The sequence below is a fragment of the Hordeum vulgare genome, chromosome 6H (assembly GCF_904849725.1).
Source record: "Hordeum vulgare subsp. vulgare chromosome 6H, MorexV3_pseudomolecules_assembly, whole genome shotgun sequence".
NCBI lineage: Eukaryota > Viridiplantae > Streptophyta > Magnoliopsida > Poales > Poaceae > Hordeum > Hordeum vulgare.
In genome coordinates, this window is record NC_058523.1 from 237,739,565 (window position 1) to 237,883,743 (window position 144,179).

Consider the following 144,179-nt stretch of genomic DNA (forward strand, 5'->3'; position numbering starts at 1 on the left):
AGACACCCGATGTGTCTAACATGGCGTAGAGTATGGTTCTTTCTTTCGGCTACCCCATTTGACTGAGGTGAATAGGGAGGAGTCCTCTCATGGATTATACCATGTTCCACACAAAAGGAATCAAATTCATTTGAGAAATATTCTCCACCACGATCGGACCTAAGCCTCTTGATCTTTCGATCAAGTTGGTTTTGTGCTTCAGCTTTATAGATCTTGAAATAGTTCAAAGCATCATCCTTAGATTTCAAAAGATACACAGGGCATGGCAGTATATAGTGGAGTCATCAATTAACGTCATGAAATATTTCTTTCCACCTTTTGTCAAAATACCATTCATTTCACATATATATGAATGTATGAGCTCTAGTGGTGCAAGATTTCTCGTTTCCGCAGTCGTGCGAGACTTACGGGGTTGCTTAGCTTGCACACAAACTTGACACTTAGATCCCTTGACAGTGGTGAAACTAGCGATTAAGTTCAATTTGGCTAGTCGCGACATGCAACCAAAATCAACGTGTCAGAGACGCAAATGCCACACATTTAATTCACTATTGTTGCAAACATGATTAACAACTTTATTGCAAACATCTGACAAGGATAAACGTAATAGGCCTCCTGACTCATAGCCTTTACCAACAAAAGTTCCATACTTGGATATTACAAATTTATTCGACTCAAAGGCAAGCTTGTAGCCATCTCTATATAGAAGAGATCCGCTAACAAGATTTTTATTGATGGAGGGGACATAATGCACGTTCTTGAGCCGCATGATCTTCCCCGAAGTAAACTTCAGATCGACACGTGCCAACACCACGTACAGAAGCACTTGAACCGTTTCCCATCAACACGGTGGAAGTCCCTGCGGTCTGATAAGACGAAAACATGGAAATATCATCGCATACATGCACATTAGCATCTATGTCAATCAACCAATCGGGAGAATGACATACTGAAAGAATAGTGGGAAATATACCATACCCAGCATCCTTCATGTTAGTGTCACCAATGACAACATTAGCGGTCTTCCGCCTTTCCCAAGATGACGCTTGTCATAAGGATTAGGGCAAGTAGGAGCCCAATGGTCAGGATCTCCGCACACATGACAAACACCTTTATTCTTGTCATTCTTCTTATTGAAGTTGGTGTGTTGTACAACCTTGTTCTTCCCATCAAACTTCGCTTTACCATCAAACTTGCCCTTGTTCTTGAACTTGTGGGGCTGGAAGTTTTTCTTCTGTACCAGATTGGAACCAGATCCTCCCTGAATACCTCGAGCACGTGTGTCTTTTGCTCTCGCCTTTTCTTCCACATCAAGAGTACCAATGAGATCCGAAACAGAAAACTCCTGCCTCTTATGCTTCAGTACGGTAGCAAAGTTCCTCCATAAAGGAGGAAGCTTAGTGATGGTGCCTGCTAGTGCAACAAAAGACCTTCCAACGGCGCCAAAAACAAGCGTGCTGACGGGAGACTATTCTTGTCTTGATACTCCTCAGCAACGGCACAAGGAATCCTTCTGCTACGGCTACACCTTTAGGGACTTCCTAGGCAAATATGCAAAGGATTTCCCCGTGGCCTTGGAGCCTTGCGTTGGTGTTCCCTCGAAGCGGAAAGGGTGATGTAGCAAAGCGGCGGTAAGTATTTCCCTCAGTTTTGAGAACCAAGGTATCGATCCAGTGAAGGAATATCAGAAGTACCTGCACAAACACAAAGAGATTGCTCCCAACGCTATGAAGGGGTTGTCAATCCCTTATAGATTGTTTGCCAAGTGAGAACTGAAAGCAACAAAGAAACACAGCAAAGTAAAAGCGAAAGTGGAAACGATAGGTGTGAATAGACCCGGGGGCCGTAGTGTTCACTAGTGGCTTCTCTCATGAAAGCAAGTAGACGGTGGGTGAACGAATTACTGTCGAGCAATTGATAGAACCGCGCAAAGTCGTGACGTTATCTATGGCAATGATTATATCTATAGGCATCACATCCAAAACAAGTAGACCGATACTTTCTGCATCTACTACTATTACTCCACACTCGACCGCTATCCAGCATGCATCTAGTGTATTAAGTTCATGAGAACAGGGTAACGCCTTAATCAAGATGACATGATGTAGATGGAAAATCTCATATCTACGATAAAAGCCCATCTTGTTACCCTTGATGGCAACAACACGATGCGTGCCTTGCTGCCCCTTCTGTCACTGGGAAAGGTCACCACACGGTATGAACCCAAAACCAAGCACTTCTACCATTGCAAGAATCATAGATCTAGTTTGACAAACAAAACCCAAGACTCAGAGAGACTTACAAGGATATCAAATAATGCATATAAGCAATCAGCAAAGACTCAAATATATATCATAGATAATCTGATCACAAATCCACAATTCATCAGATCTCGACAAACACATCGCCAAAGAGGATTAGATCAGATAGATCTCCATGAAGATCATGGAGAACTTTGTATTGAAGATCCAAGAGAGAGAAGAAGCCATCTAGCTACTAACTACGGACCCGTAGGTCTAAAGTGAACTATTCACGAGTCATTGGAGGAGCGATAATGTTGATGAAGAAGCCCTCCAACTCCAATGTCCCCTCCGCCAGGGCACCGGGAAGGGTCTCCAGATGAGATATCGCGGAAACGGAAGCTTGTGGCGGCGGAAAAGTGTTTTCGTGGACGCCCTGATTTTTTCTGGATTTTTAGGGAATTTATAGGCCAAAGACCTAGGGCAGGGGAGCGCCAGGGGGGCACAAGCTTGGTTGCCGCGGCCTCCTCGTGGCCGCGGCAACAGGGCTTGTGGGCCCCCTATGGGCCCACTTGCTTGGCCCTCAAGCCTCCCGGTCTTCTTCCGTTCTGGAAAAAATCATTTCAGGGATTTTATTCCGTTTGGAATCCGTTCCAAAATCAGATATGAAGAGAGTCAAAAACACAGAAAAAACAGGAACTGACACTTGGCACTGAGTTAATAAGTTAGTCCCAAAAAAGATATAAAAGGTAAACAAAACATCCAAAGTTGACAAGATAACAGCGTGAAACCATCAAAAATTATAGATACGTTTGAGACGTATCAATGCCTCCGGCAACAAACTTGTCCGGTAGCATACAATTGAAGTGCTCAAGTTCTCTAGCAAATGACTGTATCTCGTGAGCTTGCTCAACCACGGAGCGCTCTTCAATCATCTTGTAGTCATAGAATTGTTCCATGATGTACAGCTCAGTGCCAGCATCCAAGACCCCAAACTTGGCCTCGAGTGCATCCCACATATCTTTTCCATTATCAATTGACGCATAAGTATCAACTATGTTCTCACCAAGAACACTCAAGAGAGCAGCCTTAAATAGGGTATCCATTTTCTAAAAGCTGAGCATCATAATCTCCTTCAGGTTTGCTAAGAGTGGCGTCCTAGGAGATCATGGTTTGAAACCATAGAATGGCTCTCACGCGCCACCTCTTATAGTGGATACCCTCAAACGTAGGAGGTCTCATGGAAGCAGCAAAACCACTCAGGGTAAATTGCTTATAATAAGGTTTTTGGATTGTTGGAAATATGAGCAATTTACCACATGATTTTATTAACAGAAAAGGTAGATAAAACATGGCTATCATAATGGATTGTTGGAAATATGAGCAATTTACCACATGATTTTATTAACAGAAAAGGTAGATGAAAAATAGCATGTGCACATATGAACTAGGAGAGAACAGACGTACAACAGATGCTAGAGCCATAAATGGTAGAGCAAGAAACTGAGGTAAGATATTAAACACAGAGAACATGAAGACATACGGAACAGGGGTAGAAGCACTGGTCTTTGTGTCGGTGTTCTCGCTAGCATGTCGTCAAAGAGGTTGTCGACGTCGGGGAATAAGTTGTCTTTGGGGAAGTAGTCGTCGAAATCCGGGGCGTCTGTGATGAAGTCAGTAGTCGCGTGGAGCGCTCCCCATAAACCTTATCACCCTTCTCCCATATAGGACTCACAGAGGTGGAATTTCGGAGGCCTACTGTCCCGACGTGCGGTGCACGCCGCAAGCCGGGATGAGGAAGACAGCAGCAACACAGAATTAGAACCAGTGGTGAGAGGAAGTTCTTATGTGTCATTCTAGAGAGGAGCGACCTCCCTTTTATAGGCGCAAGAGATGGAGGCGAGATGCCAGCGATGGGAGCTGAAGGGAACGAGGGAGACGAAACGAACGGGCAGCAGCCGAAGGGTGCAGAGTTCGTATTCAATGTCCACTACAGGAAAACTTCCAGCTTCCAGCTTCCACTTCCATCGGCTCAACTCATTCCCGCAACCCGCGGTGCGTTGTGACGAGGCGTGAATGTCCCTCTTGTTCTCATGCTCATACATGTGGGGAAACAAGCTCCCTTATAAGGAGGTCCATCTCCCACCAAACTAGCAATGTTGGACTAAGCTTTGGTTCCACCTCTTGCCTTGCACGAATGGGCTGCGTGGGCCTCTAAGATTTATTTGGAATTTCTAAAATTGTTATTGGGCTGGCCCAAAATAGACAAAAATTCCAGCAAAAAATTCATAGATTAGACTCGATGCCTCTATAGGATAGGAATTGAGATGCATGTCACTTCGCTTTTTATGATTCTCCTATTCCTATGATATTCCTATCTGTGAACCAAAGTAGGCCTTAATGGATGTTTGGTTCAAGGCCCACCTTACGCAAGCCACACTAAGATCTCACATCACATAAACTCAAAAAATGTGGCAAGATTGTCTTAGAGCAACACTAACAGATTCCTTATACCGTGGACTCGTATACCGCGTTTACAGTTAGCGCAAGTCTTGGATAAGGCCGAAATCAACGGTGGCAGATTAGAAACTGAATATGAACTTGTAAATTTTTAAAAAAGACACATTCGCGAGCAAAATTGAACTCGTTCATAGTAGTTGATCATGTACAAAAGTCATACTCACTACAAATTGACACTTAATATTTGGAGGCCACGCGCCACCGCCACCATAATGCACAAAATTTGGCTCACCGGAGCCGGGGGGTTGCGGTGGCGACTCTGCGGAGGCAGATGAGCTCAGTCATCGTCGTCGTCCTTGTCAGAGACAAGGTCGATGTAGACCTCGTCCTGTTGCTTGGCTATGAGGCGGCACTCTTCTTGGTTGGCGGTGAACTTCTGCGCCCCATCGAGCCCCTGCTTGAGGGAGATCGGGTCGATGCTGCCACTCCTCCTCCTCCTCCCCCTGAGTAGAGCATGCTATGATGGTCACCTCAATGGCATCCGCCTTCATCTGTGGGAGGTAATCCTCTGGCCCGATGATTCCATGCCGCTCAAGCTCTGCCTTTGGCTCCCTCTTCATCACGAGGAGCGGCGGGAGCTCCTCCGACTCTCTTTTGACCGATGTGAGTGGGGTCCACGAGCTCAAAGCACCGGCGAAGGACATGTCCGCAGTGGGGGAACCGAAGGAGAGCTCATGGTGGAGGAGCACCTGCCTGCGGTCGTACTCCTCCATCTCGCAGTGGAGGAGCGACAACAGCGGCTCTAGGTCGCAGTTGGTGTACCTCTTCGCGACGCGTTTACTCGTGGCGTCAGCGGCGACACACCGTTGTAGCTTGGGGTTGTCACCATTACGGCGTCCAGAGCTCCACATAGCTCGATTTCGGCAAGGATTGTGGAGGCGATGGTGGGATGGAGTCACCAGCGGCGATGAGTCGAGAGGGGAGAGGCACGGATTGGGGTGGTGAAGGGATAGGGTTTTGGCCCATAAATAGGTTGCAAACCCTTACGTCTAACACGGGGGGGGGGGGGGTGCAGGCCACTATAAAAACTAACCTTAGGCAAGTGTGGTAAGATTGTGAGATTTTTACGGGTTGTGCATTTTTGTGGGGTCTATTAGAGTTGCTCTTAGGCTTGCCAACTTGTGGCTTTCATTTTAAAAAACTAACTTAGGCAAGTGTGGTAAGATTGTATCACAAAGTGTGGCATTGCTAGATGTCGAACCAAACAGCCCCTCTCACGCCCCCAACTTAATCGTACGCTAACATAACTCTAGACACAAATTATAGTCATACAAGCTTCATAATACAAGCTAGAGGCCTCGAGGGCTCGAATACATAAGCTCGGATACACACGAGTCAGCGGAAGCAAATAATATCTGAGTACAGACTTCATCAGACAAGTTTTGCCTTAAGAAGGCTAGCACAAACATAACATGGATCAAAGAGGCAAGGCCTCCTGCATGAAAACCTCCTAACTACTCATGGTCATCAACGGACTCCACGTAGTAGTAGGCTCCATCGGGGTAGTAGTCATCGATGGGTTCAAGCATCTCCTGGACTCCGTCATCAGGTCACGACAATCATATCAAGAGGAAAAGGGGGAGCAAAGCAATGATGAGTGCTCATTCAAAGTACTCGCAAGACTGATATCAAAACTATGTTAAGTATGCATCAGTATCAAAGGAATGGGACTATATATTTGGACTGACTACGGAAATGCCAGAATAAAGAGAAGGTCTAGTCCTATCGAAGACTAGCATCTTTAGTGTCTTGCAGTGTTAGAAGAGTATAGATTAGTGATGACCCACAAGTATAGGGGATCAATCATAGTCCTTTCGATAAGTAAGAGTGTCGAACCCAATGAGGAGCAGAAGGCTCTGATAAATGGATTTCAGCAAGGTAATAACTGCAAGCACTGAAAGTAGCGGTAACAAGTGATTGTGTAGCGAGGTGAAATGTAGCAAGCAAAGAGTAACAAGTAACAAGTAGTAGCAACGGTGAAGCAAGTGGCCCAATCCCTTTTGTAGCAAGGGACAAGCCTGAACAAAGTCTTATAGGAGGAAAAACGCTCTCGAGGACACACGGGAATTTCTGTCATGCTAGTTTCATCATGTTCATATGATTCGCGTTCGTTACTTTGATAGTTTGATATGTGGGTGGACTGGCGCTTGGGTATTGCCCTTACTTGGACAAGCATCCCACTTATGAATAACCTCTCTCGCAAGCATCCACAACTACAAAAGAAGAATTAAGACAAAGTCTAACCATATCATTAAACTAGTGGATCCAAATCAGCCCCTCACGAAGCAACACATAGACTGGGGGTTTAAGCTTTTGTCACTCCAGCAACCCATCATCTACATACTACTTCCCAATGCCTTCCTCTAGGCCCAAATATGGTGAAGTGTTATGTAGTCGACGTTCACATAACACCACTAGAGGAAAAACAACATACAACATATCAAAATACCGAACGAGTATCAAATTCACATCACTATTATTAACATGACTTATCCCATATGTCCTCAGGAACAAAAGTAACTACTCACAAGACATAATCATAATCATCACCAGAGGTGTAATGAATAGCATCAAGGATCTGAACATAAACTCTTCCACCAAGTAATCCAACTAGCATCAACTACAAAGAGTAATCAACACTACTAGCAACCTTACAAGTACCAATCGGAGTCGCGAGATGAAGATTGGTTACAAGAGATGAACTAGGGATTGGAGAGGAGATGGTGCTGATGAAGATGTTGATGAAGATGCCTCCCCTCCAACAAGAGGAGTGTTGGTGATGACGATGGCGACGATTTCCCCCTCCGGGAGGGAAGTTTCCCCGGCAGGATCGTCCTGCTGGAGCTCTATATTGGATCTGCTCAAGTTCTGCCTCGTGGCCGCGGCGAAACCACGAAAAAGCCCCCTCTTGATTTTTTCCAGACCAGGACGCTTCATATAGCAAAAGAGGGGGGCTAGTGGGCCTTCAGGCAGCCCACAAGCCTGCCACGCGCCACCAGGGTGGTGGTGGTGGTGGGCAAGCTTGTGGGGCCGTGGTGGCCCCCCTCCGGTAGTTCTTTCGTCCAGTATTTTTAATATATTCCAGAATAAATCCACGTGGATTTTCAGGGCATTTGGAGATGTGCAGAATAGTGGACTAGGATTTGCTCCTTTTCCAGCCAGAATTCCAGGTGCCTGAATTCTCCCTCTTCAAATAATCCTTGCAAAATAAGAGAGAAAAGGCATAAATATGGTACCAGAAGTAATATAACAGCCCAAAAAGCAATAAATATCAACATGAAAGCATGATGCAAAATGGACGTATCAACTCCCCCAAGCTTAGACCTCGCTTGTCCTCAAGCGAAAACCAAGTTCCATAAACATGTCCACATGTTTGGGGACGAAGGTGTCGAGAAAACATAATACGGACATGAGGGCATCATGATCACACATAGAACATCAATACATCATAAAGATTCTCATGGGAAAGTAACAGTTCCTTCACAAAGCAAAGCATGAAGCAAAAACCTTACCGAGAAGTAACCAACAATAATCCATAGTCATTGAAGCAATTGCAATTTATCACAACATCAGAAAGAGTCAAATAAGAGCTTGTAAGGCAAACCCACATACTCAATCATCTCTTTCGTTTTCCACAATTGTTACAACTCACGTGGTACTCATGGTGTCAAAGTTTCAGCTGGACACAGAGGAAGATAGGGGCTTATAGTTTTGCCTCCCAACCATTTACCTCAAGGGTAAAGTCAACAACAATAAAGCATAAGTACTCAACTCCAAGTTGATATATGACTATAGATCTTTCCCAAGCATGTGACGGTAGCCAAGACAAAGGCAAAAAGGGAATTGGTGAAGATCACCATGACTCTTACAAGGGTAAAAAGTAAAGGTACAAGATAGTCCCTTCGCAGAGGGAAGCAGAGGTTGTCATGCGCTTTTGAGGTTTGAATGCTTGTCTTCTTAGTGCGGAGGAACGTCACTTTATATTGCCTCCTGTGATAAAGAACTTTATTATGCAGTCTGTCGCTTTTATGTCTTCCTCACCACAGGTTCGTACAAAGCTTATTTTCCACACACTAATAGATCATACATATTAGAGATCAATTTTTATTGCTTGCACCGATGACAACTTACTTGAAGGATCTTATTCAATCCATAGGTAGGTATGGTGGACTCTCATGGCAAAACTGGGTTGAAGGTTTATGGATGCACAAGTAGTATCTCTACTTGGTGCGGGAGTTTTGGCTAATATGAGGTGGAAGCAATCGTCACATGCTAAGGGATCTCTAATCATATAACATTGTTTGGAACCAAGCAAACACAATTCATTATGTTGTCTTCCTTGTCCAACATCTACTCCTAGGCATGTAATAGTTTGGTGAGTGCTCACAATTGTAAAAAGTGTCTAAGATGATATATTTATATGTGAAGCTCTCTTTCCTTATTACTTCTTATTAACTGCAACAATGACTGAGGTCTATGTTGATTTATTCTCAACAAGTTTCAATCATCATACGTGTCATAAGTGAAGTTATCACCTTCCATAATATCGTCTCATGATCTTTAATGCTATCATTCTTTTCATACTTTTGATCATGGCACAAAGCAAAGCCCTTTGACTAAGACACTCTTTATTATATAGCTCATAAGCTCGAATACAACGGGGGAGAGACAAAAGCAAAAGACTCAAACTAAAAACTAAAGAATTATTCTCTAAAAGAAGAAATGAAAACTGAAAAAGAAAGAACTAAAACAAAGGTAAAAGCAAAAGATATAAAGGTGATACGATACCAGGGCAACTCCCCCAAGCTTGGCAGAAACCAAGGGGATTGCCCATACCAATGTTTAGTTGTCTTCCTTTGGTGGTGATGGTGGTGTTGTTGGAGTAGTCTGATCCTCCGTCTTCCAAGGCATATGTGCTCCATCATGGCAGGATGAACGAGTCGCCAGAATCCTCAAATATGCAGCGAACCTTATTGATTTAAATCTGTACTCATACTCACAGTTTTGATTCTGCAGGTCATAGATCTGGCCCTGAAGTTGGTCAACCCTATCGTAGAGCCTGGAGAGGTGTTTCCCAATATCAATGGCATCCATCTTGTGATTGCTAGTGAACTCCGTGATCATCGTGTGGTTGGCGTTGAGTCCACGCTCCACCATCCCATGGCACTTGAAGACTTGTTGCTCCATTGTTTCGAGCCTCGTCTCCACGCTTCCGGTCTTCTTAGGCCCCTCAACATCACGGATGTGCAACATCCCCTCGCTCATCTTGATAGATTGAGGGTGTTTCAGCACTTCCGTGAGGTAGGGATTGATGACCTTTTCAAAGATCTTGTCCTTAGGAGCGTTTGGGGAAGTCATGATGATCTAGATCTGCGACAGAAACAAGATCGAAACAAAAACACAGGAAAACTGCGCGATACGGAGATCAAAACCTTCGGGCAACTATATATTGATTTTTTTTGGGCCAGAAGGAGTCCTTCGCAAGAAAACGGAGTCCGGGAGGCACACGAGGTGCCCACAAGCTTGCCCACCGCCACCAGGGGAAGGTGGCAGAGTGGGCCCTTGTGGCTGCCTCGTTTGCTCTCCAGACTGCTTTTTATTTTTCTAATTTTCCAAAAATTCCAAAACTGAGGAAATTTCCTATTGGAAAAGTATCGGAGTCCAATTTCTCGCCGAAACAGATACATCTTCGTTTTCAAGGTCTGAAACAGGCTGATAAACATCCCTTATGTACTCCTCTGGATTTATGACATTGATGATATTGGTCTCAACATTTATGGGAGTACCATAGATGTAATGCTTGATTCTTTGCCCATTTACCACTCTAGGAAAATTTCCTTCCGTGTTATTGATTTTGATGGCACCGGAATGATATACTTCCTCGACAACATAGGGACCTTCCCATTTAGAGTGAAGCTTGCTTGCAAGAATCTCAAACGAGAATTGTATAGCAAGACATAATCACCTACATTGAACTCTCATTTCTGTATTCGTTTGTCGTGCCATCTCTTAACCTTTTCCTTGAATAACCTAGCATTCTCATATGCGTGGGCTCTCCATTCATCTAACAAGTTGATATCAAACAACCGCTTCTCACCGACAAGTTTGAAATCAAAGTTGAGCTCTTTGATTGCCCAATAAGCTTTGTGTTCCAGCTCAAGAGGTAAATGACATGCCTTACCGTAAACCATTTTATACGGTGACATGCCAATGGGATTCTTATGAGCAGTCCTATAAGCCCATAGTGCATCGTCAAGTTTGCTAGACCAGTTCTTTCGAGATCTATTGACCGTCTTTTGTAGGATCAACTTGATCTCCCTATTACTCAACCCCACTTGACCACTAGACTGAGGATGATAAGGAGATGCAACTCTATGGTTGACATCATACTTAGCTAGCATCTTGCGGAAAACACCATGAATGAAGTGTGAACCGCCATCAGTCATCAAGTATCTAGGGACTCCAAATCTTGGGAATATGACTTCTTTAAGCATCTTAATAGAGGTGTGGTGATCAACATTTTTAGTGGGGATAGCTTCTACCCACTTAGTAACGTAATCCACAACAACTAAGATGTGAGTGTACCCATTGGAACTCGGGAAGGGTCCCATATATCAAAGCCCCAAACATCAAATGGTTCAATGACAAGTGAATAGTTCATAGGCATTTCCTAACGCTTACTTATGTTCCCTATCCTTTGGCATTCGTCACAAGACAAGAAAAACTTACGGGCATCCTTGAAGAGAGTGGGCCAATAGAAACCTGATTGCAATACCTTATGGGCAGTTCTATCTCCAGCGTGGTGTCCTCCATAGGCTTCGGAGTGACACTTCTGCAGGATCTATCCCTGTTCATGTTCAGGCACACAACGTCTAATAACACCATCTACTCCTTCCTTATAAAGGTGAGGATCATCCCAAAAGTAATGTCTCAAATCAAAGAAGAATTTCTTCTTTTGTTGATAGGTGAAACTGGGTGGTATGTATTTGGCTACGATATAGTTTGCATAATCAGCATACCACGGTGCACTAAGTGAAGTGTGGATGACATTTAGTTGCTCATCAGGAAAGCTGTCATCAATAGGTAGTGGGTCATCAAGGACATTCTCTAGCCTAGACAAGTTATCTGCCACAGGGTTATCAGCACCCTTTCGGTCAACGACGTGCAAATCAAATTCCTGTAGCAGGAGAACCCATCTGATCATCCTAGGCTTAGCGTCCTTCTTCTCCATGAGGTACTTAATAGCAGCATGATCAGAGTGAATAGTGACTTTGGAGTCAACTATGTAAGATCTAAACTTTTCACATGCAAACACGACTGCTAAAAATTCCTTCTCCGTAGTAGCATAGTTTCTTTGGGCATTGTCTAGAGTTTTACTAGCGTAGTGAATGACATTCAACTTCTTGTCAACTCTTTGTCCTAGAACAACACCAACAACATAATCACTAGCATCACACATGATTTCAAAGGGCAAGTTCCAGTCAGGTGGTTGAACAATAGGTGCGGTTATCAAAGCCTTCCTAAGTATTTCAAAGGCTTCCTCACAATCCTCATCGAAAACAAAAGGAACATCCTTCTGCAAGAGGTTGGTAAGAGGCCTAGAAATCTTAGAGAAGTCTTTAATGAACCTTCTATAGAAACCAACATGACCTAGGAAACTCCGTATACCTCTGATATCTGTGGGGCAAGGCATTTTCTCAATTGCATCAACCTTAGCCTTATCAACTTCAATGCCTCTCTCAGAAATTTTGTGTCCTAAGACGATACCTTCATTAACCATAAAGTGGCACTTCTCCCAATTCAAGACGAGGTTGGTTTCTTCGCATCTCTGTAAGACTTGATCAAGGTTGCTGAGGCAATCATCAAAGGAAGACCCGTAAACGGAGAAGTCATCCATGAAAACCTCGACGATCTTTTCACAAAAGTCAGAGAATATAGCCGTCATACATCTTTGGAATGTGGCAGGTGCATTACATCAGCCAAAAGGCATACGTCTATAGGCAAAGGTACCAAAAGGGCAGGTGAAAGTGGTTTTCTCTTGATCAGATTGTGCAACAGGTATTTGTGAGAAACCTGAATAACCGTCTAGAAAGCAGAAGTGTGTGTGCTTTCATAGCCTTTCTAGCATTTGGTCGATGAACGACAAAGGATAATGATCTTTCCTGGTTGCCTTGTTCAGTTTCCGGAAGTCTGTCACCATTCTATAGCCGGTAATAATCCTTTGTGGGATTAGTTCATCCTTATCATTAGGAACGACGGTGATACCTCCTTTCTTAGGTACGCAATGTACTGGACTTACCCAATCACTATGAGCAACAGGATAAATGATTCCTGCTTCCAGAAGCTTTAATATTTCTTTTCTAACGACCTCTTTCATCTTAGGATTTAATCTCCTTTGATGATCAGGAAATGGTTTAAAGTCAGGATCGGTTTTAATCTTGTGCTCACATAGAGTAGGACTAATACCCTTAAGATCATCAAGAGTATATCCAATAGCAGCCCGGTGCTTCCTCAGAGTTTTTAGTAACTTCTTATCTTCACGCGCTGAGAGGAGAGCACTAATAATGACAGGATATCTCCTTCTCATCAAGATAGGCATACTTGAGAGTATCAGGCAACTGTTTAAGCTCGAACACAGGATCACCCTTTGGTGGGAGAGGATCCCCAAGCAGTTCAACAGGCAGATTATTCTTGAGAATAGGATATTGTTCTAAGACAATTTTATCTATCTCATCTCTCTCCTCCATATGCATATCATTTTCATGCTCAAGCAGATATTGCTCTAAAGGATCCGTAGGAGGTACGACAATAGAGGCAAGAGCAATGATTTCATCTCTACCAGACGACTCTCTTTCATGGGTTTGTCTTCCAAACTTGGAGAAGTTAAATTCATGAGACACACCCTCGAAACTTACTGTGACAGTCTGCTTAATGCAATCAATGTGAGCATTGACAGTGTTGAGAAAGGGTCTACCGAATATGATGGGACAAAAGCTATCTTGTGCAGTACCAAGGACGAGGAAATCAGTAGGATCATTCGCCTTACCACACAGGACTTCTACGTCTCTCACAATTCTCAGAGGGCAAATAGTGTCTCCATTAGCTAGCGTAATAGTGACATCAATGGGTTCTAACTCAGCAGGCGCAATCTCATCTTTGATTTCATCATATAGAGAACGGGGTATTGCACTAACACTAGCTCCCATATCACATAAACCATGGTAACAGTGATCTCCTATATTAACAGAAACAACGGGCAGGCCAACTACAGGTCCGTGCTTGTCTTTCGCGTGAGGTTTAGCAATTCTAGCAGAGTCCTCACAGAATTTGATAACATGCCCATCTATGTTTTCGGCTAAGAGATCTTTGATAATAGCAACACTAGGTTCAACTCTAATCTCTTTAGGGGGTGCAAGTGATCTAATGTAACCCCTACGTATCACAGTTGGAGCTTTAGAATAATCCTTCATCCTAGCAGGGTATGGTGGTTTCTCAGTGTAAGCACAAGGAACAACAGGATCACTAAAAGCTATGATTTTCTCCTCAACTAGATTGGTTTTGGCTATGTTGCTTTCTACAGGAGGATGATATTTAAACCACTTCTCTTTGGGAAGATCAACATGAGCAACAAAAGATTCACATAGAGAAGCTACTATCTCAGAGTCAAGTCCATACTTAACGCTAAAATCTCTAGAAGTGTTTGTCTCAACAAAAGATTTAACGCAATCAAACTGGAAATTCATACCTGACTCCTTACCTTCCTCAAGCTCCCAATCTTCAGAGTTGCATTTGATTCTCTCCAATAAATTCCACTTGTGATCAATATCCTTCTTCATAAAAGAACCAGCACAAGAAGTGTCAACCATGGTACGATCTTCATGAGAAAGCCGAGCATAAAAGTTTTGAGTGATGATTTCTCTCGAGAGCTCATGATTGGGGCATGAATATAGCATTGATTTAAGCCTCCCCCAAGCTTGAGCTATGATTTCCCAGTCACGAGGCCAAAATTTATAAATAAAGTTCCGATCACGATGTACTAAATGCATAGGATAGAACTTTTGATGAAATTCCAATTTCAACCGATTGTAGCCCCATAATCCATCATCATCACATAGCCTATACCATGTCAATGCCTTATCCTTCAAAGATAAAGGAAAGACTTTCTTCTTTACCTCATCCTCGGGCAAACCTGCAAGCTTAAATAAACCACAAACTTCATCTACATAGATTAGATGAAAGTCTGGATGTGAAGATCCATCTCCTGTAAAAGGATTAGCCAGCAGTTTCTCAAGCATACCCAAAGGAATTTCATAAAAGATATTTTCAGTAGGTACCTCAGGTTGAGGAGCAACTCCTCGTGCTTCCGTTCATGATGAAGATACCCTGAACAAACTTCTCAAAGGAAGAGTTTCCATACTGACAAGTGACACTAAATTTCAGCATAGTATATAAATGTTTCCTAACCAATTTCCACTTACCAAAGGCGCTTCACTCCTCGGCAACGACGCCAGAAAAGAGTCTTGACGACCCACAAGTATAGGGGATCAATCGTAGTCCTTTCGATAAGTAAGAGTGTCGAACCCAACGAGGAGCAGAAGGCTCTGATAAACGGATTTCAGCAAGGTAATAACTGCAAGCACTGAAAGTAGCGGTAACAAGTGATTGTGTAGCGAGGTGAAACGTAGCAAGCAAAGAGTAACAAGTAACAAGTAGTAGAAACGGTGCAGCAAGTGGCCCAATCCCTTTTGTAGCAAGGGACAAGCCTGAACAAAGTATTATAGGAGGAAAAACGCTCCCGAGAACACACGGGAATTTCTGTCATGCTATTTTCATCATGTTCATATGATTCACGTTCGTTACTTTGATAGTTTGATATGTGGGTGGACCGGCGCTTGGGTACTGCTCTTACTTGGACAAGCATCCCACTTATGATTAACCTCTCTCGCAAGCATCCGCAACTACAAAAGAAGAATTAAGACAAAGTCTAACCATAACATTAAACTAGTGGATCCAAATCAGCCCCTCACGAAGCAACGCATAGACTGGGGTTTAAGCTTCTGTCACTCCAGCAACCCATCATCTACTTACTACTTCCCAATGCCTTCCTCTAGGCCCAAATATGGTGAAGTATTATGTAGTCGACGTTCACATAACACCACTAGAGGAAAAACAACATACAACATATCAAAATACCGAACAAATATCAAATTCATATGACTATTATTAACATGAGTTATCCCATGTCCTCAGGAACAAAAGAAACTACTCACAAGACATAATCATAATCATGACCACAGGTGTAATGAATAGCATCAAGGATCTGAACATAAACTCTTCCACCAAGTAATCCAACTAGCATCAACTACAAAGAGTAATCAACACTACTAGCAACCTTACAAGTACCAATCGGAGTCGCGAGACAAAGATTGGTTACAAGAGATGAACTAGGGATTGGAGAGGAGATGGCGCTGACGAAGATGTTGATGAAGATGCCTCCCCTACGACGAGATGAGTGTTGGCGATGACGATGGCGACGATTTCCCCCTCCGGGAGGGAAGTTTCCCCGGCAGGATCGTCCTGCCGGAGCTCTAGATTGGATCTGCTCAAGTTCCGCCTCGTGGCGGCGGCGAAACCACGAAAAAGCTCCCTCTTGATTTTTTCCGGACCAGGACACTTCATATAGCAAATGAGGGGGCTAGTGGGCCTTCAGGCAGCTCACAAGCCTGCCCTGCGCCACCAGGGGGGGTGGTGGTGGCGATGGGCAAGCTTGTGGGGCCCTAGTGTCCCCCTCTGGTAGTTCTTTCTCCCAATATTGTTAATATATTCCAGAAAAAATCCACGTGAATTTTCAGGGCATTTGGAGATGTGCAGAATAGTGGACTAGGATTTGCTCCTTTTCTAGTCCAGAATTCCAGCTGCCTCTATTCTCCCTCTTCAAATAATCCTTGAAAAATAAGAGAGAAAAGGCATAAATATGGTACCACAAGTAATATAACATCCCAAAAAGCAATAAATATCAACATGAAAGCATGATGCAAAATGGACGTATCAATCAGTACCACATATGTAGTCATATTGTTGTATCAAATTTATTAAGTAACGCCGAGAGATCCTTCCTCGACTCCGTGGGAGAAAGCAATTTAGGAGACAACATTTCAATTAGAGTCACATATCTAGTTGTATTAGATCGAGATAAAACTCCAAGTTGTCATGTTACCATGGACACCGCTATTCGAATAGTTCAATCATCCCTGCAGCGGTGCACCACATTTCCCAACACGCTCGATCAACTACGACCGGACACACTTTCCCGAGTCATGCCCGGCCTCGGGAGATCAACACGTCGTAGACCTACCTAGGCTCAACAGAGAGGAGCCTGCCGGTCTAAATCCTAAGCGCGCAAGGGTCTTGGGCCCATCGCTCTTTGCTCTCCTGCATGTTGTGTGGGTGTCCGAGATCACTCCTAACACCTTTTATACAAGACCAATGCTTACGCGGACCACTCGGGCGCACACCGCTCCAATGCTGACGTTCGAAGAGCTTGAGCTGATACAACGATGTTGAGTGCCCATAACTGTCCCCGCGTGAAGGTTAGTACAAAAAAGGTCAATCAACCAACTTAGACCAAATACCCAATCCCATTAATGTTTCGTTAACTGCGGTGTCGATCAATGATCCATGATATGTGGTCCCGTCGCCCCGTCTTGAGGATGTGTGGCAAGGGCCAAGAATGCCCGGCCACGGATCGCCATAATCACGCGGGAATCCACCCGCGTAATTTGCCTCCTAGGAGGAGTGTACCAAACCCTATCTTATTAATACAGTGAAACACAAAAGCTCTTTTTTGCGTCTTCTCGAAAAATAATCACGCGGGAATCCACCTGCACCACTAATTTCATCATGTTCTAGTAGTAAGTGAAAGTAACAGTGTGTCTATAACATCAGAAAATCCGAGGTACCCCCTCAATGGATTCCAAATGATGTAACCGTCAAGGTGACCATTGAGGAATCGCCTTCGATGGTTCACGCTTGAGGGGTATCACGACAAAGTCGTTATCGGAAGTGGTGAAGGAGGAATCACCCTGTGTAATCCACCTTCGGTTAACTACACTACAGAGTTAACATCACGAGTACATTACGAAGTATCATCCTCAGTAATCGATAGTAGCTCTGGAGAGTAATACAACTAAGGGATGTGAAGTGATGTGACGAGTCATGGCATCTCGATCAGTTGATTGAGTCTTTGGATCTCCGAGTCTTCAAGTCATTGAGTCTTCGATGACGAAGCAGGGGCAAGTGGGACTAAAGTGGGGTTAGTGGGGATCAGTAATCCACCTATAAAAAGCATTTGATATGTAGTAGGGTACAATAGCAGTTTAACAAAAACAGGCTATGCATCAGAATAGGAGTTATCTACAACATTAGCAAAATCTAATGCAAGCAGGAGGGAGAAAGAATGGGTGATATATGGATGATCAAGGGGGTTCCTTGCCTTGTTGCTCTGCTACAAAAGGCTGGTCGTCAGGGGGTTGTTGTACCCGGCAAAGCGTCGGGTTTGGCGTCTACCAGAGGGAAGAGGGGGAAGAAACAATAAATAAAATCAAGCAGATGCATCATGATGCATGACATGGAAATATGCAGTGCTAGGGATGAGCTAACATAGTACCGCACGTCATGGATGAAGCAGGAAAATATTTGACGATATTTCTCGGATCTCTAGATACTACCAAACAAGTGATCCTCACACCAAAATGTCCATGTTCATTGTGCTAGGGGCATGCGAGAGATGAACGGACATCGTACTCGGATTCGTGGGATTTTTCTAAGCCACTTTTTTATATATATTGTTTTCATCTCACTTATTAATTATTTTATATGATCTTCAAAGTTGTAATAATATTATGAAATTAATATATGTTTATTTTAATTCAAAAATTAACTTATTGCATTAGCATGACATCACGGTGATGTCAGAAGTCAGCCCACCTCTCTCAGGTCAAACCTCACAGCTCGGCCCCACATGTCATAGATAGTGGGCTTTAAAAAGGGTTTTATTTTAATCTAACCGATTAATTATCTATCATGGCCCACATGTCATTGACCTATTAACTCAACTTAATTAATTTAATTTAATTAACAGATTAATTAGGGGCTAATGGCCCTGGGCCCACCGGTTAGTGGCCCATGCGGAATGGCCCCACATGGCAGTGACTAGGGCACCTAGTAAGCAGTTGACCGGGGGTCAACCCAGTCAACTCGGGCCCCTGTCCCACTGACCAGTGTCACTAGGGGTGGCCCAGTCGGGCCAGGTCAGCAACGTCGTCGGAGTTGTGTCGTCACCATTCCAGCGGCGGAGGGTCGCGAGACTTGGTCGAAAAGATGTTGCAGGGCACCGTTTTGCGTGCGATTGGTCGTGTCGAACGGGCGTTCAACGCCACATCGGCTGGTGGTAGTGGTCGGGTCGGGGTGGCGAAAACATCACCGGTGACTAGGTGGAGCGATGGCCGTGTTCGGGCGACGACGGGGAACGGGCTACATGGCAGGGGGAGGCGTGGAGGGGCTCGTTCGAGGGAGGGGAGTGAGCCGCGTCCGTTTCGACCAGCGGGAGACGCTCAAGGGGTGAGAGCTCATCGGAATCGAGCTCACGGCGGCGGTAGATATATCTTCAACGTATCTATAATTTTTGATCTTTCTATGATGTCATGTTATCATTCTTGGAGGTTTTATAATCATTTTATAGCAATTTTATATCAGTTTTTGGGACTAACATATTGACATAGTGCCTAGTGCCAGTTGATGTCTTCTTGCTGTTTTTTCCTTCCCAGAAAATCCATATCACATGAGGTACAATTGCCACAAAACTTTACGGAGAATTTTTTGGACCAGAAGGAAACTTGGGGGCAAAGATTGAGCAGTAGCCAAGGGCCAGGGGGCACTAGACCCCATGGCGCGTGGGAGGCCCCTAGCTTGGCCTCATGTCTAGTGGGGCCCTCTGGAAGCTTCCGCACCGCCTCTGAGCTCTATAAATACCCCAATATTCTAGAAACCCTAGAGGAGTCGACGAAACTCGTTTCAGCCGCCGCAAGTTCCACAACCACGAAAACCAATCTAGAGCCTTTTCCAAAGAAGAACACGGTCATGGAGGGGTTCACCATCTTCATTGGTGTTCCTCCCATGATGCGTGAGTACTTTATATCAAACCTACGGGTCCGTAGGAAGTATCTAGATGGCTTTCACTCTCGTTTTATTTCTCAATACAATGGTCTATTGGAGATCCATATGATGTAACTCTTTCTATTGCGGTGTGTTTGTTGGGATCCGATGATGTGTGAGTTTATGATCAGATCTATGAAACCACATTCATGCTTGATTATTATAGCCTTGTATTTCTTCTCCGATATTTGGTTTTTGTGTGGCCAACTTGATCTTTTATCTTGCAATGGGAAGAGATGCTTTGTGATGGGTTCGATCTTGCGGTGCTCAATCTCAGTGACAGAAAGAGACATGACACAAATGTATCAATGCCATTAAGGATAAAACGACGGGGTATATTCCTACATGAATAGATCTTGTCTACATCATGTCATCGTTCTTAAGGCATTACTATGTTTCTCCATGAACTAAATACACTAGATGCATGCTGGATAATGGTTGATGTGTGGAGTAATAGAAGTAGATGCAGGCAGAAGTCGGTCTACTTATTTTGGACATGATGCCTATATACATGATCATTGTCTTGAATATTTTCATAATTATTTGCTTTTCTATCAATTGCCCAACAGTAATTTTTTTACCCACCGCTTGCTATTTCCTCGAGAGAAGCCACTAGTGAAACCTACGGCCCCCGGGTCTACTTCACATCATCTATTTGCAAGCTCTACTTTGCTATTTGCTTTTATACTTTATTTGCTCTTTGGTTTTCAGATCTATATTATCCAAAAACCCAAAAATACCTTGCTGCATTCTATTTTCTATCACTCTCATTTGCATCTATCAGTCTATCCTTACTTTACCCACTAGGGATTGACCACCCCTCTACGCGTTGGGTTGCGAGGATTTACTACTTGTGTGCAGGTGTTGCTTACATAGTCTTGTGTATCTTCCTAGTGGATTGATACATTGGTTTCTTAACCGAGGTAAATACTTTCCGTCCCTATGCTACATCACCCTTTAAGCTTGGAGGCAAACCAATGCACTCGCGAGGAGTCAAGATTTTTGGCGCCGTTGTCGGGGAGTATCAAGTGAAGATCTATGAGGTTCCTACATACAAATCACATCTACTTGCAATTACATTGTTTGCCATTTGCCTCTCTTTTTCCACTCTTGCACTTCACAACAAATTGCATTTTTATTTGCCATCTTCCCTTTGCCGTTTTCTTGCCGAATCTCTTGTGTGCTTGATCATTATGTCTTATTACTACTCCTACGTTGTCACCAGATTTTGAAGTCTTGTGCTTCAAACAGAAACAATGGGAAAATTTTAAAGATGCCTGGTATAGGCTGATGGACTACTATCGTGTTTGCAATTTAGAAGGAGGTGCAAAAAATTTGTTGTGTAATTTTTATATAGGATTGAACATGCATCACATAACAATTCTAGATTTTGCCGCTAAAGGAAATGTTGTTGAGATTAATGTTAATGCTGCTTACGAAATAATAGAGGGGATTTTGGGGGTTACTCCATTCAAAACGAGATTTACTTTTACACAAGAAGGACCTCGAATATTAGATAAATCGGGAGATCTACAAGAAAATTTTATTGAATTGCAAAACTATTATGAACCCATCAAACATATGAGTGGAAATAACAATCGCATGAATACTTTGATTACCTTGTGTAACAAGCGTTTGGATATATTTGGATCTTAAAACGACCTCTTTTCCTGAGAATATTAGGAAACATAAGGATCCACCTGGGTTTGAGAAAGCCCTTACAAAGATAGCAAAAACTAAAGATGATAATACTTGGATCTATCCTATATGCCTAGCTAGGGGCGTAAAACGATAGCGCTTGTTGGGAGGCAACCCAATGAGTAAAATTTATTTTTGTTTTTGTTTTCTATTCTTTAGTGTTTGCACAATTATGCTACTGTTATAATTGTGTTTTTTGTGTTTTATTTAGTGTTCGTACCAAGCAAAGCCTTTGGGATCATGTAGGGTATTAGTTGTTGTAATCCTGCCGTGAAACATAAACTTTTGCGTCCAGTACAAAAAATCCTAAAAATCACAGAAACATCAAAAGCGTCTGAATTGTTTACACAAGATTAATATACAAATTCTCTACGTTGTTCTAATCTTTCAAAAAATTTGGGGTTACTGAAGTATAAGTAAATTTCGAATCTTTACATACTGCTTTGTTTTTAACAGATTCTGTTTCCTTTGTGTTATGTGCTTATTTTAATGATTCTATGGTTTATATCGGGGGGGGGGATAAGACATGGTAGAGTTAGAATACAGTAGGTATAATGCAAAAACAAAATTGGAATAGGTTTTTAATAGTACCTATAGTAAAGTTTGGTTTTCTTATACTAACGGATCTAACAAATTTTTTTTGAGTTCTGTGTGATTGAAGTTTCCAAGTTTTGAGTGAGATCATGATGGATGATGGAATAAGTAGTGATAAAAGCCTAAGCTTGGGGATGCCCCATGGCACCCCAAGGCAATATCTAAGGAGTACCAAGTAGCTAAGCTTGGGGATGCCCCAGAGGCATCCCCTCTTTCTTCTAGAAACCATCGGTAATTTTACTTGGAGCTATATTTTTATTCGTCACATATCATGAGTTTTGCTTGGAGTGTCTTGTATCATTTTTGTCTTTGCTTTATTTTCTGGTTATTTTTTCATAATAAAACTTGCTAGACACACCCATTTGAGAGAGCTAAATTATGCTATGATTTGCTAGAATCGCTCTTTATGCTTCACAAAATTGTTTTTTTTGAGCCATGGAATTTCTCAAGTACTTCAGTTATATATTTTTGAGCATGGTGGTGCTCTTATTTTGAAGAAACTTACTCTCATGCTTCACTTAGATTATTTTGAGAGTTGCTGAATTTTTTAAGAAATCCTCTCTTGCTTCACTTATATAATTTTGAGAGTTGAAAATTTTAAAGAAACTTGTGCTCTCGTGCTTCACTTATACTTGTTTGAGAGCTTGTTATTTGCATTGGCAATTTGCATTTAATGAAAGTTGGTTCCAAAGTGATGAATGTCCAGGAAAGATAATAAAACTTTCATGAAGATCATTGGATATTAAACTTGATTCTTTGCAATAGTTTTGCGATATGAAGCTAGTAATATGTGAGTTATGTTGATGAGTAATTTTGCTCTAGTAAGAATATTGGTGTTAAGGTTTGTGATTCCCTATGCATGCACATGAAGTCAATAATTATGCTATGAAATTACATCCTACTTGTGTTGCATTATTCGGTGTTAGTTATGTTTAATGTTCACCTATGATGATTTTTGTTCCTTGGTTGGACGCTTCTAAATATATTTGCTAGCCTTCACTTGTACTAAGTGGGACTGCTGCTTGTGCATCCAAATGATAAACCCAAAGTTGTGCCAAATGAGTCCACCGTACCTACCTATATGCGGTATTTCAATGACATTCCAAGTAAATTTGCAAGTGCCAACTCTAAAAATCAAAATAAAATTCTGTTTTGTGTGCCCATACCGCTCAGGAAGCGACGAGGGGTGGCCTGTATCTTCCATGTTAAACAGGTTATTCTCAAGATGAGTGTTTATTCACTTGTCATTGCATTAGAGTATGGCGGTAATAGGGATGTCTAGTCCCAAAAATAAATTGAAAATATTTATGTTGTCAAATAATTAATTCCTTGGAAAGTGTTGGTATGGACAACACCCGTGGATACAGCTAACCGTGGAATGTGAAAGAATGGTGGAAAAGTAATAAACTTTATTTCTAGTTTGGGAACCACCTATTATTTGTTTAGCATGGAGGATATTGGAAACTCTTAGTCGCCCTCGTTCACAGGAAAAGCATGTCACCCTAAAAATTATTATCTCTAAGTTTTTCACTTTGAGCTGTGGCACCTCTATAAATCCGTGCTTCCCTCTACGAAGGGCCTATCTATTTACCTTATGCAATTTTTATTTTTGAATTTGAGTCTCCATCTTCACTCTTAAAGCCCCAACTAAGGAACACCATTATCACACTTGAGCATTGGATTTAGTTAATATTTGAGTGTGCTGCATGAATGGATCAATGATAAAGCATGATGTTCTAGGGATAACGTTCTTTAGCATTAATATTTTGAAAGACTTGGTTGCTTATTGATATGCTTGAGTATTGAAATCTTCATGTCAAATTATAGACTATTTCTCCGCATCATCTACAAGTCCATATATCCATGCTGAAAGAAAAATAATATGACGAACATGAGAGACAACATTACACAATAAAAAATTTTGTGTTTATAATTTACCTACTCGAGGACGAGCAAGAATTAAGCTTGGGGATCCTGATACGTCTCCAACGTATCTATATTTTTTGATTGTTCTATGCTGTTATGGTATCATTCTTGGATGTTTTATAATAATTTTATAGCATTTTTCGGGACTAACATATTGACATAGTGCCTAGTGCGAGTTGTTGTTTTTTCCTTCATGGAAACTCCATATGAGACGAGGTCCAATTGCCACGAAACTGTATGGAGATTTTTTTGGACCAAAAGGAAACTTGGGGGCCAAGATTGAGCAGCAGCCAAGGCCCAGGGCCCCACTAGACACCACGGTGCACGAGAGGCCCCTTTTGTGACCTGGTGTCTAGTGGGGCCCTCTGGAAGCTTCTGTACCGGCTGTGAGCTTTATAAATACCCCAATATTCTAGAAACCCTAGGGGAGTCTATGAAAAATCGTTTCAGCTGCCGCAAGTTCCTGATCCACAAAAACCAATCTAGAGCCTTTTCCATAGAAGAACACGATCATGGAGGGGTTCACCATCTTCATAGGTGTTCCTCCCATGATGCATGTGTAGTTCATAACAGACCTACGAGTATGTCGGTAGTAGCTACATGACTTTCTCTTGTTTTGTTTCTCAATACAATGGTATCTTGGAGATCCATACAATGTAACTCTTTATTTTACGGTGTGTTTGTTGGGATCCGATGAATTGTGAGTTTATGATCAGATCTATGAAAACATATTCATGCTTGATTATTATAGTCTCGTATTTCTTCTCTGATATTTGGTTTTTGTGTAGCCAACTTGATCTTTTATCTTGTAATGGGAAGATGTGCTTTGTGATGGGTTCGATCTTTGGTGCGCTCAATCTCAGTGATAGAAAGACACATGACACATATATATTGTTTCCATAAAGGATAAAATGATGGGGTTTATTCCTACATGAATAGATCTTGTATACATCATGTCATCGTTCTTAAGGCATTACTCCGTTTCTCCATGAACTCAATACACTAGATGCATGCTCGATAGCGGTCGATGTGTGGAGTAATAGAAGTAGATGTAGGCAAAAGTCGGTCTACTTATTTTGCAGGTCATGCCTATATACATGATCATTGTCTTGAATATCATCATAATTATTTTCTTTTCTATCAATTGCCCAATAGTATTTTGTCTACCCACCGCTTGCTATTTCTCAAGAGAAGCCACTAGTGAAACCTACGACGCTCGGGTCTACTTCACATCATCTATTTACAATCTATACTTTGTTATTTACTTTTCTACTTTATTTTCTATTTTTTCCCGATCTATATTATCCAAAAACCCAAAAATTGTTGGAAATATGCCCTAGAGGCAATAATAAATTAGTTATTGTTATATTTATTTGCTCATAATAATCGTTTATTATCCATGCTATAATTGTATTGATTGGAAACACAAATACATGTGTGGACACATAGACAAAACACTGTCCCTAGTAAGCCTCTAGTTGACTAGCTCGTTGATCAAAGATGGTCAAGGTTTCCTGACCATAGACAAGTGTTGTCACTTGATAACGGGATCACATTATTAACATAATCATGTGATGGACAAGACCCAAACTACAAACGTAGCATGTGATCGTGTCATTTTATTGCTATTGTTTTCTGTGTGTCAAGTATTTATTCCTATGACCATGAGATCATATAACTCACTGACACCGGAGGAATACATTGAGTGTATCAAACATTGCAACGTAACTCGGTGACTATCAAGGTGCTCTACAGGTATCTCCTAAGGTGTCCGTTGAGTTAGTATGGATCAAAACTGGGATTTGTCACTCTGTGTGACGGAGAGGTATCTCGGGGCCCACTCGGTAATACAACATCATAAACAAGCCTTGCAAGCAATGTGACTAAGTGTAAGTCATGTGATCTTGTATTACGGAACGAGTAAAGAGACTTGCCGGTAACGAGATTGAAATAGGTATGCGGATGCCGACGATCGAATCTCGGGCAAGTAACATACCGAAGGACAAAGGGAATGACATACGGGGTTATATGAATCCTTGGAGCAGAGGTTCAACCGATAAGATCTTCGTAGAATATGTAGGATCCAATATGGGCATCCAGGTCCTGCTATTGTATATTGACCGAGAAGTGTCTCGGGTCATGTCTATATAGTTCTCGAACCCGTAGGGTCTGCACACTTAAGGTTCGATGATGTTTTAGTATAGTTGAGTTATTTGTGTTGGTGACCGAAGGTTGTTCGGAGTCCCGGATGAGATCACGGATGTCACGAGGGTTTCCGGAATGGTCCGAAAACAAAGATTGATATATGGGAAGTTGGTGTTTGGATTCCGGAAAGTTTTCGGGCATTACCTGGCAGTATACCGGGAGTGACGAATGGGTTCCGGGGGCCCACTGGGTGGGCCTACCATGCACCAAGGGGTCCACATGGGTTTATTGGATGTACAATAAGGTATAATTGGCTGACAAAGTCATCCAAGGAACGCCCATGAGGAAAAAGTGGAAAAACCAAAAGAGGTGGGAAAAATGGAAGGAGTCCTAATCCAAGTGGGATTGGAGAAGGACTCCTCCCTCCCACTTCGGCCGACCCAAGGATGGTTTCCTTGGTGCGCCAAGGCTGCCCAAGGCTGCCTCTCCCCTCCTCCTATATATACTAGAGGGTTAGCGCTTTTGAGACACAACTTTTGCCACGTGAAACTCAAACCTACACCTCATAGTTCTTCTTATAGATTAGATTTCTGCAGGAATAGATCATCACGAACACCGGCGCGCGGTCACACTGCCAGAGAACTCATCTACTTCTCCGTCTATCTTGCTGGATCAAGAAGGCTGAGATTGTCATCGAGCTGTACGTGTGCTGAACGCGGAGGTGCCGTCCGTTCGGCGCTAGATCGGAACGGATCGTGGGACAGATCGCGAGATGGTTCGTGGGACGGATCGTGGGACGGTTCGAGGGACGGATTGTGCAGACGTACCACTACATCAATCGCGTTTATTAACGCTTCCGCTTAGCAATCTACAAGGGTATGTGGATCCGATCCCCCTCTCGTAGATGAACATCACCATGATAGGTCTTTGTGTGCGTAGGATTTTTTTTGTTTCCCATGCAACGTTCCCCAACAGTGGCATCATGAGCTAGGTTCATGCGCAGATGTTATCTCGAGTAGAACACAAAAGGTTTTGTGGACGTTGATGTTTGATTTGCTACCCTCCTTAGTCTTTTCTCGATTCGGCGGTATTGTTGGATTGAAGTGGCCCGGACCGACATTACTCGTACGCTTACGAGAGACTGGTTTCATCGACTAACATGCAACTCGTTGCATAAAGATGACTGGCGGGTGCCTGTTTCTTCAACTTTAGTTGAATTGGTTTTGACCGAGGCGGTCCTTGGAGAGAGGTTAAATAGCAATTTGCACATCTCCGTTGTGGTTTTTGCATAAGTAAGATGCGATCATACTAGATACCCATAGTAGCCGTGTAAAACATGCAACAACAAATTAGAGGACGTCTAACTTGTTTTTGCAGGGTATGCTTGTGATATGATATGGCCAATGATGTGATGTGATATATTGGATGTATGAGATGATCATGTTGTAATAGTTAATATCGACTTGCACGTCGATGCTACGAAAACCGACACGAGCCATAGGGTTGTCTTTAAACTAACGTTTGTGTTTGCAGATGCGTTAACTATATTGCTAGGTCGTAGCTTTAGTAGTAATAGCATAGATAGGACGACAACCTCGATGGCGGCACGATGATGGAGATCATGATGATGGAGATCATGGTGTGGCGCGGGTGACAAGAAGATCATGCCGATGCTTTAGTGATGGAGATCAAGAAGCAGAAGATGATGGCCATATCATGTCACTTATGAATTGCATGTGATGTTAATCCTATTATGCACCTTATTTTGCTTAGAACGATGGTAGCATTATAAGGTGATCTCTCACTAAAATTTCAAGATGAAATTGTGTTCTCCCCGACTATGCACTGTTGCGTCAGTTTGTCGCTTCGAGACAGCACGTGATGATCGGGTGTGATAGACTCAACGTTCACATACAACGGGTGCAAAACAGTTGCACACGTGGAACACTTGGGTTAAACTTGACGAACCTAGAATGTGCAAACATGACCTCGGAACACATGAGACCAAAAGGTCTAGCATGAATCGTATAGTTGATATGATTAGCATAGAGATGGTTACCACTTAAGCTATTCTCAACTCACATGATGATCGGACTTGAGTTAGTGAATTTGGATCATGTACCACTCAAATGACTAGAGAGATGTATTTTTTGAGTGGGAGTTCCTAAGTAATATGATTAATTGAACTAATTATCATGAACATAGTCAAAAGGTCTTTGCGAATTATGATGTAGCTTGCGCTATAGCTCTATTGTTTTTATATGTTCCTAGAGAAAATTTAGTTGAAAGATGATAGTAGCAACTTTGCGGACTGAGTCCGTAAAACTGAGGATTGTCCTCATTGATGCGTAGAAGGCTTATGTCCTTAATGCACCACGCGGTGTGCTTCACCTCGAGCATCGGCTGTGGATGTTGCGAACATCTGACATACATGTTTTTGATGACTACATGATAGTTCAGTGCGTAATACTTAATGTCTTAGAAGCAAGGTGCCGAAGACGTTTTGAAACGTCACGGAACATAAGAGATGTTCTAAGAGATGAAATTGAGATTTCATACCCGTTCCCTTGTTGAGAGGTATGAGACCTCCGACAAGATTCTTTGTTTACAAAGTAAAAGAGAAAAGCTCAATCGTTGAGCATGTGCTCAGATTGTCTAAGTACAACAATCACTTGAATCAAGTGGGAGTTAATCTTCGAGATGAGATAGTGATGGTTCTCCAAAGTCACTTCCACCAAGCTACTAGAGCTTCATGATGAACTATAACATATCAAGGATAGATATGATGATCCTTGAGCAATTCGCAATGCTTGACACTGCGAAAGTAGAAATCAAGAAGGAGCATCAATTATTGATGGTTAGTAAAACCAATAGTTTCAAGAAGGGCAAGGGCTAGAAGGGATACCTCATGAAACAGCAAACCAGTTGCTGCTCTAATGAAGAAACCCAAGATTGAACCCAAACCCGAGATTAAGTGCTTCTGTTATGAGGGGAACGGTTAGTGAGGCGGAGCTACCCTAGATACTTGGTAGATAAGAAGGCTGACAAAGTCGACAAAAGTATATTTGATATACATGATATTCATGTGTACTTTACTAATACTCCTAGTAGCACGAGGGTATTAGATACTGGTTCGGTTGCTAAATGATTAGTAACTCGAAATAAAAGCTATAGAATAAAAGGAGACTAGCTAAAGGCGAGGTGACGATACGTGTTAGAAGTGTTTCCAAGGTTGATGTGATCAAAACATCGCACTCTCCCTCTACCATCAGGATTGGTGTTAAACCTTAATAATTGTTATTTGGTGTTTGCATTGAGCATGAACATGATTGGATCGTGTTTATTGCAATACAATTATTTATTTAAAGAGAATAATAGTTATTCTATTTGCTTGAATAATTACCTTCAATGGTGTACTGAATCTCGATCGTAGTGTTACAGATGTTCATAATATTGGTGCCAAAAGATACAAAGTAATAATGATAGTACCACTTATGTGTGGCACTGCCACTTGAGTCATGTTGGTGTAAAATGCATGAAGAAGCTCCATGCTGATGGATCTTTGTACTCACTCATTTTTGAAACGTTTGAGACATGCAGACAATACCTGTTGGTATAAACGCATGAAGAAACTCCATGCGGATGGATCATTTGGATTCACTTGATTTTGAATCACTTGAGACATGCAAAAATCATACCACATGGAACAAGAAAGTAACTTGTTGGAAGTAATACATTTTTGATGTGTGCAGTCCAATAGTACTGAGGCACTCAGTGGATATCGTTATGTTCTTACATCACTGACGATTTGGGTAGATACAAGAGTATTTACTAGATGAATCACAAGTCTGAAATATTGAAAAGTTCAAATTTATTTCAGAGTGAAGATCGTCGTGACAAGAGGATAAACTGTCTACTATATGATCATAGAGATGAATATCTGAGTTGCGAGTTTTTGGTACACAGTTAAGACAATGTGGAAATTGTTTCGCAGTTCATGCCACCTAGAACACCATAGTGTGATGGTGTGTCCGAACGTCATAGCCGCGCCCTATTTGATATGGTGCATACTATGATGTCTCTTATCGAATTACCACTATCGTTTATGGGTTATACATTAGAGACAACCACATTCACTTTAAATAGGGCACGACGTATTTCCGTTGAGATGACCCGATATGAACTATGGTTTGGAGAAACCCGAGGTGTCGTTTCTTGAAAGTTTGGGGCTACGACACTTATGTGAAATTTTTTCAGTCTAATAAGCTCGAACCCAAAGCGGATAAATGCATCTTCATAGGATATCCAAAACAGTTGGGTACATCTCCTATCTCAGATCCGGAAGCAAAGTGTTTGTTTTTAGAAACATGTCCTTTCTCGAGGAAAGGTTTCTATCGAAAGAATTGAGTGGGAGGATGGTGGAACTTGATGAGGTTATTGAACCATCACTTCAACCAGTGTGTAGCAGGGCGCAGGAAGTTGTTCCTCTGGCGCCTACACCAATTGAAGTGGAAACTAATGATGGTGATCATTGAGCTTCGGATCAAGTTACTACAAACCTCGTAGGTAGACAAGGTCGCATACTACTACCTAGTGGTACAGTAACCCTGTCTTGTAGGTCGTGTTGTTGAAACAACAATGAACCTACGAGTTATGGAGAAGCGATTGTGGGCCCGGATTCCGACAAATGGCAAGAGGCTATGAAATCCGAGAGAGGATCCATGTATGAAAACAAAGTGTAGACTTTGGAAGAACTACTTGATGGTCATATGACTATTAAGTAAAGATGGATCTTTAAAAGGAAGACAAACGATGATGGTGAAAAGTCACCATTAAGAAAAGCTCGACTTGTCGCCAAGATGTTTCCGACAAGTTCAATGAATTGACTATGATGAGACTTTCTCAATCGTAGCGATGCTAAAAGTCTGTTGGAATTAGGTTAGTAGTTGCTGCATTATTTTGGAAATATTGCACATAGGATACCAAAACATTGTTTCCTCGACGGTTTCCTTGAGGAAAGGTTGTATGTGATACAACCAGAAGGTTTTGTCAATCCTAAGGATACTAACAAGTATGCAAGCTCCAGCGATCCTTCTATGGACTGGTGCAAGCATCTCGGAGTTTGAATATACGCTTTGATGAGATGATCAAAAGCTTTTTGGTTTATACAAGGTTTATGAGAAACTTGTATTTCCAAAGAAGTGAGTGGGAGCACTATAGAATTTCTGATAAGTATATGTGGTTGACATATTGTTGATGAGAAGTAATGTAGAATTTCTGTAAAGCATAAAGGGTTGTTTGAAAGGAGTTCTTCAAAGGAAAAACTGGATAGAGCTACTTGAACATTGAGCATCAAGATCTATAGAGATAGATCAAAACACTTAATAGAACTTCCAATGAAATGTATGCCTTGACAAGTTTTTGAAGGAGTTCAGAATAGATCAGCAAAGAAGGAGTTCTTGGCAGTGTTGTAAGGTGTGAATTTGAGTAAGACTCAAAGCCCGACCACGGCAGAAGAAAGAAAAAGGACGAAGGTCGTCCCCTATGCCTTAGCCGTAGGCTCTAAAGTATGCCAAGCTGTGTACCGCACCTGATGTGTGCCTTGCCATGAGTCTGTCATGGGGTACAAAAGGTGATCCATGATTGAATCACTAAAACAGTGGTCAAAGTTATCCTTAGTATCTAGTGGACTAAGGATTTTTTCTCGAATATGGAGGTGATTAAAGAGTTCGTCGTAAAGGGTTACGTCGATGCAAGCTTTGACACTAATCCGAATAACTCTGAGTAGTAAAACGGATTCGTATAGTAGAGTAGATATTTGGAGTATTTCCGAATAGCACGTAGTAGCAGCATCTACAAGATGACATAAATATTTGTAAAGCACACATGGATATGAAAGATTCAGAACCGTTGACTAAAACCTCTCTCACGAGCAAGATATGATCAAACCCCAGAACTGTAAGGGTGTTGGATTCGTTAAAATCACATTGTGATGTGAACTAGATTATTGACTCTAGTGCAAGTGGGAGAATGTTGGAAATATGCCCTAGAGGCAATAATAAATTAGTTATTATTATATTTCTTTGTTCATAATAATCATTTATTATCCATGCTATAATTGTATTGATTGGAAACACAAATACCTGTGTGGATACATAGACAAAACACTATCCCTAGTAAGCCTCTAGTTGACTAGCTCGTTGATCAAAGATGGTCAAGGTTTCCTGACCATAGACAAGTGTTGTCACTTGATAACGGGATCACATCATTAGGAGAATCATGTGATGGACAAGACCCAAACTATGAACGTAGCATGTGATCGTGTCATTTTATTGCTATTGTTTTCTGCGTGTCAATTATTTATTCCTATGACCATGAGATCATATAACTCACTGACATCGGAGGAATACCTTGTGTGTATTAAACGTCGCAATGTAACTGGGTGACTATAAAGGTGCTCTACAGGTATCTCCGAAGGTGTCCGTTGAGTTAGTATGGATTGAAACTGGGATTTGTCACTCCGTGTGACGGAGAGGTATCTCGGGGCCCACTCGGTAATACAACATCACAAACAAGCCTTGCAAGCAATGTGACTAAGTGTAAGTCATGGGATCTTGTATTACGGAACGAGTAAAGAGACTTGCTGGTAACGAGATTGAAATTGGTATGCGGATGCCGACGATCGAATCTCGGGCAAGTACCATACCGAAGGACAAAGGGAATGACATACGGGATTATATGAATCCTTGGCACAGAGGTTCAACCGATAAGATCTTCGTAGAATATGTAGGATCCAATATGGGCATCTAGGTCCTCCTATTGTATATTGACCGAGAAGTGTCTCGGGTCATGTCCACATAGTTCTTGAACCCGCAGGGTCTGCACACTTAAGGTTCGATGATGTTTTAGTATAGTTGAGTTATATGTGTTGGTGACCGAAGGTTGTTCGGAGTCCCGGATGAGATCACGGACGTCACGAGGGTTTCCGGAATGGTTCGGAAACAAAGATTGATATAAGAAGTTGGTGTTTGGATTTCAGAAAGTTTTCGGGCATTACCGCTAGTGTGCCAGGAGTGACGAATGGGTTCCGGGGGCCCACTAGGTGGGCCCACCATGCCCCAAGGGCTCCACATGGGTTTATTGGATGTACAATAAGGTATAATGGGCTGACAAAGTCATCCAAGGAAAGCGCATGAGGAAAAACTAGAAAAATCAAAAGAGGTGGGAAAATAAGGAAGGAGTCCTAATCCAAGTGGGATTGGAGAAGGACTCCTCCCTCCCACTTCGGCCGACCCAAGGAGGGTTTCCTTGGTGCGCCAAGGCTGCCTCTCCCATCCTCCTATATATAGTAGAGGGTTAGGGCTTTTGAGACACAACTTTTGCCACGTGCAACTCAAACCTACACCTCGTAGTTCTTCCTCTAGATTAGATTTCTGCGAAGCTCGGGCGGAGCCCTGCAGGAATAGATCATCACCAACACCGGCGCGCCGTCACGCTGCCGGAGAACTCATCTACTTCTCCGTCTCTCTTGCTGGATCAAGAATGCCGAGATTATCATTGAGCTGTACGTGTGTTGAACGCAGAGGTGACGTCCTTTCGGCGCTAGATGGGAACAGATCATGGGATAGATTGGGAGACGGTTCATGGGACGGATCGTGGGACGGATCGTGAAGACATACCACTACATCAAACGCGTTTATTAACGCTTCCGCTTAGCGATCTACAAGGGTATGTGGATCCGATATCCCTCTCGTAGATGAACATCACCATGACAGGTCTTCGTGTGTGTAGGAATTTTTTTGTTTCCCATGCAACATTCCCCAACAAAAATACCTTGCTACATTTTATTTTCTATCACTCTCATTTGCATCTATCAGTCTATCCTTACTTTACCAACAAGGGATTGACGACCCCTCTACGCGTTGGGTCGCGAGGATTTGCTATTTGTGTGCAGGTGCTGGTTACATAGTCTTGTATATCTTCCTACTGGATTGATACCTTGGTTTCTTAACCAAGGGAAATACTTATCATCGCTGTGCTACATCACCCTTTAAGCTTGGAGGGAAACCAATGCACTCGTGAGGAGTCAGTGGTCTGAGCTCAGTCTCGAGGGGATCAAGCATAGGAGGCTCAGGGAAAGCTCTGCACGCGTGCGTTCGACCCCTGCGAGCTCCACGAGCTCGAGGCAGGCTGTGTTGCGGGCTGCGGTCATTGTGGCGACGATAGCAAGCTCACCTGTGGTAGTGCATTTGGGCGGCGGCGGAAGCTATCTAGGAGGGCGCGCGCGAACTAATAGAGGGGGAGGGAGAAGCATGAGCTCACTGGGCCCCTGTAGAGGTGCAAAGTGGGATCAAGGGAGGCTCGGTGCGGCCGGATTGACAGCGAGGCGCAGCGGCGATCCGAGGAGGAAGAAGGTGTCGACAACAAGATATGGTGGCGCCGTGATTGATCATGTGGGCGGGGACAAAGTATCGGATGGCGAGGGAGCTTTTTGCGTGGTCCTAGCGCGTGGGGTGGCCGGAGAGCACGCGGGCCACAACGGCCATGGCGATGGCGGTTCGGCGGAAAGAGGAGAGGGGAAATGGCATGCAAGGGGAGTGACGAGGGGGAAGTGGGAGGCGGCTAGGGTTCAAGGGGTTTCCTCGAGGTCTTGGGCGTCACGGAGGGGCTGGATGGCTGCCACAGCGATGGCACAATTGGTGGCGTGTATCGGCGGCCTCCACGCCTCGTGTGATGAACACATGAGGGAGAAGGGGTGGTGGGATGGGCCGCCGCGTTGGGCTGGCACGCCTAAGTGCAGAGTGCACTTAGGCCCTTTACTTTTATTTATTGTCCTTTTTTTATTTCCGCCTTTTGTTTTTGTAACAAAATTCTTTTGCAAAATTATGGCACTTGGTCCATTATTCTTTTGCAATATATGACACTGCAATAAAAAGTGCGGGGACCCTTAGAATTTATGTGGATTTTATTTAAACCAAGAGAGCATTTAATAATTGATTTTGCCTGTGTTATAATTATTTTAAGGCTACAAAATACTTGATAAAATGTTGGTTCATATTTTATAATTACTAAGTGGATATTTGCAATCCAACCATGATTTTACTTTTCATGTTTGCTGAAAGAATTTATCCACTTATTAAAAGTAGTTTGAATTTCAAAGGGAATTTGAAATGAGATATGATTCTAAGATTGATCAAGAAGTGTTTAGCAAAATCATTTAGCTTAATCTTTGCCATCACTGGAGCTTAATTACAATGATCACTATAGCTTAATCTAGGGATGTCACAACCCCTATGTGTACTATTCTTGAGAACTCCCTTTGTAAATCTCTCCCTAATAATAAAGCAAATACGGTTTCTGGTCGTCCGTCTTGAAAATTACCCCTAAAGTTTGCATAAATTACCCACCTTGCCACCGGTAAGTAATAGAAAACGTTTCATAAAGCAAAAAATCTTGGACTGGGCCGGCCCATGTAAAAAACGTCCTATATTACGCTGTGCACGCTAGGAGAATATCCAACACACCGTATGGGCCGGCCCATGCACATGCGCCTGCTTTTAGTTCCATTTATTTATTTATTTTCAGTTCCTTTTTATTTTTTTATTTCAAATAATTTAGAAGTTCAAATAATCTTTAAAATTTTAATAAACTAAAAATTATAAATCAACACATTTCAAAAATTAAAATGTTTGTGACTTCAAAAACTGCTCGGAGTTTTGTAAAAAATACTCGCATATACAATAAAATGTTTGCAATTTTAGAAAAATATTTGTACAATAAGAGAAGTCCATGATCTCAAATACAATTCCATGTATTAAAATTTATTAAAGGCATTTAACAAAATGCTTTCTAATTCAAAATATGTTAATCCATTTAAAAATATCCTAATATTTTTAAAATAGCTAATGCCTGTTTTGATAGCTTATTTTTTTATTTAAAATTTTCCATTCCATTTTTGTTTATTTATAATTTAAATAATTTAGAATTACAAAAACTTTTGCATACTAAAAAATAGGAATTTTGAATTAAAATGCTGACGAATTTTTATTTTGAATTACAAATAGGATTCAAAAAAAACAATGGATTTTTATATTTTTTTTTGCAAATTCCAAAACAATGTCCATGAATTTAATAAATATATTACTGATTTATAAAAATGTTTGTTTATTCAGAAAACTTCATGCGTTTCAAAAATGTTTGTGAATTTAAAATAAAATCCTCCAACATTAAAAATTATGTTCGTCTTTTCTTGAATTGGTCGCAAATTCAAAAGAAAATATTTAAACCCGTTTGAAATATAAAAAATATTCACGATTTTTAGTAAATGTTTGTAAATTGTAAAAAATGTTCTCGATTTTAAAATTGTTCCCATATTTGTAAAATTGTTCACGAAAGATCTAATGTATGTAGTTAAATATTAATGTTTCTATGTCTATGTGACAATATACCTGTGTGAATTTTGAAGAATTAAATGTTGGATGCATCGGATTATTATTGTATGTTTTCTGAAAAAAATCTTGAAACTCAGAATAAATCTTTGAGTTACCAAGATTTTTGAAAATGTAAAGATTGCTTCAACTTGTGAATAAATTTAAAAGAAGAAACATTTTCTTGCATTTGTGTACAATATTTCTAAATCAAGCGATGATATGTGAACGTAATGTGTACATCTTCATTGAAGATTATGTTTTTTTCTTCCATGGCAACGCACGGGCCATTTTGCTAGTAAATATAAAAACGTCTAGATCTCTAAAGTAGCAATCTAAAGGCTTTTATATTTGAACATATTACGTCAATAATTAAGCAAATGACGATATACACTTCACATGTCATCGGGCCATATCATTGTGGACATCGATATTCACCAAATGCATGGTGCATACGCTAGTCGGGTCGAACGAGTTGTATGTTCCTACGACCAGCCTGCCCGCACGTCCTCGTTCAAGCGAACGACCAGACTGCCTGCACGTCCTTCGTGGTGTAAGACCCGACCGTCACACACACGAGCCACGCCCCCTGTCCCGTCAGGGCGTACGCAAACACAAAATCATGCAAGTCGATTCTCCAAGACAGAAATTGCCCAAAGAACCTCTAAACCCCCTCTCCCACCCGCAGCTCTAGCTCCCATCATCCCTCACTTTGATCGCCCCCTCCCACCCCCTCGGAACCCCTCCTATCAAATTTCCATGCCAAAACACGGGAAATCCTAGCCACATCTGGATGGAAAACAAGCAACAATCTACTGGTTGAAGGCCAGTCCATCCACAAATCGGGTTGTACCACCCCCTGCTTGTAATCCTTGCAAGCAAAGTTGAGAAGTTATTTTCAATTTTGCGAACCATAGATCAGGATGTAAAATATATGGAACTGTGCACTAAGAAAGAATTGTCACGTGTGTTTAATTTTTTTGTGATTTTGGTTGCACACCATAGTTGAATCTTGGAGAAGTTACACTCAAATGGTTGCCACGAATTTCAGTTGCTTTCATGTATTTTGGGACAAAAGAAACTATGAGGGACATAATTGAACTCGAGAGGTTGATACTCCCACGTGACCCATGACCCCACCCCCACTCTCGGTACTCGCTCACCCCTGCACACTACTAGGGAAAAGCCTAGCAGTAGCGTGGTTTTTAGGGCTATCAGTAGCGCGGGGTACTGCGCTACTGATACAACGCTACAGCTAACGTTTATCAGTAGCGCGCTTTGGCCCGCGCTACTGCTATAGCTACTTAGCAGTAGCGTTGTCCATACCAGCGCTACTACTAAGTGGCTTAGCAGTAGTGTTTTCCTTTTCAGTGCTAAAGAGTGCTACTACTATGTTTTCACATATCTTTTTTTGGTACGTATTTGCGATGTTTTTGTACAAATTTTATATAGTATTCTATGATGAGCATATTGCCAGTTTATGATATGATTATCATAGACATAATAGTCTCATTGTACCATCCAACACAAATCATGTCGTGGGATCATAATCATGATATAGCTATACAAGTTATATGGCATGTCTTATCATACATAATGTAGTATTTCTTGAGGCACCGATTCACACCCCTCTCTCCCACTATCAAGAACCTAAACAAACTACTTTATGCTTTGGCTCTGCTATCTAACCCTCTCTCGTTGTTGCTCGGAAACCGATACACCTAGGCCTGAAACTCCGGTCACTCGTCGTATACTCCTGGCATAGCACTTCTTCGCCATCGATGATCTGTGTACCTGCATCATCACATAAGTCAATAATATGCAACATATATAGTTGAGCAACAAAAAGAGACAAAATTGGCAAAAGCAACATCTCATAAGCATAAATAACAAAGTTCATAGTACCCAAAATGCCCTAACTAGAGTGATCTTCGCTAGTTGAGGAGGACGGTTTAATTACGTCACAAATAAAGTTTCGTCGTGCATAACTCAAAGTTTCGTCATAGAGAAAGTACGGACTAAACGGACACTTTGTGATACATCATCGATCACTCCAACATGTCGTGCCATCCATCCAAGTCAGGAGATAGTCCCCGAGCACAGTGAAAGGCTTCAGGTCGAGACGCTGAGCCGATACGCGTGTACGAACGTCTTACCGTGACATTTTCCCTTCTTCGTAGAACATCCCTGTTTTTTCGACCACCTCCTTCATGATTGTTTGGACCAGTTCACGCTGGATGTGATAGAACTCAGCTCTAAGTCGGTGATCCGGGATATCTCCTAGGTTATTTGCCCATTGTAGAATATGGACACCACCAGATCTAGGTGACATGCGAAGGTTCTGTTGATCCCGTCTGTACTCCAGCATGTGGTGGAGGAAATAGAATCCATCAGTAAGAGTACCACTCAGTTGCTGGATGCAGCAGAAGTCAGTCTTATGGCCAAAGTCGGGCGCACAGTTCCTTGTCTTCCTGGTTGTGATCTCTCGACCCCGTAGGCCATAGAAAAAGATAGCACTGTCGAGAACAGACTTGATGTGGCTGTAATCCTTTTTCTTCATGTTCTTCGATGAGTCCAAGTAAAGAGCGTGGGAGAATCGGGGGTAAAGGATGATGAGGATGGCGCGCCCGTCGCTGCACAAAATAAGTACACCTCAAATTAGCCTCCACGCGTGAAAATTAATGATTGAAATTGAAGGAAAGATATTTACGGATGACTTACATGGGATGATAAGGCACGAGAATTAACCTAGTTAGTTAACCAAATTAACCTAGCTAGTTCACTTAGTTACTTAACCTACCTAGTTAACCTACTTAACCTAGCTAATTCCTAGGGTTCATAACTAAATTCACCTAAGTTAATTAACCTAGAGAGGAGGGGTGGGGCTTACCGAGAGGCAGGGGCGTTGAGGGTGGCTCAGGGGAGACGATGGTGCGGAGGGCATCGAGGGTGGCTCCGGTGGCGTCTACGGCGGCTCCGGTGAGTGTGAAGGACACATGGGTGGCGAGGAGCGGACGAGGGTGGCTCCGGGCACGTGCGGCTCCGGTGGCGGCAATGGCGCATGGCTCCGGTGGCGGCTCCGGTGACCGCGACGTAGGGAGAGGTTGAGGGCGACGAGGGAGCAGGGGCGGCGAGGGAGAAGTTGGAGACACGCACGAGAAGAATGGGGAATTGGGGGAGGGACGCCCGCGAGGGGCAAGTCAAACTTAGTAGTAGTGCTCTTACCCAGCAAGCGCTATAGCTACTTAGCTATAGAGCATTTTTTTAAACGCGTTGCTGCTGTAAAACTTAGTAGTAGCGCGGTTCCGAGAAGAGCGCTACTACTATACCAAGCCTGTCAGTAATAGTTAGAACATTCGTAGTAGCAACATGTTTTATTTGAGCATGCGACTTCTATTTGGGTAGCAGTAGTGGGCTTTTCGCCACGCGCTGCTGTTATGTAGCAGTAGCGCTTTGTTTTAACAAGCGCTACTGCTAAGATTCTGCGTATAAGCTTTTTCCTAGTAGTGGCATGCCGTCTAAGCCGCTGCAACCACTACCATGCCATGTAGCCACACCCATGCCTAGTCAGGCCAGATCCACATGCTTGCAACCTTGTCTAGGTACATTATCGGGCGCGAGGTGCCGAGGATGCCACTCTTGTTCGTGTACCAGTCGTTCCTAGAGATCCTCCAACCGATTGGATTTGTGCTGATGGTGACATTGGAGCAGACGAGGGCGCCGCGCTGGAGGGAGAGTGTGATGTGGGACCGTGGAAATGCGCTCTCGTGGACCATGTATTTACTGAAATGGAGGGAGCATGAACAAGCTATATCGTAAATCAGAGATTCGACCGCAAGATTCAGTCGACAGGGGTATGTTCAAATTTGCAAGGATCATGGAGATCATGGGTTTCTGAACCTGGTTTGTAGGATCTATTTTAAAGGAACAAGGGAGGAGAAGTCAAGGATACCACATCCAATAGCCCCACCAATGGGCTTTGTGGGTTTGGTGAAGCAGGAAGCAAAATCGTTGGATCTAAAGTGCAGTGCGCGCTAGGAATGCATTATAGGGCTGATGCCTTCCAATGTTCCACTGTAGCGAGAGGAGGTATATCCTAGGAGGAAAGGATTGGTGAAGATGTTGAAGAAATAAAACGGGAGTACTAGTGCACGGAACTCCTATACAAACGGTTTTAATGCCTTTCTTTGACATAGTTTTAAACTGTCACCTTGCCACATGTGCGTGCGATCGGGGGGGGGGGGGGGGGCTATCCCACACGATACCAATAAATCATTAGTGATGCCTCCTCCGGTCACATAAGCACGGCAAAAAGATCCCGTATGCTATTGCGAGAGCCATCACAAATAGATATATTGTAGAAGGGGTGTGAGATGTTCTTAGCGTCCCACATAGTGAATCCCAAAGATAAGTTTTTGTTTGTATAGTACATCATACACAATTTTCTATGTAACATCATCTATGATAGGTGTGCCCATCTAACACGATAGTTATAATTCTATCATGTGCTTTATTTAATACATCAAGCATGATGATTAGAAGAAATTGTTTAGCATAGTGTTGTCCATTAGTAACACTTTTTATGTGGAAACGTTTGTGCAAGATGGCCTAGCACACACAGTTGTCGTCTGGAAGTCGTCTATGATTGTTCATTAATCCAACATGGCAATAATCTAGAAAATGTGTGGGTTGGTTTAGGCCATCGCCCACTGTGTTTGTGAGAAACTGTCTACAATAGAAAACACAATAAGTAGCCTAATTCCCTATTATTTATAATCCATTTAGTAATCAAGTTGACAGTTCATATCAAGCAGACAATATATTTCATATTCATACTACGACAAACATGATTTCATAATTGAAATACATCAGAGTACAACATCATATAGATTCAGCACTCCGATACACCATATAGGCATATGCCTAGCTACCCAATTACACAATAGGACCAAGTTTCACATGTAACATCTAAAACATTTGGGAAGTAGCATCTTAGTCGGTAAATAGACATATTAATTACGTCTAGAAAGCTATTGAAGCGGAAGGCGAATATTGAGCCTTCAATGATGTTGGAGGTCCTTGCAACTTTAGGCCAGTGCCTATGGATGATTGCCCGCCCATCCTTCGTCCTCTTGAGGAAGACTTCAAGATTATACCGTGGGGGTTGTATGAATATCTTCCTTGCCTCTTAACCATCCAGGTTGTTTTGGGTGTAATCATCGTTGAACTGCTTTGGAAAGGAATGAAAACAAAGATATGCATAAATATGTTTTCTAAATTTGGAATGGTACAAAGGGAAAAAGACAAGGTAGAAGAGAGAGTACCATCCTATAGTTTACTGATGTCTTCTTCGTTTGCAGATAAACATCTTGTTGATTTTCGTTGCTAGTTTCTTTATCTTAACAATCTTTTTGAGTTTCTTGATTTGACTGATATTCATGGACATCTCATTTCCCCACATGCAAAACGGATCGAGTAGTGAGTCTAAACCTCTTACAGCAGGACCAACATGTGCAAGAGAAAATCATTCAAAACCTAAATAGTAGAATGGTTCCTTCAATTACACAATATTGTGTTATTAGCCAATGTACCATGCATGTGTAAACCTCGATGGTAAACTTTAGTATCTCCCATTGTTTCCCCTAGAACACATATAAGATAAATATTGATCATGTTAAATGAGATTTGACATACTATGAGTAAAATATGTTAATAAATATTGCATATCCAACATATTATTTTGAGCCACATGGAAAAGCCACTTATCTAAACCAAACGTGCTAAGAACTATGAAATATAGCAATTATATATGTTTCACATGTATTTAGTACATCCAAATTCGATTTATTTCTCGCATGCATAGGAATACAAAATTATACCCACGACAACCGAAGATCACGTTTTAGAATTGAACCAAACAATTAAATGATCACCACAACAAATGAACCAAATAGTTAACTAAGCACCACATTGCACAATAGAACATACTAGAAGATCAGATTGCATAGTAGCATTACATTGTATAATTCACTAGAATTTCTAAAGGAAAGGCATGAGTAACACATGGAACAAGTAAACCAAACATGCTTAACCGGTGTAGCTAGCTGAAGATAGGTCTTTAGTAAGCTAAAAACAAGCTATTGCTCATTGTCGGAGATATCAATGATGATGGAATACTTAAACTTGGAAGAGGGCAAGGCCTCCACATCGTGGGTACCCTCCTCATAGTGGTGAGTCACCTGAGCTTGTCCGGGAACCAACCAGCCGGCCCTGAGTTGAGGTAAGAACGAGCATGCTATGAAAACACCTCATCATCTTCGTCGAAGGCACACGTGGTGCCCACAAGAAAATACAATGAACTGTCATTTAAAGCAGCCAACCGTGTTGTGGTGTCCGCACGCGAGCCATCGATGGTGGTCTCAACGGCGAAGTGATCCTCCAAGATGTGGGGGTTAGCATGCACGGCAGCCATCGCGGCCTCATCCGTGCATGCGGCTGCGATTTTCTTCTCTGCTGCCAATGCTCCTTGAGCTTTCAGTTATACTGCATGTGCCATGGCTTTCAGCGAGAATTATTTGGAGTATGGACGGTGATTTGGGTGGAAGGTGTCACGACGGTGGTAAGGGCATGTGGGATGGAGGAGGATGGGTGAGATAGAGGGGGTATGAGGGAGGTGTGGATTACCTGACTAGACCGACGAGGCCGAGCAGAAGGAAGGAGCGTCATCAGCGAGGAGGTGGCGCTGCAAGCAAGTAGTGAAGGTTTGAACTTGGAAAGGAAGGAGGAAAGAGGGAAAATGTGGCTTTTAGTTGGTACGAGGGGTGGGGGAGGTAGATATTTCTGCGGTAGCCCAATTTTTTTGTTCGGTGCAGCGAAAAACTGGCGTGCAAAGTATCATCGGACACGGCCCCTTATGTAGAATTCTGTGTGTTATCAAAACATCACAAATGATTCCTATAGCTTACCCTGTGTGTGATGAGTTTGAACGTGCAAATTTTGGTCTTGAAGGTCCTGGTGTAAGATACTACATTGCACACTGAAAGTGCGTTATATCGACTAGAGGGGGGGGGGTGAATAGGAGATTTTTAGAATTTCATCACTGAGGGAATTCCTTTTGAGGAAATTCCTCACTGATGACTAACTTGCAGCGGAAACAGCAAAAGGATCAGGAGTGCAAAGTATCATTACAACAGTTTTTCAGGGTGAAGAATATGGAAAACAATTTGCACAGTACGCAAGCACGGAGAAAACAGATGAGGATTAACTCGCGTGAAGAATTTGGGGTTGAGGAATTTTAGAGAAAGTCTTCAGCAAATTCTTCAAACAGTGACAGTGAAAATCATCAACACATAATCTGAGGAATGTAAAGAGTTGAAGAAATAGAACCCGTTTCACAGTGAAGACAATGGTTGATGACCGAGTTCCAACTGTTGTGATAGTTGTACATCTGGTTTGGAGCGGCTTGGTATTGAAACCAAAAGACACACAATCCCGGGACACACAGTCCCTACCGTATTCTCCTTGGGCTAAGAACACACAGTCCTCGCCCAACACTCGTGGTAAGTCTTCAGGGCAGACTTCCAAACCCTCACAAAATTGGTCACCTGGCGATCCACAATTGACTGCTGGATTGCTCTAGACCATGATGCCTAACAGTCTAGAGGATGCACAGTCCTCAAAGGTAAAAGGCTTTAGTCCCACACAGGAACAACTTCTTCAGTGATGCTCAATCACTTGGTTTTCGGTTTGTGGTTTGGTGTTTGGGTTATTTCATCACTGATGCATTACTCTTGAAGACTCTGAGGAATTTGGGTTGCTCTTATGACAAGTGTCAGTTTCCAATGGACCAGCCAACCAACTAATGGTTGTGGGGGGCGGCTATTTATAGCCAGGGAGCATCCCAACATGATTTGACATTAATGCCCTTAAATAATATGACCATTGGTGTGGATAAGACCAATGATGTGGCGCGACTTGCGGTACCGGCCGGGACCCTCAACTGCGAGAGTCCTCATGTCGCTCATATTCCTCATTTGAGGCTTTTGGTAGGGGTTGGGTTGAGCATCATGAGGAAATTCATTCCGACGTGTTACTTTGACCCCCTTTAACAGTACGGTGATCTTATGACTCAAAAGTGAAGAAAATAAAACACACACAAATAAATCTTCATGCTTCAAAATCTTCAGATTGTTTTTCTACAAGGCACACCGAATTCCTCATTTTTGATTTCTTCATGAGGAATATCAATTTCATCGCAATTCCTTCGCGATTCAATTCTTCAGCTTCAGACCAATTTTTTCAGCTGAAGATATACATTTTTAGGGGTCGATATTCATCGAATATTTCAAACTCCTCAGCGACTTATAGATCCTGTGTACACACATGAACACATTAGATACTTAACCTATAAGTCTTCAAACCACCAAAATCACTAAGGGTTACTAGATGCACTTACAATCTCCCACTTTTTGGTGTTTGATGAAAATTAGGTTAAGTATTCAACGGGGATAAAAATATGAAGTGTAAATACTCATTTGAGGATTTTGAAATCAAGATTCAGAGAGACTCCCCCTGAAGATGTGCATATCTTGAGGATTTTGCTTTTCATAGAAAATGCACATTGATGATTTATATCATGGAGATCTCCCCCTGAGTCTTATAAATCATGCATACATACGACATATAGTATGAAGAAATTGAGGATGCATGATGACAAGTGGTATTTGACGAATTCAAGCATGCGTGCATTAAAATTTTGAGGAATAAGCATGCGAAGAAGAGCGTTCAAAAGCGTGAGAGTACCATCGGGCTTAAGTTACAACTCATTACATTAAACACTTCAGAAGAGCCAAGAGTTTGTAACTTAAATAAAGTTTATAAGCCCCCAAAATATATCCCGCGTGAAGATTAACTCTCCGATATCTCCCCCTTTGTCGTCAAGTGACAAAAAGGGACAAACTGAGGACTAACGCCCCGTGAAGACTTCCACTTCTTGGTAGTTGAGCAAGACGCGTGAGGATTCTTGGGAGCAGACTTCCTCCTTGGACCAGTGGCAGTATCTTGTTGGTCTTCATCTGATTCAGCAGTGCAGAATGAAGAAAACAAACCGTCCTCAAGGTCTGGAACTGGAATTGGCCTGAATTTCTTCTTTGGTGTCCACGACCAGTCGAAGTCTTGTGCAAACTCCAATTCTTCAAGTTCTGCTGGAGTCTTCAAATGAGCCAGTGTGGCCCAGGTGCGATCAAAAACCTCATGAAGATAACGATGGTTAAGCTTCACGACATTCTGAGTTTCATTGAGGGTTTTTACAATGGCGCCGAACTGGCATTTGACCCACTAGTGATTTTGATCAACCTTTTGGTGAAGAATGAGAAGAAGCTCTCTGGTATTCATCACCCTTGGAGCAACATGACTTGGTGGATGGGTTTCAGTGTCATCCCATGAGGAATATGCATCTGGTTCTCGGAACTGGCCATCAAGGGGCCGACTGCCTTCATCAATAACAGACTTGCCTTTTCCTTCAACAAGCTCGAAAGTCTTCTTGTTGACCCGTAGGGGAGGCATATATCCTTGATGATTATTGAAATCAGCGTGATAGTTGATGCCCGACCTTCGTCTGATGAATCTCATGATCCATGGAGCGTAAATCTTCAGGTCAAAAGGGGACATAGCATTTTCCGCTAGAGTCCTCAAGAAGAAATCATGAATGTTGATGGGAATGCCATGGATGATGTTGAAGAGGATATTCTTCATGATGCCTACGACGTCTTCATCATCATCATGACCCTTGATAGGCGCAAGAACACTGCAGAGGATTCTGTAAACAGTCCTAGGTTCATACTTCTGCTCATGGACCATGAAGGTTGTTCTTGGTGGTTGCCCCTTGGCCAAAGGCTTCATGAGGACTTCCATCAGCTTATTTGGCAGATCCCATTCGTCATACAACTTCACTGCCTGCTCTGAGGGAATTGACACAGGAAGTTCTCGCAGCAGCTCATTGGCACGAGCCTTGAAGTGTGTGTGTGCTGCGTCATCCAATCCAGCACCCACGTGTTGATATCTCTTGGATCTCCTGAGATGTGCTGAGTTGCATAGAAGTGAAGAACAATGTTGATGTTCCAATCACAGGTATCAGAGCACACGGGGAGCAGTCCTGCTTCATGAAGAACATTGAGGACTGGAGCAAAGCATGGAATTTCTTCAAGCTCAACATGAGGAATATGCCTGTGCTGGAATATCTTGTTTCTTCCACACAGCATAGATGCATAATAGTTGAGCTGTGTCCTGGTCCAAAACTTCAGGTGTCTGATGTGAGGCTTGTCATAGGGATTTTCTCCAATGAGGTACATGCGTTCTTCAAAGAAGGATTCCTTTTGAAACTTTGGCCGCTTGGAGAACGGCTGATGCTGCATCAGCTGAAGGTTTTGCTTCTTCCCTTGAGGAGAGACAATCATCGTAGTTTCTGGATTCATGACGACAAGAGCATTCTCTGGATTTGGTGCATGTGCATTTTCCTCAGCATGTTCCTCAGGATGAGGAAATTCATCTGCTTGTGCTTCAGGCTGAGGAGCTTGCTCTGGTTGAGGAATGTCATCAACTGGAGCCTCTGGTTGAGGATTTTGCTCAGGAGTAGGAATTGCTTCATCCTGAGCCTCAGGTTGAGGATTTTGCTCAAGATTTTGATTTTCCTCAGGCTGAGGGTTTTATCCTTGATTTTCCTCAGCTTGAGGGGTTTGCTTGGTGGAGGAGCCAGATTCATCACCTGGTTCAGCTGATCCTTGAGCAGGTTCTTCAGGAGGAATGAAGGTCTGAGGAGTGCCATCAATCCTAATTTCCTCATCAGTGTGTTCCTCAGACGCATCATTCTTCATTTCCTCATTAGTCAAGTGCTCCTTCTCTTCGTTTTCGAAGGGAGTCATCTCATAAGATGGAGCAATGTTGAGAGGCAGAGGATCCAGAGGTGCATTTTCATCAAGAGATTTGAGGCGCTTGGCCTCAGTTGATTCTTCTGTTGAGGAAGCTTTTCTCTTCTTGGCTTCCTTTTCAGCACCTCTGGTCTTCTTCATGTCTGATGCAGACGGATTCATTTTCTTCACCTTTGAAGTGAAGACGTTTTCTCTTCAGGAGGCTGAGACACATCCGCCCTGACAGTTTCCTCAGCTGAAGCAGTTTCTTCAGCTGGAATAGAGTCATCAGCTGGCTTAGATGCATCAGCTGGAGCAGTTTCATCAGCGGGAGCAGAGTCATCAGCTGGAGTTTCCTTGGTTATTTCCTCAATAGCCGGTTCATGAGCATGGCTTTCTTGAGGGATTTCCGCAACATGAGCAGTTTCCTCAACTGGTTCCTCAATCTGAGGCTGCGGTGTTGTTGCTGGAGGGGCAGCCTTCTTGTTGTAATCATCAACTACACCAGTAGCAAATTTGATGAAATTGTTCTTGAGACTTTGACAATCAGAAAGCTTAGTGTACTTGTTAGTCAAAGTCATCAATTATGCCTGAGTGGACACAAGTGCATTAGGCGTTAGGTTGAGGAGATTATGTCCGAGGAATTTCTCGTTTTTGAGCTTCGCAACCTTAGTTTGTTTGGCTTGCGTCTCCTTCCACTTGGCCTCATTGATGAATGTGGCCACCATGTGGCTGATGCCTGGGGGAAGCTTCAAATCATCAATAGGAGTGTTGGGGTCCTCATACCATATGTTGATGTAATCCAAGAGGACTTTTGGGTCCATGGCCAGAGGAATGGCGCTACCTGAAGCTTGTGCTACCCTCTCCTGCTTGTTTCTAATGATGGCTTGCAAAGTCTCATCATCATATTCATCACTGCCTTCTGATGCAGAAGGGACTTTGATGATTTTGCTAGGGCTTGGTCTGGTTCCTCTCCCAACAGTCACCTTAATCTTCATTGGAGTTGGTGAAGACTTTGTCTCGGAGCTTGTTGCAGACGGAATAGAGGAGCTCGAGACAGTAGGCAGTTGCTTCACAATCTGCTTCTGTTCAGGCTTTGAAGCCTTTGGTGGTGCTGAGGGTTTTGGTGCGGATGCTGGTGCAGATTTCTGAGGCATTTTCTCCTGAGGCTTTTAAGCCTTTGGTTTCGGTGGCATAGACTTCATTTGAGGAATGGCCGTACCAGAAGTTTCAGCTGCACAGGAGGTGGCGGCAGTTGCAGCAGCAGAAGATTCTTCATTGAATTTCTCACGACGGCTTCTGCTTGCTTCTGAAGCTTTGACAAATGTTTTGACTTTTCCTCAGGATAGTCATCAATTGTCTTGAGGCTTGAGAGGTGTGCCTCCTAATAATCCTCAAGAAGAGACTGTTTACCAGGAGGCTTCAGAGTGAATTTCTTCGCATACTTGGGAGTGACGAATCTGTATTCTTTCCACTCCTTAGCCCACCAGCGTTCTATCTTCTGAAGCCTTATCTTCCTCTTGGGCATTGTCTCTTGCTCATTAGGTGTGCAGTATTACAAGTATACATCCTCAGGGATATCAATGGCAGTGTTCTGCTCGAGCTTCTTGCCACCCTTTTGCTTCCTTTCATCTTCCATTTTCTTCAGCCGAGGCTTTTGCTGAGGAAATTGAACTCTTGAGGATTCTGATGAAACTTGCAGATTTTCTTCAAGAAACGCTGCAAATGAGTTAAGTTGATGAGAACCTAGAGATTCATCAGCTGACATTTTTGTACCTGTGAACAGAGTATAGTTGCGAGGAATTTGGAGAGGTCATATGCGTTCTCAGATTTGATGAAATGAAAAAAATTAAAGTTGAGGAATTTGACCAGTGTGTTGAGGAATTTGTCTAAGCACTCTGTTCTTGGGTTCTAGAGTTGTACAGATTCGAAAATTTGCACAATTGAGGAATCTCGTGTAGATTCTTAGTGAAATTCATCAATAGTTGAGGAATAAGCAGTGTTTGAGGAATAGAGACTGATGGATACTTGAGGAAAAACATATTTCACACATCGACGATAAAATAGTAGATCGAAAGAGTTGTAAAAATAGGGTTTTTATTTACCCTATATAGCGCGCATGAAGAACAGAGAAGGAAGTAGCAGTAGATGCTCTTCGGTGTGAGTCCACTGCACCCTAACTCAGCAACAGAGGACAGCTACGGCGGCGGCGGACGAAGATGATCCGGTTCCGGCGTGGTTTCGGCGATGGAGAGGTCGAGGCAGTCAAGCTTTTCCTCGCCGGCGACGAGACTTCTAGCGGGGGCGCTAGGGCTTTGAGCTTTGCTGTTGCAGGAGGGCGATGGGACGAAGAATATTTTACCGAAGGGGGATGGGGACATATTTATAGCCAGGTGGTAACTGTTGGCGCGAAAGTATCGGACCAAATAGCCCCTGTCTCTACATCTCCGCAAGACACGTGTAGCCCACAACCTAAACGGTGGAGATTGTCGAGATCGTGGTTATCCGAACGTGGAAAGTGAGGTTCAGTTACTGTGTAACAAAAAAATATTTTTGAAGATTTGAGGATTTTGTTACAAAATCATCAGCTGACAAGGACACAGTGATGATTTTGAACAAAGTTTCAAGTAGAACGCATATGATTGAATAGACTGGGTGAGATTAGCATAGAGGGAAAGTAGGGTCCGATCACATTCACTTAGATGAAATATCAAAATGAAGAAATAGCTATAAGTGAATGTTGTTGAGGACTTTGAAATCACAGTCTATCTAGGCAAACGAAAATCATCAAGTGTTTTTGAAGATTAGAAGATTTTGTGACAAAGCGTCATGATGATGAGTTTCAGTCTTGAAGAAAAACAAGTTTGAGGAACAACTGTTTTGAAGAAAATCAACTTTTGAAGAAATTCAGCTTTGAAGAAAGTCAACTTGAGGAATTTCAAGTTGGGTGGTGGCGTGACCCACCATATAAGAATGTTGATTTCAGACGCCGCATACAATTGTCATAGGGCCTTGAGAATCAATTTCTTCGTTGATATCCTCACACTAAGAGTGATATTATTCATTAGTTGAAGAAAATCGATTCTTCGTGTGTTGTACATCTAAGTCATCAATTTTTCATAAGTGTTAGGATGTGTGCATGTTTTTACAAAACATTTGAGGATTCTAAGATATTTAGCTCACACCGCAACTCGCAAAACCTTTTCTCATCCAAGGGCTTAGTGAAGATATCTGCCAGTTGATCGTCAGTCTTCACATGGTCGATGAGGATATTGCCCTTGAGGACATGGTCCCGAAGAAAATGATGACGAATCTGGATGTGCTTGGTCTTTGAGTGTTGTATTGGGTTGTATGCAACTTGATTGCACTCTCATTGTCGCAGTAGAGAGGCACATTCTTCATGTTGATTCCGTAGTCCTTGAGGGTCTACTTCATCCATAGCAATTGAGCACAGCATGAACCAGCAGCAATGTACTCAGCTTCGGGAGTGGAGAGTGCTGCGGCAACAAAAGTCCTTCCCTGGCGCGTAGGAATTCTTCTGGTTACTTCTCTGGTTTGCGTTGGTTTTTCCCTTGAAGAGGAAAGGGTGATGCAGCACACAAGCAGTAAGTATTTCCCTCAGTTTGAGAACCAAGCTATCGAACCAGAAGGAGGGCCTCGTGAAGTCCAAAGTACCTGCGCAAACACAAACAAGCTTGCACCCAACGCTTCAAAGGGGTTGTCAATCCCTTCAAGATTGTTTGCAAAGTGAGACCTGAAGGCGGATAGTGCAACGAAGTAAAAAGTGTAAGGCTGAAAATATGGTATGGAGTAGACCCTGGGGGCCATAGTTTTCACTAGAGGCTTCTCTCAGAATAGCAAGTATTACGGTGGGTGAACAAATTACTGTCGAGCAATTGATAGAACCGCGCAAAGTCATGACGAGATCTAAGGAAATGATCATACATATAGGCATCACGTCCGAGACAAGTAGACCGATACTTTCTGCATCTACTACTATTACTCCACACATCGACCGCTATCCAGCATGCATCTAGTGTATTGAGTTCATGACGAACAGAGTAATGCTTTAAGCAAGATGACATGATGTAAAGGGATAATCTCAAACCAATGATGAAACCCCCATCTTTTTACCCTTGATGGCAACAACACGATATGTGCCTCGCTACCCCTTGTGTCACTGGGTGAGGTCACCTCATGGTATGAACCACAAAACCAAGTAGTTCTCCCATTGCAAGAATCATAGATCTAGTTGGCCAGAGAAAACCCACAACTCAAAGAGAATTACAAGGATATGAAATCATGCATAAGAGAGATCAGAAGAAACTCAAATAAGATTCATAGATAATCTGATCATAAATCCACAATTCATCGGATCTTGACCAAGACACCGCAAAAGAAGATTACATCGGATATATCTCCATGAAGATCATGGAGAACTTTGTATTGAAGATCCAAGAGAGAGAAGAAGCCATCTAGTTACTAGCTATGGACCCATAGGTCTATGGTGAACTACTCACGCATCATCGGATAGGTTATGGTGTTGATGAAGAAGCCCTCCGTGTCCGAATCCCTTTCCGGCAGGGCACCAGAACGTGCCCCAGATGGGATCTTGCGGAGACAGAAGCTTGCGGCGGCAGAAAAGTACTTTTGAGGATCTCTTTATTTTTTCTGGAATTTTTAGGATTATATAGGCGAAATACCTAGGTTAGGGGACCTCCAGGGGGCCAACAAGCCTGGATGGCGTGCCCCCTGGCCGCGGGGTGGGGGCTTGTGGGGCCCTTGGGGCTCTCCTGCCTTGGCTCCCAAGTTCCCTGATCTTCTTCCGTTCCAAAAAAAATCTTTTCAGGGATTTTCTTCCGTTTGGACTCTGTTTCAAAATCTCCTCTTAAAGGGGTAAAAAACATGGAAAAAACAAGAACTGGCACTTGGCACTGAGTTAATAAGTTAGTCCCAATAAATAAATAAAAGGCATGCAAAACATCCAAAGTTTGACAAGATAATAGCATGAAACCATAAAAACTTATAGATACATTGGAGACGTATCAAGCATCCCCAAGCTTAACTCCTGCTCGTCCTCGAGTAGGGAAGTGCCAAAGAATGAATTTTTGATGTGGAATGCTACCTAGCATAGTTGTCCTTTGCAACTTCTTTCATGTGTCATGAATGTTTAGATCCGTAAGATTCAAAACAATAGTTTGCTATTGACATGAAAACAGTAATACTTCAAGCAAACTAGCAAAGTAATCATGAACTTTCAAAATAACAAGGCCAAAGAAAGTTATCCCTACAAAATCATATAGTCTCGCTATGCTCCATCATCCTCACACAACTAATGTAAATCATGCACAACCCCGGAATTGTCCAAGTAATTGTTTTCGCACTCTTACTTTCTCAAACTTTTTATAACTATCATGCAATACATGAGCGCGAGCCATGGATATAACACTATAGGTGGAATAGAATGTGGTGGTGGTTGTAATACAAAAAAAAGGAGGAGATGGTCACACTGACTCGGCGTATCAATAGGTTGTGGAGATGCCCATTAATAGATATCAATGTGAATGAGTAGGGATTGCCATATAGAAGATGCACTAGAGCTATAAGTATGTGAAATCTCAAAAGGAAAACTAGTGGGTGTGCATCCATCTTGCTTGCTCATGAAGACCTAGGGCAATTTTGAGGAAGCCCATCATTGGAATATACAAGCCAAGTTATAAAACAAAGATTCCCTCTAGCATATGGTAGTGACAAAGTAATAAGCTCTCAATCATGAAGAACATGGTGCTAACATGAAGCACAAGTGCGGAAAAAGATAGTAGCATTGTCCCTTTTTTTTCATTTGGGCTCTTAGGCCTCTTTTTTTTCTTTTTTTTGTTTTTGGGCTCTTTGGGCTCTTTTTTTCCCTCACATGGGACAATGCTCTAATAATGATGATCATCACACTTTTATTTACTCACAGCTCAAAGATCACAATTATGATGACTCCATAGGAAATGCCTCCGACAGTGTACCGGGATGTGCAACGATCTAGCATGGCGTATGACGTTGAAAATATCTCGCTAGCTATCTTACGATCACGCAAAGCAATATGAGAGTGACGGCACAAGTCATGAGATGGAATGGTGGGAGTTTCATGGCAATATATCTTGGAATGGCTATGAAAATGCCATAGTAGGTAGGTATGGTGGCTGTTTTGAGGAAGGCATATGGTGGGTTTGTGCACCGGCGAGAATTGCGCGGCACTAGAGAGGCTAGCAATGGTGGAAGGTGAAAGTGCATCTATACCATGGACTCACATTAGTCATGAAGAACTCACATACTTGTTGCGAAAGTTTTTATTAGTAATCAAAACAAAGTGCTAAACGCATACTCCGAGGGGAAGGGTTGGTAGGTGTAAACCATCGCGCGATCCCGACCTCAACACAAAGGATGATAATCAATAGATAAATTATGCTCCGACTTCCTAACATAGCGGTTCACCATACGTGCATGCTACGGGAATCACTAACTCCAACACAAGTATCTCTAGATTCACAACACCCTACTAACATAACTCTTAATATTACCGAATCCATGTCTCAAAACTAATTGAGAGAAATCGAAACTTCTCTTTCTACTCAATGCACATGAAGATGGAGGTTTTTGCATCCTCTTTGGGTACCTAGCACATGGGACTACTTTCATAGCATAAGCCAACTACCAAATCACGCACCACCGTGCTCTAAAGATATAAGTGAAGCACAAGAGCAAAAGTGTCTAGCTCGAAAGATATAAGTGAAGCACATGAGCAAAAGTATCTAGCTCAAAAGATATAAGTGAAGCACCATGAGCATTCTAGAAAAATCACGATGAGTGCATGTCTCTCTCTCAAAAAGGTGTGGAGCAAGGATGATTGTGACACAACAAAAAGAAAATACTCCTATGATACAAGACGCTCCAAGCAAAACACATATCATGTGTTGAATAAAAATATAGCTCCAAGTAATGTTACTGATGGATTGAACACGAAAGAGGGGATGCCTTCCCGGGGCATCCCCAAGCTTAGGATTTTTGGTGTCCTTGAATTTGGCTTGGGATTCCTTGGGAATCCCCAAGCTTGAGCTCTTTCCACTCCCTATCTCATAGTCCATGAGAACATCACCCAAAACTTGAAAACTTCACAACACAAAACTTAAACAGAAACTTGTGATAACATTAGTACACGAAAACAAACTACCACTTCTTTTGGTATTGTAGAAAACTTGAATTCCATCTATATTGATGATGGGCTACTATATTCTCACTTTTCCATGGCTAGTACCCCCCGATACTAACCATAGTTTCATCAAAACAGGCAACCAACTCAACAAAAATAGAATCTGTCAAAAACAGAGCAATATGTATACTTCGTATACTTCTGGTACCTCAAAAAATCTGAACAATTATGACGGCTAGGAAAAAAGCATATCAATCAGCAGAAAAAAGAATCAACTCAAAATCTCTTTCTGATTAAAAATGAAAAATCATCTCGTGAGCAAAACGTTTCTGTCTTTTTCCAGCAGGATCAAACAACCATTACCAAGGCTAATCATAAAGGCTTTGCTTGGCTCAAACACAAAAAGAAACACAAAAAACACAATCACAACAGAATTATTAAAGTGTGGACGCAATAAAACATAAAGAAAAAGATACATTCATTGGGTTGCCTCCCAACAAGCGCTATTGTTTAACGCCCTTAGCTAGGCATAGAAGCGATAGAATCACGTATCGTCGTCTTTGGTGCTCAAACCATAAGTGGCCCTCATCATGGATTCATAAGGCAATATTATTTTCTTTCTAGGGAAGTGTTCCATGCCCTTCCTTAAAGGAAATTGAAATCTAATATTCCCTTCCTTCATATCGATGTTAGCACCGATAGTCCTTAGGAAAGGTCTACCAAGAATAATAGGGCATATAGGATTGCAATGAATGTCAAGCACAATGAAATCCACGGGTACATAGTTCCTATTTGCAATAATAAGAACATCATTGATCCTTCCCACGAGTTTCTTGAGAGTAGAATCAGCAAGATGCAAATTAAGAGAACACTCTTCAATCTCATTAAAACCCAGAACATCACATAAAGACTTTGGAATCGCAGAAACACTAGCACCCAAATCACACAAAGCATTGCACTCATAGTTTTTGATTTTGATTTTGATGGTAGGTTCCCACTCATCATGAAGCTTTCTAGGGATGGAGACTTCCAATTCAAGTTTCTCTTCAAGAGCTTTTATCATAGCTTCGACGATATGATCGGTAAAGGCTTTGTTTTGGCTATAAGCGTGTGGAGAGTTTAACATGGATTGCATCAAAGAAATGCATTAAATCAAGGAGCAACTATCATAATTGAATTCCTTGAAATCCACGGTAGTAATTTCATTACTACTCAAAGTTTTAACGTCTTCTACTCCACTTTTAATGCTTTTAGCATCAAGATAGATGGACTCCGAATCATTGGGGCACTTTTCAACCAAAGTGGATTCATATCCAGCTCCATAATCATTAGGTTTGACACAAGAAAACAAATATTCAATGGGAGTCACACCAAGCACTTTAAGATCTTCGTGATTCTCATCACGAGAACACGCCTTTTTAAGCCATTCATGTCTAGCATGAATTTGGGCGGTTATTTCTTGGCTCTCAATCATGGAAACACGCATAGATTTCAAAGTTTCATCCATGTTGATTTTGGGAGGAGCACATCTAACTTTCAAAGCATCAACATCACAAGAAATCCTATCCACGCTTTTAGCCAAATCGTCAATTTTGAGTAGTTTTTCCTCTATGGACGCATTGAAAATCTTTTGAGAGTTGATGAACTCTTTGATATTACTCTCTAGATCAGAGGGTAATCTATTGTAATTTCCATGAGTATTGTTGTAGGAGTTGCCAAAGTTATTAGAGGAGTTACTAGGAAAAGGCCTAGGAACATAGTTTCCTCTAAAGGCATTGTTGTTGCCAAAGTTATTCCTACCAACAAAATTAACGTCCAAACTAGCGTTGCTACTCTCAATCAAAGAAGACAAAGGCATATCATTAGGATCCAAGGGAGCACTTCTACTAGCAACCAAATTCATTAACTCATCCATCTTAGCACTCAACGAGTTAATTTCTTCTATAGCGTGTACCTTCTTACTAGTAGGTGACCTTTCAGTGTGCCACTCAGAGTAGTTTGTCATGATGTTATCTAAGAGCTTTGTGGCTTCCCCTAACGTGATTTCCATGAACGTTCCACCTAAGGTGGAGTCCAAGATATTTCTAGAAGCGAAATTCAAGCCAGCGTAAAAGATTTGAATAATCATCCAATGGCTCAAGCCATGAGCTGGACAATTTCTAATCATTAATTTCATTCTCTCCCAAGCTTGTGCAACATGCTCATGATCAAGTTGCTTAAAATTCATGATATCATTACGGAGAGAGATGATGTTAGCCGATGGAAAATACTTGGATATATAAGCATCTTTGCACTTATCCCAAGAATCGATACTATTTTTGGGCAAAGAAGAAAACCAAGTTTTTCTGCGATCTCGCAAAGAGAAAGGAAAAAGCTTCAACTTAATCACGTCATTATCCACATCTTTTTTCTTTTGCATATCGCAAAGCTCAATGAAGGTATTGAGATGGGATGTGACATCTTCACTAGGAAGGCCAAAGAATTGCTCTTTCATAACAAGATTCAGCAAAGCGGCATTGATTTCGTATGACTCCGCACTAGTGGCGGGAGCAATCGGAGTACTAATAAAATCATTATTATTAGTATTTGAGAAGTCACAAAGTTTGGTGTTTTCGTTCATGGTGACTTCAGCAAGCAAGCAATCACACAAGCAAACAAAAAGCAGGCGAGAAAAAGGGGCGAACGAAAAAGGCAAATTGGTGAAGTGGGGGAGAGGAAAACGAGAGGCAACTGGCAAACAAAGTAAATGCAAGAGATGAGTTTGCAACACCTACTTGGATGAGTTCTTGACTTGATCTTCCTCCCCGGAAACGGCGCCATAAATTCTTCTGTTGAGGCAACAAAAGTCCTTCCCTCGCGTGTAGGAATTCTTCTTGTTACTTCTCTGGTTTGCGTCGGTTCTTCCCCTAAAGAGGAAAGGGTGATGCAACACAGGAGCAGTAAGCATTTCCCTCAGTTTGAGAACCAAGGTATCGAACTAGAAGGAGGGCCTCGTCAAGTCCAAAGTACCTACGCAAACACAAACAAGCTTGCACCCAACGCTTCAAAGGGGTTGTCAATCCCTTCAAGATTGTTTGCAAAGTGAGATCTGAAGGCAGAAAGTGCAACGAAGTAAAAAGTGTAAGGCTGAAAATATGGTATGGAGTAGAACCTGGGGGCCATAGTTTTCACTAGAGGCTTCTCTCAAAATAGTAAGTATTACGGTGGGTGAACAAATTACTGTCGAGCAATTGATAGAACCCCGCAAAGTCATGACGATATCTAAGGCAATGATCATACATATAGGCATCACGTCCGAGACAAGTAGAACGATACTTTCTGCATCTACTACTATTACTCCACACATCGACCGATATCCAGCATACATCTAGTGTATTGAGTTCAGGACGAACAGAGTAACGCTTTAAGCAAGATGACATGATGTAAAGGGATAATCTCAAACCAATGATGAAAACCCCATCTTTTTACCCTTGATGGCAAAAACACGATACGTGCCTCACTACCCCTTCTGTCACTGGGTGAGGTCACCACACGGTATGAACCCAAAACCAAGCACTTCTCCCATTGCAAGAATCATAGATCTACTTGGCCAGACAAAACCCACAACTCGAAGAGAATTACAAGGATATGAAATCATGCATAAGAGAGATCAGAAGAAACTCAAATAAGATTCGTAGATAATTAAATCATAAATCTACAATTCATCGGATCTCGACAAACACACCGCAAAAGAAGATTACATCGGATAGATCTCCATGAAGATCATGGAGAACTTTGTATTGAAGATCCAAGAGAGAGAAGAAGCCATCTAGTTACAAGCTATGGACCTGTAGGTCTACGGTGAACTACTCATGCATCATCGAAGAGGTCATGGTGTTGATAAAGAATCCCTCCTTGTCTGAATCCCCCTTCCGGCAGGGCACCAAAACGTGCCCCAGATGGGATCTTGCGGAGACAGAAGCTTGCGGCGGCGGAAAAGTACTTTCGATGATCTCTTTATTTTTTCTGGAATTTTTAGGATTATATAGGCGAAAGACCTAGGTCAGGGGACCTCTAGGGGGGCGGCAAGCCTGGATGGCGCGCCCCCCTGTCCGCAGGGTGGGGGCTTGTGGGGCCCGTGGGGCTCCCCTGCCTTGGCTCCCAAGTTCCCCGATCTTCTTCCGTTCCAAAAAAAAAATCTTTTCGGGGATTTTCTTCTGTTTGGACTTCGTTTCAAAATCTCATCTAAATGGGGTCAAAAACATGGAAAAAACAGGAACTGGCACTTGGCACTGAGTTAATAAGTTAGTCCCAAAAAAATAAATAAAAGGCATGCAAACATCCAAAGTTTGACAAGATAATAACATGAAACCATCAAAAACTGTAGATACGTTGGAGATGTATCAGAGAGTGAAACGTAGTTTTGCTTCTTTGAGGACCAGCAGACTAGAGATCTTCCGAGGAAATGACATGTGCCAGAGGTTGACTTGCGATCCACACGGTCACCAGCATAGTTAGAATCAGAATATCCCACAAGATGAAGATTTGAGCCCTTGGGGGTACCATAATCCTAGTGTTGGTGTGTGAGCTAAGTATCAAAGAATATGCTTCACAACCTTATGGTCTGATTCCTTCGGTTTTGCTTGAAAACGTGCACACATGCAAACACTAAGCATTATATCTGGCCTAGATGCACATAAATACAGTAAAGAGCCAATCATAGAGCGATATACCTGCTGATCGAATTCTTTACCATTTTCGTCAGTGCAGAGGTGGCCGTTCGTAGGCATTGGAGTCTTGGCACCTTTGCATTCATGCATGTTGAATTTCCTCAGAACATCCTTGAGTTATTTCTCCTGTGATATGAAGATTCCATTGCGTTGTTGACGAATTTGAAGACCTAAGAAGAATTTCAGCTCCCCCATCATGGACATCTGATATTGTTCACTCATCATGTAAGCAAATTCATCACTGTAACGTTTGTCAGTACAGCCAAATATGATATCATCGACATATATCTGGCACACAAATAGTTCATTATCATAGGATTTAGTGAAAAGAGTTGGATCGAGTGAACCAGGTTTGAAGCCTATCTTCATGAGGAATTCCTTCAATGTATCATACCATGCCCGAGGGGCTTGCTTGAGACCATAGAGCGCCTTTTTGAGTCTGAAGACTTTGTCTGGATTCTTCGGATCCTCAAAACCTGGGGGCTGAGCAACATATACTTCTTCCTCAAGCTTACCATTGAGGAATGCACTTTTCACATCCATTTGATATAAGATGCTGTTATGATGATTAGCATAAGCAAGTAGTATTCGAATAGTTTCAAGTCTAGCAACAGGTGCAAAAGTTTCATCGAAATATATTCCTTCAACCTGTTTAGCCTTGGGCTACAAGTCGTGCCTTATTCCTCACCACTTGACCATCCTCATCTTGCTTGTTTCAGAAAATCCACTTGGTGCCGATGATATTGTGCTTGCGAGGATCTGGTCGTTTGACGAGCTCCCATACGTCATTCAGCTTGAATTGAAGAAGTTCGTCTTGCATGGCTTGGATCCATTCCGGTTCCATGAAAGCCTCAACAACTTTTGAAGGTTCTGTGATAGACACAAAGGAGAAATGCCCACAAAAGTTAACTAAGTGTGAAGCTTTTGAATGAGGGAGAGGACCTGATGCGTTGATGTCATTGAGGATTTTGTCAAGTTCCACTTCATTTGCAATCCTCGGATGAGCTGGTTGTGGATTTCGTCTGGGCTGAGGAATTGGTACTGGAGCAATTTCCTCAGGAGCATCTTCTTGATTTTCATCAGTGCTAGGAATGATTTCTTCATCAATTTCCTCAGTTGGAACAATGTCTTCAGTAGCTTTGAGCTTTATTGCTTCCTCAGGAGACAACTTATCTGGATCAGGAGGCAATTGCTCTCTTTGCGAGCCATTAGTTTCATCGAACCGCACATCTACAGTCTCAACAACCTTGTTGTGATAGTTGTTGAAGACTATGTAGGTGTGCGAGTCCTTTCCATAACCGAGCATAAAACCCTCATGTGCCTTAGGTGCAAACTTTGAGCAATGGTGAGGATCTCTAATCCAACATTTTTCACCGAAGACTTTGAAATAACTTACATTGGGTTTCTTGTCTGTGAGGAGTTCATATGAGTTTTTCTTGAGGAATTTGTGAAGATATACCCTGTTGATGATATGGCATGCATTGTTAATTGCTTCAGGCCAAAAGCGACGAGGAGTCTGATATTCTTCAAGCATGGTTCTTGCCATCTCAACCAGAGTCCTGTTCTTCCTTTCGACGACACCATTCTGTTGAGGAGTATAAGGAGCAGACAATTCGTGAGTAATACCAAGTTCATCAAGATAAATTTTAAGACCAGTGTTTTTGAACTCTGTTCCATTATCACTCCTGATGTGTTTGATCTTGACACCGAAGTTCGTCGAGGCCCTTGAAGAAAATCGTTTGACGACTTCCTGCACTTCAGTTTTATATAAAATGATATGCACCCATGTGTATCTGGAATAGTCATCAACTATGACAAAGCCATATAAAGATGCTGCGTTTGTTAGTACGGCATAATGAGTAGGTCCAAATAGATCCATGTGAAGCAATTCAAATGGACGAGTAGTGGTCATGATAGTCTTCGAGGGGTGCATGGATCTGGTCATTTTCCCAGACTCACAAGCACCGCAGAGGTGGTGTTTGAGGAATTTGACTGATTCGATGCCGATGACATGCTTCTTCTTCGCGAGCGTGTGCAACTTCCTCATGCCTGCATGACCAAGTCTTCGATGCCACAACCACCCTTCTGAGGTTTTTGCTAGTAGGCAAGTGGCTGGTTGAGGACCTGTAGATAAATCAACAATGTACAAATCCCCTCTTCTAACACCTTCGAAGACTTTGGATCTGTCAGATTCCATGATGACAACACATCTATATCTTCCAAAGATAACAATCATATCAAGATCACAAAGCATTGAGACTGACATGAGGTTCAATCCAAGGGATTCAACAAGCATCACTTTGTCCATGTGCCTGTCCTTGGAAATAGCCACTTTGCCAAGTCCCAATACCTTGCTTTTACCTTTGCGAGCATATGTGATTTGCTTCAGGGGTGATGGAGTTAGTGGCATATTTATCAGCAAGCCTTTGTCACTAGTCATGTGGTGTGTGTAGCCACTATCAAGAACCCACTCAGTACTCTTGGGTTTGTCATCCTGCAGATGAATTAGTACAACTTACCATCTCATATGCTTCAGACTTGAAGAATATGATATCAATTTCATCAGATAGGAATTTCATCCTAACAGAATTATAAGGACGTGTGAAATATTTCTATTTCATCAATATTAGCTTGCGTCCCATCAAGCGTTTTCCTCGGGTCTCCAACAAATTCTTCAGATGATGATTTTCATCTGGAGACCTGACCTGCAGAAGTGATTAGTTCAATTTCTTCACCACCCACATCTGAAGGGGTGGTAACGCATTCATCATTCTGCGAGCACCATATGAGAAAGGTGGCATTGAAGCTAATGCACTTCTCTTAACAGTAGGGGGGTTAAAGTACTCAAATGAATAAGCAGAGAATTTATTTGAGGATTTATGAACATAATGATTTGAAGAATAACGCTCATATTCATACCCCTTGTAATTTCCGAGCATGTTAGAAGCATTAGCACGGGTACGAGCATAGTTTTGACCAGTTGAGGATTTCGATCCTCTTGAAGACTTTGGTCCTCCTGAGGAATTTGATCTGGGGTTCAAATTCTTCATAGGTGGTGTCATGAGGACATTCACCTGAAGATTTTCAAGGCAACTTTTGGGAACCCATATTTTCCTCAGGGGAGGCCCATTCCTGCAGTTATTTCCAACATATCGAGAAAATACTTCACCAGATTGATTTTTGAACAGTTTATAGTTGGAGTCAAATGACTCATCTGAGGAATAGGATAATTCACATGAAAATCCTGTTAGATTGGATGAATCAAAAGGAGGCCCTTTAGCAGCAACCCATGAGGTTTTGGGATACTGCTCAGGTTTCCAATATGATCCATCAGCATTTAATTTCCTCTCGAAGGCAATTCCTTCTTTCCTCGGGTTCCTGTTCAAGATCTGCTTTTTGCGCACATCACAAAGGGTTTGGTGTCCTTTGAGACTTTTGTATATGCCTGTCACATATAATTCCTTCAGCCCTGCATTTTCATCAGTGACATTTGTGGTTTCCTCAAGTGAGGAATTTGACACTACAGGTGTAGTTGAAGAATTTGCAGCAATAGAAGCATATGATGATTCTGGTGAAGAATTAGCAGTGTCACGTTCGTTGCATTTAAGACATGGAGGAATAAATTCAGCTTGAGCAGTGCTCATCTGTTGAGCTAGTAATGAATCATTTTCCATACGAAGATCATCATGAGAAACCCTTAGCTTCTCAAGACCAAGCTTCCTTTAAAGAAATTCATAGCAAAGTTCCTCATGATCAGCGAGGAGTGTAACATGACGATCTTGAAGATTATCAAATCTGGAATGAAGACTTTTCATATCTTCAGTGAGGATTTGGGTAAAATTCATTTCATCATTCAACAGATCATCACTTCTGTCTAGCAGTTTCTGAAGCTTTTCCAAGGCAGTTTGTTGTTTAGTGGCAATGATAGCAAGTTTACTGTAACTAGGTTTTTTATAGTCATCAGGTTCACAGTCACTTGAATCAGAGGAGGAAGCATCATTTGGTACCTTTGAACCTTTTGCCATGAAGCAATAGGTTGGAGCGAAGTCATCAGCATAGTCATCAGTGTGGATGGCGTTATCATTTTCTTCAACGTTGAAGGTTGACTTGCTGATGAATGTGGTTGCAAGTGCAAGGCTAGCCTGCCCAGATTCCGAGTCTTCAACAGAACCCTCCTCTTCATCACATTCCTCGGATTCTGCCTCGGAATACATTTCCTTGCCAATAAGTGCGCAAGCCTTTCTGAAACTAGTCTTCTTGTTCGATGAGGACTTTGAAGATGAGGATTTTAAAGATTTCTTCTTTTTCTTCGAGTCATCGGAACTTTCATCCTTGTATTTCTTCTTCTTTGATTCCTTTCCCCAACGGGGACAATCAGCAATGCAGTGACCTGATTTCTTGCATTTGTGGCAGGTTCTTTTCTTATAGTCTTCAGATGAAGATTCTGATTTCCTCATATCTCTTCTTGAAGATTTATCAAACTGGCCACGTCGTGTAAAGTTCTGGAATTTCCTCACGAGCATTGCAAGCTCCTGTCCAAATTCTTCAGGATCACCAATGCTACCATCCGAGTCTTCTTCTTCAGATGAGGAAATTGCTTTGGCCTTCAGTGCACATGGTCTAGAATAACTTGGTCCATATAGATCTCTCTTTTCTTCTTGTTGGAATTCATGAGTATTGAGTCTTTCGAGTATATCAGCTGGATCAAGCATCTTGTAGTCTGGTCTTTCTTGAATCATCACAACTAAAGTATCAAATGAAGAATCCAAAGATCTTAGCAGTTTCTTCACAACTTCGTGATCAGTAATGTCTCGAGCTCCCAGTGCTTGCAGTTCATTTGATATGTCAGTGAGGCGATCAAAGGTATCTTGGGAGCTTTCATTACCAAGCCTCTTGAAGCAATTGAAGAGATTGCGAAGAACATCTCACACTGGGTTGATACTCCTTCATTAACTTTGGACAACCTTTCCCGGATAAGTTTTGCTGAGCTCAAAGCACTCACTATGCCATACTGGCCCTTGCTCAGATGGCCATAGATGATATTCTTTGCTTGAGAATCAAGTTGCTTGAATTTCTTCACATCAGCGGCAGAGACAGTAGCAGTGACGATGGGGACGCCATGTTCCACAATATACCAGAGATCATTGTCAATAGATTATAGATGCATCTGCATCTTGGTCTTCCAGAAGGGGAAGTCCTTTCCTTCGAAAGTAGGGCATCCTGCAGTAACCTTGATCATGCCTGCAGTTGACATAACTAAAAATCCAGCTGGTTAAACCAAAATCACACAGAACAAGGGAGTACCTTGCTCTGATACCAATTGAAAGTGCGTTATATCGACTAGAGGGGGGGGGGGGTGAATAGGAGATTTTTAGAATTTCATCACTGAGGAAATTCCTTTTGAGGAAATTGCTCACCGATGACTAACTTGCAGCGGAAACAACAAAAGGATCAGGAGTCGAAGTATCACTACAACAGTTTTTCACGGTGAAGAATATGGAAAACTGTTTGCACAATATGCAGGCACAGAGAAAATAGATGAGGATTAACTCGCGTGAAGAATTTGGGGTTGAGGAATTTCATAGAAAGTCTTCAGCAAATTCTTGAAACAGTGACAGTGAAAATCATCAACACATAATCTGAGGAATGTAAAGAGTTGAAGAAATAGAACCCGTTTCACAGTGAAGACAGTGGTTGGTGACCCAGTTCCAACTGCTATGACAGTTGTACATCTGGTTTGGAGCGGCTTGGTATTGAAACAAAAAGAGAAACAGTCCCGGGACACACAGTCCCTACGGTATTCTCCTTGGTCTAAGAACACACAATCCTCGCCCAACACTCGTGGTAAGTCTTCAGTGCAGACTTCCAAACCCTCACAAACTTGGTCACCTGGCGATCCACAATTGACTGCTGGATTGCTCTAGACCATGACGCCTAAGGTAAAAGTCAGTCCCACACAGGAACAACTTCTTCAGTGATGCTCAATCACTTGGTTTTCGGTTTGTGGTTTGGTGTTTGGGTTATTTCCTCACTGATGAATTACTCTTGAAGACTCTGAGGAATTTGGGTTGCTCTTATGACAAGTGTCAGTTTCCAACGGAGCAGCCAACCAGCTAATGGTTGTGGGGGGCGGCTATTCACAGCCTGGTATCATCCCAACATGATTTGACATTAATGCCCTTAAATAATATGGCCGTTGGTGTGGATAAGACCAATGATGTGGCGCGACTTGCGATAACGGTGGGGACCCTCAACTGTGAGAGTCCTCATGTCTCTCATATTCCTCACTTGAGGCTTTTGGTAGGATTAGGCTTGGGTTGAGCATCATGAGGAAATTCATTCCGACGTGTTACTTTAACCCCCTTTAACAGTACGGTGATCCTATGACTCAAAAGTGAAGAAAATAAAATAGACACAAATAAATCTTCATGCTTGAAAATCTTGAGATTGTTTTTCTTCAGGACACACCGAATTCCTCATTTTCGATTTCTTCATGAGGAATATCAATTTCATCGCAATTCCTTTGCGATTCAATTCTTCAGCTTCAGACCAATTTCTTCAGCGGAAGATATACATTTTTAGGGGTCGATATTCATCGAATATTTCAAACTCCTTAGCGACTTACAGATCCCGTGTACACTCATGAACACATTAGATACTTAACCTATAAGTCTTCAAACCACCAAAATCACTAAGGGGCACTAGATGCACTTACAATCTCCCCCTTTTTGGTGGTTGATGACAATTAGGTCAAGTCTTCAACGGGGATAAAAATATGAAGTGTAAATACTCATTTGAGGATTTTGAAATCAAGATTCAGAGAGACCCCCCCTAAAGATGTGCATATCTTGAGGATTTTGCTTTTCAGAGCAAATGCACATTGCTGATTTATATCATGGAGATCTATTTTATATCATTATTTGGGACTAACCTATTAACTCAGTGCCAGTGCCAGTTCCTGTCTTTTTCCATGTTTTTGACTTCTGCAAAAAAATCAATACAAACAGAGTCCAAACATGATGAAACTTTTTGGTGATTTTTTCTCGAAGATTTTTGACCTGTGAAGCTTCGGGAGTAGGTCAGACGCTGCACGAGGGAGGCACAAGCTCATAGGACGCGCCCCTGAGCTTCTGGGCCCCTTGCAAATCCTCCTGATCTAATTCCACTTCTATAAATTCTGAAATATTCCAAAAACTCAAGAGAGCAACCAAACACACTTTTTCCGCCACCGCAAGTCTTTGTTTTTTTTGACCGGCTACTGTAGGGAAAACCCCCCACAGCCATTTTCCTTTATTCCCATATATGAGAGCAGTATGTACAAGAGGAGATTAGAATGTACAAAGGGGAAGAGGAGCAAGGATTAAAAACCTCAAGGAGGAAAAAAGGAAACCCATTTAAGGAGATCATCCCTGAAACTAGCCTTAATTCTATGAGCTACAAAGAAATGTCATGAATGAATCCAGATCTCCATTTTCTGAACTTTCGCTGCTCCTGGTTGAAGACCTTTGCATTTCTGATAGTCCAGATGTTCCAACATGCAGTGAAGACCACCTCAGCAAAGAAAGGGTTATGAAAGTCCTTTCTAGCCGCAACAGCAGCACTCCACATGGATGAACCCTACCATGTGATCTGCAGGTAATTCCAGACCCTGGTACTGAAAAGACAGTTGAAGAATAAGTGATCTCTGTCCTCCTTGACTCGAGCGTGACATATAACACAAAGGTTGGAATCAGAGACATTCCAGTGACGCCGTTCCAGCATATCTTGAGTGTTTAGCCTGTCCATGATGAGCATCCAGGCAAACATCTTAATCTTCATAGTACAGCAGCTTCTCCAGATCCAGTTGAGTAAAGGGTTTGGTACAATATTGCTATGAATATGAGCATAGTATCTCTTGGCCGTGTAGACCTTAGCATCCTTTCCCATACCCATCTGTCAGAGGCCTGCTGATTAAGATCCAGGTCCTAAAGCAAAGATTGGACCGAAAGCAGTTCCTGATAAGCTTGAGCAGACAGTGGTAAGTGAAACATGGAGAGCATGCTGTCATCATAAAAGGCAGTAAAGACCTCTTGAGCTGTGCAGAAAGGATCAACCACAAAAGAAAACAGTCTTTGGAATCTGGCCGCCAGTGGCATAATGGAGTTTCCAATCAACCAGGAGTCAGACCAAAACAGGAAGGAATCACCCTTGTTCGGCAGAACATATGTAACTGTCTGGATTTGTCAAGCCGTTTACAGATGTCCTTCCACCAAAAAGAACCACAAAGTGCAGTTCCCTGAGGTACAGTGTTATGATAGTAAGTGTTCCAAATCAGATGAACCCAAGGGATATCAACATGATTGAGGAATTTATCAGCATGTTTGAGCAGGAGTGCTTCATTCTGGACTGCTAGGTTCATAATTCCTAGCCCCCCTTTATTTTTTGGCCTGCACACCACAGGCCAAGCAGCAAGAGAGGGTGCATGATAATTCCCATTTCTTCTCCATAGACATTGCCTTTGAATCCTCTCCAACTGCTTCAGTATGCCTGGTGGGATATCCAGACTGCATAGAAAGAAGATAGGTACAGTAGACAGGGCTGAGTTTAAATACTGCAGCCTTCCCCCTGAGCAAGAAAAGATGAACTAGCACCAAGTCTTTTTTCCATGTTATCAACCAGAGGCATGAGATCAATGATTCTTGGTTTAGTTGTCCCAACAGGAAGGCCAAGATATGTGAAGGGTAAAGATCCCACTTTGCAACCAATGGAGTCTGCCAGATCCTGTAAATGCTGAGGCGAAGTGTTAACAGGTAGAAGTGCAGATTTGTGGTAATTCACGTGTAATCCACTGGACTGGGAGAAAAGTAAGAGCATTTTCTTGAACTGCAATAACTGGGATTTATCAGCAGGTAGGATGATAAGAGTATCATCAGCATATTGCACTATAGGGAAATCCTTATCATGACAAGGTATAGGCAGCTGTATCAGCCCCTCCACCAGCAGTTGATTAACCAGAGTTTGTAGAAAATCAGCAGCAATAGCAAAAAGCAGTGGAGACATAGGATCTCCCTGCCTGACACCTTTCTTGCACATGAACTTCTTTCCAGGCACACCATTGATCAGAAGTGAAGATGATCCAGAAGTTAGGAGCTGCCTAACCCAAAGGATCCATCTGTCATTAAAGCATTTGTGCTTAAGAATCTGGAAGATGAACTCATGTTCCACAGAATCAAATGCCTTTTCAAAATCCAGCTTAAGAATAACTATAGGCTTCTTGGATTGATGACATTGGTGCAGGTACTCTAGAGTCCATCCCACACAATCTTGAATGGTCCTAGATTTGATAAAACCATACTGATTCTTGTGAAGGCACTTCACAATCTGCAACTGTAGCCTGTTAGGAAGCATTTTGGACAGAAATTTGAGACCCATTCTAGTAAGTGATATTGCTCTGTAATCTCCCACATGTTCAGGTGATCTCTTCTTTGGAATCAGAGTAATATAAGATGAATTCATGATCACAAGCTGAGCCTGTCCAGCATGGAAAGCAGCTGCAAGTTGGTAAAACTCAGGGGAGATAATGTGCCAGCATTTCTTGAAGAAAAGACCATTGAAACCATCAGGCCCTGGAGCTTTGTCAATGGGCATATCCTGAACAGTCTTGTCCATTTCAGACTTAGAAAAAGGTTCTGTGAGAATGTCTAGACCCTCCACCTCATTCAACATGGATTGTAAATCAAATGACATGTTAATGCCAAGAGAAGTTCCCATTCTATCCTTGAAAGATGCCCGAAAGCATGCAGCAATTTGATCATGATCAGAGATGGTAGAACCATCATTTAACTTGAGAGATGCAATGGAATTCCTCCTATATCTCTCAGTGGCCATAGCATGGAAGAATTTAGTGTTTTCCTCACCAACCTTAACAAATCTGATAGTGGCTCTCTTCTTCCAGTACAAGCACTGAAGATGCAGAAGATGTTCCAAATGTAATTTGATAATTTTCCTGAAATTAGCTTCTGGTCTGAAAAGTGACCTCAACTCCTCAAGCTCATCCAAACACATCACAACTTGATTACATCTGGAAATAAAAGTTTTTAACTGTGATAGAGATGTCTGCCATTTCTTCAAAGCCTGCCGAAGATGCTTCATCTTATCCATAATAACAGCAGTAATGTGGGTCTTCCTTGAAGGAATGAGCCACGACTGCTGTACACATTCCATGAAGCCTTCCATTTCAACCCAGTAGTTTTCAAAGTGAAATAGGTTGCATTTAGGGATGGAAGTATTAACAGAGACCATGCAAGGAACATGATCAGAAGCAGTTTTTGCCAGGGGTAGCATTTGTGTAAGAGGATATGAGGAGATCTAGTTGGCTGATGTGAAAAACCAGTCAAGGTGCTCCAGAAGAGGGGAATCTTGCATATTGGACCAAGTGTAAGATCTGCCTTTAATGGGTAGTTCCAGCAATCCCAGATGCCCAATAATTTCATTGAAGATGAACATGTCATTCACATCAGCCCCAGGAAGGTTTCTGTTGTCAGGAGATCTAATGAAATTAAAATCTCCAAGAAGCAACCAATTAGCCCTAGTGAGAGTATTAAGATTGTAAAGCCAGCTAACAAAAAGATCTCGGGCCTCTCCTTGACATGGACCATAGACATTAACTAAAGTCCATGATTCACCCGTGTGATTTGAGGTAAAAGAGATGATCAATCCATAGGGTGTGCATTCCACTAATTGACCAGTAAGAATGGAAGAGTTCCAAAGGGTGATAAGCCCCCCTGATGCACCCCTGGAAGGAGAGTAAGCAAACTGATCAAAGCATTTGGGGCAGAAACCTTTAACTGCACGAAACTCTATTGACTGCATTTTTGTTTCATGCAAGCAGACCACAACAGCTAGGCTCTCATCAATCTTGTTACGGACCGCACGCTGCCTATGATCCGAATTTAGGCCACGCACATTCCAACACAGCACACGCCAACTTCTCGTAGAATGACTATCCATTGCAAATCATATATATAGCAAGAGCAAGGCTATGTAATAGCCAGTGCGACCAAGGTTCCGAAAACCAAAAGACAACGCAAGCAGAAGTTTGACAGTACATCGAGCCCGTACATTAACAGATAAACATAGATGGATTAAACATCAGAAGACGATGGCGCAGAATCAGCAGGATCTTCCATAAGTCGATCCACCGTGAGCTTCTCAGGGGTGATGCCGAGTGACTGTCCCACCTCCTGAATTACTGGGATAGGAGTGGCAGGAGGTACTTGAACATCCTCAGTCTCCTGCGATGTATAGGGCATTGGCTTTGCCTTGGGCTTCCTCTTCTTGGGGACATGCGCAGACAGCTCCTGCAGAATTGGCTTGAAGCCATCTCGCTTGATGGAGCCGCGAGTACACCGACGGACCGAGGAGTCAACGACCGGAGTGGCTTTCTTGCGGGTCCCCTTCTTGGATGGAGCAGGAGAAAGAAAAGATAAGTCCTCTGCAGATGAAGAAGGACTAAGAGGGATTACCTCCTGCATTGAGAGAGAGGTACTAGCAGGCTCTGATAGTGGAGGTTCTGGAGCGTCAGTGTCGAAAACCACTGCCCAGGATCGCTTGGGGATCATAATGGGCTCCAGAATTGGCATCTGCAATTGACGAGGTACGTGCATAGCAGTAGCAGCTCCCATGAGAGCATCAAATGTGCGTGCCCAGGACATTACTGGCGGCAGAGGAGGCCCGTACACAACCCTAGCAGCCCCAACAAAGATGTTGTCAGTCTGAATGTGGGGGGGGGGGGGGTTTGTAGAGGACAATTGCCAAAGGATTGTCATCGTCCGCCTCTTCCATCAAAGGCACATCTTCCTCTGGCTTAGCATCATTGTCCAGGGCAGCCAGTGGCATGTCAACATCAGGGACATCAGGATTAGCCAGCGGTGGTTCTTGAGCAGCAAGTTCCACCTCCATGTCACCCTGTGGCTGAGGGTCAAGGTCCACCAGCTCATGAACCGAATCCGAGGAAGAAGGACTCGGCTGATCAATCACCATAGACTCTTGATCCTGAACAGGATTGGTAGCAGGTGCTTCCAGGGCCGCTTCAGGTTCCCATCCTCCTCCATCAGCGGCAGCAGGTGGCTGACCCCAACCTCCTGCATCAGCAGCAGGAACCACTGGGTCTTCAGGCACCAGCGGTACCGCATTCCAACCCAGCGCAGGATACGGGGGCAGAGCAAATTGCAGATTATCGTGAACAAGATGTCCAGGGAGCGGGTGAGGGTTGCCATTGAGGGGCATGGGATCCTCATCATTAGGCAGAATCTCAGCAGCCGCCGCACCCAGGATGTATACCGGAGCAGACCAGGAAACCTTGGCGCCTCCCCAAGCAGCATATTCAGAGAAGTTGATATTGCGAGGGACCAGCCGGTCATCCGGGAACACAGCAAACACAATAGAACGAACCAAGTAAGGATCATCACTGACCCAATGGTGAAACTCCCCAAAGGTATTGACAGCAGCCCGGAGATCTTCAGTATTACGAAAGTCTAGGGGGACCCCCAAAATCATGAGACAGCCCTGACGAAAACCCTCTTGGCCACGGAAACCAAGACCCTTATCGTGACGCAGGAAGCGCACCACAGAGTTATGAGCGACTTCCTGCGGAACCATGTGGACCGCAGCATAGCTTTCTGCCGCATCTCAGAGCTCAAACAATCCAACACCCTCAATCCATGGCTGGGCAGACCGAACATGCAACCCTTGGTGAAGAAGAAGAGCAGCAACTTCTTGCCGTACCTGAATCACGTTGTCAACCGACGGTGCTGGGTGGATGTTAGCGATGACAAAGCGCTCATGACGTCTGGTGATGGGGACCGCAGGCGTGGTGTAGGTCCGAGGCAGCTGGTCGGGTCCTCCATCGATGATATTGTGGCCAGGCGGGAGGAAGAACTCGGGATCAAGCTCAAAGTTCGCCATTGCGGGAGGCGGTGGCGAAGTGACCGGTGGCGTCTTGGAGGGAGTTCGAGGAGGCGACGACAATGAGACAGGACGGAACTGTGCCGCAAGAGTTGCTGTTTCGCCGAGAGTATCAGCAGTTCCCGAGATATCAGCGACAGGGGAGGTGGTAAGTCTTTGTTCCTTCGTGATCCCATCTGGATACCTTTTCCGGTGCCTCAGCAGAGGAGGGATAGATCATAGAGATCATCTACATCAACCTTGATGCCTCCATGATTATGTGTGCCACAAACCTATGGGTCCGTACCAAGATAAATTCTTCTCTCTCTATGATCTTCAATACAATGTTTGTCACGATTCCCGCTGTGATCTATGTGATGTAATCCTCTTTTGCAGTGTGTTTGTTGGGATCTGATGAATTGTGGGTTTATGATCAGATTATTCATTGAAAATAATTGAGTCTCCTCTGAATTCTATTATGCATAATTATTATTGCTTTGTATTTCTCTCCGATCAGTTTGTTTGGTTTTACCAACTACATTCATTTATCTTCACTAGTAGTGGTGCATTATAGTGGGTTCAATATTGTGGTGCTCTATATCCGACTGATAGAAGGGGACAAGACGCGCATTTGTATTATTGCCACTAAGTATAGAACGACTGGGTTTGAACATATTGCTTGTCTTACTTTGTCTACATCATGTCATCTTGCTCCAAGCATTACTTTGTTTGTCATGAACTTAATACCTAGTTAGGCAAGCATAAAAGTGCTCCCAAAGTGGAGTAATAGTAGTAGATGCAGGATCATTTCGATCTACTTGTTTATGGATATGATGTCTATATACACATAATCAGTACCATGAATAACATGTCATAACTATGCGCTATTTTGTCAATTTCCCAACAGTAATTTGCTTACCGCCGTGTGCTATGCCCGAGAGACAAGCCTCTAGTGAAAACTATGGCCCCCGGGTCTATTTTATCCTATTTCCAAAAACTCAATTTACGTTGCTACACTTCTACTTTTATTTATTTACTTTTGTTATTTATATTATCTATCTATCAGAATTAATCCTTGCAAGTAACGAGTTCAAGGGGCTTGACAACCCTCTTGCCCATGTTGGGTGCAAATGTTTCGTTTTGTGTGTGTAGGTGCTGACAACGAGAGTTTGTGTGATCTTCTATTGGTTCGATAACCTTGTTTATCACTAAGGGAAATACTTATCTCTATTATACTGCAACACCCCTCCTTTTACAAGTAGTAGTTTACAAGTAGTAGGAATAATTTTTAGCACCGTTGCCGGGGAGAGATCATCAAATTCTCATCACGTTCTTTCATATAAATTGTCATTCACTTGTTCTACTTTTTATTTGCTTCCTCAAAAATATCAAAAACACAAAAATATTTATCCTTGCTAATTTACTTCTGTTGCTTGTTAGTTTGGTTGCTTTGTCGCGATGTCTCAAGAAAATACCAAACTATGTAACTTCTCAAATTCTAATAATAGTGATGTTGTTAGTACTCCTATACCACCCACAACTAGTGTGGAGTTTTATGATATTAATGTTGCATTACGAAATCTTGTTATGAAAGAACAATTTATTGGAAGTCCTAATGAGGATGCTGCTTCACATATTAATACCTTTATTGAATTATGTGATATGCAAAAGAAAAAGGATATGGGTAATGATGTGTTTAAGTTGAAATTATTTCCTTTTTCACTAAGAGATAAAGCTAAAACTTGGTTTTCATCCTTGCGTTGTAATATTATTTGAACATGGGATAAGTGTAACGATGCTTTTATTGCTAAGTATTTTCCTCGTACTAAGATTATTTCTCTTAGAAATAAAATTAAGAATTTTAAACAACATGATCAAGAACATGTTGCACAAGCATGCGCGGGTAGGAAATTGATGATTAGAAATTGTCCCACTCCTGGAAGTTTATGGATGATAGTACACAATTTCTATGCACGACTAAACTTCATGTAGAGAAATCTTCTAGATTATGCTGCAGGTGGTATATTCATGGAAGTTATATTGGGAGAAGCTACAAAACTTCTGGATAATATCATGACAAATTATTCTCAATGGCATACCGAGCGAGCTCCAACTAGTAAGAAGGTAAATTCTGTCGAAGTAATCACTAGGTTGAGTGATAAATTGGATGCTCTTATGAATGTGGTTGCTAATAACTCATGTTGATCCCAATAATGTGCCACTATCTACTTTGATTGAGCCAAATAATGATGCTATTGATTTGAGTTTTGTCTCTCGAAATAATTTCAACAACAATGCTTATAGAAGAAATCTCAATCCTAGATCGTATCCCGGTAATTCCTCTAATAATTATAGTAATTCCTATGGAAATTACCCTAGTGATTATAATTGGATACCATATGATATGGGAAACACCATTAACGGATTTATTAGTTCTGAAAAGGTTTTCAACATTTTTGTACAAGAAAAACTACATAAAGCTGACGATATGGCTAGAAACATGGATATGATTGATCATGATGTGGATACTCTTAAAAGTACATTTTTTCCACCTAAGAATGTTATTAATGAGTCCATTAAATCTATTAAAGTCCCTGTTTGTCAAAATAAGGAGATGACCACTAGGTTGAGAGCGAAGCGAGAATTCCTAGAAAAAGCTCTTCCACCGGGTTTTTATGGTAATATTGATCCATATATTAACATGATTGATGTTTCTCCCATTGAATATTGATTTACTAATATGAAACTTGATGAAACAGGGACTAGAGATGAGTCAACTTTATCTAGAAGGCATCTCGCTTGTTCGGAGGGTGATGATCTTATTGACTAAAATTTAAAAAGGTGTGTTTCGAGAGGTCAAAACTTTACATAGTGAGGTAACCACTACATTGGATTATTCTTGAGTGTCTCTCATATGCATTACTGTTGACCTAACAAAGATCCAATATTCCCTTGTCTTTTCCTTTGTATACTGTTTCGTAGATTCCAGCTTAGTCCATGACACACTTGCACTATTATCATTTTCACATCGTTTTGTCGTGCAAGTCAAAGGCAATAATGACGATATATGATGAAGTGATCATGGTAAAGGAAGATGGTATGAACTCTCCTTGTTTTCCTTTTATTGTAATATGTTTAGCTCATTCGATCTTGATTCAGTATATCATGAATGAACATGTTTATGATGACAATAATGATTTATCTTATGTGTCAACATGCATTAAAATGGTTACGATGTGACGTGGTAGTATGGTATTTCCCTCTGAGTAATTCAAGCAGCTTAACTTAGCCCATGTGCAAACATGTAGTTGATTCAAAACCAATGCAGCCTTCATGATGTTAAAATTCAGAGTGTTCACATGACTATGACCGTTTTTGCTCTCTAGCTTGTCAGCGTTCTGGGAATGGAGGTACCCAGACCTGCCTGCCCGTGGCCCAGGGCTGGCCTACTTCATCAACCAAAAACCAACAGATCCGGCATCACTCAAGGCAAGGCCCTCGTGAGGGGGCAAGCCTCGCGAGGAAGAACAACATCAAGACCCGCAGGGGGCCTTCTGAGGACCCCTCCGGAGCGGCATATATTCCGAGGCGAGACCCAGCCTGAGGTGTCGAGGATGACACGGGGGAAGGATAGGCGAGCAACTGACAGCATGACGGTGCAGTTCCCCCTTTAATGCAAAGGGGGTGAGGACGCACGCAGGACTCCAAGGCATCTTCCAAAGGTTTCCATTCTGGTGTAACAAGGCCACCACCGCCGCCAGTAGGACAGACATCATCCGTGGACCCGTCCCTACTGCGTTGACAGTCACTTTGCAGGCGAAGACTACTTTTGGGCAGGGGAAGCATGTTCCCCTGCCCCCTTTGAAATTGGCCATTGTGGGATCCCTTCTCGCCGAAACGATAAGGGGAGGACCGGGGCTGCCACTATATATAGAGAGAGTAGGTTACTTCATAGAGGGGGAGATTGAGTCATTCGCCCACTCGCACCACACAAAGGCCACCCAGCCTCCGGAGGCCCTCGAGGACTATACTAGTTCATCCACCAACCTCCACGAGAGGCAATCCACCAAAGCAGGAGTAGGGTATTACGCTTCTCAGCGGCCCGAACCTGGGTTAATTCCGTGTTCTATGTCTTCCTCACCATCGAGTGAGTTCTCTACCATCCTTATCGAGTAGCGAGTTAGGTGCGGCGAGCCCGCGAGAGATCTTCGTACACGCCCATGAGTTCGAATCTTTAGGGTTTTGCGGATCCCGAAATCCAACATTTTGCGCGCCCGGTAGGGGGCGTGTCAAGGTCCTCTCCGATCTTCATCTTCCCTAAGCCCTGTTGCTCCAATGACCGGCGCCCAACAAGCTTCTTTGAGCCTCGTCGAGCTGGCCTCCAACCGTCATACAACAACGGCCAAAAGCACATGTATCGGTGTTGTGGTACCAAGCGGCTCATACCAGATGGTCAACATCACCTCCACCATCGCAACCGCCCGCGCCGCCCAAGCGCACAGCTGCGCGGCGCCCCCGGCACCCACGACACGCCACAGCAATTTGGGGGACCTCGGCGTGCCCGACGCCCTGCAGATGACGAGCGAGATGCTCCGCCTTTGACCGACGCAAGTGGGATTCGATACCTGGACGGACCACATCACGGAGCTGATCGCCATTACCCAGAAGGCCATCCGACCCCACTTTTCTTCAAGGCCGTAGGCGCCGGACACCAGGGGCTCGCACCTCGTGCCGACCCCCGGGCCTACAAACAACAGGGCCCCTCATACGCTTGGCGGGGCCGAGAGAGGCATGTCGCATGCTGCCCTCCTCCTCCTCCATGTTCCGGTGGCCTGCCTCGAGGCACAACATGCTGGCAACCACCAGGGGCGCGAAGAGAATGGAAGGATGTTCGATGCACACACCAGCGCGCATCACCAAGACCAGGTCGGCCCCCGACAACCCGGCGCGTCCACGCGGGAGTGCCCCTCAGGCGCAGCCAGCGAGCCACGAAGGCGTCGACGCATGGGAACTACGGCAATGGTGACACGGTAGGGTACCAAGGGGGGAGTCTACACCAGGCAATGTTGGGGCCTCCCAACGGCGACAACAAGAGCATGCGACTTTGTGCGGAGGCCCATCGCAAGAAGGTCTCCGAGCAACGCGACCGGGGGGACCTCCCCCCGCCACAGGGAGGGACCTCCACCGTCACGCTGTCGAACGACCTTGGAGGCCGATCGAACACCTACGTGGAGCCTTACATACCGTGTTATGTAACACCACCTGACCCTCCCATCGAGGAAGAGCCTCAAGCGTCCACCCGAGGCACCAGTCCTCCTCAGGAGTAAGGAAGGCCGGGCCTCACGAGATGCCCCTCAGGCATGAAGAAACTATGCGAGGTGATTTTTTTGGTTCACTCCTCTAGGGGGTGTCTGCTGGCCACATGAACTTGAAGTGTTCGAGGCACACCTCAGCCCATCGTATCATTTACGCATGCTTCCATAACTTCTGCTGCATCCATTTGGCGATCTGACATCTTACCTTGCTTGCATCTTTGGGCGGCCTTCCCCCGCTCGGGGGCTCCGGCCGGTGCGCGTCACCCCGTCGTGGGACCTAGGGAGGCCTCGTGGCTTTCCAGGCCCACAATCAATAGGATGAAATGGGTGCCACTTGAGCATCAAAAGGGGGATCCTGAGCATCGAGAATCAGGAGCCTTACCGGTCACAAAGCCATTTGGCCACTCTGGTGCCGTCCAGGCACATTCGGTTGGTGTCAGGGGTGTCAGGACCTTGACCCATGAGGAACGACCTTGGTAATGGGTCGCGCCTCGCGACGGCAGGGAAATGTGCGGGACCGGGTCTTGGCGACGCAGAGCCGCTGGAATGTCTAAGGGGGTTTCTGAGCATCGCTACTTAGGAGCCTTACCGGTCACAAAGCCACTTGGCACCCTGGTGCCATCCACGCACATTCGGTCGGTATCAGGCGTGTCATGGCCTCGCCCCGTGAGGAACGACCTTGGTAACGGGTCGTGCCTCATGATGGCAAGGAAATGTGCGGGATTGGGACCTGCCCACGCAGAGTAGTAGAAAAGCCCTCAACCAATCTCAGGAGAAGGAGCGGGCGGTGCCTCGAGTTCGCCCTACAGCCCCCGTGGGACCTGCATCAACCCATGGCACCTCTGCATCGTCCTTCAATCCTTCCACAACCTACTTCATCTCGTGACACTCTCACGTAGTAACGAGCTGCGGCTGTATATGCCTGAGCCCCCCGAGGACGTGGAGGGGTCCCTCCCACGCCTAGTGGCATCTCGATGCTCCGCGTCGGGGAGAATACAAAGGCAATCAACTCAGTCCGCCATTGACTATGCCCGCAGTTGGCAAGGAAATCAACACAGTCCACCAATGACTATGCCCAACCCAAAAGGAATCAGGCGCCTATGCCTCGGGGGTAGGGACACTCGCGAAGCCAAAGCGTCCTCGCGACCTCCCATATACACCCCCACCGTGACACTCTCACGTAATAACGAGCTACGGATGTATACGCCCCAGGCCCCCCGAAGACGCGGAGGGGTCCCTCCCACGCCTAGTGGAAGCCATATGCTCCGTGCTGGGCGGAGATGGCGTCGGAGATTAGCTTAGGTGCCAGACGCGGCGTTTGCCTGCTTCTTCTTGGAACTTGAATTATCCTTTGCTAGACTTCAATTTGTCGATTTCAAAGGTCGATGTTTGAAAAACAAAGGGGGGGGGGATTTTCTCTCGCGCTTTCTCGTTTCGCTCGCTTCGAAGCCTTCTTTTCTGGATGATATTTTCTGAGGAGATGAACGCTCCGCACCGCCCCTTGAATTCAAGGGTCCAAGCCTCGCGAGGAGGAACACCATCAAGACCCACAGGGGGCCTCCTCAGGACCCCTCTGGAGCGGCGAATATTCCGAGGCGAGACCCAGCCTCCGGAGTCGAGAATGACGCGGGGGAAGGACATGCGAGCAGAAGACATCGGGACGGTGCAATTCCCCCTTTAATGCAAAGGGGGCGAGGATGCACGCGGGTCTCCAAGGCATCTCCCAAAGGTTTCCATTCTGGTGTAACAAGGCCACCACCGCCCGCCAGCAGGACGGACGTCATCCCTGGCCCCGTCCCTGCTGTGTTGACAATCACTTTGCACGTGAAGACTACTTTTGGGCAGGCGAAGCATGTTCCCCTGCCCCCCTTTGAAATTGGCCATTGTGGGACCCCTTCCCGCCGAAATGATAAGGGAAGATGACTGGGCCGCCACTATATAAAGAGAGAGTAGGTTACTTCTAGAGGGGGAGATTGATTCATTCTGCCACTGGAACCACACAAAGGCCACCCAGCCTCCGGAGGCCCTCGAGCACTACACTAGTTCATCGACCAACCTCCACGAGAGGCAATCCACCAAAGCATGAGTAGGTTATTCCGCTTCTCAGCGGCCCGAACCTGTGTAAACTGTCGTGTTCTGTGTCTTCCTCACCATCGAGTGAGTTCTCTACAATCCTCATCGTGTAGCGACTTAGGTGAGGCGAGCCCGCGAGAGATCTTCGTACATGCCCCTGAGTTTGAATCTTTAGGGTTTTGCGGAGCCCGAAATCCGACATAGTTGGTCGCTTCTCAATCTATTGCTAGCCTTCACCTGTACTAAGCGGGAATTCTGCTTTTGCATGCAAACTCCTAAACCGAAGTTATGCTAAATGGGTCCACAATACGTACCTATATGCATCATTACCCTGCCATTGCAAGTAAATTTGCAAGTGACACCTCTAAATATTCAAATAAACATATGTTTTGTGTGGTCATACCGCTCATGGAGCGACGTGGAGGTCTATATCTTCCATGTTAGGCAGGTTATTCTCAAGATAGGTGTTTAGTCACATGTCATTGCATGAGAGAGGCTGGTAAAAAGGATGCCCAATCTTGCAAAATCAAAATTGAATTAAACAAAACTACTTGGGACACTTTATATGTTGGAGGCACTCATGGATTCGGTCAGCCATGGTTTGTGTACGGATGGTAGAAAGGAGTAAACTTTATATTTCCATTTGGGAACTGCCAATAATATGTTTAACATTGAAGATATTGAAAATTGTATCATAACATTGATAGGAACAACACACCACCCAAAATTACATTTCATGTTTGTTTAAAACCTTGAGCCGTGTCACCTCTTCAAATAAATGCTTCCCTCTGTGAAGGGCGTGTCTATTTACTTTAAATGCTATTCTTGAGTCATCACCTTCTTACTAAAGCATCACATCTCAGAGCACTATTGTCATTCTTATGCATTGAGTCTAGTTAATGTTGGAGGTGAGCATGACTGGATCTCTTCTACCCTGTATTATAATGTTAGTCATTGCTTGGAACTCATAGGTGCTCTGCATTTATGTTTTGCGGTCTCACAAAGGGCTAGTGAAATACCATGTTATCATAGTATATCATGATTGTTTTGACAAATTATTGAATGTGAGATATTTTATTATTGCTTGTTAGGTTGTTATGTGTTGCCATGAGTAAATATGATGTTTAATTGTTATTATGGATATGGTTATTTATGATTTATGTTGAAAACCTGAACACTAGCTAAGCATATGTATAAGAACGAGAACAAAAGAGTTCGTAAAAGTTTTCTTTTATCACTTACAATTTATCAACGGAATTGCTTGAGGACAAGCAATGAGTTAAGCTTGGGGGAGTTGATACGTATCTACTTCTCTAAAAACTTTTGCTGTTGTTTTGCCCTCTAATTTGTATGATTTGAATGGAACTAACCCAGACTAACATTGTTTTAAGCAGAACTACTGTAGTGTTATTTTTGTGCACAAAAAAAGTTCTCAGAATAGGACAAATTGTTTTGTGAATTTTTATGGAATATATGAGGAATTATGGAGCGAAGAACCACCAGAGGGGAGCTATCAGTAGGGCATAAGACATCAGGGCACGCCCACCCCTAGGCGCAGCCTCATAGCTTGTGCAGCCCACGTCGCTCCCCTAACCCTAATTCCAGTCCTATAAATTCACAGTTTCAGAGAAAAAAATAGGAGAGAATGTTTCATTGTGTTTTACGACAGGGGGTCACCGCCACCTCCTGTTCTTCCTCGGGATGGCTGATCTAGAGTCTGTTTGGGGCTCGAGAGAGGGTGATTCGTCACCATCGTCATCACCAACCCTTCTCCATCAACAATTCCATGATGCTCACCCCTGGGAGCGAGTAATCCTTTGTAGGATTGCTAGACAGTGATGGGTTTTGTATGTGATTGATCATGTAATCCAGTTAAGTTGATAGGGCCTGATCCCTAGTATCCATTATGTTCTGAGATTGATGTTGCTATGACTTTGCTATGCTTAATGCCTGCCACTAGGGCTCAAGTGCCATGATTTCAGATATGAACCTATTATGTTTTCTCTGAATATGAAAGTGTCTAGATCCTACCTTGCAAGTTGTATGCACGTACTACGTGTTATGATCTGCATCCCCCAAGGTGACAATAACTGGGATTCTTTCTGGTGATTGCCGTAGTATGAGGAGTTCATGTATTCATCATGTGTTAATGCTTTGTTCTAGTTCCCTATTAAAAGGCAACCTTAATATCCCTTAGTTTCCATTAGGACCCCGCTGCCAGAGGAGGGTAGAACAAAAGATGTCATACTCGTTCTTAGCGCAAGCACATAGGACTATACACGGAATACATGGCTACATTATATTGATGAATTGGAGGTAGTTGTGTGTCGTTGTAGTGTATAACTATTACATGATGAATGTCATCCATATCTAACCATCGTTGATCCATGTGTCTACACTTTAATTATACCGAATCTTGCTAAGTTACTACTGCTCCTACTATTGTCAGAATTACTACAAAATTATTGGTATCACTGTTACTATTACTACAATTACTTGTCGTGATACTAAATCTTCGTTGTAGAGAGATATCCCAAGTGTGGTTGAATTGAAAACTCCACTCCTAAGACCAATAAATATTCTTTGGCTCCCCTTGTGTCGAATCAATAAATCAACATGAAGTACTACCCATGAAGACTGTTGCGATCCCCTACACTTGTGGATTACCAAGACCTTTTTCTCGCACTCCTGCCGGGGAGCATAGCTATATTTATTGTGTTAACTTGAGGATTTCACTACTGGAATCAGCTTCTTTGCCATCAGTACATTCTTTGTCGTCTGCTTGTTGACGACAAAGAAATTCTTTGCCGTATACTTCCACAAAACAGGTCAGCAGCAAAGAGCCCAGCTGGGCCCCACTGGACCATGGCGATGGCTAGGTCAACGGATGTCGTCCGCTTGTGCTTTGTCGTCTGCTCGCACACAACAAAGCCCTTCCCTATCTAACAATCGTTAGCCCCCTCCCCTCTCGCCCCCCGTGTCTCTCTCCGCCACCCTGCAACCGCTGACACAACCTCCTCCACCACCGTGGCGCCACCCCTCCTCCCCCCATCATCGTAAGCTCCTCCCTCCCTTCCCCCACCACCGCACCTCCTCCCTCCCTTCCACCACCGCTGCCCCCACTACCGTTGGCTACTCTCTCCCTTCCCTCACCCCACGGCCCTGAACACCTCCGTGCAGCAGGCGCCTAGGCCGGATCCAGGAGGCAATGCCCCACCACCGGAGCCAGGCCGCGACACCCCCTTCCCTGCCACCCTCCTCCACCATTGTGGCGCCACCCCTACCCTCTCCTGCCGGACCCATGCCACGTCCCCCCGGTGATCATCCTCCACCACCGCGGCCCTCGTGCACCACCACGGTGCCACCCCCCTCCAAGGTAGTCCATTTTTTTAGTTTTGGCAGATTTGTGAAATTAAGTGCATGATCATATGGTAGTTAGTGGTCCAGTAAGGATGCAAGGTGCAAATCCATAGATAATACAACGCAATATACACCATCTATAAATGGAAAATATAGTTAGCTGCTACTAGTGTCCTTTGCTGCTGGATTGGGTGGGGGGGGGGTCACAAGGGTTAAGCATAGCAGCCGCTTACTTCTTTCATTTTCATTTAAAATATATGACCATGAAATCGTGGGAGCATGATAGTTTTTCAAAAGGGCAGTGTGGGATTGAAAATGTGTTTTGGCGCGAGCGAGATGATGATGTCCGAAATCTCGGAGTGGGGTTGGCACGAGAGGAAACTTCCTGCCTTCTTATTTGCCCATACGACGCTCCCACGGATTGCTTCCATCGGCTCGATCTTTGTCGTTCATCCTTTCTAGATCCGACGGCCGAGACACCAAGTCACGTGGATCACGTCCTACTAAATATTTTTTACAGATCCGACCTACATTTTATTGACGACACACCATAAAACAAAGAGAGAAATAACTAGAAAACTACTATAGGCTAAATACAAATACACGGGATAAAAAAGTAAATATTGAAATGGATCTTTCTAACTACAACATCTACTACTTTTTGGATACACCAATATAAATATTTGGGAGTAGTGTTTATTTTCTTTCGTACAGCAACAAAATGTCAATCGAGCATTGCATCAGACTGACGCTTGAGTCGACGATGCCCCCAACACCGACGGGCGTTACAATGCCTCATAACAACAACAGAGGTGATATGGTGCATGTGTGGAGGCCATGCGAAACAGAGCCCCCTTGATGCAGATATGTTCGACGATGTAGCGGCATAATAACCTTGGTTAGCTCATAAATGTCATATACTTAGCTAGTTTTCCTCCAAACTTACATAATTAGCTTAGTTAGGTAAAAAATGGCATAATAACCCTGGTTAGCTCATAAATGTCATATAGTTAGCTTATTTTCCTCCAAAATAACATAATAAGCTCAAAAATGACATAAAAAGGAAAAGAAAGAATGTAAGAGGAAAGAGAAGAAAAGAAAGAATAGAAGAAGAAGAATAAGCTTCCTCTTTCTTTCTTCTTATTAGTTTCCTTCTCTTTCTTCTTCTTCTTCTTCTCCTCCTCCTCCTTCTAGTCTTCTTCTTCTTCTTCTTCTTCTTCTTCTTCTTCTTCTTCTAGTCTTCTTGTTCTTCTTGTTCTTGTTCTTCTTCTTCTACAACTACATCTTCTTCATCTTCATCTTCTTCTTCCTCATCATCTTCATCTTCATCTTTGTATTCTTCCTTTTCTTCTTCTTAGCTAATTATACTCCAAAATGACATAATTAGCTTATTTAGTTCATTTATGACATAATTAGCTTAGTTAGGTGAGAAAGGGCATAATAACGTTGGTTAGCTCATAAATTTTATATACTTAGCTCGTTTTCTTCTAAAATGACATAATTACCTTAGTTAGATCAAAAATGGCATAATAACCTTGGTTAGCCCATAAACGTCATATACTTAGCTTATTTTCCTCTAAAATGACATAGTTAGCTCAGTTAGGTCACAAATGACATAATAACCTTGGTTAGCTCATAAATGTCATATACTTAGCTTATTTTCCTCCAAAATGACACAATGAGTTTAGTTAGGTCAGAAATGGCATAATAACGTTGGTTAGCTCATAAATGTCATATACTTAGCTTGTTTTCCTCTAAAATGACATAATTAACTTAGTTAGGACAAAAATGGCAGAATAACCTTGGTTAGCTCATAAATGTCATGTACTGAGATTGTTTTCCTTCAAAATAACATCACCATCTCAAAATGACATACTAAGAAAAAGAAAGATGGACGTGACTACACAGCGGAGCCGTATCTATGTCTTCCGATGCGACGACTACTACTGCTACGGCGACAGAAATCTTCTGTCGTCTCTTGAGCTTGCGTTGGTTTTTCCCTTGAAGAGGAAAGGGCGATGCAGCACAGGAGCAGTAAGTATTTCCCTCAGTTTGAGAACCAAGGTACCATTCCAGTAGGAGAATCTCATCAAGTCCAGATTACCTGCACAAACACAAAAGAGCTTGCACCCAACGCTATAAAGGGGTTGTCAATCCCTTCAAGATAGATTGCAAAGTGAGATCTGAAGGCGGAAAGTGCAACAAGGAAAAAGAGTATGGTTGAAAATATGGTGTGAAGTACACCCGGGGGCCATAGTATTCACTAGAGGCTTCTCACAAAATAGCAAATATTACGGTGGGTGAACAAATTACTGTCGAGCAATTGATAGAACCATGCAAAGTCATGACGATATCTAAGGCAATGATCATACATATAGGCATCACGTCCGAGACAAGTAGACCGATACTTTCTGCATCTACTACTATTACTCCACACATCGACCGCTATCCAGCATGCATCTAGTGTATTGATTTCATGACAAACAGAGTAACGCCTTAAGCAGGATGACATGATGGAGAGGGATAATCTCAAACCAATGATGAAAACCCATCTTTTTAGCCTTGATGGCAACAACAAGATGCATGCCTCGCTACCCCTTCTGTCACTTGGTGAGGTCACCGCAAGGTATGAACCCAAAACCAAGCACTTCTCCCATTGCAAGAATCATAGATCAAGCTGGCCAAACAAAACCCACAACTCGAAGAGAATTACAGGGATATGAAATCATGCATATAAGAGATCAGAATAAACTCAAATAAGATTTGTAGATAATCGGATCATAAATCCACAATTCATCGGATCTCGACAAACACACCGCAAAAGAAGATTACATTGGATAGATCTCCATGAAGATCATGGAGAACTTTGTATTAAAGATCCAAGAGAGAGAAGAAGCCATCTAGCTACTAGCTATGGACCCGTAGGTCTATGGTGAAGTACTCACGCATCATCGGAGAGGTCATGGTGTTGATGAAGAAGCCCTCCGTATCCGAATCCCCCCTCCGGCAGGGCACCAAAAACCTGCCCCAGATGGGATCTTGCGGAGACAGAAGCTTGCGACGGCGGAAAAGTACTTCCGATAATCTCCTGAGTTTTTTGGGGATTTTAGGGAATATATAGGCAGAAGACCTAGGGCAGAGGAGGCCGAGGGAGCCCAGAAGCCTGGGAGGCGCGGGCCCCCACTGGCCGTGGCTAGGGGGCTTGTGGGGTCCCTGGTGCCCCCTTGCCTTGGTTCTCAAGCTTCCCGATCTTCTTTTGTTTCGGAAAAAAATCTTTTTGGAAGTTTCGTTCCGTTTGGACTCCGTTTAAAATCCTCCTATGAAAGGGGTCAAAAACACGGAAAAAACAGGAACTGGCACTGAGTTAAAAAGTTAGTCCCAAAAAAGATATAAAAGGAAGACAAAACATCCAAAGTTTGACAAGATAATAGCATGAAACCATCAAAAATTATAGTTACGTTGGAGACGTATCAAGCATCCCCAAGCTTAACTCCTGCTCGTCCTCAAGTAGGGAAGTGATAAAGACTAAATTTTTGATGTGGAATGCTACCTAGCATAGTTGTCTTTTGCAACTTCTTTCGTGTGACATGAATGTTCAGATCCATAAGATTCAAAACAATAGTTTCTATTGACATGAAAACAATAATACTTCAAGCAAACTAGCAAGGTAATCATGAACTTTCAAAATAACAAGGCCCAAGAAAGTTATCCCTACAAAATCATATAGTCTGGCTATGCTCCATCATCCTCACACAACTAATTTATATCATGCACAACCCCGGTATTGGCCAAGTAATTTTTTTTGCACTCTTACTTTCTTCAAACTTTTTATAACTATCATGCAATACATGAGCGTGAGCCATGGATATAGCACTATAGGTGAAATAGAGTGTGGTGGTGGTTGTGAGACAAAAAAGGACGAGATGGTCACATTGACTCGGCGTATCAAAGGGCTATGGAGATTCCCATTAATAGATATCAATGTGAATGAGTAGGGATTGCCATACAAATTTTGCACTAGAGCTATAAGTATGTGAAAGCTCAAAAGGAGAACTAGTTGGTGTGCATCCAACTTGCTTGCTCACGAAGACCTAGGGCAATTTTGAGGAAGCCCATCATTGGAATATACAAGCCAAGTTATATAATAAAGATTCCCACTAGCATATGGTGGTGACAAAATGAGAGGCTCTCAATCATGAAGACCATGGTGCTATTATGAAGCACAAGTGTGGAAAAAGATAGTAGCATTGTCCCTTCTCTCTTTTTCTCTCTTTTTTTATTTGGGCTCTTGGGCCTCTTTTTTTTCTCTTTTTTTATTCGGGCTCTTTGGCCTCCTTTTTTTATTTTTTATTTTTTATTTCCTCACATGGGACAATGCTCTAATAGTGATGATCATCACACTTTTATTTACTCATAGCTCAAAGCTTAGAACGATGATGACTCTATAGGAAATGCCTCCAGCAGTGTACCGGGATACGATCATGCAATGGCAATATGAGAGTGACAACACAAGTCATGAGACGGAACGGTGGGAGTTGCATGGAAATATATCTCGGAATGGCTATGAAAATGCCATAGTAGGTAGGTATGGTGGCTGTTTTGAGGAAGACATATGGTGGGTTTGTGCACCGGCGAAAGTTGCGCGGCACTAGAGAGGCTAGCAATGGTGGAAGGTGAAAGTGCATCTATACCATGGACTCACATTAGTCATGAAGAACTCACATACTTGTTGCGAAAGTTTTTATTAGTAATCGAAACAAAGTGCTAAACGCATACTCCTAGGGGAAGGGTTGGTAGGTGTTAACCATCGCGCGGTCCCGACCTCAACACAAAGGATGACAATCAATAGATCAATTATGCTCCGACTTCATAACATAGCGGTTAACCATATGTGCATGCTACGGGAATCACTAACTTCAACACAAGTATTTCTAGATTCACAACACCCTACTAACATAACTCTTAATATTACCAAATCCACGTCTCAAAACTAATTGAGCGGAATCAAGACTTCTCTTACTACTCAATGCACATGAAGATGGAGGTTTTTGTATCCTCTTTTGGTACCTATCACCTTAGGGACTACTTTCATAGCATAAGCCAACTACCAAGTCACGCACCGCCGTGCTTTAAAAGATCTAAGTGAAGCACATAGAGCAAAATTATCTAGCTCAAAAGATATAAGTGAAGCACGATGAGCATTCTAGAAAAATCACGATGAGTGCATGTCTGTCTCAAAAGGTGTGCAGAAAGGATGATTGTGAAACAACAAAAAGAAAAGACTCCTACGATACAAGACGCTCCAAGCCAAACACATATCATGTGGTGAATAAAAATATAGCTCCAAGTAATGTTACCGATGGATTGAAGACGAAAGAGGGGATACCTTCCCGGGGCATCCCCAAGCTTAGGCTTTTTGGTGTCCTTGAATTTGGCTTGGGATACCTTGGGCATCGCCAAGCTTTAGCTCTTTCCACTCCTTACCGCTTTGTCCATGAGAACATCACCCAAAACTTGAAAACTTCACAACACAAAACTTAAACAGAAACTTGTGATAACATTAGCACAAGAAAACAAACTACCACCTCTTTAGGTACTGTAGGAATCTTGATTTCTATTGATATTGGTGTGATATTACTGTATTATCACTTTTCAATGGCAAGTACCCCCCGATACTATCCATAGTTTCATCAAAACAAGCAACCAACTCAACAAAAACATAATCTGTCAAAAACAGACCAGTCTGTAGCAATCTGTATACTTTGTATACTTCTGGTACCGCACAAATTCTGAAAAATTATGACTGCCTGTGCAAAAGTCATATCAACCAGCATAAAAAAGAATCTACTCAAAATCTCATTCTGAATAAAAATGAAAAATAATCTCGTTAGCGAGAAGTTTCTGTCTTTTTCGAACAGGATCAAACAACCATCACCAAGACTAGTCATAAAGGTTTTGCTTGGCTCAAACACAAAAAGAAACACAAAAGACACAATCATCACAAAATTATGATGGTGTGGACGTAACAAAACAGAAAGAAAAAGAAATAAATTCATTGGGTTGCCTCCCAACAAGCGCTATTGTTTAAAGCCCTTAGCTTGGCATAAGGCGATGGAATCACGTATCGTCGTCTTTGGTGCTCAAACCATAAGTAGCCCTCATCATGGACTCATAAGGCAATCTTATTTTCTTTCTAGGAAAGTGCTCCATGCCCTTCATTAAAGTAAATTGAAATCTAATATTACCTTCCTTCATATCGATGATAGCACCGATAGTCCTTAGGAAACGTCTACCAAGAATAATAGGGCATGTAGGATTGCAATCAATGTCAAGTACAATGAAATCCACGGGTCCACAGTTCCTATTTGCAATAATAAGAACATCATTGATCCTTCCCATGGGTTTCTTGACAGTAGAATACGCAAGATGCAAATTAAGAGAACACTCTTCAATCTCATTAAAACCCAGAACATCACATAAAGACTTTGGAATCGCGGAAACACTAGCACACAAATCACACAAAGCATTGCATTCATAGTTTTTGATTTTGATTTTGATAGTAGGTTCCCACTCATCATGAAGCTTTCTAGGGATAGAGACTTCCAATTCAAGTGTCTCTTCAAGAGATTTTATCATAGCTTCGACGATATGGTGGGTAAAGGCCTTGTTTTGGCTATAAGCGTGTGGATAATTTAGCATGGATTGCATCAAGGAAATGCATTCAAGCAAGGAGCAACTATCATAATTGAATTACTTGAAATCCAAAGTAGTAATTTCATTACTACTCAAAGTTTTAATATCTTCTACTCCACTTTCAATGCTTTTAGCATCATGATAGGTGGACTCCGAATCATTGGGGTGTTTTTCAAACAAAGTGTATTCATATCCAGCCCCATCATCATTGGGTTTCACAAGAAAACAAAGATTCAATGGGAGTCACACCAAGCACTTTAAGATCTTCGTGATTCTTATCACGAGAACATGCCTTTTTAAGCCATTCATGTCTAGCACGAATTTGGGCGGTTCTTTCTTTGCTCTCACTCATGGAAACACACATAGCTTTCAAAGTTTCATTCATATTGATCTTGGGAGGAGCACATCTAACTTTCAAAGCATCAATATCACTAGACATTCTATCAACGCTCTTAGCCAAATCGTCAATTTTGAGTAGTTTTTCCTCAATGGACGCATTGAAAATCTTTTGCGAGTTGATAAATTCTTTGATATTACTCTCTAGATCAGAGGGTAATTTATTGTAATTTCCATGAGTATTGTTGTAGGATTTGCCAAAGTTATTAGAGGGGTTACTAGGAAAAGGCCTAGGAACATAGTTTCCTCTAAAAGCATTGTTGATGCCAAAATTATTCCTACCAACAAAATTAACGTCCAAGCTAGCGTTGCTACTCTCAATCAAGGAAGACAAGGGCATATCATTAGGATGTAAAGTAGAACTTCTACTAGCAACCAAATTCATCAACTCATCCATCTTAGCACTCAGCGAGTTAATTTCTTCTATAGCGTGTACCTTCTTACTAGTAGGTGACCTTTCAGTGTGCCAGTGAGAGTAGTTCGTCATGATATTGTCTAGGAGTTTTGTGGCTTATCCTAACGTGATTTCCATGAACGTTCCACCTGAGGCGGAGTCCAAGATATTTCTTGAAGCGAAATTCAAGCCAACGTAAAAGATTTGTATAATCATCCAAAGACTCAAGCCATGAACGGGACAATTTCGAATCATCAATTTCATTCTCTCCCAAGATTGTGCAACATGTTCATGATCAAGTTGCTTAAAATTCATGATATCATTACGGAGAGAGATAATCTTAGCTGGCAGAAAATACTTGGATATATAACCATCTTTGCACTTATCCCAAGAATCAATACTATTTTTGGGCAAAGACGAAAACCAAGTTTTTGCTCGATCTCGCAACGAGAAAGGAAAAAGCTTACATTTAATGACATCATTATGCACATCTTTCTTATTTTGCATATCGCAAATCTCAATGAAGGTATTAAGATGGGATGCGACATCTTCACTAGGAAGGCCGGAGAATTGCTCTTTCATAACAAGATTCAGCAAAGCGGCATTGATTTCGTATGACTCCGCACTAGTGGCGGGAGCAATCGGAGTACTAATAAAATCATTATTATTAGTATTGGAGAACTCACAAAGTTTGGTGTTTTCACGCATGGTGACTTCGGCAAGCAAGCAAGCACACAAGCGAACAAAGAGCAAGCGAGAGAAAAGGGCGAACGAAAAGGCAAAAGAAAAAGGCAAATATTTTTTTGTAAATTTTTGTTTTTCAGAAGTGGGGGAGAGGAAAACGAGAGGCAAAAAATTAAATGCAAGAGATGAGTTTGTGACACTTACTTGGATGAGTTCTTGACTTGATCCTCCCCAGCAATGGCACCAGAAATTCTTTTGCTACGGTGACAGAAATCTTCTGTCGTCTGTTGAACTTGCGTTGGTTTTTCTCCTGAAGAGGAAATGGCGATGCAGCACAGGAGCAATAAGTATTTCCCTCAGTTTGAGAACCAAGGTATTAATCGAGTAGGAGAATCTCGTCAAGTCCATAGTACCTGCACAAACACAAAAGAGCTTGCACCCAACGCTATAAAGGGATTGTCAATCCCTTCAAGATTGATTGCAAAGTGAGATCTGAAGGTGGAAAGTGCAACGAAGAAAAAGAGTAAGGCTGAAAATATGGTGTGAAGTAGACCCGGGGGCCATAGTGTTCACTAGAGGCTTCTCTCAAAATAGCAAATATTCGGTGGGTGAACAAATTACTGTGGAGCAATTAATAGAACCGCGCAAAGTCATGACGATATCTAAGGCAATGATCATACATATAGGCATCACGTACGAGACAAGTAGACCGATACTTTCTTCATCTACTACTATTACTCCACACATCGACCGCTATCCATCATGCATTTAGTGTATTGAGTTCATGACGAACAGAGTAACGCCTTAAGCAAGATGACATGATGTAGATGGATAATCTCTAACCAATGATGAAAACCCCATCTTTTTACCCTTGATGGAAACAACATGATGCGTGCCTCGCTACCCCTTCTGTCACTGGGTGAGGTCACCGCACGGTATGAACCCAAAACCAAGCACATCTCCCATTGCAAGAATAATAGATCAAGCTGGCCAAACAAAACCCACAACTCGAAGAGAATTAGAAGGATATGAAATCATGCATATAAGAGATCATAAGAAACTCAAATAAGATTCATAGATAATCTGATCATAAATCCACAATTCATCGGATCTCGACAAACACACTGCAAAAGAAGATTACGTCGGATAGATCTCCATGAAGATCATGTAGAACTTTGTATTGAAGATCCAAGAGAGAGATGAAGCCATCTAGCTACTAGCTATGGACCCGTAGGTCTATGGTGAAATACTCACGCATCATCGGAGAGGTCATGGTGTTGATGAAGAAGCCCTCCGTATCCGAATGCCCCTCCGACAGGGCACCAGAACATGCCCCAGATGGGATCTTGCGGGGACAGAAGCTTGCGGCGGCGGAAAATTACTTTCGATGATCTCCTGATTTTGTCAGGGATTTTAGGGAATATATAGGTGGAAGACCTAGGGCAGAGGAGGCCCAGGGAGCCCACAAGCCTAGGAGGTGCGGGCCCCCCTTGCCGCGGCTAGGGGGCTTTTGGGGTCCCTGGTGGCCCCCTGCCTTGGTTCTCAAGCTTCCCGATCTTCTTCTGTTTCGAAAAAACTATTTTTGGAAGTTTCATTCCGTTTGGACTCCATTTGAAATCCTCCTCTGAAAGGGGTCAAAAACATGGAAAAAACAGGAACTGGCACTTGGCACTGAGTTAATAAGTTAGTCCCAAAAAAGGTATAAAAGACATACAAAACAACAAAGTTTGACAAGATAATAACATGAAACTATCAAAAATTATAGATACGTTGGAGACGTATCAACTACCATGTGCTAATTGTATTTTAACACATGCACCACCAAAAGTGACCACATGCATGGACGGGGTAAATAAAAGTAAGTCATATGGCAGGGCATGCATGGAAGGCATCATGAATACTGGAGTAGTACAAAAAAAGAGGAAGACATATTTTGTGCATGCATGCACTGCAAGAAGTTACAAAAAGAGCAGCATGCAGTGGCAGGCTCGGAGTGCAAGCTAGAATAAAAAATGGTTAGTTGGCTACTATTCACGCATGCATGTGCTAAAAGAAACTCGTTGTCCAAATCAAATGTATATTTAGGTGCTGAACTACAACTACCTTTTAGCCAAATTACGAATTAATTAGTTACGAGATTACAAGTCTTTGGTTTCCACATTAAATTATTCTTCGTCACGAGATTACAAGTTGTTTAGTTGCCAACAATTTAAACAAGTTTAGTTGTCAGATTGTTACTACTTAGTAGCCAAATGACAAATCAATTAGTTGTCAAATTATAGATATTGAGTTTCTAGTTTAAACACATTCTTAGTCACGATATTACAAAGTGTTTAGTTGCCAAAAGTTAAACATGTTTGGTTGTGAGATTACTAGTACTTAGTAGCCAAATTACAAATCAATTAGTTGTAAGATTACAAAAGCTCAGTTTCTGGTTTAAAAACATTTTAGGTTACCAGATTACAAAGTGTTTAGTTGCCAAAAGTTTAAATATATTTAGTCACCAAATTATATGTACGCAATTAGAAATAAAGATTAATTAATTGTTTTTGAGGAGAATAGCTTAAATAGTTGTTAGACTATTAAATATTAAGTTGCCAATTTAAACGATACCTAGTTTCCAAAACCGTAGAGGTTCATGTTGCCAAAAGTTGGAATAGTATAATTAGTTGCGAGGTTAAATCTTTTTCATCGTAGATTACAAGTTGTTTAACACGCTTGTCAAAAACAAAAATTATATACCAGCCTGTCAAATGCATGTGTGCGCTTAAGAGGCACTCTAGTGCCTACTCCACAGTAGCCACTGTAGGTCTGTAGCCTACATTGTACTATAGAGTATAAAATCTAGTATGATGGGTGATGGTGTAGGCGAGTCGCTCGTTGCAGCCAGCTGCAAAGAATAGTTTCCATCGTATCAGTTCTTATCCGATCCAACGCGCATGCTAGCCGCCGCACCGGAAGACAAGCGTGCGACATGTACTAAATAGATTTTCCCAAGAAATAATAGAAGAGAAAAGAGAAGAAAAAGAAAGAATAAAAGAAGAAGAATGAGATTCTTCTTTCTTTCTTCTTATTTTTCTTCTTCTTCTTGTGCTTCTTCATCTTCTTCTTCCTCTCCTCCTTCTCCTCCTCCTCTTTCTTCTTCTTCTTCTTCTTGTTCTTGTTCTTGTTCTTCTTCTTCTAGTCTTTTTCTTCTTCTTCTTCTTCTTCTTCTTCTTATTCTTCTTCTTCTTCTTCTTCTTCTTCTACTACTACTACTACTACTACTACTACTACTACTACTACTACTACTACTACTACTACTACTACTACTACTACTACTACTACTACTACTACTACTACTAGTTCTTAATCTTCTTCTTCTTTTCTTCTTCTTCTTCTTCTTATTATTATTATTATTATTATTATTATTATTATTATTACTACTACTATTCGCTAATTATCCTCAAGAATGACATAATTAGCTTATTTAGGTCATTTATGACATAATTAGCTTAGTTAGGTCAGAAATGGCTTAATGACATTGGTTAGCTCATAAATGTCCTATACTTAGCTTGCTTTCCTCTAAAATGACATAGTTAGCTTAGTTAGGTCAAATATGGCATACCAACCTTGGTTAGCTCATAAATGTCATATACTTAGATTATTTTCTTCTTTTTACTTTCCTTCTCTTTCTTTTTCTTTTTCTTTTTCTTCTTTTTCTTCTTCTTCTTCTTCTTCTTCTTCTAGTCTTCTTCTTCGTCGTCTTCTTCTTCTAGTCTTCTTCTTCTTCTTCTTCTAGTCTTCTTATTCTTCTTCTTCTTCTTCTTCTAGTCTTCTTCTTCTTCTTCTTCTTCTTCTTCTAGTCTTCTTCTTCTTCTTGATGATTGTGATCTTCTTAAGGTTGTCGATAATGAAGTCCTCTAATCTTGTTGAAATCTGCATCAAGCAGGTCAAGCCCTACTGTCAATTCAAGTACCATCATGGGTGATCGTGCGCGGATATACACTGGTCACCTTAGTCAGAAAGAGATGACCAAAGAATGGTTAACAAAAACCAAGGGGTTTGTGAAAGCCGCATTTGCAAATGGCCAGATAAAAACCTGGTGCCCCTATCGCCGGTACGACAAATTTAAATAGATGATAGAGGATGAAATGGGTAAACACCTGCAGAAGAGGGGTTTTAGTTTTTTATACGATGTGTACATTTCATGGTGAGTCTGCCCAACGTACCAGAGCTGAGGTGGTTCGTCGTCGCACCGACGAGCATGATACCCGGATCGAAGACATGTTGCAAGACTTTAAAGATGCTCGGGGCTCGGACGATGAGATGGAGGAATCTGTTAAGGCCTTCTATGAAATGCTGGAGTCTTCAAAACTTCCTCTCCATGAGCACACTGAGCTTTGTCAGCTGGATGCCATTGCACAAGTAATGGTTGTGAAGTCTCAATTCAACTTTGACAGGGAATGGTACGATGCGATCATGCGATGATGCCCCTATTTGGACGTTTTCTACCCAAAGTCCATGTCATGCCTACAAACCTGTGCCAGTCGGACAAAATACTCTGTGTACTTAAGATTCCCTACAAGAAGATAGATGTCTGTGATAAAGGATGTGCCTTATTTAGGCTTGAGTATGCGAACACATATGGGGAGCGAGTCTTGAAAAATTGAAAATATTTGGTCTCAAGAGTCATGATTGGCACATATGGCTTGAGCGGGTAATGCCGGTGATGTTGCGTGGCTTTATTCCTGAGGATGAATGGCTAGTACTACCAGAGCTGAGCTATTTCTTCAGTGTTCTTTGTGCGAAAGAACTATCGCCTCGCGTGGTAGATGACATAGAGGAGTTGGCGTCAGAGTTGCTCTGCAAGTTAGAGAAGATCTTTCCACTGGGCTTCTTTAATCCAATCTAGCATTTGATTTCACATCTCCCAACCAAGGCAATATGCGTGCAAAATCGTTGGTGCTTTGCAACTGAGAGGATCCGTAAGTTGCTTCTTGAAAAATGTAAAAATAAACATAGAATTGAAGCACTCATGATCGAGGCATTCATTACCGAGGAGGTGACAAACTTCATGACAACACTCTATGAAGCTAGAAATCGTCATTTGCATAATCTGAATCCTCAGTACAATGCCGGCGACCCTAAAAAGGTGGATCCAACCTCAACCTATTCAAAGAGAAGCTCGCACCAGCTGGTGCTTCGAAACCAATAGCATTGGATGTCGAAGAATGGCGGACTATTTCATTGTGTATCTTCAACGACCTAACAGAAGTGTAGCCGTACATCGAATAAGTTCTCGGTACATTTTTCCACAACTTCTAATTCATTTGAAATGCTCTTATTCCTGGATATTTGATATAATTGATACGTTGCCAAAATCTTGGATGGAGCGGTGATAAAAAAGGATTCCATTGAAGAGTATGAGCTTCTGGCAAAGCATGAAGCCGGCTATCCCGGTTTCATCTCTTGCTTCAAATGAATGGTAATTATCATTAGTGGACCATTTCATTTCTTGGTCTAATTTGGCTATTTGAGAGTCTATCCATTCGTATTAAACTTGTTGGCTATTTGAGAGTCTATGGACGCGGAATTGAGACAAGCCACTAATGGTTTTGACTATAAGGTCTGTTCATTTGAGAAATACTTCATCAAAGCGTTTTGTACCTTTGGCAAAGATCTATCTATGGCCGGCCGAAAATCTACAAATTGTGGTGTGTCTGCTATCGATGAAGCAGGTACCGAGTATTATGGAAGAGTTGAAGCAATTTATGAACTTCAATTCTATGGTGAAAACCCACCGAACGTCGTAGTCTTCAAATGTTATTGGTTCGAGCCGAAGGAGACTAGAATGACTCATGAACCTATAGGGCTAGTCGAAATCAAACAAAGCACCCATTTAGATGTTAGCGATGTCTATATTAGAGCTCAACAGGTGACACAAGTTTTCTCTCTACCATGGGCCTGCCAAACTGCTAAGAATCTAAATGGTTGGGATGTTGTTTATGAAGTGCCGCCACGTGTTAGACCACCTCCCCCCAATGAAGAGGATTATGAACCTCACATTAACCTAGACACATATGAAGGAGAATTCTTCCAAGAAACACGTCTTTCCAAGAAACATTTCAAGAACCGCTCTACTTCACCCCAGAACATGGAAGTAGACAATGACAATGAATCCGACTTCACCCTTGAGCCACAACAAACAGAGCCGGAACTAGAAGAGGTTACTTCTTCTGATGACCTATCACTACTTGACCGGTTAGAGAAAGGCCTTCCACATATTGATGCTACTGAACACGATGAGCACATCATTCATGACGACACGCGTGATAATGATGATAATGATGCATTTATTGGTCCCACAACATATATAGACGATCCAGACTATTATTAGTTTGTATGCATCCCAACTTAAATTATATACATATTATTATTCATGTTAGTATTCAATATTTTTATGTTGTAATAATTTCTTTTACTTTTTGTCGCGAAAAGCATTGAAAGATGGTGGACGTGGGTCCAGAGCACTCCGCGTGTACTTCGTCGGTGGCCCGCGGGAGGGGTACTTCCATTCCACCCCTATCGCTCCGGAGAGTGTTGATAGACAGTATTGGGCCACCCGTGGGCGCTTATTCATCGGAGTGGTTGCCCACCGGGAGAGGACGTCGGGGAGGGAAGAAGCAGCAATGTAAATGAGGTGGCCGCAGGAGAGGTAGGTGGACCGCTATGACTTCCTCGCCGCCACCCCGAGCTCATTCACCCGAGCACATGACTACTAGGGTGGACCCGTTTGAGGTGGAGGCTACGTGGACTCCGGACCATGAGCCTTGGGTCGACGGGCCTTAGGCCGACAAGACTCCGGTCCTAGAGACTTCAGCCCACGAGACTCCGGTTCTAGGGGCTACGTCCGTGGAGATTTGGGTCCGAGAGGCTTCGACCCACGAGACTTGGGATCCAGGGGCAAGGTCCAAGGAGACGTGTGGATGGGGTACCTGGCCGGATCCGACCGAGGGGACGGGTGGCCATGTTGATGGTGGTGGGGATGATTCTACCGATAGTGAGCGCGAGGTGGTTGAGGGGGTCCCTGTGTACTGGCATGATGATACACGGCTCTCTCCCGTGTCGGCGACACGCGAGGAGAGGCCGGTGATTAGGCCTGACGGGGAGAAGTAAGTGCATTTACTCTTTTTGTACATTTTGCCTTCACATTTCTTCAAATATCTAATGCGTTGATGTTGTCATACTGCAAGGGTTGACATCACTCTATGGAGTACACAAGCCGAACACCGTCCTTGGTGTGCTTTGCCGGCTAAATTTCCTGTGGTTTGTCACGTTGCCCGATGAGGTTCAACTTCCTCAACTAGGATTGAGCGGGAGCACTACAAAGCTGCCCAGGCCCCACCGGAGGAGATGATCGATGGTGTCTTGTGCCACAAGAGGGTCGAGATGGTGATCAACAACTTTTGGGTAATATCTCCTTTACACAATCTAAAATTAACAATAGCTAGTTACTATAGTAATCAGTATTGTCTCGTTCGATTGCAGACCTTCTACATGTGTGAGGAGGGATACGAGGAGGAGGCGGCCAACGTTATCGATATCGAGTGCAAGCGCCTATTACAGAACTTACGCCATGATACTTGGCCCCAAGCTGTTCGAGACTACTATGACACGCGCCGTATTAAGAAGGACCAGTCATGGTGCCACAAAAAGTTTTTAAGGAAGGAGGAGTACATGAAGGTAATTACATATTCTTAAGGCCTTGTACTTAGTTTCCTTGATTTGATTCGTAGGCATAGCGCTCAAATTTCTCTTTACTAACTTATAGGTGGCCCCGAGAAGGTGTCCAGATAAGATGGATTGTTGGGAGCCATTGGTGGATGAGTGGTGCACAGGACAATGGCGAGACGTCCACTGCAATGCGAAGGACCGGCGTTCCCAAATGGTTGGTGTGCAACACCATTAGGGCATCACCAACTTATATCAGTTCGGGCGGAACTGGGTATGTGGTTTGCTTCATGATTCATACAATTCATTCTTCATGCTAGCTTGAGCCCTTTACTAATACTTCGTTTCTCTATTTTAGGCGCATCATAATAACACACAGGTGTGAGAGGTGTACGACTTCTATGCCATGGATGTAACATCCCAAAATTTGGAATGTTAAATTTAAATAAATAGTTTTGAATGTTGGTTTGTTTGTTTGTTTGATTTATTGAAGTTGAGTCAAATTTGATACTTTTAAAGAGATGGAATAAAAGGAGTTCCCCAAAAGTTTGTTTTGAATTCAAAATCAAATCTCATAGAGAGAAGATGACATGACTTCTTCACATAAAGGATTTGGAATTTGGATTTGAAAACTACTAAATTTCCTATTTGGAATTTGTTTCATTATTGGTTCTATTTCCGATTTTTATTTCTCAAATAAATTCAAGTTCTCCTGCCCAAATTTTAATAAAATTAGAGGAGGAACATGAACCTCCATGTCATGGGTATTTTTGAGTGGTATTTGAATTTAAAAAACCACGCGAGTATTTTTAAAATATTTCAAATAGGATCTAAAAATCATTTTGGTTTTTTTTGAAAAAACATTTTCTTAAAGTGTTTATTTTGGCCGTGGACAAATGTTAACCAGCTTGCATTATTTTTTCTCATAATTTTGATATATAATACTCCTATATTTGGAGTTATATTTAGTTTCCTTTTTTACGTTTTACTTTCTAGTTTTTAAATAAAAGGAAAATATAGTTTTAATAGGAAAACTTCGTGGGTGTTAGGAATAAAATAGTGCGGCCCACTACTGAATCAGGCCAAGACCCCTCTGATCGGCTCCGAATCCCTACGGACCGACCGCCTGATCCCCTCGCCTCTTTCTTACTCCCGCAGTCAGCGTGGAACAACCGCCCAACACCGAACCGAGCCGGTCATCCCCTTCATTCTTTCTCCCTCTTTCCTTCTTCGCTCGAGCCGGCCGAGATCCATGTCGATCCCTTCTTCCCGTGGCTTTCCTGCAATGCCGAGCCTCTTATCAGAACCCCCACAGGCCCCGCACCCCGTTCTACCCCAAAATCCGAAGCCTACCTCGCTAGAATGTCTTATCCACCACCACGTCAGAGTAGCCGCAGCACCGAAGCTTTCCGAGCTTGTGCTGCTCGTCTCCGACCTCCTCGGTCGACGTCGTCGCCATAAAATGTCATCGGAGGGTCGTCTCCGTCGCCTCGGAGTGTCATCAATGCTGGAGGACCACTTGAGGCGCTCCCAGAATCAAGCCCGAAGCCCCCCACCATCGAGACCTCGCCGGACCTCTCCTCCGCCCTCTGTAAGTCGCCGGCGTAGCCCTCGGCCGTTAGATCTAAGCTCAACGGCATAGATTAGAAGTAGCGCACCGCTTCAGTTTATTTTAAATGAACCAGCCAGTTTTATTTTAGTTTTTTTAGCCGAAGCATTTTCCTCTAACGTGCTGTTGTTTGCTAGTTTACACCGCACACGCACACGTCTAGGCCAACCAGGAACTGCCACGTAACCCGTGTCCAATCGTTAGGAATTTTCTTTTTTTGTTTTAATTTCTTTAACAAAATTGAGTTTGTTTTTAGTTTGGATATAACTTTTTTGTTTTTAATTGCTTTTGAGTGATTTTTCTTGCAGTGTGTCACAAACATTATGTAGTTTCTATGGATATAAAGTTTGACCATGTTTGAATATTTCAAATTTGAATTCAAACACATTTGACATAAATACTATTTTGCTTATAACTTGAGTTTAAAAATAGGTTTTGAGTTGATTCTTTTTGATAATGGTCACTTGTGACTTTGTTTATCGGTAGGTAAAATTTGGGATTTTTTCAAATAGTTTAATATAAGGATTTTAGCAAAAGAGTACTGTTTTTTGTTCTTTTAGTTTCATTGTTATTTCTTTTGTTTTAATTATTTTCAATTTGTTTTCTTTCATAATTGTTCACAAGTTTAGTTTTGTTCTCTATTATTTAGCAGTATTATTTCAACAAAAATATATATATTTTTATTGATTGCACGGAATCAATTCGAGTTCAATATTAACTTATAAATTGATTTCATTGCTCAATTAATTTAATATTCGAATATAATTTATATAAATTGTTTTATAAGTTTTTATTTTCTTTTAGTTTTTTATTATATTAGATTCAATTTGTATAAAAGTTGGATTTTTTATTTAATTCAAGGTTAACATTGTTTTGATCATAAGTAGAGTTTAACAAAAGGTTTTCAATTATTTATTTTTGCTATTTTTTATGAAAAAGACTTTGTTTTATTTAGTTGTTTTATATTATTAATTTATTGTAAAACTTTATTTTTTAGTTTTTTATTTGCTGTTAAGTTTAATTAGGACAAAAACTATTTTGTGTTGTTGTAGTAGACAACTCCATTGTTTCTTTATAGTTTTCTTTGAAGTTTCTTTTGGATTATTATTTGATTGGTTTCTTGGATCCATGTTAATTGTTGTTTGTTATATTGATTGTTATATTGATTTCTAGTATGATTGCTTATATGAATGCAATGTTTGATTATATAGATTATTATGGGAGAGTGACAAATAGTTCTATCAAGTTATTTGTGAGTGCGATATTTATCTTCATCAACTTACGAGGCAAGTTCACTTTGGCCTGCTTTTCATACCTATTATTTTATTTCATTTAGTGTCACCATTTATCCATCTCCTCGAGTAATGATATTTAATTCTTGTAGTTGAGTAGAATTGCATGAGGTAGGAAAAACCCACCATCCCGTTATCAAGCCCCGAGACAATATTTATTTCGATGCTACGCTATAGTAGACGGGGTTTATATGAGTGTTCGCGAGTGGTGTGAGAAGGAGGACTCCATGTCAATGAGGAATACTTCATGATGGCATCTTCAAGGCATGCATCTTCAAGACCTCAAGATTTCAAGACTCAAGACAAGACTTTAATACACACTATTAGGTGGAATGGATTGAACGTCACTCTGGAAATTTACCATGTGGGACTGCCACGACACCCTAAAAATCTACAATGATGTGGGATTAGCCTAGTGAGCTGGGTATAGGCCAATCATCACAAGGTAAGCTCCACCCAGACTCAAAGAGATGGAAGGATACTTCATGCCCGGAATCTTACCTATGCAGCCACAAGTCAATATTGGCTCTCGCTTGGTTGATCTTTATTGTGACTCTAGCCGGATCAGTGCTATGAGATGTAGTCGACGTTAGGATTGGATGGGCACTGGCATGGGTCAGGGAAATTCTTTGAATGACCATGTTTCGTTCATCCTCTTCTCAAACACCCGGCTGTGTGAGGACTTATAAGGAGGGAACAATTCTTGTGTGTAAAGTGCACAACACTCTGAAGAGTTTAAACCCTAATTGATTAGCCGTGTCCCCGGTTACAGACAATTTGAGCCTCTGGACTTGGATCTATCTTTGAACTCTTAACACCGGATTGATAACTAATTATGGGCAACTTATGTTACATGTGGGCTATGAGACATCGGTTGGCGGAACCATCTCATATTAGATAACTATGTAGTAGAAACTCCTGATATCCCTTTGTTGTAGGAAAAAGAAAACAAAATCAGCTTGTATGAAAAAACTGAGACACAGAGCCGCGAAGCCATTATTTCATATAGAATAGTCTTTTCGTCTGCTTTCTCTTATTGTGATCTTGCAGGTGTCGGTGTCAAAACCGGCGGATCCGGGGTTGGGGTCCCGAACTATGGACCTTTGATCGATGGGTTGCAAGAGACAAAGGGGATAGTGTTTTACCCAGGTTTGGTCCCTCCTGAGGAGGTAAAACCCTACGTCCTGCTTGATTATGTTGATGGAGTATGAGGATTACAGAGTTGATCGACCTCGAGACTGTATGAGCTAAACCCTAGATGAATCAACCTGTCTATGTAGATGAAACCCCCGATTTATATATACACCACGAGTCCCTAGGGTTATATACAACTCACCTTAACCAGGGGTAAACGTGCGAATATAGCCTACACAACTTGGATGACACACCAGTCTTTGGAGCTTTCCTACTTGTTCACGAGATCGTCATGTAGTCCGGTCTTCAATAATGTGGCACATTAGGTTGGCCCATGAACAACGGCTAACAACCCGAGGACCCCTTAATCCCGGAATCCTTAAGTAGACCCCGAACTAGCATACAATGCCGATGTAAATGGTCGTCGACAGCGCTAGAGTAATCGTCTTGCGAGGTGAGTTCCCCTCATGTTCGGTTGGTTTGAAACTTGATCCTTCGATGATACCATGCCTTTAAAACAGATACTGGTTAATCAGAAGGCCCAAAGGCGCGAGTGGGAACAGTTCTTTGACTGATAGCCTTTTTGACGAAAGGTCGCAATAATGAGTTATGAAAAAAACTCGATTCGCGGCTCGTGGCCACTTTCCCAGAGGCATGTCTTGTTGACATGGAGATCGTGCCTCGCATTTAAGGGGACATGGGTAATAGTTTGGGTAATCCCATGCGCGTTCACCGGCTCAGTTGTTTCGGGAAGTGGTCGGGCCTGCGATGCTGTAACTAAGAACCCTTGGCTCAGTGCCCCCCATAAAAAGGAAAAAAATCCATAGAGCAGCCACATGCACTCCAAACTGGACCTTCTCCCATCCTTGCTTCCAAGAGCTGAGATCCGCTACGCTATCCGTCCTCCCACAAGCCCAGCCATGGCCAGATCAGGTTCTCACAGCAAGTGGGAGATCTCGTGCGTCTTTGACAAATACATCTAGGAGCTGAAGGAGGCATGTATCTTTCACCGAATATCGCTCACCATGCGCGATAGGAAGGTCAGGTGGTGCCCACTCCAAGCCTGGGCGAAGGAGTGGTGTATGTTCCCCACTTCATAAGGGGACCAGGTTTCCAAATCCACCCCTTAGTCAGGGCCCTGATGTTTTACTACGGGTTATATTTTCATGATCTTTCCCCGAACTCCTTCATGCACATTTCTTCCTTCACCATCGTCTGTGAGGCCTTCTTATGGGTTCATCCACACTTTGGTTTATGGCTTAAGACCTTCAATGCCAAGCCAAAATCAGTCAGCGGCCAACACACTGACTCTGGCGGAGCTTTGATCAGCAAGCTTTCCCGAGTTGAATAGCCGGAGGGCACCTTCATCGACACCATCAAAGCATGACAAAAGGAATGGCTTTACATGACCGAGCCCCGGGGGGCAGGCTGGCTGACTCTTGTCGATTTTAGATCCGGACCCCCTAATAGGCTAACCTTGTGGGTGAAAAGGGGCCTCGGTTGGAGGTCGTCCTTGGAGGTAGACGCGCTGCAGAAGTGCGTCAAGCAGATAGTGAAGAAGAACGTCGAGCTGACCGATGTGGTTCAAGTTATGCTCCGTTGCCGCATCCTTCCCTACCAGCGCCGGGACACCCCAATGTGGTCTTACAACTTTGGCGCCCTCGGCATCGTGATACAGTTCTACCACATCACCCTTGAGAAGTTATGGAAGGTGTTTTTCAAACCACAACATGAGTGGCCAGCCGAGGAAGAAGATGTTGGTTTGGATGCGTCTAACCCCCCTTTGGAGGTATGATCAGGCCTCTTGTTATTAAAGCTTTTCACTCTATGAGGGATCTCATTTTCTTCCCCCACCATCTCTATAGTGTTGCCTGGAAAAGGCTAAGAAAATAGATGGCCCAACCCCCTTGCCCTAGGAACCCAAATCGTAGTTGCTGACCGCGATGCTAGTGGTGGCATCATACACGGCGCCGGAAAAAAAGGAGAAGAAGAAGGAGGAGCCCCACGGGGGTCTCCGCTAAAGGGGTCCTCTGAATACGAAGTCCAGTGAGACCAGCTTATTTGCCTACGAGGAGGAGGAAGAGGATGGAGGGGAAAAAGATTCCATCCAAGGGAGTAAAAGGTCGGCGCCAAAGGACGCCAAGGAGGGATTGCCTCCCCAGGCCCCAAAGAAACATTGCAGAGGCAAGGTAGTCCTATCGGACGACAACCCGAATTCTGAAGAGGACTCCGAGGCCTTTGAAAGGGTTCCCCAAAGGACCCCCAAAGTCAAGCCCCTCGCCCAAAGATACGGAATCAGACTTTTATTTAATGAATTACACTGAGATTTCTTTGTTGACCATACATGCTCTTTTTTTGACGCGGCCTTGCCCGAGACCGCATGACGGATCAAGTCTTAGGGGGTTCACTACCAGCCGAACTGGTAGAGAGCGGGAATGCATCCTGCACTACTCTCCCTTCGTCATATGAGGCTGCAGAGGTGATGTCCCACCAAGCCCTCCAAACACGGGGGACGAGGTGGTAATGACCGAAGTGAACACTTCGATCATCGAAGATCGGGAGGTCCCAGCCGAGGTTCATGCCTTGGTCGCCAAAGACCAGGAGGTCCAAGCCGAGGTTCATGCCTCGGTCACTAGGACCTAGGAAGTCGATCCCTTCTTGATGAGGGGAGAGGGGGACCTGGACAAGTCCGAGCTTATTCCGGATATAGCTCTGAGGAGCTCTCCTCCTCTAGCATGTTCACCGTTGCCTTCGACGCCGCCTGTGCCAGAACAGACCGATGCCGAATGGCCTATAAGGATGGCAGAGGCCCTATCCGTCGCGTCCATCACTGATGAACATCACACCCTTATGGGTGCGATTCTGCAAAGCATTTAGTCCGTTGATAGCGGGCTAAAGGGAGCCTTCAGTAGTGTGATGATACGCTTCGAGGTAAAATGATTAGTGTTTATTTTTTTATAAGGGTTTTATATGCCTTTTAGGTATGATAGCCCCCCGAGCCATGGGTGACTTTAAAAAATCGCCTGTGGCTCGAGATAATTTTGCATCTTTGAGAAAATTCGGTTCGGGGGACCCTTGAACTATTACATCTTAGTAGGGTACTTCGGCTGAATAACCCAATCCCATTGACACAGATGCTTATAAAACCTTATCTCGTTGTTGCAGGCCTCATCCTTGGCAGTGGCTACTAACGCCCTAGAAGTAGCCGGGCTGAACTAGAAACTTTAGGCTTCCGATGAGGAGCTTAGCCGACTTAATAGTCGGCTAGACGAGAAGCAAGGTAAGCATAACACATGCGACTGATACTTTTGTACTACTTGAATAGTTTAGTATTGTTTGGCATTTATACATGACATCGTGATTCCAATTATGTCAGCAGCCATGGACCTGGAGTTGGAGAAACTCCATGCCGAATTGGAGAAGGCCAAGGAGGAGGCCACCACTCAGAAGATGGTGGCGGAGAAAACCGCCACCGAGCTAGACTCGCTGAAGGTCGTGAGCGGCGGGCGCAAGGCTAGAGTGACTGAGGTCCAGCACGAACTTCAAGATGGAGTGCTAAACACGAGGCCTTGGAACAAAAATTCGAGGAACAGGCGACCGAGCTCTCCAAGCTGTCCTCCACGCTCAAATCAGAGTGGGTAAAGAGGCGCTTTTTCAAAGAGGAAGTGTGCCAGGTCAAGAAGATTGCGGATGGTAAGCCATACTTACTACAAAGTGCCTTTGGTGGAAACAGGTTTGCCTTTCTTACACGGATATAGCGTTCCCCATGCGCCTTTACGGACTTCCCGCGGAGTGCAGCAGACGCGACCAAGCACTAAGCGGTCCATGAAGGGGATGCCGAGCAGAGGCTTTTCTGGGCGCAATTTGAAGCTCCTGAGGCGTACCCCCTTCTTTTAATCAAATGAAGTAGCTGATGGAGCTTTACAGGATGTCGAAGCCGTCCATGAAGGACCTTTGCATTTGGTTATGGCCTACCGAGCATGTGTCGAGCAGTTATTTCGGCTTAGTGCAAAAGTTGTGTGACGCCGTGCCCCAGCTCGAGGTCCTGAAGTGCCTCGTATGTATAGAGGGAGTTCGGATGGCCTTTGCAAGTACCATGATGCACCGGCCAGGAGTGAAGCCCCTTACGATGGCAACTGCGCCTCCACCTAGTGGCAACTATGCCGCGACGGAGGGTGCTTGGGCCATCGAAGCCAAATGTCTCAAAGATGTAATTGGAACAATTTGTTATGATAAAACTTGTCCTGATGTAATGCACTTTGGAATTATTTTGTGACTCCTATTTTGGCCGTTTAATCTGAAAGTTTACGGTCATCGGCTCCAGTCCCCATGTAGAAACTACAAAGGGTGTTTCGACATCCGCATTGTGACCCTTAGCCGATGTATTGGTGCTCGGAGATGATAGTGTGTGAAGGAAACGAGGCAACTAGACTATTCTGCTTTAGTGATTTCACTTGGCTTTAGGATCTTTGAATGTGGAGGCTAGCCCCTAGTATCGTGTGGTAATCGGATGAACCAAAATTTTCAAATAGTTACCACCTGGTTTTTAAAGGTACAAACCTCTCCGTATTACACGGAACAAAATCTCAATGGGTCTTTAGTTTTTAACTCGGATTTCAAACCAGTTCTCATTATGGCAGTTAGTTTTCGACTTTCTCCACTCAGATATTTTTATCCAGGCCAGTTGGGAATACAACCGGAGTGGTTCTCCCTTTACCCCTTTAGCCGGACTAGCGGAATGTAAGGGGGTAAGCACAGGAGCGGGGCAACCCAACTATTGACCCAAGACATAATTCAGAACCGATGCATATAAAGTAATATCTGAGAAACCGAACACTGAAAAAGGTAGTGGCAAGATAGTGCGCGGGTGGTGTTTTATCCAAGCCCCTAGTCAATTAGCCGACCGCACTTGATGCCTTTCAGTTAAATCTACCCTTCGGCGCCGATGGACAAAACACATATAAATGAAAAGATGTTGTAAAAAAAGAATATGAATACTATTTATTGTAATTCATGGCGCCAAGGCAGCTGTTACAGGGAACTACTGTTCGTATCGTCATATTTAAAGGTGACCTTTTTCCAATGACCTATCATGGGTGACTTGACGTCAGCCCTGCTTCCAGCGGCGTGGTTTATCCTATGCTTCTTAGGAAGGAGGGGTAATGTACTTTAAAGGTTGCTTTATTTTCAGCAGGTGGACCTTCAATAGGGGGTCTTGAGAAACTGCCGTGCTATAGGAGAGATTGACGCTCAAGAGATCCTTAATGAAATCTCGTTCTTGTTTGTAAACACATGCGATCCTTAGTTAGGTCGAGCCTAACATATGGTCCTTGGTTGTGGATCCCCACAACTGCCCATGGTATTTTGAGAATGAAACATGTCTACGAGGGACATACCTGATGGGTGACCGGGCTGCGCCGTGGGGAGCGTATCCCTATTTGTTTTGGGCTAGAAACTCCTCCGGGGGACCCGATTGAGCTCGGGCCCGCTTGCTCGCTTTCCGTGCCTCGATGACGAGCTTGCTGCTTGATGCTTCGGCTTTGTATTGACATTCAGTTGCCAAGACCGTTTTGTGCTCCTTGGACCGAAGAGATTGCTATGTGTTGCCATTGACGGTGATAACATCTCTGGGTCTGGGCATCCTGAGCTTTAGGTAAGCGTAATGAGGTACAACATTGAAGCGGGTAAATGCTGTGCAACCGAGTAGAGCATGGTACCCCTGCTGAAAGGGACAATATCGAAGATTAAGTCTTTCCTGCGGAAGTTGTCGGGTGAGACGAACACAACCTCCAGTGTTACCGTGCCCGAGCAACGGGCTTCGACACTTGGGATTACTTCTTTCAAGGTAGTGTTGCTGGGTTTAATTCTTGATGGGTCTATGCTCACCTTTTCACTGTATCTGAGTAAATCAGATTAATGCTACTTCCTGTGTCCATAATGACTGTGGTGAGGTGATACCCATCTATGCTGGGGTCTAGGACAAGGGCGGCCTACCCTTCGTGACGGATACTGCTCGGGTGGTCCCTATGATGGATTGTAATCGGGCAAGCCATCCATGGGTTAGACTTCGGGGCTATGGGCTCTATGGAGTAGACCTCCAAAAGGGCTCGCTTCCTTTCCTTTTTGGTATGTGAGTGACATATATCATGTTCAAGGATTTTACTTCTGGGGGGAATTGTTTCTGGCCTCCAGTATTCGGACCGCGGGGCTCTTCATCGTCCTCGCTTCGTTGCCCTTGCCTTGATCTTCGGGTGCTAGTTTGCCGATCTGGTTAAACACCCAAAAGTTACGATTGGTGTGGGTGGCGGGCTTGTCTTGGGCTCCGTGGATCTGGCAGGGCTTCTCTATAATTTTATCTAATGGCGTCAGTCCATCGCTGTTCCCTTTGAAGGGCTTTTCCGTCGTCCGGATTTCAAACTGCTGAAGCCGGCATTAACGGCCATGTCATCAGTGTCACCATTACAGTGATGACATTTGCTTTAATTTTGCCTTGGCTTGTCGTTCCCATCCTGAAATTCAGAGGTACCAGGATCGTTCGCATTATGGCTGCGCCATGCTAAGCAATTGTCCTTACCCGAGCAAAAGCGGGTCGTGAGGGAAGTGAGAGCGGACATTATTCTTGGCCAGCCCTGGCCGAGCTGGCAAGCCAGCCATTCGTCCCGGATGTTATGCCCGAATGAGGCTATTGCTTCGGCATTTGGACAATCCACTATATGGTTATTTTTGGTGAGGAACCCATTCCAATATTCTCTGGCTGACTCGCCCACCTTTTGGACGACATTGTTGAGGTCGTAGGAGTCCGGGGATCAGACGTAGGTTCCTTGAAAATTAGATATGAAGGCTTCCTCGAGGTCTTCGCAACTTCCGATAGAATCTTTGGGTAGGCTATTGAGCCAGTGCCATGATGACCCTTTTAGCTTTATTGGCAAACACTTGATGGCATGGAGGTCATCTCCCCTAGCCATATGGGTGTGGAGAAGGAAATCTTCTATCCACATGATGGGATCTGTGGTGTCGTCGTATTGCTCTATGTTTACGGGTTTAAACCCTTCCGAGAATTGGTGTTGCATGACCTCATGTGTGAACCATAGTGGGTGAGCGGCGCCTGTCGGTGCACTAGAGACCGGGGTCCCTTGTGCCCCAGACTTGTGCACGGGCATCAATGAAAACCCTGACAACAGTGTACCTGGAAGACAACAGAGAAGCAATCCAAGGCCAAACCCTTCCCCTATCCTAGTGGGGCATGGGATGCAAGGGCTCCAGACGCAAGGCTCCGGCAGTCCCCCTCCTTCCCAGGATGACTCCCAAGGCCCCCGTAAGGCACGCTCCACCGGGAAGAATACTCGAAGATCAGCAAGACCCCGACAAGCTTCCCTTGCCGGGAAGACTCGAGGCCCCCGGAAACCCTCCTTGTCGGGAAAGTATCCAAGCCTTCAGCAAGCCTTCCTTGTCGGGAAGGTGACCAAATCACCCGAAGGAGGCTCCAGGCCAGCAAGCTCCTGTCGCTCGCCAAGTGTCCCCGCAAGTTTCTACTGTAATCCGACCGCTCCAGCACATCTCCCATGTGCCAGCGCAGCGCCCAGGTGTCGATTCACCTGGGTACGTGTCGCTACCCCCTTGCAGTAGGTCAGGGGCCAGACAAGGCATTTACTGCCCTTGACACCACCGAAGAAGTAAAGAGGTGAACACTGTTCACCGTACACCCCTTTGAGCACACTGCTAGTGACCCCTTTGCCTATAAAAGGAGGCCCAAAGCTCATTTGTAGGGGGTTCGACCTATTGGGGTTTGGACCTTTTGGGGTGTTGGACCTTTTGGGGATGAGAGACTCCCTAATCACCATCTAAGTTACTATAGCAAAATCAACCTACAGTAAACCCACAATACAAACTAAGAAGGAGTAGGGTTTTACGCGCCAAGCGGCCCGAACCTGGGTAAAAAGAGCCTTGCCGGTGTTGATCGTTAGTTCTGCCCTCGACACCATACCTCCCTCTCCCCACCAAACGATCAAGGGACTCCTCGAGCTTCCCATAGGTAGGGGGATGTCGATGATTGAAAGCTTCTACGCGGACTCAAGCAAGTTCCGCATCAGATCATGGGAAGTGGAGCACACCACTCCGGACCCTCGAAGCAGGGCGCAATGGTGGTTGCTGTACTTCTCCACGGCCTCCTAACGCCTCCACGAGTGCCCCGCTGCGGGAACATGGGCTAGGGAGGGCGGATACCTCGAGCCCACATGCACTAGACTTACGCACCACTCCGGGACAGTGCGCTACTGTCGATGGCGTGCCTGGGGGATCCGGCGAGGCCTCCGGCGCATACTCCGACCGACACACCTCCACAGAGAGGTACATAACCGTCGAGAATGCGCCTACGGCCCCCAGAACCCTGGCATGCCCTCCAGCCGAACGCTTTCCCCCCAGAAGCGTCAGGTCTTTGCCAAAGGTGCGCTCGGGGGCTCCGCGAGCACGACCAGGCAAAACAGGAAAAGGATTTATACTCAGTCAACCCCCTTTCTACACGACAGTCGAGAAACTGTCGGCAAATACCTTGCCGGAAGAGTATAGTCTCCTTCTTGTCGGGGATTCAAAGCCCGGGCAAAAAACCCAAGCGTCGCGGGGAGAAGTACCGTGGCACGACAGATAAGTGATAAATATGTCAGATTGAGATTTCGGAGTAGATAGGTTGTTCCTTTTTTGAAAGATCCCGAACCTTGTTTGGCAAACCTGCACATAGATGGAACCTTGTGAGGATCAGTGCGCCTTAGTTCTATTTTGAACTTGTTCAATGACCTGAAAGCCACACAACGCCTTCTCAATGTTTCGCCTCGAGCCGCGCTCGACGATCTAATGGTTGCACTGAGTGCGGCAAAGAGCCTTGCCGGTAAGGCCCCTCATGGGAACTGCTAAGGACCCGCTCCTCAAAGCACTAGCGACAGGACCAGTCACGCTGGGAAGCTTCCGGAAAACACAAGAGGCGTATCATACATGAGGAAGAATGAGACACAAAGGAAACAACATTTCATTCATTTCTTTCAAACAAACTCAAATATATTACATGAATGATTTTTGCTACTCTAACCTATTACACTGTCTTTTGGCAAGGGACATATTCGCTAGACAAAGGTTCAAGAAGAGAAAAAGCAGGACGACCCCCAACCCAGGCTGGTTCCTCCTGGACCAACACTGCCCGGAGGAGAACGTGGGCGGAAGACGGGGCGACCCGAGGGGATGAAGAAGCTAGATCCCACGATCGTACCACCTCAAAGATGAGGCGTCGGTGCGGGCTCTGGCAGGATAACCCTGCCGGGTGGGGGAGAGGCGTGAGCGGGCCTAGGCGGCATGGCCGGCGGTCAGTCGGAGCTCGAGGAGTCGTACTCCAACCTGACCCCCCGAGATCCTGACCTGCCAAGAGCGCCACTGTCGCCGCTGTCCTCCTCGTTGCGATCGCTCGAGGAGAGACACTCGACACCGCTCGAGCTCTCTTCGCAGCAGCCGAGACGCACACCCGAGCACCCATAAAACTTGACGGATATCATATTGTCCTCTGCTAGCTTGAAGCGGAGGATATGCCCATCCTCGAGGTTGTGGGCGCAGGCGAAGGCCTTCCAGCCCCGCCCAAGCAACATGGAGCGACGTTTCGGGTACTCCACGTGCACTTGCATAGCACCATGGGAGCAGCCGTACGCCCGCAACCACAAGACAGGGGGCTTGGCGGTCTTCATCGCCCTAGCAAAAGGGCGATGGAGATGCAAATGGCCCCGCGGGACACGGTGCATTTCCACGATGAACTCCAGCGCCGTCCCGTCCGAGTGCCCGACAGAGCATCCCCTCCATGGATGCGGGGGGTGAAGTAGTGGCGGAAGAGGGTGGTGTTGGGGGTGATCCCGACAAAATTATCGCAAAGATGCGCGAATATGGACATGCATGTCACCTCATTCGGCGTAAAATCCAGAAGGTGGAATCCATAGGTGTGCATGATGTCAATGAAGAACTCAGAGAAGGGCGGACAAAGCCTCCAATAGAAGTAATCGACGAAGAAGGGATACTTGTCTGGGGCACCGCCAGCTTCCCCCGGGGTCACTTGGGCGGCCGGATGCGCTTTCGCCTTGGCCACCCACATCGCCTGATAGTGCTCCTTCAGAACGAACGCATCGGGCCCCGGGGGGAAATAGGTGAGCTCCTTCCGCATCTTCACCAACTCCTTCTCCGCAACAACAATTTTCCCCTTCTTGCCTTTTGATCCTTTGGGTGCCATGGCAACGACGTAAGTTCCGGTCGTCCAGAGCACGGCCTCGAGGGCAAGAGTTTAGGCTGGGGAGGGGAGGACTTCAGCGGGAAGAGGGAGGCGGCATTTTCGAGACTAAAGAGAGCTGGGAAGGAATGAAGGGCTTGTGCGGCTGCGTTTCCTTCTCTTATAAGAAGAAAGGTGGGCGCACCGACTGACCCTTGCATTCCCAACCAACGGCTCAGCGCGCGAGTGGCCGCCTTGGCCACTACGCGCAAGCCTCCCCACTTCGAGCGATCAATGCGCGAAGTGGGGAAGGGCCGCCTGCAATGGCTCCAAGACTCTAGAGTTCCCTACTAGGGAAGCCCGTGCACTACTCTGGGCCTGGCCTAGCAAAGCCCTGCGCGCGTGCGTGGCCCAGGCTCGAGGGCTCCTGTCGGTGCACTAGATACTGGGGTCCCTTGTGCCCCAGACTTGTGCACGGGCATCGACGCCGCCCCCGACAATAGTGTACCAGGAAGACAACAGAGAGGCAATCCAAGGCCTCACCCTTCCCCTCTCCAAGTGGGGTGTGGGATGCAAGGGCTCGAGACGCAAGGCCCCGGCAGGCCGTCCTTGCTGGGATGACTCCCAAGGCCCCCGGCAGGCACGCTCCGCTGGGAAGAATACCCAAAGATCAGCAAGACCACGACAAGCTTCCCTTGCCGGGAAGACTCGAGGCCCCCGACAAGCCCTCCTTGCCGGGAAAGTATCCATGCCTTCGGCAAGCCTTCCTTGCCGGGAAGGTGACCAAGTCACCCGAAGGAGGCTCCAGGCTAGCAAGCTCCTGTCGCTCGCCATGTGTCCCCGCAAGTTTCTACCGTAATCCGACCGCTCCTTCACATCTCCCGTGTGCCAGCACAGAGCCCAGGTGTAGATTCACCTGGGTATGCGTCGCTACCCCCTTGCGGCACGTCAGGGGCCAGACAAGGCATTTACTGCCCTAACACCACCGAAGAAGTAAAGAAGTGAACACTGTTCACTGTACACCCCTTTGAGTGCACTATTGGTGACACGTTTGCCTATAAAAGGAGGCCCAAAGCTCATTCATAGGGGGTTGGACCTTTTTGGGGGTTGGACCTTTTGGGGATTAGAGACTCCCTATATTAGGAGTAAGGTTTTACGCGCCAAGCGGCCCGAACGTGGGTAAAAAGAGCCTTGCCGGTGTTGATCGTTAGTTCCTGGAGTGCAGCTGAAGCTGCCGAACGTGAGAACCTGTCCAGGGATGAAGATTTTCCCGTTGTCGATTTGATCACTTGCGATTAAGTGTGCCATCAATCCTTCCGACGAGCCTAGAGTGGAACTGCCAATGAAAGCACTAATATCGGTGTCACAACTGCGGATCTTAGGTAGGGGGTCCTGAATTGTGGACCTTGGATTGGTGGGTTACATGAGATAAAGGGGAAAGTGTTTTACCCAGCTTCGGGCCCTCTTGAGGAGGTTAAATCGTACGTACTGCTTGATTATGTTGATGGAGTATGAATGTTACACAGTTGATCTACCTCGAGATCGTATGAGCTAAATCCTAGATGAATCAACCTGTCTATGCGTATGAAACCCCCCGGTTTATATAGACACAAGGGGTCTCTACGGTTACATACATGTGACCACAACCAGGAGTAAACATGCCAATCCATCCTACACAACTTGGATGGCACGCCAGTCTTTGGAGCTTTCTACTTGTTCATGAGATCGTCATGTAGTTCGGTCTTCAATAACGAAACCCATTAGGTCGGCCCATGGACAACAACCTGACAGGCCGAGGACCCCTTCATCCAGACTCCCACCGCCGGTACATTGAATGTACTAACCTACACGGCTGCAACATCTCATGTTGCAGATATTTCTACGACGAGTAAGAGTTACGATTTAGGGTTACGGTCTACACTCAACCTGCCATTGGTGTTGATGGGATTTCACTCCCGTTTGACTACTTCCGCTGAGACTCATGAGGTATATATCAGTTTTACATTATTTACATGTGATTGCACTTTGATATATACATTGATGCACTGTGTGCGTCATCATACTGATCCAGGGATGGCAAATATACACAAAGGTTTGACTCATTTTAGTAGGGTCGCTACAGATATGGTATCAGAGCACATGTTGACTGTAGGACCTGACCCTAGAAAATGACTTAGAAATAGGAAGACCTTGATAGGGACAACTTTTATTTTCAACTACTCTCGTAACATCTGAATTTCTTTTAGAACGTTCCTTATTTCAAACTATAGATGGAGAGCTACACCCTAAACAAAAGAGAGCACTACGAGAATGTTCTTGGTGGCCCATTCCTCATGGAACTTGTCCTAATACTGAATCTGCCGATACCTGAGATCAAGGTGACTAAGAGGAAGTATGGATCATGGGGCATCAGGACTCGAGTTTTTGGACGTAAGGAAGACCCCAAGAGTGAATACATCAACTATGGGACACTATACCATGACTGTGACATGGGCATGAACACTCGCGTCCATGATGCTATCGGAAGCTTAAGATATCGTCGTCGTGTTGAGTTAGGCAACCACTACTTTGGAAGGTTTGGATGGGAGAAGGCTGATGGGGCATATATCATCTTGACGGACATACAGAAGATGAAGTTTTCACCTCTGTTTGTGTATAATCAAGAACTAGAGCAGTACATCAAGAAACTTCAAATGGACCATCTTGGAGCTATATTTGAGAAAGAAGCTCTTCGTTAGGATCTCAAGACCGAGAAGCTGAAGGCAACCCAACTGGAACAAGGTCTCAAGCTCGAGAAGATTTGTCAAGAGCTGAAGGACAATCGGACTATGTCCCATGTCAAGGATTATGAGATCCAAATGCTCAAGAACCAACTCCTGGAAATACATGGATGACATTGGAAGCTCCGTGTCAATAGGGATGATCTCGCAAAAGAACTTGAGAAGATCAAACACGACCAGAAGAAGCCCACTGAAGATGAAGACATGGAATAAGATATCATAGTAGTAGCCCCACCATGAGTGAGTAAATATAATCATTTTGTGATTAAAGTAAGTGACCATACCAACCTTATGTGGGTGGCGATAGTATTAAATTGATTGGATAAAGAATGTTTGGTTGTTATTATTTTTGTATTTACTGAGTGCTTGGATCGATATGATATTCTTAGGTTTGAATTTATTACAACCTTGAGGGACGTAAGTTATGGAGGCGTAACACAAAGACTTCATATGGGAGAAGTACCAGAAATTGGAAAAACTCCCGAGCATTGAATACCTGGAGAAACGAAGACTTGGTGATGAAACCATAGTAAATCGACCCATTACAAACGGTAGAAACTTGAGTTAGGATTTGATCGTTGATTGTGGGTGAATTTTATCTCTATCCTCGTCAGACCAAAACCTTGAAACCATGGACAAGGTGCTCACTAAACCTTTTTGGAAGACAACAACATTTCCCCAAGGAGACACATACCTTATTCTGAGTACACATTTTCTGACACCTACAGATGACAACCCTATACGAGTCTTTCCGCAAGGGCCTGGAGACTATCATGACTCTCATTAGTGGTCATGATTATCCAAATATCTCGAAGGATATGATGAGCACTTTCATCTTGAAGGAGATGCAGTCTACAAAGGCTACCCATTCATGGAAAATGGAGTGAAACTTTGGTATGTGAAAGTTCACCTCCACTGTGTGAAAGGAGTTTGTCCAAAGACTATGTGACAATACTTCTTCATTTCACGTGTACCATGAGCAACCTTCTTTGATTCTATTCATGAAGCTGCCATGGAAGCCATAAGTGAGATTGGAGAAATACTTGAAGCTAGACTCCGTCATACCCAGGAATACCTAAGAGAAGTGCATATAGAGATGATGGAGATGAATCTCATGTCCACCATGATAAAGCAAAATATGGATGATTTCAAGGAGCACATCGCAAAGTTCCAGTGCGACTAAAATATCTCCAAGGGGGACAAATTAATAAAGTTGGAAGTAATGCTTGACCATACCGAACAATGTGGATGGTAGCATTTGTAATAAAGCACTTTTGAATTTGGAGTTTTGAGAAGATATTAAGGATGTAATAAAGGATTGAGTGTGAAATAAATATGACTGATGGATGAACCAATACCTTTTAAAGGTAAAAATACCAATGGAAAGGAAAATATTTTCCACAAACTGGAGTCTGTACCAAAAATAAGTCTGAGAATTATTTTAATATGACGGTTACCCCAAGAGTACGGTGGAATGAAGCACTATTGGATTTAAATGTGGTGTAAAGTTGGAACATGGAATACTAGTCACTACAAGGATGAGTTAAGGTGATGCAAGTTTTGAAGTGGGCCTGCAACCCACAGGTCTTAGGATCAATGAGGATCACGCACTACGTTTATGTACGAACAAACCTAGAAAAAGCTATGTTTAATCAACATACGTTTTCTTAGGAGGATACAAAAACCCGAGAGTTGAGAGCAAATGATAGATGTTTTGTTCATCTCGCAAAATCAATGGATATATCCGAACTTTGTTCGCGGACAAGATAAATTCTGCAATGCTTGTGAGGATGCCCAAGTGTTAGAATATGAGATTCGCTAACACTTATACGAGGTAATGATTTTTGAGTGCGACATGGCTTGGCCACAATGACGAATAACTCTTATCATTCTCTTTCTATTTGGAATGGTAAATCTGAGTAACTTACCCATAGTAAAGAGACGATGATCATTGAAATCTTTGTTTTGAAGCCCTAGAATGGTATGATGATGAACCCTTGTACGTGGCAGCTGTTGCCAAACGTAGGAACTTTACGATGAGGATGAAGCCAAGACCCATTCCACTAAATGAATAACCTTTAACTAATGACCACCATGAGAACATCGATAAGTTATTTAGAATGGTCACGAGACTTGTCAGCGAAGAAGACCCATTATACCGAGAACTTTATATTGATGAAAGAAAACAAGACTTTGATGGAATAGCATCAACGAAGGAGTTGTGCGAGGAATGTGAAGAGATAGATATTGCCAACACCCGAGAGGAATGTCATGACGTCGAGTGACCAGTAACTCTCATCCTAAGTGTGGTAGCACCCAGATCTTTTGAGAAGCCAATGGAATTGTTAAGAAGACCCCCAAACCCTAACCTTTTTCTTTCGAGCCTCTTCGAATCTCGAGGACGAGATTAATTTTAAGTGTGGTAGGTTTGTAACATCCCAAATTTTGGAATGTTAAATTTAAATAAATAGTTTTGAATGTTTGGTTGTTTGTTTGTTTGATACATTGAAGTTGAGTGAAATTTGAAACTTTTTCAAACTTTTAAATAGAAGGAATAAATGGACTTTCCCAAAAGTTTCTTCTGAATTCAAAATCAAATTTCATAGAGAGAAGATTACATGACTTCTTCACATAAAGGATTTGAAATTTGGATCTGAAAACTACTTCTTATTTGGAATTTATTTCATAATTGGTTCTATTTCCAATTTTTATTTCTAAAATAAATTCAAGTTCTCATGCCCAAATTCAAAAAAATGAGAGGAGGAACATGACCATCCATGTCATGGGTATTTTTGAGAGGTATTTGAATTTATAGAACCACACGAGTATTTAAAAATATTTGAATTAGGAAATTAATTTTTTTTTGTTTTTTTTTCGTAAAAATCATTTTGTTAAATTGTATATTTTGGTCATGGACAATTGTTAAAAACGTTGCACTTTTTTGCGATAATTTTGTTACATAATACCCCTATATTTGGAGTATATTTATTTTCCTTTTTATGTCTTACTTTAAGTTTTTAAACAAAAGGAAAAAAGAGTTTTAAGAGGAAAATTGCTCACCTGGTCGGAATAAAATAGCGCGACCCACTAGAGAATCGTGCCCACATCCCCTCCGATTGGCTCTGAATCCCTTCGGATCGACCGCCCGATCCCCTTGCCTCTCTCTTTCTCTGGCTGATAGCCTATACCCACTGCCCAATAGCGACCTGAGCCGATCAACCCCTTCCTTCTTTCTCCCTCTTTCCTTCTTTGCCGGAGCCGGCCCACATCTGCGTTGATCCCCTCTTCCCTGCCTTTCCTTTGACGTCGAGCCCCCTATAAGAACCCCCACTCGCCCCACACCCCGTTCTGCCCCAAAGCCCCAAGCCTACCTCGCCAAAACGACACACACACCACCACACTAGAGTAGCCGCACCACCATAGCTTCCTGATCTTGTGCAGCTCGTCTCCGACCTCCTCGACCAACGATGTCACCAGCAAACTTCGCCGGAGGGTCGTCTCCATCGCCTGGGAGTCTCACCAACGCCGGAGGTCCACAAGGGGTGCCGCCAGCATCAAGCCCTAAGCGCCGCCACCCTTGAGACCTCGCTGGACCTCTCATCCTTCATGTGTAAGTCACCAGCGTAGCCCTCTGCCATTAGATCTAAGCTCAATGTGGTAGATTAGAAACAGTGCACCGCTTCGGTTTATTTCAAATGAACCGATCAGTATTCTTTTAGTTTTTTAACCGAAGTGTTTTCCTCTACCGTGTAGTCGTCCGCTAGTTTCCACCGCACATGCACACATCTAGGCCAAATAGGAACTGCCACATAACCCTTGTCTGATTGTTAGGAATTTTTCTTTTTCTGTTTTAAATTTCTTTAATAGAATTGATTCTGTTTTTAGTTTGGCTGTAACTTTTATGTTATTATTTGTTTTAAGTGATTCTTCCTGTATCGTGTCACAAAAATTATGTAGTTTCTATGGATATCAAGTTTGACCATTTTTGAATATATTAATTTTGAATTCAAATAGATTTGATTCAAACACTATTTTGCTTATAACTTGAGTTTAAAAATAGGTTCTGAGTTGAATCTTTTTTATGCTGGTCACTTGTGACTTTGTTTATCAGTAGGCACAATTTGGTAATTTTATAGAATATTTTAAATTAATGTTTTTAGCAAAACAATACTAGTTGTAGTTATTTTAGTTTTGTTGCTATTTCTTTTGTTTTAATTATTTTGAATTTCAAGTTCAATAATTGTTGGCAAGTTTAGTTTTGTTCTCTATTAGTTAGTAGTATTATTTCAACAAAAAAATATTTTATTTCTTTTATTATTATTGATTGCATGGAATCATTTCAAGTTCAATAATAACTTGTAAATTGATTTTATTGCTCAACTAATTTCATATTTGAAAATATTCTATAAATTGTTTTATAAGTTTTTATTTTCTTTTAACTTTATTTTAGAACAGAAACAATTCGTATGAAAGTTGAAATTGTTTTTGATTTAATTCAAGGTTAACATTGTTTTGATCATAAGTAAAGTTTAACAAAAAGCTTTTCAATTATTTCTTTTTCCTAATATTTTTCACTTTATGTTAAAATTTTATTTTTAGTGTTTTATTTGTTGTTAAGTTTAATTTGGACAAAAAGCTATTTTGTGTTGTTGTAGTAGACAACTCCGTAGTTTCTTTATAGTTTTCTTTGAAGTTTCTTTTGGATTCTTATTTGATTGGTTCTTGGATCCATTTTAATTGTTGTTTGTTATATTGCTTGTTAGGTTGATTTCTAGTATGATTGCTTATATGAATGCAATGTTTGATTATATAAATTATCATCGAGGAGTGACGGATAGTTGTATCAAGTTATTTCTGAGAGCGATATGTATCTTCATCACCTTACCAGGAAAGTTCACTTTGACCATGCTTTTCATACCTATGATTTTATTGCATTTAGTTTCGCCATTTCACCATTTGTATTCTTGTAGTTGAGTAGAATTGCATGAGGTAGGAAAAACCCACCATCCTGTTATCAAGCCCCAGGCCGATATTTAGTTTGATGCTACCATATAGTAGATCGAGTTTGGTATAAGTGTTCCTGAGTGGTGTGAGAAGGAGAATTCTACGTCAATGACGACAACTTCATGATGGCATCTCCAAGGCGTGTATTTTCAAGACCTCAAGATTTCAAGACACAAGACAAGACTTTAATACACACTTCTAGGTGGAATGGATTGAACGACAATCTGAAGAATTACCATGTGGGATTGCCAGAACTCCCTAGAAATTTACCATGTGGTATTAGCCTAGAGAGTTGCGTATAGGCCAGTCATCATGAGAAAAGATGCACCGAGACTCAAAGATACGGAAGAATACTTCATGCCCGGAAGCTTAACTGTACATCCATGAGTCATTATGGGCTCTGGCTTGGTTGATCTTTGTTGTGACTCTAGCCAGATTAGTGCTACAAGATGTAGTCGATGTTAGGATTGTCTGGGCACTGGCATGGGTCAGGGAAACTCTTTGAAAGACCCTGTTTCATTCGTCCTATTTCCAAACACCCAACAGTGCGAGGACTTACAAGGAGGGAAAGAATATTGTGGGTAAAGTGCACAACACTATGTAGAGTTTAAAACCTAATCGATTAGCCATGTCTCCGAATATGGACAATTTAAACCATTTCTCCGAATATGGACAGTTCAAACCCTCAAGTTGACTGTATGACGTGGCCCTAGAAAATGGCTTAGAAATAGGAACACCTTGACACGAACAACTTTTATTCTCAACTACCCTCGTAACATATGAATTTCTTTTACATAACCTTCCTTATTTCAAACTATAGATGGAGAGATAGACCCTGAACAAAAGAGAGCACTGCGAGGATGTTCTTGGTGGCCCATTCCTCGTGGAACTTGTTCTAATGCTTAATCTGCCGATACCTGAGATCAAGGTGACTAAGACAACTTGGTAGTTGGAGGAGGAGAGGGCATGGAATGAGGCGGCTCACCGGGACATGTATGAGATCCTTGTGGTAAATTTATTCTTCATATTAGAAAAATCATGCATGTAATGTCCGTTTCATTACTAACTAGTATGTCTGACTCGTCAAAACCAAATGTGCAGTCTATGTGCGAGAATACCGATCAGACCCCTCTCCCGATGCGAGTCATTCCTGCGGTTGGAATGATGAGTTTCATTTGAATGGTCATTTGTTACTAGTCTTAACGTTTGAGTGTCATTCTGCTAACGTGACATTGCAAATGATCTTTGGTGCAGAATAACTCCCGTGCCGCATTGCACAACCCTTCTCCAGGTGAAACCGGCCCAAGCAACCATGATGCTTCACTTCCTGATGACGATGATGGTAATTTTTCTCTAGTGTTGTGCTTAACAAATGCATACTTCTCTTCGAACATGCTAGTTAGCCATATTATACCACACACTTCGCTTGTTTTCCCCAAGAAAGACATACTTTGCTAATTATCCTCCAAAATGACATAATTATCTTATTGAGTTCATTTATGATATAATTAGCTTAGTTCGGTCAGAAATGGCATAATAACCTTGGTTAACTCATAAATGTCATATACTTAGCTTGTTTTCCATTAAAATGACATAATTAGCTTAGTTAGGTCAAAAATGGCATAATAACCCTGGTTAGCTCATAAATGTTATATACTTAGCTTAGTTTCCTCCAAAATGAAATAATTAGCTTAATTAGGCGAGAAATGGCATAATGACCTTGGTTAGCACATAAATGTTATATACTTAGCTTGTTTTCCTCTAATATGACATAATTAGCTTAGTATGGTCAAAAATGGCATAATAACCTTGGTTAGCTCATCAATGTCATATACTTAGCTTATTTTCCTCCAAAATGACATAATAAGCTCAAAAATGGCACAAAAAGAAAAATAAATAATAGAAGAGGAAACAGAAGAAAAATAAAGAATAAAATAAGAGCAATGAGCTTCTTCTTTCTTCTTATTATTATTGTCCTTCTCTTTCTTCTTCTTCTTCTAGTCTTCTTCTTGTTCTTCTTCTTCTACTACTACTACTACTATTACTACTACAACAACAACAACAACTACTACTACTACTACTACTTCATCTTCTTATTCATCATCATCATCATCATCATCATCATCTTCTTCTTCTTCTTCTTCTTCTTCTTTTTGTTATTCTTAGCTAATTATCCTCCAAAATGACATAGATAGCTTATGTAGTTCATTTATGATATAATTAGCTTAGTTAGGTTAGAAATGGCATAATATACTTGGTTAGCTCGTAAATGTTATATACTTAGCTTGTTTTCCTCCAAAATGACATAATTAGCTTAGTTATGTCAGCAATGGCATAATAATGTTGGTTAGCTCATAAATGTTATATACTTAGCTTGTTTTTCTATAAAATGACATAATTAGCTTAGTTAGGTAAAAAATGGCATAATAACCTTGGTTAGCTCATAAATTTCATATACTTAGGTTATTTTCCTCCAAAATGACATAACAAGCTCAAAAATGGCATAAAATGAAAAAGAAAGAATAGAAGAGGAAAGAGAACAAGAAGAAAGAATAAAAGAAGAATGAGCTTCTTCTTTCATTCTTCTTATTATTTTCCTTCTATTTCTTCCTCTTTTTATTTTTCATCTTCTTTTAATCTTCTTGTTCTTGTTCTTCTTCTTCTTCTAGTCTTCTTCTTCTTCTTCAACTACTACTACTACTACTACTACTACTACTACTTCATCATCTTGTTCTTCTTCTTGTTCTTCTTAGCTATTTATCCTCCAAAATGACATAATTAGATTATGTAGTTCATTTATGACATAATTAGCTTAGTTAGGTTAGAACTGGCATAATAACCTATGTTAGCTCATAAGTGTTACATACTTAGTTTTTTTGCCTCTAAAATGACATAATTAGCTTAGTTAGGTAAGAAATGGCATAATAACCTTGGTTAGATCATAAATGTTATATACTTAGCTTTTTTCTGGTAAAATTACATAATTAGCTTAGTTCGGTCAGAAATGGCATAATTACCTTGGTTAGCTCATAAATGTTATATACTTAGTGTGTTTTCCTTAAGAATGACGTAATTAGCTTAGTTAGGTCAAAAATGGCAGAATAACCTTGGTAGCTTATAAATGTCATATAGTTAGCTTATTTTCCTCCAAAATGACATAATAAGCTCAAAAATGGCATAAAAAGGAAAATAAAGAATATAGGAGGAAAGAAAGGAAAAAATAAAGAATAAAAGAAGAAGAATGAGCTTCTTATTTCCTTCTTCTTATTATTTTCCTACTCTTTCTTCTTTTTCTTCTTCTTCTTCTTTCTCTTCTTCTTCTTGTTCTAGTCTTCTTATTCTGTTTCTTCTTCTTGTTGTTCTTCTTCATCTTCTTCTCTTCTTCTATCCTTCTTCTTCTTCTTCTTCTTCTTCTTCTTCTTCTAATTCTACTACTACTACTACTACTACTACTACTACTGCTACTACTACTACTACTGCTACTAATACTACTACTACTAATTCTTCATCATCATCATCATCATCATCATCATCATCTTCTTCTTAGCTAATTATCCTCCAAAATGATATAATTGGCTTATGTAGTTTATTTATGACATAATTAGCTTAGTTAGGTTAGAAATGGCATCATAACCTTGGTTACCTCATAAATGTTATATATTTAGCTTGTTTTCCTCTGAAATGACACAATTAGCTTAGTTAGGTCAAAAATGGCATAATAACCTTGGTTAGCTCATAAATGCCATATACTTAGCTTGTTTTCCTCCGAAATGACATAATTAGCTTAGTCAGGTCAAAAATGGCATAATAACCTTTGGTTAGCTCATAAATGTCTTGTACTTAGCTTATTTTCCTCCAAAATGACATAATAAGCTCAAAAATGACATATAATGTTCTTCTTCTTCTTCGTCTGGTTTTATTGTTCTTCATCTTCTATCTTTCTTATTCCCATTTTGCAGATTTGATTTACTACATGGAAGCTGGCATTCCTGGAGTGCTTTAGTTTTTGTTTTGATATGTGTTGATGAACAATGTGGAACTATATATATGTATGTATATATGGAAGAACAGTGTTAAACTTTGTATGCATTGGTTCTTTTATTATGTACTCGTTCTTTCAATCTAGCCTAGGTCACTATAAATCATATATGTGCTATGAACTCTATATATTATATATGTACTGTGAAAATTTAGGGAAATAACAGAAAACAAATAAAACAGGGGTAATATAGGCACTTTGCCATCTGCCCGCCGATGACAAAGGCCTTTGCCGTCCGCCAGCTGATGGCAAAGCTGACAGGTGGCAGCAACCTATGCAACCTGGGAGCACCAGGTCTGACCAATTTGGTCATTTTGTCGTCCACTGGCAGACGACAAAGGCTAGGACTGACAGACGGCAAATGCGCTCGCATTGGAAGGCCCGTTGGTAGACCAAAAAGACCAGGGTTGGCACACAGTAAAGGGAGACATGTGGCAGCTGACGTCACACGGGCTGGCATTGGCAGGCCGCTGGCAGATGACAAAGACCCGAGCATATAGATGACAAAGGAATACACATGGCATGTGAAGGCAAAGGATGTCGTTAGCCACCTAACAGGGCTGGCAACTATGCTTTGTTGTCTAGCCCCTTTGCCGTTTGCTTCTCTATAAGACAGGCGACAAAGATCTTTGCCGTCCGAAGCGCCCTTGCATATAGCAAAGAATTTCTTTACTGTGACTTTCAGTGCCGAAAGTGGGGTCGTCAGCAAGCTAACGACAAAGGTCTTTGTCGTCCGTCACCTGGTCCTTTGCCATCTGCTATGGTAGACGACAAAGAAGTTGATTCATGTAGTGTTTCAGGTTGCTACTATGATAAACCTGAAAGATACTCGAACCAAGATCGTCCCCTCTCGCATGAGAGGAGGTAAGGAACTGCCATCTAGCTTTGCTTTTGATTCACCTACTGTTATGAATCATGTTATTACACCACCGCCTATTGCTTGTTCGAACATATCTCATGAACTTGATAATGCTACTTCTAAAATTAATGTTGATACTACTTCTATATTTGATGAAACTAAAACTATGCCACATATAACATATCACATTACTTGATGCTCATATTGCTAAAGCTATGGAACTTAAAAATGCTGAAATTGATGAATATTTTAAATCACCTATTACACCTCACTCTCCCAATGGATATGAATTGCTTACATTCCCGAGGGCTATGTTATGGATGGGGAAGTAGTGCGACACCCCCAACTTAATTGTATGCTAATCATACACGCAAATGCGTACGATTAAGATCAGGGACTCACGGGAAGATTCACAACACAACTCTAGACACAAATTAAAGTCATACGAGGTTCATATTACAAGCCAGGGCTCGAATACATAAGCTCGGATACGCACGAGTCAGCGGAAGCAAATAATATCTTAGTACAGAAATGGAAACCAAGTTTTTCCTTAAGAAGTCTAGCACAAACATAACATAGATCAAAGAGGTGAGGCCTCCTGCCTAGGAACCTCCTAACTACTCCTCGTTGTCAGTGGCCTCCACGTAGTAGTAGGTTCCATTAGGGGAATAGTCATTTGAGGGATCCGCCATCTCCTGGGCTTTGCCATCTCGTCACAGCAATCGTATCAAGAAGAAAAGGGGGAGCAAAGCAACGGTGAGTACTCATCCAAGTACTCGCAAGACTGACATCAGAACTATGCTAACTATGCATTAGTATCAAAGGAATGTGGCTATATCTTTGGACTAACTGCAGAAATGCGAGAATAGAGAGAAGGTCTAGTCATATCAAAAACTAGCATCTTCAGTGTCTTGCAGCATTAGAAGAGTAGAGACCAGAAACACATATATTGTCATATTGTTGCAGCAAATTAATTAAGTCACACCTAGAGATCCTTTCTCGACTCCCTGCGAGAAAGCAATCCTGAAGCCAATCATTCAAGTTAAGTCATATTTCTAGTGATATTAGATCGAGATACAACTCCAAGTCGTACTTATACCGTGGACACGACTGTTCGAATAGTTAATCCATCCTTGCAGGGGTGCACCACATTTCCCACCATGCTCGATCAACTCCGTCTGGACACACTTTCCTGGGTCATGCCCGGCCTCGCATGATCAACTTGTTGTAGCCCTACATAGGCTCAACAGAGAGGCCAACCCGCCGGTCTAAATCCTAAGTGCGCAGGGGTCTTGGTCTCATCACCCTTTGCACTCCTGCATGTTGCGTGGGCGGCCAACATCAGTCCTAGCACCTCTTATACAAGATCAAAGCTTACACGAACCACTCGGGCACACGCCGCTCCAATGCTGTCGTCTGAACAGCTCCGGCTAATACACCGATGTTGAGTGCCCATAAATGTATGTACATAAAGGTTAGTGCAAAAAAGTTCAATGGACCAACTCAGATGAAATACCCAACCCATTAATGTTATGTTAACTGCGGCGACGATCAATGATCCACGATATGTAGTCCCATCACCCCATCTCGAGGATGTGTGGCAAGGGCCTAAAATGCCCGGCCACGCCTTGTCATAATCACACGGGAATCCACTCGCACCACACATCTCATCATGTTCCAGTAGTAAAGTGAAAGTAACTGTGTGTCTATGACATCAAAGGAATCCGAGGTATCACCCTCGACAGATTCCAATTTATTTAATCGTCAAGGTGACTTGGGAGGAATCACCCTCGATGGTTCACGCTTGAGGGGTTGCACGAGAGAGTCATCGTAGGAAGTGGTGAAGGAGGAATCACCCTTTGTAATCCACCTCTGGTTAACTTCACTACAAAGTTAACATCAAGAGTACATTATAAGTTATCACCCTCAATACTCGATAGCAGCTCTGCAGAGTCATACAACAGCGGGGTGTGTGAGTTGATGTGATGGGTCATAGCTTGTCGATCGGTTGGTCAAGTCTTCGGGTCTCCGAGTCATCGAGTCTTCGATGATGAAGCAGGGGCAACTGGGATAAGTGGGGTCAGTGGGGGATCACTAATCCACCTATTCTATGCATTTTCCATGCAATAGGGTACAATATAAGTATAGCTATCTACACGAGTAGAAAAAATCTAATACAAGTAGGAGGGAGAAAGAATGGGCGATATAGAGATGATCAAGGGAGGTTTGCTTGCCTTGTTGTTCTGTTGCAAAAGGCTGGTCATCGGGGGCTAGTTGTACCCGGTAACAACGTAAGCTGTTACGTCTACCGGAGAGAAGAGGGAGATAAACAATAAATAAAAGCTAGCAGGTGCAACATAATGTATGACATGGCAATATGTAGTGCTAGGTATGAGCTAACACAATACTACACATCATGGACGGAGCGGGAAAATATCTGACGATATGTCCCGGGTCTCTCACTACTACCAGACAGGTGATTCTGACTCCAAAATGTTCATGTTCACCATGCTAGGAGCATGTGACAAATGAACGAACAACATATTTGGATTCATGGGTTTTTTATGAGCAACTTTCATATATAAATTATTTTCATGTGAGTATTAGATTAGTTTATATGAATTTATTTTTTCAAAATATTCGTAAATTAATTTCTATCCATTTTAATTTAAGAATTGACCTATCGCATCAGCATGATATGAGGGTGATGTAAGTAGTCAACCCACATGTCTTAGGTCAAACCTCACACTTGGGGCCCATCTCCCATAGATAGTGGGTTAATTCCGGAGTTAAAATCAATCTATTTGACTAATCTAATCACGAGGCCCCACATGTCACTGTCTATTTCTTTTAATTAGTTTAATTAATTTAGCATATGAGTTTAGCGGTTAAGTAAACTTGGGCCCACATGTTAGTGGCCCACGGGGATGGTGGCCTACTAGTCAGCCACTCGGGCTACCTACTCACTAGCTAACCTGGGTCATCCGAGCCATTTCGGGCCCTAGGGCCCACTAGGAGTGACCAAGGAGGTGTCCTTAGTCCGCAAGGTGAGCAGCGGTGGTCGGCGGAACGCTAACGACCAAACCAGCGATGACGGAAGTCGGGCCAGTGGTGGAAACTCGCCAGTGGCCACCATTTGGCCTCTGGCCGGTCAAAATCGAACAGGCGGAGAGCCCCGCGTCGATCTAGGGTGGTGGTAGCCGCTGAGGTGGACGAATCTGAGCGGCGCATCGACAGTAGCAGCGGCCGGAACTGGGGCCTAGACGTGGATGGCGTTGCGGCGTGATAGCGAGCTAGCTAGGCAGCTAGGGAGGACCTACGCGATGCGGGGAAGCTAACATCAGCAAGCACGGGACTAATTGTCACTACAGCCTCATCCGCGTCAAGATCGAGAAGACCTCGATTTCGTCCAGAACGAAAAAGAGGGCAACGGGTCCGGAGCAAGCTCGGAGAGAGGGGGAAAGGAAGCCGGAGCTCACCGGGATCCTGTAGGTGAGCAAAATGGTCTCGGGAGAGGCCTGATGTCGCTAGATCCATCGACAGAGCTCGCTAGAGCCAAAGAGGAAGAAGAGGTCAGGGACGATGATGCGGAGGTGCCCGACATCTTGTGGTTCGACGGGGAGAAGGAGAGGACGCGTGCGGTGCTTCTAACGCAGTCCTTGGCGACGGGGAGGCCGAAAAGCGTGCGGGCGCCGGCGACAATGGCAACGATGGCGCGGGTTCGAGCATGGAATGGATCTAGGGTTCCAGGGGGTCAGAGCAACCTTGTAGCCGTCGGGGAACCGCGGGATGCATGTCATTGTGACAGCCGTGGCTCCTGGGTGCCATCGCCGCACCCACATCCCGTGTGGTGAACATAGGAGGACGATGTGGCGCTAGGTGGGCTGGGCGAGCAGTGTGGACTTTGGCCCAGTCCACAGTAGTCCTTGTTCTTTTTTCCTTTCTGATTCTTTTATTTTCGTTTTTCGTTTTTATTTGTTTCTGTCGTAATTTATTTTAGTAACAAAATTCATTTGCAAAATTATGGCACGAGGTCCATAATTCATCTTGCAATTTATGACATTGCCACCAAAAGTTTGGGGCCCATTTGGAAGTTTGGGATTTTTCATAATTCAAAAAGGTATTTAGTTAATTGTTTTTGCCTCTTTCATAATTATTTTTAGGAACCAAAATACTTCATAAAATGTGGTTTGATATTTTATAATTACCTCAGGAATATTTGAAACCCAAACATGATTTTAGTTTTAATGTTTGGCAAAACATTTAATCCACTTATTTTTTGGATTTTGAATTTCAAAAGGGAATTTAAAATGAGATATGATTCAAAGATTGATCAAGAACTATTTTTTAAAAGCATTTAGCTTAATCTTTGTCATCACTGTAGCTTAATTACAATGAACACTCTAGCTTAATCCAAGGGTGTCACTATTCTCCCCTACTAAAACAAATTCTCGTCCTGAGAATTAAGAGATAGAAGGAAAGAGCTTGGGGTATTCATCACAAATATAATCCTAGCGTTCCCAAGTGGCCTTATCTTTAGAAAGGTTTGAAGTCTGCACTTTGAAGAACTTGGTAACCTTTTGATGAGTCCAACATTGAGTTTGATTGAGAATGCGGACCGAGTGCTATTTATAAGAAAGTTCTTGTTGTAGCTCAAGCATATCATGATCCACTGCTCGGATAGGAACCTTGAAGCAGCGCCGGAGGTGTGACACATGGAAGACATCATGAACCTGAGAAAGGTTTGTCAATAGTTCCAATTGATATGCCACCTTTCCACGCCTCTCGAGAATAGCGAATGGACCAATATAGCGAGGAGCTAGCTTGCCCTTGATCCCAAAGCATTGTGCTCCCGTCATTGGTGTGACTCGAAGATAAGCCTTTTCGCCAGATTGATAGACCATATCTTGGTGATCACGGTCATACTGACTCTTCTGACGAGGCTGACCAGCCTTCAGATTCTCACGAATAACACAAACTTGATCTTCGACAGGTTGGATAATATACGGACCGAAGAGTGATTGTTCCCCAATTTATGACCAATTTAGAGGAGTTCGACCCTTTCGTTCGTACAACACTTCAAAGCGGGCCATCTTCAGACTAGCTTGATAGCTATTGTTATAGGAGAACTCGGCATACGGGAGAGATTCCTCCCATTTCTTGCCGACAGAAATGATCCAAGCTCGAAACACGTCTTTGAGAATTTGGTTGAGTCGTTCAACCTGTCCCTGGGATTGAGAATAAAAGGCGGTGCTAAAGGAAAGATGAGTTCCCATAGCTTTCTGGAAAATTTCCTAGAATCATGAAGTGAATAAGCTGCCATGGTCTGAGATAATCACAAATGGAATAGCATGGAGTGAAAAAATGTCGGGCTTATAAAGTTCTGCCAGCTGACTAGCAGTGATGGTTTCCTTGACGGACAGAAAATGTGCAACTTTGGATAATCGGTCAATGACAACAAGAATAACATCATTACCTTTCTACGATCAGGGAAAACCAGTGACAAAGTCCATTTCGACATGGTCTCATTTCCATTTAGGAATAGAGATAGGTTGCAGAGTTCCAGCAGGCCTTTGATGTGCTGTTTTGATTTGACGGCAAATGTCACATTCTGCAACATAGCATGCAATGTCTCGTTTCATGTTTGACCACCAGAATGTTTGATGGATGTCTTGGTACATCTTAGTACTACCTGGATGAATAGATAGAGGTGTATCATGAGTTTCTTCCATCACCCTCTCAGTCATATTCAAGTTTTCCCTCTGACTTGGCACGAATAGGCGACCCTTGAAGTAGAAGGCGCCATCATCAGCAACACTGAAGCAAGAGGGTTTACCTTCTGCAAGATAGCCATTAATTTTTCTACTTCATCGTCACAGTGTTGAATAGTTTTGATGTCGGCCATGAGATTTCGTTCAGCAACTAGGTTATTTAGGGAACCCTCGTTAACAACACGGAGGTTCATCTTGTAGAACTCTTTAGGAGGGGGAGCAAGATAACCGTGAGGAACAATATGGAGGTTGAGCTTAATGAATTCTTCTTGAAGACGGACCTGAACCTTATGAACCTGGAGGTTGTTGCAGTATGACTTGCAGCTGAAGGCATCAACCATTAAATTAGCTTTGCCAGGTGTATAAGAAATTCCCAAGTTGAATTCTGCTATGCTCTCCGTCCATATTTATTGACGGAGGTTCAGATCCGGCTAAGTAAACTTGTACTTCAGACTTTGGTGATCCGTATAGATCTCATAATGATTAGTGAGAAGGTAATGTCATCAAAGAAATAACAAATACACAACCGCAACAAGTTCAAGGTCATGAACTGGATAGTTCTCTTGATGAGCACGCAACTCTCATGAGCCATAGGCAATCACTATGCGCTCTTGCATTAGGACATAGCACAATCCTTGACGAGAAGTGTCACAATAAATTACGAAGTCCTTGCGAGTATTTGGAGCAACAAGCACTAGAGCAGATGTTAGTTTGTCTTTGAGTGTCTGGACTCCTTCCTGACATTTATATGTCCACTCATACTTAACACCTTTATGAAGCAAATTGGTCAAGCGCCTGGCAATCTTGGAGAAGTTCTCGACAAAATGATAGCAATACCTAGCGAGTACAACAAAACTCCTAACTTGCTTGACATTCTTTGGGGGAGTACGGTCAAGAATAGCATCAAATCATTCAGGGTTGTACCATCCTTTGAGATCACATGACCAAGGTAGGTCAATTCATCTAACCAGAATTCACATTTGGAATACTTGGCATAAAACTAATGCTCCCTAAGTTTTTCCAGTATAAGAGGAAGATGTTCAACATGTTCTTCTTTATTCTTGGAGTATACGAGGATATCATCCAGATAAACCACGATGAATTTGTTGAGGTAGTCCATGAAGATATAATTCATCAACCGAGAGAAGGTTGCCGGGGCATTGGTTAAGCCGAAGGACATGGCGGTGTACTCGTATGAACCATATCGAGAAACAAAGGTGGTTTTTGGGCTATCCTATTCGCGAACACGGATCTCGTGGTACCCAACCTCAAGTCGAGCTTAGAGAATACTAAGGACCAACAAGTTGATCATACAGATCATTTATCCGAGGGAGAGGATGCTTGTTCTGAATAGTTGCCTCATCGATAGGACGGTAATCTTGCACCAAATGATTTGTTCCATCCTTCTTATTAACAAAGAGAGAAGGTGCTTCCCTAGCACAGGAACTTGCACGAATGAAACCACAACAAAGAGATTTGTCGGTTTCTTCCTTAAGTTCAAGGAGTTCATGCGGTGGTATTTTGTAGGGTTGCTTGGCGATAGGTGTGGTGCCTGGTACTAAGTCGATGACAAACTCGACACCTCTCACATGGGGAATTGCTGGAAGTTCTTTTGGAAAGACATCCGGAAAGTCATGGACAACTGCAATGCTTTCGATCTACTCTAGAAGTGACACATTTAATTCATTCTAGTCATATAGCGAGACTTCAGCATCGCGAACAAGATGAGCATGGTAGCTTACTATCTCATTTGAAGGTTGCATGAGGTGGACGGTTTTAGTGGCACAAACGGTTGAAGCCGTATGAGCTTTCCACCAGTCCATTCCCATAATGAGGTTAATATTGGAAGCCTTCACCATTATGGGAGTGGCTCGGAATTCAAACCCTTCAAATTCAACAGGGACATTGGGGCTAACGATTGAGGTTTGACATTGGACCGCAAGGGTGTTTACCACTATTGGAACATTCATTTCTTCACATTTAATGTCATGCATGTATGCAAAATTTTCTGATGGAAAAGAATGCAATGCTCCTATATCGAACAATACAGAAGCTAGTACTGAGTTAACAAGAAGTGTACCCATCAAAGTAGCGGGCAGGTCTTGAGCTTGACTCGGTTCAACATTGTTAGCCTGGCCACTACCATAAGAAGGCCTAGCATTGCTGTTGCGGTTTTGATTGTTACCACTGCTAGTTGATGGTAGTGCAAGCTCATTCTGGTGCTGCATGCAATCTCTCGCATGGTGACCTGGACATCCACACTTGAAGCACAACCCATCCTCGGGACGGGGATGAGGAACTCTGGATGGTGGAGGTGGGAGCCTCGTTTGCCTAGGTGGTGGAGGAGGCAGACGAGGTGTAGCATAAGACGGCCTTGAAGCAGGAGCAGGTGCATGGTACATGTTGTGGGGAATTTAGATTTTTCACTTATGTGCAGATGATCCTGAAGATGAGACCATGTCAAGGTTGCGCTTGCTGCCATCCTTGTAGTTCTGCAAACTAGTTTCAACCTGGACGACCTTGTTCACCAAGGTGGCAAAATCAGGATAGTCGTGACAAGGAGTGTGAGCTTGATCGAGAGGCTGGGTTGAGCTACGGTAAATTGCAGGGCTGAGACGACAGAAGTCCGTAGTGTGACGCCTTGCTGCTGGTTCACGTTCGGATGTGGGAACTGGTCCATGAGACCTTCCATGAACTGACGGTTCAACTCAAACTGTTGGATCACCCTAGCCATATATTCAGGGCGTGGTGGATTGGTGGCACCACGACCACGACCAGCTAGTCTAACCATCTTCCTAAAATTTAACATGGATAGTTTAGCATCGCGTAATTGCAGGGGTATGTAACCATTCATGAAGCAACAAGCATAACGTAAGGGAAATGTTATAGATGCTTCATAGTAGCCAAGTTCGACACACAGATCCATACATAAGTTCGATTACAAACCACGGTTACAAGTTTGAAATTTGATAATAACCTAGACCAACTAGGCGACACATAGGCATGCGGTGCAGCGATGCAACAACATGACACATCGATAATGTTACATCAACATCGGGGACTACCACTGAAACCAGGTAACTGACAATGACCCTGAACGGCAAACAGGGGGCAGAATTATGCATCCCATGAAGACTCTGATGCAGATACTGGTCACTAACGGGGAGCCGAGGTACAGTGAAGGAGTACGACCTCCAACATTACGCCACTCAAGACCTGGTGGTAGCTCTGTCCCGTGCGGGTAAAGGATGTACTCAAGATGTATCCTCGCGCTGACTGCTGGTAGCAACTGTGTCATCACGTCGTAAAGATTAGTACGGGTCGCATATAACTCAATAGTCATAGCTTGGACAACTCGACCCAGTGCCTCAATGTACCATACTAGAACCTATGGGTCATAGCGACGACTCATGTAGGGGGTACACACAATGGTCTAGGATCGGTTGTTACGCTGCCGCACGTAAGGGGTGTAGGAAGTGATGTGAGATCCAGTCTCATCCCTAGCGGGGGCATACATGATGTATCTGAATCGAGTCTCCTCCAAGCGAGGGTACTCTCCACGATGGCGGGTGATAGCAGTATATGCAACATCATGGACTGCCATATCAACAGTCACCCAACACCGCAAAAGGTGTGCAACTCACTAATGGTCATGTTGTGTTGATCGAAGATATGAACCACTACGTGGTAGTGCTCCTGGTTGAACTCGTGGTAGTCCTTGTAAATCATGTACTCAGGGGTACTAGCGATATCCCATCCTGGTAAAGAGGTCAACCAGAATTGTCAGGAACCCAGTCACATCGACAACCATAGTCAGGCGTACAAGCTGTCTCGAGGGACACATCTCAAACAAGGAAGGTTCAAAGATTTCAAAAGACACTGTGTGCAACATACCTTCAAAAGAATAGCAGTAGATAATCCAGCTCTCCGGGTTGATGCGATCACGAGAACCTAATGTTAGAGTTAGCAAAATCTTTAACCTGAAAGAGAAGAGAGATCAGAACCTAGAGAATAGAAGAGGAGTAAAAGATCCTAATGCCACCGATTGATATGGGGGCTCGTAAGCCACACAACAATGTTAGTAAAAGTTTTTCAAGTAGTAGACTCAATTTCGGCCAAGGATTTTGGAAAGGGGGATACCAACTTGTGACCCCCAACTTAATATTACACTAATCATACATGAAAATGCATATCGTCAAGATTAGGGACTCACGGGAAGATATAACAACACAACTCTAGACAGAAATTAAAGTCATACAAGCTTCATATTACAATATAGGGGCCCCGAGGGCTCGAATACATAAGCTCAGATACACACGAGTCAGCGGAAGCAAATAATATCTGAGTACATATATAGAAAACAAGATTTGCCTTAATAATGCTAGCACAAACATAACATAGATCAAACAGGCGAGGCATCCTGCCTGGGAACCTCCTAACTACTCGTGGTTGTGAGCGGCCTCCACTCAGTAGTAGGCTCCGTCGGAGGGAGTAGTCGTCGGTGGGATCCACCATCCCCTTGGCTCCCTCATCTAGTCGGGGTAATTGTATCAAGAGGAAAAGGGGGAGCAAAGCAACGACGAGTACTGATCCAAAGTACTCACAAGACTGCCATTAGAATTGTGCTAAGTATGCATTAGTATCAAAGGAATGGGGCTATATCATTGGATTGAGTGCAGAAATGCTAGAATAGAGAGAAGGTCTAGCCCTATCAAAGACTAGCATATTTAGTGTATTGCTGCATTAGAAAAGTACAGATTAGTAACACACATGTTGTCATATTGTTGTAGCAAATTAATTAAGTCACTCCGAGAGATCTATACTTGACTCCCTACAAAAAATCAATCTCGGAGTCAATCATTCAAGTTGAGTCATAGTTTTATTTGTATTAGATCAGGATACAACTCCAAGTCATCCTGTTACCGTCGACACGCCTAGTCGAATAGTTAATTCATCCCTGCAGGAGTGCACCATATTTCCCAACACGCTCGATCAACTCCTGCCGGACACACTTTCCTGGGTCATGCCCGACCTTAGAAGATCAACATGTCGTAGCCCTACCTAGGCTCAATAGAGAGGTCGACGTGTCGGTCTAAATCCTAAGCACGTAAGGGTGTTGGTCCCATCAACCTTTGCACTCCTTCATATTGAGTGGGCGGCCGACATCAGTCCTAACACCTCTTATACATGATCAAATCTTACGCGGACCACTCGGGTTCCCGCAAGTCCAATGATGACGTCCGAAGAGATTTGATTAATACAACGATGCTGAGTGCCCATAACTATCCCCGCGTGAAGGTCAAAAAAGGTCAATCGACCAACTAAGATCAAATGCCCAACCCATTAATGTTTTGTTAACTACAGTGACAATCAATGATCCATGATATGTGGTCCCATCACCCAGTCTCGAGGATGTGTGGCAATGGCCAAGAGTTCCGGGCCACGCCTCATCACAATAACACGAGAATCCACCCGCACCAAACATCTCATCATGTTCCAGAAGTAAAGTGAATGTAACCATGTGTCTATAACCACAAAGACCAGGGCTAGTAGACGGCAAAGGGAGACATGTGGTAGCTGATGGCACACGGGCTAGCATTGGCACGGCGCTGGAAGACGACAAAGACCCGAGCAAGCAGATGACAAAGGAAGACACATGACATGTCACATCAAAGCCTATCTTTATCCACCTAACGTGGCTGACAACTATGCTTTGATGTCTAGCCCCTTTGCCGCCTGCTGCTCTATAAGATCGGCGACAAAGATTTTTTCCATCCGCTGCGCCATTGCAGATGGCAAAGAATTTTTTTACTATGATGTCCAGTGCCGAAAGTGGGGGCGGCAGCAAGCTAACGACAAAGGTCTTTTCCGTCCGCGACCTGGTCCTTTGCCGTCTGCTGTGGCAGACGGCAAAGAAACTGATTCATGTAGTGTTTCAAAATTGCTACTATGAAAAATATGTCACATCCCTAACCCTTAAGCAAGATAGCATTGTGCTCATGTCTTCTTTGCATTTGCATCTAAGAAGTTTCAACAAAAACAACAAAGTGGCAAAGGAAATACTCAAAACCCTAGCCACCATTTTAATTAAAGGAAATCTCAAACTAGTTCAAAATCAATGAATCCAAAATGGCCTGAAGAAATGTTCAAACTTTCAGATAAATCATGAAAGTAAATGAGCATTGGAGAAAACTATTTTCTTGACACTTTAAGCATTTTAAATAAATGCAAAAGCCACTGGTTTCAAACTTTAAAATTTGAAATCAGAATCTATAAATTTCCAAAAATGTTGAAAACCTTGGAAATGAGTGGGGATATTATAACAAATATTTCAGGAGGTCTAAAATAGTTTTTACTTTTTGTTTTGGAGCTGAAATAATTAGCAAAACACTAGTTAGCAAAACAGAAAACAACAAAACAGAAAAAAATGGGAAACCTTACCTGTCGCCTATGCCTGGCCCGGCCGATCTCCCCGCTCGTCCCCTCCCTCGCGCCAGTAGGCAGCAGGAGGTGGCCGTCGCCCCCTCCGGTGCGGCCACGCACCTGCGTGCCTGCCTGGCCGCCGCCTCGCGCTGGCGACGACGGGGATAAGCTCCCCAGAGCCTCCCCTATCCATTCCCCGCCTCGGTTCTCCTCCTCCTCCCGGATCTCCTCCTCCTCCTTGCTGCCGCCATTAGAGCCGAGCTCGAGCTCGAGCTGCCCGTGCCCCTGGCCATAGGTTTCCCTCCCAGAACACGCCATTAGCTCCGCCTCGTCGCCCTGGTCATCTCTGCAGAAGCCGAAGCTTCCTCGAGCCCTGCAACGCCCGCAACGCCGTCGTCTTCCACCTCCGGCCGCCGGACCTCTCCCGTCGATTCGTCGCCCCAAGGCCTTCCCCGAGCCGTCTAAGCTCTGCTCTGCACTCCCTGTGAGCATGCGGTCGTTTCCCCTAAGTTTTCCCCGTCGGTCCCCTCCTCTAGCCCTAGTTCCACCGGAGCCCGACGAGGACCGCCACTGCCGCTCGTCGCCGGTAGCCCTCCGATGACCAGCTCGTCCTTCCGAGGGCACCAGCAGCTCCAGGACGACGCGTAGATGCCGTAGCAGCTAAGAACCGAGCATAGATCCCTCTGATTCAAAGACCCCGATGACGCCCGAGCTTCGGCCGCCGCTCCGGCTCGTTGCCAACGCCTCTTCCGGCGACCCTAGCCTCCCAGTTGGTCCTGCCAGATCGGCCACTTCGCGAGCATGCAGTAGCTGCCAACCGCGTGAGTTTTGGTGCTGTGCAGCGCCGTCTAGGTCGCCTCCGGCGAGCCCTCCGCCGCGGGTCTGGTCGCCGGCGACCACCCTCCGGTGGGCATCGACGTGGCCGACCATTAGGGCGTAACCGCCCTCCCCTCAGTCGCTGCCAGAGGGGCCCACGCCTGGTCAAACCCCAATTAGGGGCTGGTCAGCGCGGGATTAGTCCCAGAGAGGCTGACCAATGGGGCCCCCCTGTCAGGTTTTACCTGAACAGGTCGGCTGACCTGCTGACGTCAGCCTGATACAATAAATAGAATTTCCAATATAAAACTAATTCAGGAAATTGCTAAAAATTGTAAAAATCATAGAAATTAATCTGTAACTCCAATGAAAATAATTTATATATGAAAAAGTATGAGAAAAATTCAAGGATTCTGATTATGCTATTTTCAACTATGTTTGAAAAAGTTATAGAACCCTAAATTCTGGAATAAGGAATAATTCAATTCTTATAATCACTTTATAAATGAAATTTGCAAAAATATTCAAATTCCATTATATATGCAATGATCACACACTGCCCTAATTACAAATCAGTATCATAACATGACATTCATGCATGTTAACACCAAGTTGATCTGAGCATCAGGTCGAATCAATTAAACCGGTATCCGAGAATACCCCATTTGAATTGCTATTCGAATGTGATTCAAATCAACTCTAAACCTATTACATGTTGAAAATAATAACTTATCACCTTGCATTCTCATGCCATGCTCATGCATCATTTTGAGTGCATATGATTGTTATTGAATGTTGCCATTCTTTTCGGTAGGCTCCGCACCCCTGGATTCCACCGAATATCCGTCTGACGGATATCGTTCCTCCTCTGAGCAACAAGGCAAGCAACCCCTTTGATCATTCCGATAACTCCTATGTTCTTGCTCTTGCACCTATTTATTGCATTAGGATCAAATGCTTCAACTGCTTTTGCCACGATAGTGGACCCACTTCCTTTGCATGACTTAACCTTGTCACAGTAAATAGCCGAACCTTGCAACCTAGCATACCTGGTAGTTGCTTGAGCTATGATGTGCCTTATCCTGCTATGCATGCTATGCTTAGAGTTGTGTATGGTCTGTCATCTGGGAGATGAACAGAAATGTGGAATGTGTTCGGTGAGCAAAGGTTGTGTGTTGAACTTGATTTGGTAAAGGTACCGGTGAAAGGCTGTGTAGGAGTACATGGCGGGTTGTTTCATTGGACCGTCCTTAGGAACCGAGTTCCGTGTATGTAATCCAAGACTAGATACTACCACATGCTGGGCCCTGAAATATGACCCCGCTCGGCCTATTAATCGCGTAGTACTCGGTCCAGGAGTTGCAAGTAGTTTCTGGTGTTTATAGTAATGCTGGAGGCCGTGCATGGTGCTGACCTGAGAGGTGGACCGTGATGCGGTAGGCAGTGGCACGGTGTACCAAGTGGCACCCGGATGGTGGGCTTGGGAACCCTGCGCACATCGTTTGAGGCCGTGGCGGAAACCTCGGCCGGACTTCCGTACGGGTTACTCTCAGATAGGCGATAAACCTGGACTAGGTACTAGTGTGGTTAACGGTCGTGGCCGACTCCCTCGCTGGGCTTCCGCTTGAAGGTTGCCGAGGTGCATGACGTGCACATGGCGATAAGTGGCGAGAGCGTGTGTGACTAAGTACACCCCTGCAGGGTTATGATCTATTCGAATAGCCGCGTCCGCGGATATGGACTACTTGGAGACATATGTTGTTCATAGATAACTTCAATGGCTACTCATAAAATTGTCAAGATAAGTGTGAGTGTCGTGGACGGCATTTCCGTATGGAGACGGAATGATTCCACGATGGTGTATTGTTGTGGTGTTAGTGGACTCGTGTGCGAGAAATCAAGTTGTCAAAACTAATTTAAAAATGCAAGTTGTCTAGCCACGAGTCAAATGCTGGCTTTCCGCCTGAAACCCCACAATACCTTTTGATACCTTGCATGAGTAGTTAGTTCTCCTAAAGTCTTGCTGAGTACCTTCGTACTCATGTTTGCTTAATAAATGTTGCAGAGGTTGCTAATGACCCTAATGGAGGGTTCTTCGTAGACATCGACGACGACGAGTAGCTGGTGTCCCAGCTATGATCTGGCCCTACGTCGGCTCTGTAGTATAGTCAGGCCATGTGCCTTCTAGTTGCCTGTCTGTACCCAGACAGTTTATAACTCTTCCGCTGGCTTGTATTTGTATGACTGCTATTATGGGTCGAGAGACCTTAATGTGTAATATTACGTGTGTGGCTCTTCCGAGCCTCTTAAATAAAGGTTGTATGTTTATGGTTATGTTGTGATGCCATCGATGTATCTATACATATCGGTATGCCATGCGTACGTGTGTCTTACTAGATATGTATGGGGTTCGAATACCTAGTCGTGAACTTTAGTGGCACTCCTTACAAGGAAATGCCCCTTTGTGATCCAACGAGCCTTGGTAGTCCGCTACTGCTCCGGACACATTGATTGACCGGCATGTGTCCTTCTTAGCTGTTGTGTCTGTCCTCTTTGGGGAAATGTCACGCGACGTAATGGAGTCTTTGTAGCTTGCTACGACTCGACTACGTTCGCTGATGACCGAAACCTGCTTTGTTGGGTCATGTATGCCTGTTCTTGTGCGGAACTGCCACTTTGGTTTATGACTAGACATGTCGATCCGGGTTCTTTGACATTGGATTGCTAGCGACACCTATCGCATACGTGAGTCAAAAGACGCAAACGGTCCCGGCTAAGGTAAGGCTGCAGCCGTGGAGTTAACCGTGCGTGAGACCACAAAGAGATGCGATGTGTTACAGGCTGGATTCCTATGGCTTAGGATCGGGGTCCCGACAAAATATGAAAGATACTCGAACCAAGATCATCCCCTCTCGCATGAGAGGAGGTAAGGAACTGCCATCTAGCTCTACTTTTGATTCACCTACTATTTTGAAGCATCTTATTACACCACCGCCTATTGCTTGTTCAAACATATCACATGAAGTTGATAATGCTACTTCTAAAATTAATGTAGATACTGGTACTATATTTGATGAAACTAAAACTTTGCCACCCAATGAATTACTTGATGCTCATATTACTAAATCTAATGAACTTAAAAATGCTGAAATTGATGAAGATTTTAAATCACCTATTACTCCTGACTCTCCCAATGGATATGAATTGCCTTACATTCCCGAGGGCTATGTTATGGATGGGGAAGTTGTGTGACGCCCCCAACTTAATCATATGCTAATCATGCATGCAAATGCGTATGATTAAGATTAGGGACTCACAGGAAGATATCACAACACAACTATAGACACAAATTAAAGTCATACACGCTTCATATTACAAGCGAGGGCTCGAATACATAAGCTTGGATACACACGAGTCAATGGATGCAAATAATATCTAAGTACAGAAATGGAACACAAGTTTTGCCTTAAGAAGGCTAGCACAAACATAACATAGATCGAAGAGGTGAGGCCTCTCGCCTGGGAACCTCCCAACTAGTCCTCGTTGTCAGCCGCCTCCACGTAGTAGTAGGCTCCATCAGGGGAATAGTCGTTGGCGGGATCCGCCATCTCCTGGGCTTTGTCATCTCATCGCATCAATCGTATCAAGAAGAAAAGGGGGAGCAAAGCAACACTGAGTATTCAGCCAAGTACTCGCAAGACTGACATCAGAACTATGCTAAGTATGCATTAGTATTGAAGGAATTTAGCTATATCTTTGGACTGACTGCAAAAATGCGAGAATAGAGAGAAGGTCTAGTCATATAAAAGACTAGCATCTTCACTGTCTTGCAGCATTAGAAGAGTAGAGATCAGTAACACATATGTTGTCATATTGTTGCAGCAAATTAATTAAGTCACACCTAGATATCCTTTCTCGACTCCTTGCAACAAAGAAATCTCGAAGCCAATCATTGAAGTTAAGTCACATTTCTAGTTGTATTAGATTGGGATACAACTCCAAGTCGTCCTGACAGTGTGGACACGACTATTCGAATACTTAATTCATCCTTGTAGGGGTGCACCACATTTCCCAACACGCTCGATCAACTCCGGCAAGACACACTTTCCTGGGTCATGCCTGGCCTCGCATGATCAACATGTTGTAGCCCTACGTAGGCTCAACAAAGAGGCCAACCCGCCGGTCTAAATCCTAAGCGCATAGGGTTCTTGGGATCATCACCCTTTGCACTCTTGCATGTTGCGTGGGCGGCCAAGATCAGTCCTAGCACCTCTTATACAAGATCAATGCTTACACGAACCACTTGAGCGCACGCCGCTCCAATGCTAACGTCTGAAGAGCTTCGGCTGATACACCGATGTTGAGTGCCCATAAATGTACCTACGCGAAGGCTAGTGCAGAAAAGGTCAATGGACCAACTCAGATCAAATACCCAACCTATTAATATTTTATTAACTGCAGTGACGATCAATGATCCACGATATGTAGTCCCATCATCCCATCTCGAGGATGTGTGGCAAGGGCCCAAAATTCCCGGCCACGCCTCGTCATAATCACATGGGAATCCACCTGCACCACACATATCATCATGTTCCAGTAGTAAAGTGAAAGTAACCGTGTGTCTATGACATCAGAGGAATCCGAGGTATCACCCTCGACGGATTCCAATTGATGTAACTGTCAAGGTGACTAGGGAGGAAGCACCCTCGACGGTTCACACTTGAGGGGTTGCACAACAAAGTCGTTATCGAAAGTGGTGAAGGAGGAATCACCCTACGTAATCCACCTCCTCTTAACTTCACTATAGAATTAGCATCGGGATTACATTACGAGGTATCACCCTCGGTACTCGATAGCATCTCTACAGAGTCATACAATAGGGGGTGTGAGGTGATGTGAAGGTTCATGGATCAACAATCGGTTGATCGAGTCTTCGGGTCTCCAAGTCGTCGAGTCTTCGATGATGAAGCAGGGCAACTCGGGCAAAGTGGGGTCAGTGGGGATCACTAATCTACCTATCGTAAGCATTTGATACGCAATAAGGCACAATATGAGTTTAACAGAAACAAGCAATGCATCAGAATAGGAGTGCTAC